Here is a 144179-nt window from a genome sequence, read left to right as displayed (position 1 = left end):
TCTAATCTGGTACATTATCTTTTAGAGTCCTCTACTTCTCTACTTGGACCATTCTTCTGAGTGAGAGCAAATACAAAAATGAAGAATGAATGGGATTGGGTGAGTTGATTGTCAGAGTTTAGTGAATAGCCCAGAGGTTCAAAGTTTTCAGAACAGACTTGAAAGTTAATTCCCTGAAAGTTAATGACATGTTATTTTGTTGCCTTATAAATTATTGAAATACCAGCACACAATAGTCAAGAGCTTAGTCACAAAAGTATAATGTAGAAGTAGTTATAATAAGGCAACACAATTATTACTAAGAAGGCTTAGTGTGGCCAGGGTGTATTAAAAAGCAATACACAATAAATGTGGTGATGCTGAGTTTTTATTTTCAAGCTTCTGAGTATTATTAAGGGGAAGAATAAATGATTTTAGATAAGGAAAGAGGAAAAAGATAAATATAACTTTGCAAGTAGAAGAGAATATTTCAAAGATCAAATGGTAAAAAAAAATAAAATGAGATTTTGATAGAATTTGCATTATTTACTGCAAAAAATCTAATTAAAAAGTTATTGAGGTCCTCGACATGTTTACTCTTCAAAGGGGAGAATAAATATATAATATTTAACATATTGTCAAATATTCTTCCCTTTAATAATACTCAGAAGCTTGAACTCAGAATAATCACTTAGATCTAAGTGTTTTGTAAATTTTATATCTTTTAATCTTTAAAACAGCCAATGAGGTAGCTGTTATTATTGGCCCCATTAATTCTTGAGGAACCTGATGAAAATACTTTTAATAAATTGTCCACTGTATCATAAGTAATTGTCAACCTTGATAAGGTTCAAAGTGATTATTCTGAGTTCACATTGGTAGTTCCTGAACATTATACTCCACTGACTCTGAACAACTATGCTATATTCTGTCAAGAGGTAATTCTAGCATAATAGAAACTATAAGATAAATAAAATAAAACTAAAATAATAAAAGAACACAAGAAAGAATGTTATTTAAAACTGGGAATAGTGAAAGCTTAACTAAATTTGTGGCACTCAAAATTGGCTTAGGAGGTCCACAGATAGAAAAAAGAGAGAGAAATAAAAAGCTTCATGAAAAAGTGATTATTCATCAACTGCCTCAGTCTACCTTGTAGCTATAATATCTTGCAACAGATTCTTTCCTAGGCTGAATATTTGGATTTTTCCTCTGCTAACTCTTCTTTTCTACACCCTCAAGATTCTGGAGAGGGTGTGGAGAAAAGGTAACCCTCTTACACTGTTGGTGGGAATGCAAACTAGTACAACCACTATGGAGAATAGTGTGGAGATGCCTCAAAAAACTGGAAATAGAACTGCCATATGATCCAGCAATCGCACTCCTGGGCATACACACCGAGGAAACCAGAATTGAAAGAGACACATGTACTCCAATGTTCATCGCAGCACTGTTTTTAATAGCAAGGACATGGAAGCAACCTAGGTGTCCATCTGCAGACGAATGGATAAGAAAGCTTTGGTACATATACACAATGGAGTATTACTCAGCAATTAAAAAGAATACATTTGAATCAGTTCTAATGAGGTGGATGAAGCTGGAGCCTATTATACAGAGTGAAGTAAGCCAGAAAGAAAAACACCAATACAGTATACTAACGCATATATATGGAATTTAGAAAGATGATAACAATAACCCTGTATAGGAGACAGCAAAAGAGACACAGATGCATAGAACAGTCTTTTGGACTCTGTGGGAGAGGACGAGGCTGGGATGATTTGGGAGAATGGCATTGAAACATGTATATTATCATATGTGAAACGAACCACCAGTCCAGATTCAATGCATGATACAGGATGCTTGGGGCTGGTGTATTGGGATGAACCAGAGGGATGGGATGGGGAGGGAGGAGGGAGTTGGGTTCAAGATGGGGAACACATGTACACCCGGGGCAGATTCACGTCAATGTATGGCAAAACAAGTACAATAATGTAAAGTAATTAGCCTCTAATTAAAATAAATAATTTTAAAAAGAAAAAAAAAAGATTCAATACCACGCAAAGAGTCGGACACGACTGAGTGACTGAACTGAACTAATTATTCATTTATATACTCAGCCCAAATGTGGATAATTTATAGTATCTTCCAAGTACCTTTCCTAAGTGAATAGGAAACAGAAATCAAGATGTAATCCTTACCAACATAGAGTATGCAGTACTGTGTGGGATGCAGAAAAATTAAAAATTTATCTATAATTTGCATGCTATTTAGGGCTTCCCTGGTAGCTTAGCTAGTAAAGAATCCACCTGCAATGCAGAAGACCCCAGTTCAATTCCTGGATAGGGAAGATCCACTTGAGAAGGGATAGGCTACCCATTCCAGTATCTCAATCCCCGGTACCCAATCCCTGGTAGCTCAGTTGGTAAAGAATCCTCCTGCAATGAGGGAGACCTGGGTTCAATCCCTGGGTTGGGAAGATCCCCTGGAGAAGGGAACAGCTACCCACTCCAGTATTCTGGCCTGGAGAATTCCATGAACCAAATAGTCCATGATTTTGCAAAGAGTGACATGACAGAGCAATGTATAGGATTCAGAGAAATAGAAAATTATCTATAATTTACATGTTATTTGGTAGATGTAAGCCTGAGAGTTAAGAAGAATCAAACCAAGTTTACTAAGATTCAGGGAAATATTCTTATAGAAAGAGATGCTAAAGTACTGAAACACAACTGTTGTGTTGTGCTCATTCGAGCAGTTGTGTCCAACTCTTTGCAGTCTCATGGACTGTAGCCAGCCAGGCCCCTCTCTCCATAGGATTTTCCCCGCAAGAATAATGGAATACATTGCCATTTCCTACTGCAGGGGATCTTCCTGAACCAGGGATCAAACCTGTGTCTCTTGTGTCTCCTGCATTGGCAGGTGGGTTATTTACCACTAGTGCAACTAACATGTATATTTTAGGAGTAAGAATTGGAGTAAAATGACATACTAGGTAAATGCAAAAGTATGAATTATGGAGGAGAGAAAGACTATACACCATTCTTTAAACCAAATGGTGCATCACTCAAAACTTTCCTGTTTGTGAGACAAAGATTTTAAAGCACATAGGGTCAAGTTGTACAACTGCTAGTTGGGTCTTTCACCTGCTAATTCTTATTATTTACAATCTCTAATAAGACTTGAGCTCTGAAAGAAACATTAACACATCAACAAGTTCAGGAGAGACTGCCATACTTTATTTCAAAAATATTTAAAAACAGGAAAGGCTGAGGTACTAAAAAGGAACTGTGACAAATAAGGGACTGAAATGAATGGTAACAAATATTCATTGCACCATATACCTATCTAAACTAAGAGGAACAAAATAAAAATTTATATGGTTATATTTCAAGGAAATAATAGCCCCTGGTAGACCATGTGGTTGGCATGGTAGACCATGTGGTTGGCATGATAGCCCAGTGTAAACTTGTCACCCAGCTAAATGTTGCAATTTGCACATAGAATGTGGCTTAAAAATAAAAGTTCCAGTGTAAAGTAAAATAATATTACAAAAAATACCTTAAATCTTAGTGTGTTCTCTTTTCACAAAGCTTTCTTCAATTTGCCCAGCTAGAGTAAGACACTAACATTGTATGCTTCAGTAATATTCTGTACAAATAATGATTATAGTTCTTACCAAATTTTATAACATATTCCACATTTATTTTTTTCTAATACACCAGATTTCAAACCCATCTTAATTAAACATGCATGAATTAATTAATCTATTAACTAATTAACTGATCAAAAGATGGAGCACATATATTTTTGGATCCTGTTCATGTGTATATACAATTTGCTTTTATACATTATTATTTTGTGAATAACTTAGAAGAGGAAAACTACCTGAAATGCTTTCTGTAAAATATTTCAGATACAGTATTTATAACTATTGATTAAATATTTGAAGGAAAAATAAGCTAGTGAAACTTCATCTCTGACATCCAGTGTTTTTAATATTTTACTTTTAAATTAAACAATAACCACCTTTATTTCCTGTATTTGCTTTTCTATTTGAAATAAAGTATAATATAATAATGTGCTTTCCTGTTAGCTCAGACAATCAAGAATCTGCCTGCAATGCTAGAGACCTGGGTTTGCTCCCTGGAATATTCCTAGGGAATATTCCCTGGAAAAGGAATAGCTAGCTACCCACTCCAGTATTCTTCCTTGGAGAATTCCACGGAGAGAGGAAACTGCTGGGCTATATAGTACATGCTATAATATGGATATTAATTTAGTATATTAAAATATTACATACTAATACATTTTCTGTGATTTTTATTTTGTTAATATTTTATAATACTCCAGGAAAATTATCTAAGGTGGCAGATTCTAGTTTATATTATCACTTTGCATATGTATCAAGGTATTTTTCTAGAGCAAGTTACTCAACAAATAAGTACTAAGGTCCTTCGATTGAGGGTCCCAAGATTCTAGGAACATAAACTAGACTGACAAAGCTTCACTATACACAGTGTATATTCTAGTTCAAAACTGTATCAGCAATTGAGCTCTTATTCAGCTTCTAATTAACCTTTTGATATTCTACTTTGCAATATTTGGACTAAGATTTTTTCAAATCAAATTCTTTTTTCTCATCATCTGACCTCTTTTATTTTTTGCCAAATGAACACACTACAGGAAGGTAGAAAGGAAAAAGATGGGTATACTGTTTTCTTTGTGTTTGATTGCTGTTCCAGTTGATATCACTATGTCATTGGATAGTTGCCTTGGAAGAAACACTTTGATCCATTTGCCAACTTTGTATAGCATTCACAACTAGTCTTGTTATACTCTCTCAGGACTATCATTACTATCCAGACAGTGACTCCCTGCTCCAAGCCCCGCTCTGTAGGCTTATAACTCCTAAGGTAATCAGCACCAGGAAGGACCCCCTCCCTGGTTGACAAAAACTCTCCTTTTGAGTGTCTATCCTTGGATAATCCAAATATTATTTGTTTTACATGAGTTTTCATTTTATTTTTCCTTACATGCCCAAATTATGTAACCAATCAATTAAATAGCCTATATTAAATTTTCTCTGTTGAAATACTTAGTGTGATTTCACTTTCCCTGACTGTGTTCTAATTGGTATTAGATTCAGTACTTGATATTAGAAATGATCCCAAGAAAACAGAACCATAAACATGTGATTATGGATTTGCTTGGTTATGTTTTGTCTTGGAGGCAGTACTGATTTTTTTTAAACTGAAAAATGGAATATTAATAGGTGGTCTTGATAATAAAATTTATTAAATTATTATGTTAGAATACTAATATTAATATGTTTTAGATTCTAATAATAGTTATAAAGGAGATGTGGAATAAAACTCTATAATAAGCCAAATGAATATAAAAGCACGTTTCAGATATGCATAAAGATGTTAGTTTGCATTGACGAATTGCCTCCAAGAGTTTACTTGATTGACTGAGACTTCAACTTATTTTTGGCTACATTCAGTGAAGCTGGGAGGTCAATACTTTCTTCCTATAGTACAGGAGAACAGGATTCAAAGCCTTAGTTTAGTTCAGTTCAGTTCAGTCGCTCAGTCGTGTCCGACTCTCCGCGACCCCATGAATCACAGCATGCCAGGCCTCGCTGTCCATCACCAACTCCCGGGGTTCACTCAAACTCATGTCCAAAGAATCGATGATGCCATCCAGCCATCTCATTCTCTGTCATCCCCTTATCCTCCCACCCCCAACCTTTCCCAGCATCAAAGCCTTAAGGAGTTAGAAATTTTGTAATTATGTTTAACGTATGTTATGCCTATTCACTCTATTCTCTAATCAAAAGAGTGAGCCCTTCACCAAAGCATTGAGAACTACAATTTTAAGCAGATTTCCAACATACTAGGATTGATGCTTTTGAACTCTGGTGTTGGAGAAGACTCTTGAGAGTCCCTTGGACTGCAAGGAGACCCAACCAGTCCATCCTAAAGGAGATCAGTCCTGGGTGTTCATTGGAAAGACTGATGCTAAAGCTGAAACTCCTATACTTTGGTCACCTGATGCGAAGAGTTGACTTATTGGAAAAGACCCTGATGCTGGGTGGGACTAGGGGCATGAGGAGAAGGGGACGATGCATATGAGTTTGGGTGAACTCCAGGAGTTGGTGATGGACAGGGAGGCCAGGTGCTGCGATTCATGGGGTCACAAAGAGTCAGACACGACTGAGTGACTGAACTGAACTGAACTGAAGGAATCTCTGTGGCATCTCTCCTTGGAAGACTGGATATTGTGGAGGGAGATGCTGTCCTTAAGATGGGCTTCAGGATGGCAATAGTATCTAAGATAGCAGCTCAGGATGATAAGGATGAGTGGCAACACTTAATACCAAAAAGCAATGTTGATATTATTTCCCTAACGGGTAGTTACAGCAAATTTGAAAAGATATTTGACAGTGGGAGGTAAAATCACATCTCTGAGGGGATTTAAAAATTACTTTCAGTATAAAATACTTGAAAATTCTGGATTGGCGATTCAGTTCAGTTCAGTTCAGTTCAGTCGCTCAGTCGTGTCCGACTCTCCGCGACCCCATGAATCACGGCACGCCAGGCCTCCCTGTCCATCACCAACTCCCGGAGTTCACTCAAACTCATGTCCACAGAGTCAGTGATGCCATCCAGACATCTCATTCTCCGTCGTCCCCTTCTCCTCCCGCCCCCAACCCTTCCCAGCATCAGAGACTTTTCCAGTGAATCAACTCGTCGCATGAGGTGGCCAAAGTATTGGAGCTTCAGCCCCAGCATCAGTCCCTCCAATGAACATCCAGGATTGATCTCCTTTAGAATGGACTGGTTGGATCTCCTTGCAGTATAAGGGACTCTCAAGAGTCTTCTCCAACACCACAGTTCAAAAGCATCGATTCTTCGGCGATCAGCTTTCTTCACAGTCCAACTCTCACATCCATACATGACCACGGGAAAAACCATTGTCTTGACTAGACGGACCTTGGTTGGCAAAGTAATGTCTCTGCTTTTTAATATACTATCAAGGTTGGTCATAACTTTCCTTCCAAGGAGCAAGCGTCTTTTAATTTCATGGCTGCAATCAGCATCTGCAGTGATTTTGGAGCCCAAAAAAACAAAGTCTGACACTGTTTCCACTGTTTTCCCATCTATTTCCCATGAAGTGATGGGACCAGATGCCATGATCTTTGTTTTCTGAATGTTGAGCTTCAAGCCAACCTTTTCACTCTCCTCTTTCACTTTCATCAAGAGGCTTTTGAGTTCCTCTTCACTTTCTGCCATAAGGGTAGTGTCATCTGCATATCTGAGGTTATTGATATTTCTCCCAGCAATCTTGATTCCAGCTTGTGCTTCTTCCAGCCCAGCGTTCCTCATGATGTACTCTGCATATAAGTTAAATAAGCAAGGTGACAATATACAACCTTGACGTACACCTTTTCCTATTTGGAACCAGTCTGTTGTTCCATGTCCAGTTCTAACTGTTGCTTCCTGACCTGCATACAGGTTTCTCAAGAGGCAGGTCAGGTGGTCTGGGATTCCCATCTCTTTCAGAATGTTCCACAGTTTATTGTGATCCACACAGTCAAAGGCTTTGGCATAGTCAATGAAGCAGAAATAGATGTTTTCTGGATTGGCGATTACTAACATTTTAAGTTTAGTTCAGTTGTTTGGCCTGTGTAGAACCAGATGGATCTCAGAAAAAGACTGAATGTGAGTTATTGTTTAGATTTATTTTTGCCGGAGAAAATTATACAACTATTGATCAAGGAGATGCTTTATTATTTTTTCCAGCATAGAAGATCCACCAGAGGCAGACTGTTGTTGCCTGACAGGTACAACTGTATACCTTCATAGTCTGTTTCAAGGCTACATTAATTTTTCTTCTTTTATCATAATCTTTTGTTAGTGATAGCATTAACAAACCACAGAACAATTCACACTGCTCACCTGTATTTATGAAACTTTGCTTATGAAATATAATGTTCAGTTAGTAGCAGTGGCCTTAAAATGTAAGTAAGAAGTGAGAAAAGTGTGAACCAAAGGTTAGAGTTAAATCCCATAAAAACGAGGGTCTTGCCATCTCATTAAATTATATGAATATCCACTGAACTACAGCATATAAATACAACCTATCCAAAGGCACTTTGTATCATCTACTTCAAAAACAATCTGTTATACATACTTTGTGTACCAAATAAGACTGGCAAGGTTTAGTGAGTGAGGCTGAGGGCAAGAGAAAACTCTTTAGGAAGTGCCACTGTAATAACAGCTATGATGTCATATGTACTTTTGCACAGCAGTTCCATTGGTAACAAATGTCTGTGGAAAAATAAAGGGCTGTTCTGTGAAATACTTGGCAAAGCTCAACAGGGCACTGAGAACTCCTAGGATTGTTTTGAAGCAGCATATTTCCCTCTTCTACATATAACATTTTTTAAATTTCCTTATGAGAAATACTTTCTGGCTTCTAACTGGGAATTTTAATTATCACAAGACATTAGAAGATCATACAGCTTATCCTAACAATTTGGTTGTGTATCTTCCAGCTACCAAATCATAAGCCATCAATCATCCTATGTAAATGAGTCATTAGAGATCAGGTTCAAGCAGGTAGATAATGTACAAAGAAGTTTAATGAGCAGGGAGCTCAGATTCCTTTAATATTTTCTCTTGAAACATTGCCACTCCTCTTCTCATGGCCTCTTGCAGAATTCCTTATGACAAATTGACTGAAAGGGAAGTAACATAGACCTTTTTTGCGCATAATGTATCTAATCATCAAAGAGACTGCTGAAGTAATATAACTTCAATCACAAGTGTGTCCTTGAGAAGACAATGATAAATGGAAATCATCTGAGTGGGCAGAGCATTAATCCACAATGTTTTTGTCTTTGTCTGGATCAATAAGTAAACAGCTATATAGATTTATACGCATTTATCTGTGGACAGTGGCTAATGGTTTGGCTCTATGATCAGAAATTTGGAAAATGAGTCAGAAAAATAACTGAAAAGTTGGTGACAAAGGCTTCAGAGGACTATATCAATACCCTTATTGGACTGAGAAGAATATTAAGCCATTTGTCTACCACTGAATGCTTACCTGACAAAAGTTCATCTAATTCAGAGGAGGCTTTCAATAATCAGCTGGATAAATGATGCCTCTTTTGGATATCAATCTCTGTTTCTAACCTACTTAATACTTAATATTTATTTATAAATTGGCTGTGGTAGAAAGGATAGCAGTTCTGCATGGGCCAAACAATATGGAATTTCATCTATAAGACTCATTTCACTTATGCTATATGTCTAACTTGGCAACATCAGAGAAAAGATACTGAGGTTCTGATATGGCTTTTCTGCTAATGTTTTGGTAGCATCACCATCTATAGATTTATTGCTTTTGAACAAAGGAAATATTTGAAGCAAATTAATGTGGAAATGGGCTTGTGCCATAAAATACACAGGTTTTTTTCACACACTTAATCATTCCAAGCAGCTGCTTTGACAGAAAAGAGAATGACCCAGTAAAGGTTCAGTAATACTGCCAGTTGAAATGTAATACCATGAAGCTTTACTATTCTATATTACAGGTGTGTGATCTATGTTTTAAGAGAGATATAAAAATATGGGCAATATTCTTCCATTGCCAAAAAGTATAGATCCAAGAATCAAGGAGTGAAATGAGAAGATTAAATTACTATTGTTTTAGCTTTCTATTGCTGCCATAACAAATTGTCACAAACGCAACCGTTCACTTAAAATAGTACTAATTTACTATGTCAGAATTCTGTTAATCAGATGTCTGGTGGGCCTGGCTACTTTCTTGGCTTAGCATCCAAGAAGACTGAACTCTTGTGGCAGCAGATGCAATCTTTTCTAGATTGTCTGGAGACAAATCCACTTCAAAGCTCTTGCAGAAATTTTGAGTCAGAATCCAGTTCAATTTGGTTGTGCGACTAAAGTTCCATTTCCTTTCTGGATGTTAGCCAGGGTTTCTTCTCATCTTCTCGTCTCAATTTACACACATACTCTGTCTCATTGTATTTGTCCTCTATCTCAAAAGCAACAATGAGTATTCTCTTACATTAAATTTCAGTCTCTTTGACCTCTGGAGCCTTATGCTTCATTTCTCCTCTGCACGTGTCTGAACGACCCTTCTGCCTTCATCTTCTATTTTTAAAGATTCATATAAGTACATTCAGCCCACCTAGATCATCCAAGATAATGTCATATTGATGTCATCTGATTAGACATTACTAATGTCTCCACAGAATTACCAAGAAGAATGTTTGTTGAATAACTAGGAGATTAGTATCTTGATGGGGGAAGACATTTTTGTAATCCTATCAGTCATACTGTTACACCTAAAAATTCATTTAGAAAGCTTTCCCTGTACCAAAACATTAGTTTTTTTCTTTCTACCAAGGCACATAAAAATGGTCCACTGAACTGGAGGTTGAAGTCATCACTTTGCCATTTTGAACCCCTTGTTCCACTGACTGAGCTAAGCCTGGGATAGTTATGGGCTGATGAGATTGACTGTCATACCCTAAGGTAGATATGTTGCTGACACACATCGGGGGTAAGGAAGAGTGTGCTAGACCCCACAGATATATCTTAGTACCACAGGTTAACTTAGTACAGGTTTAACTTAGACCCCATAGGTTTAACTTAGTACTTCCATGTTTAAAAGTAAACATTAATAAACTAATAAAACATTAATAAACTAATAATACATTAATAAATTGCAGCAACCTATAAAAGATGGAAGACAAAACTGTTAGATCTTTCAGAAATGAATTTTGTGATCATCCCATAAACTAAACAACATCAGCCTACTGAGAACATAATTTGGTAATAAAAAAGGAATTAAAAAATTTGGCTGTATCAACTATGAGCTTATGTTTAGAGGAAAAAGAAGCATATTGTAGCAGGTATGCATATACTCACTCTTCTTGTGACACACACACACATGAGTATACCATCCAGTTTTTTAATTTCCTCCTCTTATTTTTCTTTTATTATTGTGTAAAAGGAAAGTTGTCTGTTAGTAGTGAATTTTACACGGAGCCTTTATATTGCAATATAAAAATATGAGACAGGTGTTATAACACCAGTAAAGGACTAATTAAAATAAATCACAGGTGGATAATATATTTTCTGAGTTGAAAAAAATGAGTCTTAGCATCTTGTGCTGTCTCTTGAAAAGCATCTTGTTGTCTCTGCATGAAAAGCAATTGCATCATGTTAGGCAAAAGGATAAAGTTATATTTGTTATTGGATATAAGTTCATATAATGAATATAAGTGTGGATATAGTGTACATAAAGGATGAGATATATTGGTTATTAAACATTTATCTCTCTGCTGCAGCATATCATTTGCTACCCAGTTTCCTAACCACTAACCAGATAATATCCCATGCTTAGCAGTCTAAGTATCAATTCAACTGGGCCCATTTCTCCAAGTTCCTAAAACTACCAACAGTCAGTTTATTGTCTTCCCAGAAGTTTGAGCCTGTCTGTAGGACCAATTCTGTGAGTTCTTAGATTCTTGTGGTCTTTGCCTCTTACTTTTTTATGATGCTTCTAGAGGTAGTTGGCTGATGCCTAAAGCTGCAATGTCTGTGTTACTTGAGTGTTGTCTTTTATTTTTCCAGTTCTCCAATATTTGTGAAATAATTCCATATATTTAATTATATACTGAAATATCCAGCTTTTTTTTTAAAGTACTCTTTCAGAGAAAGGGAAAGAGTTAATAAGAAATAAGGAAATGCAATAGTTAAAAATGAAGTTTGAGACAGTGGATCAGAGTGAGATGAAGACAAAAAAATAAGGCAGGAAGAAAATCTGAAGGAGAGGAGGGTGAGAAAGAACAGAAGGAAAAGAAGGGAGGAATTTCAAATAGTAGAATTATGAAGGGAATAAAGCAATAGGACTAGAGTTGACTAAGATGAGTAGTGAAACTTCATACAGTATGATTGAAGAAGAGTTTCCCAGGTGGTGCTAGTGGTAAAGAACCTGCTTGCCAATGTAGGATATTAAGAGATGCAAGTTTGATTCCTAGTTTGAGAAGATACCCTGGAGGGGAGCATGGCAACCCACTCCAGTATTCTGCTGGAGAAACCCATGGAGAGAGGAGCTTGGTGTGCTAAAGTCCATAGGGTCACAAAGAGTTGGATATGACTGAAGCAACTTAGCACACCCATAGTACATGATTGAGGAAAGACTTTGGAATGGGACATTTGAGTTAACACTGAACATAAGTAATTCAGGAGTAAGAGATCAGGAGAAGAAACTCACAAAGAGGGAGCAATAAGTGTAAAGCGATACACTGCAAGTGAGAAATACATTTAAGGGACTAGATATGATACAGTGCCTGAAGAACTATGGATGGAGGTTCATAACATTGTACAGGAGACAGGGATCAAGAACATTCCCAAGAAAACGAGGTGCAAAATAGCAAAATGGCTGTCTGAGGAGGCCTGTGAAATAGCTATGAAAAGAAGAGAAGTGAAACGCAAAGGAGAGATATACCTATTTGAATGCAGAGTCCCAAAGAATAGCAAAAGAGAAAAGAAAGCCTTCCTCGGTGATCAGTGCAAATAAACAGAAGAAAACAATAGAATGGGAAAAACTAGAGATCTTTTCAAGAAAATTAGAGATACCAAGGACACAGTTCATTCAAAGATGGGCTCAATAAAGAACAGAAATGGTATGAAACTAACAGAAGCAGAAGATATTAAGAGGAGGTGGCAAGAATACACAGAAGAACTGTACAAAAAAGATCTTCACGATTCAGATAATCATGATGGTGTGATCACTCACCTAGAGCCAGACATCCTGGAATGTGAAGTCAAGTGGGCCTTAGGAAGCATCACTGCAAACAAAGCTAGTGGAGGTGATGGAATTCCAGTTGAACTATTTCAAATCCTGAAAGATGATGCTGTGAAAGTGCTGCACTCAATATGCCAGCAAATTTGGAAAACTCAGCAGTGGTCACAGGACTGGAAAAGGTCAGTTTTTATTCCAATCCCAAAGAAAGGCAATGCCAAAGAATGCTCAAACTACCACACAATTCCACTCATCTCACACGCTAGCAAAGTGTTGCTCAAAATTCTCTAAGCCAAGGCTTCAGCAATACCTGAACCATGAATTTCCAGATGTTCAAGCTGTTTTTAGAAAAGGTAAGGAACTAGAGATCAAATTGCCAACATCTTCTGGATCATCAAAAAGGCAAGCGATTTCCAGAAAAAAGAAAACCACATCTATTTATGCTTTATTGACTATGCCAAATTCTTTGAATGTGTGGATCACAATAAACTGTGGAAAATTCTGAAAGAGATGGGAATACCAGACCACCTGACCTGCCTTTTGTGAATCTGTATGCAGGTCAGGAAGCAACAGTTAGAACTGGACATGCAACAACAGACTGGTTCCAAATCGGGAAAGGACAATGTCAGGCTGTATATTGTTACCATGCTTATTTAATTTATATACAGTATATATCATGAGAAATACTGGATTGGAGGAAGCACAAGCTGGAATCAAGATTGCTGGGAGAAATATCAACAACCTGAGATATGCAGATGATACCACCCTTATGGCAGAAAGTGAAGAAGAACTAATGAGCCTCTTGATGAAAGTGAAAGAGGAGAGTGAAAAAGTTGGCTTAGAGCTCAACATTCAGAAAACAGAGATCATGGCATCTGCTCCCACCACTTCATAGCAAATAGATGGAGAAACAGTGGAAAAAGTGACAGACTTTATTTTGGGGGGCTCCAAAATCACTGCAGATGGTGATTGCAGCCAGGAAATTAAAAGACACTTACTCCTTGGAAGAAAAGTTATGACCAACCTAGACAGCATATTAAAAAGCAGAGACATTACTTTGCCAACCAAGGTCCATCTAGTCAAGGCTATGGTTTTTCCAGTGGTCATGTATTGATGTGAGAGTTGGACTATAAAGAATGTTGAGCACAGAAGAATTCATGCTTTTGAACTGTGGTGTTGGAAAAGACTCTTGAGAGTCCCTTGGACTGCAGGGGATCTAACCAGTCCATTCTAAAGGAAATCAGTCCTGAATATTCATTGTAAGGACTGATGTTGAAACTGGAACTCCAGTTCTTTGGCCACCTAATGCGAAGAGCTGACTCAATTGAAAAGACCATGATGCTGGGTCTTTCAATCTTTCAACCCCTTCAATTTCTCAACCATGAAAGATTGAAGGCAGGAGGAGAAAGGGACAACAGAAGATGAGATGGTTGGATGGCATCACCGACTCAGTGGACATGAGTTTGAGTAAACTCTGGAAGTTGGTGACAGATAGGGAAGCCTGGCATGCTGCAGTCCGTGGGCCGCAAAGAGTCGGACAGTAGTGAGCAACTGAAATAAACTGAACTGAATATAAGCAAGGACACTGTTGCTACTGCTACTGCTAAGTCGCTTCAGTCGTGTCCAACCCTGTGCGACCCCATAGACAGCAGCCCACCAGGCTCCTCTGTCCTTGGATTCTCCAGGCAAGAATACTGGAGTGGGTTGGCATTTCCTTCTCCAATGCATGAGAGTGAAAAGTGAAAGTGAAGTCGCTCAGTCGTGCCTGACTCTTCAAGATCCCATGGACTGTAGCATACCAGGCTCCTCCGTCCATGGGATTTTCCAAGCAAGGACACAGTTGGCACCAAAAAATGATCTTTTGAGGCACTTCAATGGAGATAAATGAATAAAGTAAAGAATATAGAAGATGAATCTGAAATATGTAAGAAGAATATCATCAGGTCAGGCCTCCAAAATATATGTTAATCTAAGATAAATCTTGGGGAGCAGGTGACTGTGCACATAAACAAAACGAAAGTTCTAAATTAAAATAAGTAAAAATCAGCTATTTTGTCCTAATTTAATGAAAATATAGACCATATATATTAAACAAATTTATGATTATTGGCTAATCTGATATTCTATTATTCTATTTTCTGTGTCTATCAGTTGTTCAACACAATATCACCTCAGCCCAAGAAATGTAAAATATTTATTAAGGGAAGAGACAATTTTCTAAGTTCATATGTTTTTATAACCTATGTTGAAAAGCAAAATTGATGCTCAAAAATTTTATGTTGGATTTAATTTCATTTTTTAAAGTTCAGGATTGAAATTCATATCTAGCATTTTTTAATGACTTTAATTCCAAACAGGAGAAGACACATGATTACTATGTATTCAATAAGTGATCTGAAATCACAATAGTGGGAAATACTAGCATAACTCAAAACTCTACTTTCCTGCTGGAGAGACCAGACCTCTGGCCAAAATTGAGTAGCAAGGAAATACAATCTGCTTGCTTATGACACAAATGCTTGAACAAGTAATGTTTGTTCCAGCAGTGGACATAATAGCCTGGTGTGATACTGATAAAGGTTACGGTGATTTTCCAATCAGCTTAGTAAAGACATATCATTTTCAGCATGGAGCATAACATAGTTTAATTCATGCTGCAAAGCAGAATCAGTATGAGGATTTCAGCACTGGGAGAGCTGTTATAGAAATGCTTAATTCCCCATACAAAATTTTAGCCTAAATATTATTGAAATCCAGATGGTTGATTTGAAGCATACCACAAAGGATAATTGTAGAATGTCCCTAAAGTGTTGGGATGTAATTGAAGTATCATTTGACTTTTCATTTGCAAGATAAGCAGTTTTTCATGGTATCTTTCTTATATTTACATAAAAAGGATTTCTTAGAGGGAACAGAAAGTTTAGTAATGAAATAGAACTTTAGAAGCAATAGCACTCAAGTTGAGAAGTAGTTTTCCAGATAAGGCAAGAAGAACAAAACATGATAGATAAGAGGATGAAGACATCTAGCAAAATAAATCAGTTTCTTCTACTGTAGAGGGAATTTGTTCAGTGAAGTTTAATTCTTTGATGACTATTAATTCATATAATTTTGCAGTGTGTATGACATCCATGCTTCATTGTGTCAGTGAAGCCATTGAATTTTTGAGTGATAAATTGAAAATATTAGAGATTGATGATCCAATTAATGAGATTAGCAGAAACAGAGTAGAGAGCAAAAAATTTAACTGAAAGGAGATAAAAGTTCTCTACCTGTTTTAACATCTACTGGTAGACATTAATTTTTGTGGGCATTAACAGGTGAAAAACATTGAAAATGCACTGAAAGTTTTATATTTACAAGTAAGAAAAATAAAGCCATTTTAATGGCTGTCTTTTTGTTTTATTTTCAATAAAAAAGTCATAGAAGCAATCACTATGCTGCATATCATATTGTTGCTACATAGTACATTAAGATAATTGCACACCATAATGAAGAGGCCTTATAAATAGCTGTGAAAAGCAGAGAAGCGAAAAGTAAAGGAGAAAAGGAAAGATATACCCATCTGAATGCAGAGTTCCAAAGAATAGCAAAAGAGATAAGAAAGCCTTCCTCATTGATCAGTGCAAAGAAATAGAGGAAAATAATAGACTAGAGATCTCTTCAAGAAAATTAGAAATACCAAGGACACATTTCATGCAAAGATGGGCTCGATAAAGGACAGAAATGGTATGGACCTAACAGAAGAAGAAGATATTAAGAAAGATGGCAAGAATACACAGAAGAACCGTACAAAAAGAACCTTCATGACCCAGATAATCACAATGGTGTGATCACTCACCTAGATCCAGACATCCTGGAATGTGAAGTCAAGTGGGCCTTAGGAAGCATCACTGCAAACCAAGCTAGTGGAGGTGATGGAATTCCAGTTGAACTATTTCAAATCCTAAAAGATGATGCTGTGAAAGTTCTGCACTCAATATGCCAGCAAATTTGGAAAACTCAGCAGTGGTCACGGGTCTGGAAAAGGCCAGTCTGCATTCCAATCCCTAAGAAAGGCAATGGCAAAAAATGCTCAAACTACCACACAATTGCACTCATCTCACACGCTAGCAAAGTAATGCTCAAAATTCTCCAAGCCAGGCTTCAGCAATACCCGAACCATGAAATTCCAGATGTTCAAGCTGTTTTTAGAAAAGGCAGAGGAACTAGAGATCAAATTGCCAACATCCTCTGGATCATTGAAAAAGCAAGAAAGTTCCAGAAAAACATCTATGTCTGCTTCATTGATTATGCCAAAGCCTTTGGCTGTGTGGATCACAATAAACTGTGGAAAATTCAGAAAGAGCTGGGAATACCAGCACACCTTACCTGCGTCTTGAGAAATCTGTATGCAGTTCAGGAAGCAACAGTTAGAACTGGACATGGAATAATAGACTGGTTCCAAATCAGGAAAGGAGTACATCAAAGCTGTATATTGTCACCTTGCTAATTTAACTTATATACAGAGTACATCATGAGAAACGCTGGGCTGGAAGAAGCACAAAATGGAATTAAGATTGCCGGGAGAAATATCAATAACCCCAGATATGCAGATGACACCACCCTTATGGCAGAAAGTGAAGAAGAATTAAAGAACCTCTTGATGAAAGTGAAAGAGGAGAGTGAAAAAGTTGGCTTAAAGCTCAAAATTCAGAAAACTAAGATCATGGCATGCGATCCCATCACTTCATGGCAGATAGATTGGGAAACAGTAGAAACAGTGGCTGACTTTATTTTTGGGCTCCAGAAATCACTGCAGATGGTGATTGCAGCCTTGTAATTAAAAGACACTTACTCCTTGGAAGAAAAGTTATGACCAGCCTAGAAAGCATATTAAAAAGCAGAGACATTACTTTGCCAACAAAGGTCCATCTAGTGGAGGTTATTGTCTTTCCAGTGGTCATGTATGCATGTGAGAGTTGGACCATAAAGAAACCTGAGCTCCAAGAATTGATGCTTTTTAACTGTGGTCTTGGAGAAGACTCTTGAGATTCCCTTGGACTGCAAGGAGATCCAAAAGTCCATCCTAAAGGAAATCAGTCCTGAATATTCATTGGAAGGACTGATGCTGAAGCTGAAACTCCAATGATTGCCCACCGGATTCAAAGAGCTGACCCATTCAAAAAGACCCTGAAGCTGGGAAAGTTTGAAGGCAGGAGGAGAAGGGGACGACAGAGGAGGAGATGGTTGGATGGCATCACTGACTCAATGGACATGTGTTTGGGTGCACTCCAAGAGTTGGTGATGGACAGGGAGGCCTGGCATGCTACAGTCCTTGGGATCACAAATAGTAGGACATGACTGAGGGACTAAACAGAAACTGACCTGAACTTAATTGATCTTTGAGAGAATTGTCTTTGTCCCTCAAGTCATTTTAGGGACTATGGATAGAGAATATGCTGCCAATCTAGATCCCTCCAATTTTTTCCTGGAAAATCATGAAAGACATTTTTGCCAGAGAGAAGATGTGTGTATCACTTCATAGTATAAACTGATTCAAATTTCTTATCACATGAATTTCTAGCACAATTGAAAAAATATCAGCTCATGGGGTTTATACCATGTTGCAATTTACATTATGCACAGCTGAATTTTCTTAACATCTTTGGAGCACCTACCTTATGTTTTGTGTTTTTTTACATATAATAATACAAAGATTAATCACCATTATCTTCAAGTTACTCACATACCAATGAGTCAGAAACCTAAAAAGATTACAATAATATACAGTGAGTATATAGATAATTAGGGTCTATAGAAAATGCCTCAGGAACACAGAGAAACTTAGTTCTGTCTGATTTTATAATCTAGTTGTTGTTTATTTCCCCTCTATCTGCCTATTAAAGTAATGTTAAGTCGGGAAAAAAAATATGTTATATATACCATTATGTGGGAGAAAAAGAATTTCTGGATATTGTATAATGAATTATGTAAAAGTTTTATATATTTTATGTTATTCAGGAAATGTGTGAATACAAAAAGTTTACACTAGTTGCCAGATGTGTTCCCATGCTGCTGAGGAATTTGATTCTTAGAAGTGCTCCAGATCTTCTCTGCTGCTGCTAAGTCGCTTCAGTCATGTCCAACTCTGTGCGACCCCATAGACAGCAGCCCAACAGGCTCCCCCGTCCCTGGGATTCTCCAGGCAGGAACACTGGAGTGGGTTGCCATTTCCTTCTCCAATGCATGAAAGTGAAAAGTGAAAGTGAAGTCGCTCAGTCGTGTTCAACTCTTTGCAACCCCATGGACTGCAGCCTACCAGGCTCCTCCGTCCGTGGGATTTTCCAGTCAAGAGTACTGGAGTGGGGTGCCATGGCCTTCTCCACCAGATCTTCTCTTAGTTCAGTTCAGTCGCTCAGTCGTGTCCGACTCTCCGCGACCCCATGAATCACAGCACGCCAGGCCTCCCTATCCGTCACCAACTCCCGGAGTATACTCAAACTCATGTCCACAGAGTCGGTGATGCCATCCAGCCATCTCATTCTCCGTCGTCCCATTCTCCTCCCGCCCCCAACCTTTCCCAGCATCAGAGTCTTTTCCAGTGAGTCAACTCGTCGCATGAGGTGGCCAAAGTATTGCAGTTTCAGCTTTAGCATCAGTCCCTCCAATGAACACCCAGGATTGATCTCCTTTAGAATGGACTGGTTGGATCTCCTTGCAGTATAAGGGACTCTCAAGAGTCTTCTCCAGCACCACAGTTCAAAAGCATCGATTCTTCAGCGATCAGCTTTCTTCACAGTCCAACTCTCACATCCATACATGACCACGGGAAAAACCATTGCCTTGACTAGACGGACCTTGGTTGGCAAAGTAATGTCTCTGCTTTTTAATATACTATCAAGGTTGGTCATAACTTTCCTTCCAAGGAGCAAGCGTCTTTTAATTTCATGGCTGCAATCAGCATCTGCAGTGATTTTGGAGCCCCAAAAAATAAAGTCTGACACTGTTTCCACTGTTTTTCCATCTATTTCCCATGAAGTGATGGGACCAGATGCCATGATCTTTGTTTTCTGAATGTTGAGCTTCAAGCCAACCTTTTCACTCTCCTCTTTCACTTTCCTCAAGAGGCTTTTGAGTTCCTCTTCACTTTCTGCCATAAGGGTAGTGTCATCTGCATATCTGAGGTTATTGATATTTCTCCCAGCAATCTTGATTCCAGCTTGTGCTAGTAATCCAAGCCTATGACCCAACCAGTAATGCTGAAGAAGCTGAAGTTAATCGGTTCTATGAAGACCTACAAGACCTTTTAGAACTAACACCCAAAAAAGATGTCCTTTTCATTATAGGGGACTGGAATGCAAAAGTAGGAAGTCAAGAAACACCTGGAGTAACTGGCAAATTTGGCCTTGGAGCACGGAATGAAGCAGGGCAAAGGCTAATAGAGTTTTGTCAAGAGAATGCACTGGTCATAGCAAACACCCTCTTCCAACAACACAAGAGAAGACTCTACACATGGACATCACCAGATGGTCAACACTGAAATCAGATCTTCTCTAAGTGGTCTCTATTATTTCTGGGTCCAGTCAGGCAAACATAGACCACATATGATTTTTGCAGGGAAATTTATTAGAAGAATTGGTTAAATGATGGAGAACTCTAAAAAATAAAGTGAAAAGCACTAATGCAGAGAACAACCATTCCCTTAGTGTTGGGAAATATCGCATGATGTTCTCTGCATTTAAGTTAAATAAGCAGGGTGACAATATACAGCCTTGACATACTCCTTTCTTATTTGGAAGCAGCCTGTTGTTCCATGTCCAGTTCTAACTGCTGCTTCTTGACCTGCATACAGATTTCTCAGGAGGCAGGTAAGGTGGTCTGGTATTCCCATTTCTTGAAGAAATTTCCACAGTTTGTTGTGATCCACACAGTCAAAGTCTTTGGCGTAATCAATAAAGCAGAAGAGGATTTTTTTGGAACTCTTGCTTTTTCAATGATCCAGTGGATTTTGGCAATTTGATCTCTGTTTCCTCTGGCTTTTCTAAATCTAGCTTCAATATCCGGAGGTTCACAGTTCACATACTTTTGAAGCCTGGCTTGGTGAATTTTGAGAATTACTTTGCTAGTGTGTGAGATGAATGTAATTGTGTAGTAGACTAGAGATCTCTTCAAGAAAATTAGTGATACCAAGGGAACAGTTCATACAAAGATGGGCACAATAAAGGACAGAAATGGTATGGACCTAACAGAAGCAGAAGATATTAAGAAGAGGTGGCAAGAATACACGGAAGAACTATATAAAAAAGATCTGCATTCTTTGGGCTTCCCGATAGCTCAGTTGGTGAAGAATCCGCCTGCAATGCAGGCGACCCCGGTTTGATTCCTGGGTCAGGAAGATCCACGGGAGAAGGGATAGGCCATCCACTCCAGTATTCTTGGGTTTCCCCTGTGGCTCAACTGGTAAAGAATCTGCCTGCAATGCAGGAGACCTGGGTTCAATCTCTGGGTTGGGAAGATTCCCTGGAGAAAGGAGAGGCTACCCATTCCATTGTTCTGGCCTGGAGAATTCCATGGACAGTATAGTCCATGGGGTCCCAAAGAATCGGACATGACTAAGCAAATTTCACTTTCACTTGAACATTCTTTGCCATTGCCTTTCTTTGGGACTGGAATGAAAACTGACCTTTTTCAGTCTTGTGACCACTGATGAGTTTTCCAAATTTGCTGGCATACTGAGTACAGCATCACTTTCACAACATTATCTTTTAGGGTTTGAAATAGCTCAACTGGAATACCATCACCTCCACTAGCTTTGTTCATAGTGATGTTTCCTAAGGCCCACTTGACTTCACATTCCAGGATGTCTGGCTCTAGGTGAGTGATCAAACCATCGTGATATCTGGTCATGCAGATCTTTTTTATATAGTTCTTCTGTGTATTCTTGCCACCTCTTCTTAATATCTTCTGCTTCTGTTAGGTCCATACCATTTCTGTCCTTTATTGTGCCCATCTTTGTATGAACTGTTCCCTTGGTATCACTAATTTTCTTGAAGCGATCTCTAGTCTTTCCCATTCTATTATTTTCCTCTATTTCTTTTCATTGATCACCGAGGAAGGTTTATCTCTACTTGCTATTCTTTCTAACTCTGCCTTCAATAGTGTATATTTTTTGTTTGCTCCTTTGCCTTTAGCTTCTCTTCTTTTCTCACCTATTTGTAAGGCTTCCTCAGACCACCATTTTGCCTTATTGCATTTCTTTTCCTTGGGGATGATCTTGATCACTGCCTCCTGTACAATGTCACAAACCTCCGCCCATAGTTCTTCAGGCACTCTGTCTATCAGATCTAATCCCTTGAATCTATTTCAGTCAATACTGAAATCAGATTGATTATATTGTTTGCAGCCAAAGATGGAGAAACGCTATACAGTCAAGACCGGGAGCTGACTGTGGCTCAGATCATGAACTCCTTATTGCAAAATTCAGAAGAAGAATTGAAGGATAAATTGAAGAAAGTAGGGGAAACCATTCAACCATTCAGATATGACCTAAATCAAATCCCTTACTATTATAGAGTGGAAGTGACAATGCCAAGTACCAAAGGATAAAAATTATTATCTGCAATTCAAGTGGCATTTATATGACTGAAGGGTACATCTAGGAGTATGTATGATTTTTAGTGAGTTGGTTACAATTTCATAAATTTTATTCATACTCAGAAAATGACATTAGAACATTAATAAGTGCAAAAACATTTTCTTATGAAAAAACAGCAAATAAAGAAATTCATGTTTTAAAAATAAATTTCACAATCTAACAGCTTTTTAAATGCTATACTATAATTACAGTAACTATACTATAATTACAATTGACATATACTATAATTACAATGGATAGAAACATATCTTGGTCTTTTCAGGGAAAATTAATAATGAAATAAACATTATCATTGTCATTTTCATCATCATCACATCTACAGCAGGATTTCTCAGCCTTGACTCTATTTTCATCTTGGGCTGAATGATTCTTTTTAGGGAATAGTGTGGCTGGCTATCCTGGGGGTTTTAGGATATGTAGCGGCATTTCTGCCCTTTACAGACTAGAAAATGTTAGTAACAACTTCCCCTCTCTAACAGTTGTGACAACTGAAAGCATCTCCAAATATTACCAAAAGTTACCTGGGGATAGAAAATCAATCCTGGTAGAAAATCATTGCTCTAGATACAGCACCCTGGTCATTTTAAAATTGATACATCAAAATTTTCTGTGCCTATCACTTCTAAATCTTAACCCAATTTCTATACTGGTGGTTTAGTACTTTTTATCAATAGAATCCTTGCGACAGTCTTTATATTGTTTCTTATGTTAAACATCCATGATATAATTTATCTTGAATTTATTTATGACCATTGCAATACCAGAAATTAAAAAAAATAACTTTCCTCATATATTTTGAATTTCTATATTAATTTGAAATACAATATTTTACTGGAGAACTTTAACCCAAGAAACCATGTTTTTTAAACACAATATATTTGACATATCAAAACTTTTTATAAATTAGTCTGATTTAATTAAGCCAATTATATCTATACATTTCAGGCTTGTGGGTGCATCCTATTCTTTTGTGCCACTTTTGATTGGAAGAATTAATAGAGCCATAAGGGTAATTATACATTAGTTATCATAACAGAACACCATGGGAAGATTGTAATCTTGACTTTTCTGCATAGTGATATACACTTTCAATGACTGGGCCCTTCTATAATAAAAATCACAAAGGATTAGTTGCTCATCATTGATTTGGAAAGTGGACATTTAAGCAAAGGTTTATCTCTGCTAAATGATCTATGCATGAGATGCTGTGAGAGCAGATGGAATGTTCACTGATCTCTATCTGAATAGAGTTGGGAAAGACGTGATGGGGCTGAATTCAGAAGCTTAAGTAGGACAACATCCATGTCAGATTACTACTGATATATTCCTTCATTCACATTACACAAAGTTTTACTGCCTAAGAACATAAAATCCATTTCCTGAATTAATGGAAAATCCCTGGTAGGTACTGCACCAAAGAAGAAGAGCAAGTAACCTGAATTCATTTGCTTTACTCAGATTTCCCAATTTAAAAAAATTGAAAAAATGATAAAACAATTAATGATCAAATCATGTTAGAAAACTTGACCAAACTTTAACCACTTGCCATTGCCTCTGAAAGCATGCTGACTGATTTTTATGCAAAGGTGAGCTGGTGGCAGAAGTTTCCTCTAAAAAGTCTGAACACTTCTGCTTTCCCTTTTCTCCAAGCTGAATAGAGTGCCTAAGGTTAGGTGTTCGTACTTTCCCCTGTTTATGTTGCACTTACTTTATAATCATTTAGATTAGTTAAATTTATCATAAATAATTTTCATATCCATATGTAAAACAAATAATCTTGTCTATGAAAACTGGAAAACATTAAAGAGGGGAATTGCTAAAGCATCTTGGTAGGTGTGGGTGGGCTGAGATGACTAAAAAAATTGGTAAAGGGTGACAGTCTAAAAGGATTCTAGGCTCAGATTGCTTTAAAACTGATCTATGTATAATTTCAAATTTTTAAAATGGAAGATGAAATTTCTGAATATTGTTTATGCAAAAGTTACTACTCAAAACTTCAAAACATGAATGAAGAAAAGCACGTGCATGAAGCAATGTGTTTGGATTCACATTCAGAATCTGATATGTGAATGTACATTTTTCATGCTTTAAACAAACAAAATAATGATTAAGTATAAAAGTTGTTGAATCCTAAATATAACTGTATATTTATTAGCTTACCAATTCTTAAGTAAATATAATTACATAAAAATGTTTTGATTCTGTTAATTATTGTCGTTTTAAAGAAGTGACAAATAAATAGATTCTGATGTTGTAGAACTTACTAAGGTTATAAAAATTGAGAAATAATCATTTAGTTAACTTTCAGACTTGAGTAGTTTCCAGTTTGAGTATAGTCGCTCAGTCGTGTCCAACTCTTTGTGACGACATGGACCGCAGCACACCAGGCCTCCCTGTCCATCACCAACTCTCAGAGTCCAACCAAACAAATGTCCATTGTGTCAGTGATGCCATCAAACCATCTCATCCTCTGCCGTCCCCTTCTCCTCCTGCCCTCAATCTTTCCCAGCATCAGGGTCTTTTCAAAAGAGCCAGCTCTTTGCGTCAGGTGGCCAAAGTATTGGAGTTTCAGCTTCAGCATCACTCCTTCCAATGAACACCCAGGACTGATCTCCTTTAGGATGGACTGGTTGGATCTCCTTGCAGTGCAAGGGAATCTCAAGAGTCTTCTCCAACACCACAGTTCAAAAGCATCAATTCTTCGGTGCTCAGCTTTCTTTGTAGTCCAACTCTCACATCCATACATGACCACTGGAAAAACCATAACCTTGACTAGATGGACTTTTGTTGGCAAAGTAATGTCTATGCTTTTTAATATGCTGTCTAGGTTGGTCATACCTTTCCTTCAAGGAGTTCAGTTCAGTTCAGTTCAGTCATTCAGTCGTGTCTGACTCTTTGGGACCCCAAGAATCACAGCAGGCCAGGTCTCCCTGTCCATCACCAACTCCCGGAGTTCACTCAAACTCATGTCCATCGAGTCAGTGATGCCATCTAGCCATCTCATTCTCTGTCGTCCCCTTCTCCTCCCGCTCCCAATCCTCCCCCAGCATCAGAGTCTTTTCCAGTGAGTCAACTCGTCACATGAGGTGGCCAAAGTATTGCAGTTTCAGCTTTAGCATCAGTCCTTCCAATGAACACCCAGGATTGATCTCCTTTAGAATGGACTGGTTGGGTCTCCTTGCAGTCCAAGGGAATCTCAAGAGTCTTCTCCAGCACCACAGTTCAAAAGCATCAATTCTTCAGCGCTCAGCTTTCTTCACAGTCCAATTCTCACATCCATACATGACCACTGGAAAAACCATAGCCTTGACTAGACAGACCTTGGTTGGCAAAGTAATGTCTCTGCTTTTTAATATACTATCTATGTTGGTCATAACTTTCCTTCCAAGGAGTAAGCGTCTTTTAATTTCCTGGCTGCAATCAGCATCCGCAGTGATTTTGGAGCCCAAAAAACAAAGTCTGACACTGTTTCTACTGTTTCCCCATCTATTTCCCATGAATAGTTTTCTGAATGTTGAACTTTAAGCCAACTTTTTCACTCTCCTCTTTCACTTTTATCAAGAGGCTCTCTAGTTCCTCTTCACTTTCTGCCATAAGGGTGGTGTCATTTGCATATCTGAGGTTATTGGTATTTCTCCCAGAAATCTTGATTCCAGCTTGTGCTTCTTCCTGCCCAGCGTTCCTCATAATGTACTCTGCATATAAGTTAAATAAGCGGGGCGACAATATACAGCCTTGACATACTCCCTTTCCTATTTGGAACCAATCTGTTGTTCCATGTCCAGTTCTAGCTGTTGCTTCCTGACCTGCATACAGGTTTCTCAAGACGCAGGTCAGGTAGTCTGGTATTCCCATCTCTTTCAGAATTTTCCACAGTTTATTATGATCCACACAGCCGAAGACTTTGGCATAGTCAATAAAGCAGACATAGATGTTTTTTCTGGAACTCTCTTGCTTTTTTGATGATCCAGCAGATGTTAGCAATTTGATGTCTGGTTCCTCTGCCTTTTCTAAAACTGCCACTCCTGTGCCTTCCTTGAGTAGGTTATCTGCTGTGAAATTTTATCCAGTAATTTAATCAAATCTATGGACAAGATAGCTGTTCACCTCCTAAAAAGCCATTTTATGTGTATAAATTATAGATAATGTGTGTTTGAAGATTTAGACAAATGGCAAGCTTATTAGTGTTTATATTCTTCAAAATGGCCTGTATATGTGAATGATATAGCACAATTCCTTTAAAATAGAGTTTAATAACTGCTACCCACTGCAAGAAAGATCTAGATTTTCCTTTTATGTATACAGAAAAAATAAACACATGAAGGACTCTTTTTTACTGTGAAGAGAGTGGACATTTTCATGTTAGAAGTTGAGAATATTTTAATAATTCTTATCTGCTTTTGTTACTACTTGAATGCCTATCACCTGGAAAGCTCAATCTCAAGGATGAACATAGTTTTTTTCCCTGTAGTAGTAGTTTGAATTAATGATGTGCTATGAGTTTGCTTAAACAGGTGTTTGTTTTTATAATTTAAATTTTCCAAAATTGGGTATCACAGACAACCAACCATCACAAAATAACCAGCTGTTCTGACTTTACACAGCTGTATTTCTCTCATTTCCATGGGAAGTGGGAGTCATTCTTATATTTCTGACCATCTGAAAACCCCACTTAAGGTCATTAGCAGGTGTTGTGTATCCTCTGGCATAATATTATTCTTTCCAGAAACAAGAACACAGGATTAAGAAATAAGAGAAAAAAAAAAAAACAAAAACACTTCTGAATTGCCTTTACACCTATCTGATTTGTACAATGAGAAATTTTATTAAAAAACATGGTGAAAATATTTTTCAAGAATAAATGTTTGTATTTTTGGTTTTTTACTCTAGGTTTGTCAAGTGTATTTACCCTAACAGCTTTTTGTTTGTTTGTACCTCTTTTTTTTTTTTTTTTACTGGAATGCTACCAGAAGTTGTTATGGAGAACAGAAATATAGAGCTGTACTTGTGAAGGATGGAAAAGATCAATCTGTCTAATTTTCTATTATTTATGACTTGGCAAGGATGTAAAATTCAGTAGTCCCATCAGTACCGTGAATTTCATGTGTATTGTGTAGTTTCTTTCACTGTTCATAGGTTTGATACTATTTCTTGACTGTTCTCTTTCCAGACTGATCATTCTTTCTTAATTTTAAGTAACCCTCATTATTATAATGCCTTGAAATGCTATTGTGTCATATTGTCTAAAATTTTTAATCTACTTTTTAAATATGTAATGTTTTTCTCTACATTTAATCTAATGCTGAACACACAAGTATTAAATAGCTATTTAAAAGATTCTTGCTGCTGCTGCTAAGTTGCTTCAGTCATGTCCAACTCTGTGTGACCCCATAGACGGCAGCCCACCAGGCTCCCCTGTCCCTGGGATTCTACAGGCAAGAACACTGGAGTGGGTTGCCATTTCCTTCTCCAATGCATGAAAGGGAAAAGGGAAAGTGAAGTCGCTCAGTCGTGTCCGACTCTTCATGTGCCCATGGACTGCAGCCTACCAGGCTCCACCATCCATGGGATTTTCCAGGCAAGAGTACTGGAGTGGGGTGCTATTGCCTTCTCCAAGAATGATTCTTAAGGTTATTTAAATAGGATGAATATGAAATCTACTATAAGACCTAAATTTCATTTTAACCAATAACTCCAACATTTCCTGAATCCATTTTTGAATCAAAAATAGCTGCTGGTAAATTCAAATTTCCACCTGTTAGCAATGTGAGCAAGTTTCCATTCTCTGTTAGCAATGTGAGTGTAAAAATAAAGCTAAATCATGAGCCATATCATGAAAGATATTTGAAGAAAAGTAACTAAATAAATATATTTTTATGCAAATATATAATGCAAGAAATTAAACTCCATTTAATTCCAGTTGATATGTTGATAAAGCATGACTGTCTTACTGAAATCTTTATCTGTCCACTTGAAATCTTTATCTTGTATAATGGTCAGTCTCATGTGTCGAATTGGAGAATGTCTTTGGATGAGATCCATTTTTAAAACAGTGAACTCTGAGTAAAGCAGATTGCTTTCCATAATATGAGTGAGCCTCATCCAATTAGCTTGAAGAAAAGAAAATAACTGGCTTTTCTGAGCAGGAGGGGATTCTCCAGCAGATTCCCTTCAATGAAGAACTGGAACATTGGCTCTCCTGCACCACAAGCCTGCCAGCCCACACTGCAGATTTTGAATCTCCTGGGTTCCATAATCATGAGAGCCAATTCCATATAGTGAGTCATATAAATATAACCCTAATTCACTTTTTTTTTAAATTAAAATAGATCTTTGAGTCTGACTCTTATTATGGTCATGCCAACTCCTTCAGTTATAAAGTACAAAGTACAATGGGGTCAATTCACTGATTTTACCAAACACTGCAATGCTTGAAATACAGATCACTTGAAGTCTAGAGTTTCTTTGCATTCTTAAAGCATAATGTGGAAAAGCCATTGCTTCCAAATCTAGCCTATTGTCTTTTTTTTTTTGGCCACACCTTGCAACTTGAGGAATCTTAGTTCCCCAACTATGGATTGAATACCAGGCCCATGGCAGTGAAAACACCAAATCCTAATCAGTGGACCACCGGGAAATACCTGAGGCTACCGTTATTTTGATAGTGATGATTATATTCCTGGTGTTTCCAGATTACAGAAGCAGATATGGTACAATAAGAAAATTATTAAAACTCTTAGATTTAGCAATGCACTTCATAAAGCTAGTTTACTATTTTTAATCTCTTAACATTATTTTGATTCATTTTAAAATTTTAAATCTTTATTTTTGGAAAATTGTTAAGATTTAAATTAAAAAATCACATTCATTTAGTGTGTATATATATATATGTGTGTGTGAGTGTGTGTGTGTGCGTGTATAGTATATACCTTAGTCTTTTGGAATAGTAAGACCCAAGAGCTGATAATGATGTGTGTTTTTTTTTTTTTAATACAGTTATATGAGAAAACTAATGATAACATAGTAAATTCTTCACGTACTTAAAGTGTTATTATTTAAAAGGTTCTTACACTGAGATTGACATTCATATTCTTTAGTTGGAAGTTTGCATAGTAGATTTACAGTATATTTATTTGAGACGCAGCTCTTTGTTTTGCCTCCATTTAACACTTTTGCTTCATAAAATAAAAATAAAAATCAGAGTTCATATTTTAGAGCTTTCTCTTTTCCAATTTTAAATTTTCCATTAATACTATACAACATTGAAAGTATGTGGAAACTCACTTGGAATATACTTTATGTTTATATTTTAATATTAAACTTTAAAATATACTTGAAACTAAAAATAATTCTTACCAAATAATGTGGCTAGCAGTGTAAACTCACAATCACATAGAATAAGACAGGTAACTTAATAAATATATGGATAAGATTTTTTTACTGCTTGGAAGAGCTAGTGCCATTATCTACCATCTTGCTACCAATTAGCAGTCTGAAAGAAGAGTCTATTCTATATTTTCTTATTCCCTAATGCATAACTCTCTGTCCTGTGCATGTATTGACTGTGACTTTTTTGAAGAAATTATATACAAGTATTTCTCTATATTAAGGAACGACATTTCATTTAAAGAAGTTTCTTTAAGTTAATGAATTAATAATTGCCTAGGGGGTATAGGTCACAAACATTTTTGAATGCAAGTTACACGTGGAGGAAGATGAAAGACAAAAGAAAGTAAGCACCAATGGAAATTTAAGTATCTTTTCCAAAGCTCTTCTCCAGTTACAGAGAATTATCCCTGGTCTGTGCCAAGCAGCAAACTGGCTAGAGGACTGGCATACATTCTCTACCCTTAACCTCAAAATGACAAATATAAATAGATAATTGAAATTGCAAGGGGCTAACTTGTCCTAATGTAATGTGCTAGGACATGACAAAAGATTCCAAGGCCACAAAGGCCTCAAAAGCAATGCTTTTAAAAGACACCATTCTTTAAAATAATGTAAAGTAATTAGCCTCCAATGAAAATAATTAAGTTTTTTAAAAAAGACTGAGTTTGCATCAACAGCCTTTTAAAACTGATTTAAAATAATCTGAATCTGAAACCACACTGATATAACATGGTTTAACATAAACTTATCTTTCCTTGCTCATACATTGTGTTCATTATTTTTTGAAAAACCTTGCAAATGCTTTCACTCTTGCTATCACTGCTTCTACTGCAATCACATAGAATACAAAGATAGTGAGATCATAAATATTTTGCTTATATTAATTATGATTACACATGGATTGAAGACACAGCATTGCCTACTTCTGGACTCATTTCTCATTGCCTACTTCTGGACTCAGCATTTATAAAAACCAACATTCTCATAATCAGTGCTAATATACAGGATCATACCTTGTATTTTCAGTTCTGCATCATTTTCTAGTTATTTCTTATTTTTATGGCCGATATTCTTATTTTATATTCTAGTTCTTATTCATCTGGCCTATTGATTACTCCTGTTTCTCCATACTTATATTTATTTTATATGCTAGAGTGGCATTTACAGCAATGATTTGACAGTGATGATTTGATAGTATAATTGATATTTACAAGGTGCAGCCTTATCTCTATTCCTTACTAACTGCAATACTGGAAAAAATACTTAAACTGTAAAGCACTCAATTTCCTCATCTGTAAGTGGGGAAAATTCAATTACCTTTCTTATAAGGCTGTTATAAGAATTAAATTAGAAAATTTATTAAAGGATTATCTCATTTTGTGGCACATTTCATTTAATACACACTTTGTAGTATTAAAGGGTTATTGAATTGTGGCACTGAAAGTTCAATACACAGTATCAATTTGCGGGGATATAACGGTATTTTATACAACATTTCTAGCAAAATCATTATAAGACATGGTACCTAGATGCACCACAGCCACCTAGGTGATACAAGAAAGCCCAGTAGCATTATTCATGTAGATTAAAATATATATGACAACCTAAGGTAGGGCAAATGTACTACTCTCTGAACTTCTTCAGCTTGTAACAGAGTAAAACCAGAAACTTCTCAAGATCAGATCCTGTCTCTAAGACAATCATACCTAAAGTGGCAGACACAGTTAATTGCCTATTCAGAAACCATTATTTTCTCTTTATTTCTTGCTAAATAATTTAGATGTAGTTTAGAAATGTGAAGGTGCTGTGTCTGGGAAAGATGGGCTCCTTCTTATGCCCAGGAAATGACAGATGGTTGAACTAAACTATGACAATTTATTCCCCCTTTCCAGAAATAGGTTTAAGGAATGGGCAAGTTGACCTAGTTCTGGTCAAAGATACATTAGGGGTGTTAGGCTGGTTGGACCTATGGAATTCCACTATATAGGTCCTATGGAATTCCACTACATAGGATTTCCACTATAACTGAAAAAATGTGTAGAGAGACATTCGCCTTCCTTTGGATGCAGTCATGTAAGCAAGGGTGACCTGCAGGTGATGTAGCCATTTTTGTCATGAAATAACAAGCCTGTGGAAGAGAGAAGAGACTCTAGGACTGGCAAAAAGGAAATATAGGAAGCCAAGAGGTTCTGAATGAATTATTAAGAATTAGTAGCACCTATCTCCCGTTCTGTTTTATGTGATATTTTGGTTAGTATTTATATTAATTGCAAGTAAAAACATCCTGATATATTTAGTTAATTTGACTTTTTGGTCTTTGTTTTGCTTTTATGCCAATGGATTTCACAAAAGTAAGCATTAACTCTTATTTTTCTATAGTGGTCTGCTGCACTAAAAGTGCCCCATTCTCCACCTCTCTTCTTATGATATTCTCATTTTTTATTAGTGTATATTTTCAATATAAAGTGAAAGTGAAAGTTGCTCAGTCGTGTCTGATTGTTTGTGACTCCATGGACTATACAGTCCATGGAAATCTCCAGGCCAGAATACTGGAGTGGGTAGCCTTTCCCTTCTCCAGGGAATCTTCCCAATCCAGGGATTGAACCTAGGTCTCTCACATTGCAGGCAGATTTTTTACCAGCTGACACAAGGGAAACCCATTTTCATTATAAAAAAGCAAATAACTTTTAAACAATTATATACTTTTTCTTTTTGGCCACACCATGTAGCATGTGGAATCTCATTTCTCCAAACAAGGATCAAACCCATACTCCCTGCACTGGAAACAAGGAATCTTAACCACTGGACTGCCAGGGAAGTCCCTAATTTTATATATATATATATATATGTATACATATACATATATGTATATCTTACATTAGCTCTAAATGTATGTCCTCATCTATGAAATGGGGATGGCATATGCTCAAAGGGTTGTCATAAAGACTGTGTAAAATAATCACAGATATATTTGAGGCCTTCAGTAAATGTTATGAATTCTAGTTGGTGAAACAAATTTTTAGAAAAGAAATTTTTAAAAATGTAAGCCCTTAAATTAATCCTTTACTGCTGTGTCATATTTGTCAAACACCAACAATATCCTAACATATCAGTAGTACATTATATGAATTGATCATTTGTAAGGTAGAGAAATCAAAGAAAATAGCATATTTATAAGTTCTGACAATATTTTGAGATAAGTTACATTTATATATCTACAGTAATAAAAAATTTATGATACTTCCTCAGTTTCAGGAAATTTCATTGTTTGTCAGAAAATAACAAATAACTCAGTGTCTCCAGACGAATGAGGCATTTTATTCTGGGATTTACCTTGGGATATATTGGCTGGTGAATGGTTGTATCAATGATTATATTTTCTGACATAAAGTTGATATCTTCTTTTTTCTGCCTCTCCTCTCTCTCTCTGTTTTTAACTTTATAAAATAACAAAATTTATGAGTTTTGTCTTTGAGTGGGAAACTAATTTTTTGCTTATAGAAAAAAAGCATTTTCAATATTGGCAATGGAGTAATATACTGAGAAAGCAATTCAAGTGACTCTGAGAAGCCTGTTTCTTATTCCAGTCATTCTTTCTCATCCCTCCTAACTCTGCCATCAACAAGATGCAGTAAAGAAATAAATGAAACTCGATATGAAGTTTATAGAGTGTCTATTATGAGGCAAGCATTTTACTTGATGTTCTGAGTAGTTCACCTAATGAGGCTTACCTTGATGAGGTAAGCCTCAATCATCAGCTCAACTGAATGAGTTGACATTATCTCACATTTACATGTGGAGTCTGTAGTTCAGAGAGGAATAAAAAATGATAACATGAATATGTAGTCTGTTTTAATAAGCCCAATATTTGGCAATATGGAAATTCCTTTTCTTATTAGTTTCTGACACTAATATTTTTCATTCCCCTACTTTATCACAGTTATCTCATAAAATTCATAATATACTATAATTTAGCAGTAGATACAGAACTAGAAAGTCAAACACTAGACTTTCAGGTAACTCAGCTTTAAACTTTCTTGATATTTGATAAAAATTAAATGTAGTATGTCAGTAAAATTTTATATTTGCACCGTGTTTGGAACGGATATTTCACTTTCACATGACTCATTTAATTTATTCTTTCAACTCCTTTTGATAGCAAAGTTATTATATATTTATTGATCATATGTTCTGTGCCATACAGTATGCAAAACTTGTTATGCAGTTTAATCTTCACAGCAATTCTATAAGTTAAATACCACTATTACCCTTACCATTCTCATTATTGTTTTCAATATTATGACCATTAATGAGGGTTAAGTAAATTGTCTCAAGAACCAGTTAGTAGCAGAGCATGGGTTCAAGCATAACATTTTAGTCTAGAGTCTCCAAATGTAAAAATATCTCAGTATTTTATTACATTTTATCATCTGATCAGTATATTATCAACTATTTAAATGCAATTAAATATGTTTCTAATATATCTGTTTGCAGTACATGCTCTATTGCTTACATATTGGTAGATTTTAAAAATGTTTTAAAATAATCTGTAACCATAAATCTTAGTAAGCTTTTCAATACATTGTAATTGAATGTGTAATTAAATTCATCTATGACAAGAATATAAACTCAGTGGAGTAGGAAGTTTATTTGTTCTTTTTACTGTATCACACAAGTTTGGAACAGTGCATCACATTTGGCAGTTATTTATTTTATAATTGTTGATTCAGTTCAGTTCAGTTCAGTCACTCAGTCGTGTCCAACTCTTTGCAACCCCATGAATCACAGCACGCCAGGCCTCCCTGTCCATCACCAACTCCCGGAGTTCACTCAAACTCACCTCCATCGAGTCGGTGATGCCATCCAGCCATCTCATTCTCTGTTGTCCCCTTCTCCTCCCACCCCCAATCCCTCCCAGCATCAGAGTCTTTTCTAGTTGAGGTAGTTGTATTTTCCTATACCAGAGGGATTATAAGGATGCAATATAGTGATATGGGAAGTAGCAGAAAGAGAAACCAGATTGGAGAAGGGAATTCAAAATCTGGAGCAGAGAACAGAGCTGGAAACGAACTACTCGCTGTTAAGACTGAAGATGTTGGCCAACCTTGCTTCTCCTCTAGTTTAATTCAGTTCAGTTCAGGTTTTTGCAGAAAAATTTCAATCTTACCGAAAAAATAATATAAATAAGAGGAATAACTACAAATCAAGCAAGCTTGGTTAGGAAGGCACATGATCAATATCCATGGGTGCAGGTTTAAGAAGAATATTTGAAGAAATATTAAAATGATCAAATAAGTGCTTTTCCCCCCTCTCTCTTTCTAGTAGCTTTTAACAAATAATTTAATACATGGATTTAGTATTGGCAAATGTGGATGCTCATCACTTTGAGTATATCAATGACAGACACTGACATGGAGTAAATCAGTCATTCATCAAAGGTAGAAAAAGTTCATTTTTTAAACATTTTAATTTATTTAAATAATTTAGTGAAGCATAAACTCTACAGAGATTAACAAAATCTCTACCACATTCTTAGTGGAGTTTAGCCCAGTTTTATGTTACATAATCCAATTGTTTGACTTCAATGGTAAAATCCAAAATGTGCCCAGTAAATAAATTCTGTAAAATTTCCTAATAAAAAGCTATGAAACTAATTAAATTAGATAGCATATGTAAAATTCCTTTGCTCAGAGTATACAGTCATATGTTTTCCTTCCTTTTCTAAGAATTATACAATGGGAATTATGAAGAAAGGTATAGTTGTAAAAGCTTTTGTTTTTTAAGTGAAGAAGTAACGTGCAAATTTAAATCTTGCCATAGAAATTATTACTTTTACTTCTACATCCATAGTCTCTTAGTGAATTTATATTATAGATCAATGGAATAATCATGACATTTTGACATCATACGAACTCAGGTAAAATATCTTTTATAATATAATCACATGAAACTGCTTACTGTATTTAAAAAGCTTAAAATGTAATATTGTGTTACATTTATAATTATTCAAAATAACCGAGTTAAAATTATAATATTGGTAACTTTAAATTAACAACTATACATATAGCTATTAATTATATAATAATTACAAACATAATAAAATTATGATTTTGATACTTTAGATGAATAATTATATACCTATCACTATTTTCATATTTACAAATATATATATGAATATTGAAAACAATATCAATGTATGTATAATCATTCATAGAAAAAACATTCACAGTTTAGTTCTTAAACATTTGTAGTGTTAAAATGTATATTTAGGTTTATCAGTGACTAGTAAATTTATTGGTTAAAAATATTTATTGATACTTTTATCTATTTCTCTTTAAGATAGGACTCCTGAGATATTTGGTATGTATCAAATATTTTATAGATACATTTATCAATATATTGGGTTTCCCTGGTAGCTCAGGCGGTAAAGCGACTGCCTGCAATGCAGGAGAGATCGGTTCAATTCCTGGGTCAGAAAGATCCCCTAGAGAAGATAATGTCAACCCACTTCAGTACTCTTGCCTAGAGTATTCCATGGATGGAGGATCCTGGTAGGCTACAGTCCATGGGGTTGCAAAGAGTTGGACACGACTGAGCGACTTCACTGGTTCACTCATCAATATATTATCTACAAATTTATATTAAACTTTAGATTAAAACTTATTATAAAATTTAACAAAATATGAATGTATTTTATGATAATTAATTCAAGATATTTATAGAGGTTTTGAGATAAATATTATTCCATTACATTGAATGCCTTCAGTCCTGTGCACACCGACTATCCTTTTTCACCAAAACTAATAATGAATACTAGATAATGTATTTAGTTAATTAGTTGTATATACATATATAGTTAATTAGTTGTATATACAACACTATACTCTAGACTTGTCATAATTAGGTGAAAAGCAATTTTTAAAATATTTTATTTCCTTTCTCTGCATTAAATTTAGAGAAAAATGCATCATTCTTCAAAGCTATGGGGAAATAGCATGTAATAAGCTACAAACTAAGATAACTATGTAAAAACATTTATAAACACTGACTTATAAATGTCAGGATAATGAACCATCAAGTTAACTATGATGCAGTTTAAAATCATGCATATTTTATTTCATTCTGTTAGATGAAGTAACTCCCAACTCACTAAGGCAACATGCAACAAAACATAATTTAATTGCTCTCTATTATAATGCCATTTTGATAACAAAACTTCATTCAATAATTGAACAATAATTTTCAAGTGCAGTACTCATAAGGAGTAGTACAGAAAATAGACAGACAATGCATGCTTCCTCAACTTCAAGGTGTTCATTATTGAGAAAGATACTAACCAAGCTTACTCCATTGAAAGCAGAATTAAGTAAATGGTATGGGAAATACAAAGCATCTCTACAGCAGTGCAGATACGGAAGCAGTTACTTCCCCTTGGAGAGAAATCAGAAGGCCAGTTTCAAAACTGAAAGCTCAGTTATGAAACGAATTGAAGAAAAACTGTAATTAATTAACCTTATTAAAATTATAGTTAGTAGAGTATATTGTTAGAACTTGATCCAGGATATACAATATCTTTAACTTCATGAATGTTATGACTATTTTTCTTTGCTTCCATAGGGATTTTAGTGTTAACTTGAAGAAGCTCCAAGTACTACAAGTTTGATGGCATTTTAAATTAAATGTTGCTGGTATTTCATAAAATATACAGTAATGAAATGACATTTCCTCCCAAACACTTTCCATATTTCTTCCAACTATCAGATCAGATCAGAGATATTTTAGACCTAGTGGTGAATCATTTCCCTTTCCTTGATTTTTGTATGTCATGATTTTTAAGTAAAATTTCATAGACAATTTGCACTTTTTTGTTGTATGGCAATGTATGGCATTGACTAATACATTGAACTGAACTCCCACCTCCACCCAGCACTCTGCCTTAACACACACACACACAGACAGGCTGAATCAAATGTGATATAAACATGTCTTAGATATTTATTTAATCAAGCTTGAAAGCAAAACAGGAACTAAATCACTGAAGTAGAAAGAAAAGAAAAGTTGAGATAGAAGAGCAATAGTTACTGGGGAGTGGCTACTGGTCCTAACAAATGGGACTGGCTGGACTCTGAAACCTGCAGGAAGCAGTCAGGTTCCTAGTCTTGCTCTGTATCTTTTACTGAAGATGCCCTCGTTTTAGCCAGTCTGTAAATACCTGTCATCATCTTTTACACACATCATTTAGTAACCCACCATACTGCATCCCTACCACTTGACAAGTATTCCTGGATCCAACTGCATCTTCTCCATACACTAGTTTAGTTTTATTTCTTCTTTTATTGAATTAAGACACTGAGATTGACATATATACACTGCTATGTGTAAAATAGATAATTAATGAGAACCTACTGCATAGCACAGGGACAGGGACACAGGACAGAGAGGCCTGGCGTGCTGTGATTCATGGGATCGCGGAGAGTCGGACACGACTGAGCGACTGATCTGATCTGATCTGATCTGACTGCATAGCACAGGTGGCTCTACTCAAAGTTTTGTGGTGACCTAAATGAAAATGAAATCTTAAAAAGAGGGGATATGTGTGTGTGTGTGTGTGTGTGTGTGTGTGTAGGTGTTCTGTCACTAAGTCGTGTCTGACTCTTTTCAACCCCACAGACTAAAGCACACCAAGCTTCCCTGTCCTTCACTACCTTAGGGAGTTTTCTCAAACTCATGTCCACTGAGTTGATAATGCCATCCAACCACCTTATCCTCTGTTGCCCTCTCCTCCTCCTGCCCTTAATCTTTCCCAGCATGAGTGTCTTTTACAGTGAGTCACCTCTTCATATCAGGTGGCCAAAACTCCAGATTAAGCATCAGTCCTTCCAGTGATGTGGTGTAGTCGCTCAGTCGTGTCCAACTCTTGCAACCCCACGGACTGTATGTAGCCTGCCAGGCTCCTCAGTCCATGGGATCTCCCAGGCAAGAATACTAGAGTGGGTTGCCATTCCTTCTCCAGGGGATCTTCCCAGCCCAGGGATTGAACCCAGGTCTCCTGCATTTCAGGTGGTGTCCTTACTGACTAAGCCACCAGGGAAGCTGTACCATTTTTCCAATGAATACACAGGGTTAATTTCCTTTAGGATTGACTGGTTTAATCTCTATGCTGTCTAAGGTATTCTCAAGAGTATATATGGCTAATTCACTTTGCTGTTCAGCAAAAATTAATACAACACTGTAAAATCAAATATACTCCAATAAAGATTAATTTAAAAACAAAAATGTAAAACAATGCCACTCTTGTCACTATTTTTTTATTTTCAAAAATATAATTATTTTTCACAAAATATAAAGATTTTATAAAAAAAAGAGAGATTAACAAGAGAGACCCCCTCCCCCACCACCGGCAAAAAAAAATAAAGAAAAGTTTTAACTTGATTCTTCAGGCTTGATTCTTACAATAGGATTATCTGGTTGGTCATCACAATGTTATTTATAAAATATAAATCTGAACAAAATTCAATGCTCTTCCTTTTTTCCTATTTTTTTATGGCTCTCCATTAACCTTCAAATAAGTCCCATTCACAATCTCATCCCTTTTCTCTTCTCCAGATTTCTTGCATTCTTCTTCCATTTCTTCACAGCTTTGCCCATCAGTTCAGTGCAGCTCAGTTCAATTAGTCAGTCGTGTCCTACACTTTGTAACCCCATGTACTGCAGCACATCAGTCTCCCCTGTCCATCACCAACTCCCAGAATATACTCAAATTCATATCCATTGAGTCGGTGATGCCATCCAGCCATCTCATCCTCCGTCGTCCCCTTCTCCTGCCTTCAAATTTCCCAGCATCAGGGTCTTTTCAAATGAGTCAGTTCTTTGCATCAGGTGGCCAAAGTATTGGAGTTTCAGCTTCAGCATCTGTCCTTCCAATGAATATACAGGACTGATTTTCTTTAGGATGGACCGGTCATATGCTGCAGTTTTACAACTGTGATCTGCTTCCCTCTGGTTTCCATCCATTTACATATCTATGCCTCCATTCAAATGGATATAACTTTCCTTTTCTTCTTTGCCTTTTGCTTCTCTTTTCTCAACTGTTTGTAAGTCCTTCTCAAACAACCATTTTGCCTTTTTGCATTTATTCTTTTGGGGGATGGTTTTGATCATTGCCTTCGTACAATGTTAGGAACATCTGTCCATAGTTTTTCAGGCACTCTATCTATCTAATCTACTTGTCACTTCCACTGTATAATCATAAGGGATTTGATTCAGGTCAAACCTAAAGTAGGTTTTTCTTCATTTTAAGTCTGAATTTTGCAATGAGTTCATGATCTGAGCTGCAATCAGCTCCTAGTCTTGTTTTTGCTGACTGTATAGAACTTCTCCATCTCGGCTGCAAAGAATAAAATCAATCTGATTTCAGTATTGACCATATGGTGATGTCCATGTTAGAGTCCCTTCTTGTGTTGTTGGAAGAAGGTATCTGCTATGTCAGTGCGCTCTTTTGGCTAAAAACTGTTAGCCTTTGCCCTGCTTCATTTTGTACTCCAAGGTCAAGCTTGCCTGTTACTCTTTAAAGGACATCTTTTTTGGTGTTAGTTCCAGTAGGTCTTCATAGAACCGTTCAACTTCAGCTTCTTCAGCATCAGTGGTTGGGGCATAGACTTGGATTACTGTGATACTGAATGGTTTGCTTTGGAAATGAACAGAGATCATTCTGTTGTTTTTGAGATTGCACCCAAGTACGGCATTTCAGACTTTTCTGTTGGCCATGAGAGTTACTCCATTTCTTCGAAGGGATTCTAGCCCACAATAGTAGATATAATGGTCATCTGAGTTAAATTAGCCCATTCCAGTCCATTTTAGTTCACTGATCCTAAAATGTCAGTGTTCACTCTTGCCATCTCCTGTTTGATCACTTCTAATTTACCTTGATTCACGGACCTAGCATTCCAGGTTGCTATGTAATAGTGTTCTTTACAGCACTGGACTTTACTTTCATCACCAGTCACATCTATAACTGAGCCCTATATTTGCTTTGGCTCAGGCTCTTCATTCATTCATACCAGACCATCTTAACAGCCTCCTGAGAAATCTGTATGCAGGTCAAGAAGCAACAGTTAGAACTGGACATGGAACAACGAACAGACTGGTTCTAAATTGGGAAAGGAGTACATCAAGGTTGTATATTACCATCTTGCTTATTTAACTTATATGCAGGGTACATCATGCGGAATGCCAGACTGGATGAAGCACAAGCTTGAATCAAGATTGCCAGGTGAAATATCAATAACCTCAGATATTTAGATGACACCATCCTTAAGGCAGAAAATGAGGAGGAACTAAAGAGCCTCCTGATGAAAGTGAAAGAGGAGAGTGAAAAAGCTGGCTTAAAACTAAGATCATCACATCCAGTCTCATCACTTCAAGACAGATGGGGAAACAAAGGAAACAGTGACAGACTTCATTTTCTTGGGCTCCACAAGCACTGCAGATGGTGACTGCAGCCACGAAATTAAGACACTTGCTCCTTGGAAGAAAACTATGACAACTCTAGACAGCATATTATAAAGCAGAGACATTAGCTACAAAGGTCTGTATAGTCAAAACTATGGTTTTTACAATAGTCATGTATGGATGTGAGAATTGGACCATAAAGAAAGCTGAGCACCAAAGAACTGATGCTTTTGAACTGTGGTATTGGAGAAGACTCTTGAGAGTCTCTTGGACTGCAAGGAGATGAAACCTGTCAATCCTAAAGGAAATTAGTTCTGAATATACATTGAAAGGACGGATGCCGAACCTGAAACTCCAATACTTTGGACTGCTAATGAGAAGAACTGACTCATTGGATAAGACTCTGAAGCTGGGAATGATTGAAGGCAGGAGGAGAAGGGGATGACAGAGGATGAGATGGTTGGATAGCATCACTCACGCGATGCACATGAGTTTGAACAAGCTCCGAGTGTTGAAGGTGGACAGGGAAGCCTGGTGTGCTGCAGTCCATGGGGTTGCAAAGAGTTGGCCACAACTGAGCAGACTGAAATGAACTGAACTGATGCTATGGAAAAAAAAAAAAAAAACTTTCCTCAGCATCCTTCAAGGAAATATAATCACTGTTTTTCAAATAATCTTTATATATTCTCACCCTTGTGTTGCACTTTGCTCCACTTTTCTACATAAAACATATGTGAAATGAATCACCAGTCCAGGTTCGATGCATGATACAGGATGCTCAGGGCTGGTGCACTGGGATGAACCAGAGGGATGGTATGGGGAGGGAGGTGGGAGGGGGGTTCAAGATGGGGAACACATGTACACCCAGGGCAGATTCATGTCAGTGTGTGGCAAAACCATTATGATAATGTAAAGTAATTAGCCTCTAATTAAAATAAATAATTAAAAAAATAAACCAAAAAATAAAAATAAAAAAAATAAAATTTAAATATATCTTATTCAAATCATTAAGTTTGTAAAGTGTGTCTCAAATCAAAATTAGAATGAGAAAATTTTTCCCATCTCATTAGTTAGAAGTGCTTTCTCTGTTTACAAAGCTACTGAAGCATTTATTAGTATAATTTATTTGATTTTAATGATTAAAACTAATGTAAATTGCCACTTTGAGCAATAAAGGCCTGTTTTATCAACTAAATTGCAACTGTTCCATAAACAATTTATACATACATATATATGTACATAATTTATGTACATATATATGTATATATGTGTTTATATACATAGTTTTCATTGTTTTTGTTTTCCATAATTAAAAAGTACAAATATGAAAGTGATGATATATTTTGTGAAATACAGTACGTTATAGCTACCACTTAATCCACAGGAATTATTCTTTTTCATTGTAATTTTTTTTAATTGCTAAATAAAAATATGTCATTTTGGTTTCTGTTTGTGGGATAGAAGGAACAAGATTATACCTGAAAATAAGTGAGATATAACTAAGATGCTATTAATTATATTCTATTTTAATAGCTACCCATCAAGGACCCAATAAAGCTCAGTAAGTTTGCATGGAAGGTCAATAACAGAGAAATTAATTCAATTTATTTCCTAATTCAAACGGAAATATGACAGAAAGTTTTCCTACCCTCTGTTGATTGAGGACCAAATATTCTAGCAACAATTTTTATAGTATATTGATGATACAATGAACTGAAAACATTTTATCTAAAAATGTACCATGTGTAATAATAATATTTTAAAATAAATTAATTCAAATCACATTCATGTAAAGCATTCTACTGAAAGAATTACAAATCCTTAAACATCACCTAATTGTATATTAAACTTCCACTTACTTTGTTTTACTGTGCTTCATTATTTTATTCACATTATTACACTTCACGGGTATCGTGTTTTTTACAAATTGAAGTTTTGTGGCAATGTTGCATTGAGCAAGTCTATTGAGCAAGTGGGGTCATTTTTCCAACAGCACTTGTTCAATTCACATCTCTATGTCACATTTTGTTAATTCTTATGCACTTCTCCATCTTTGCATGAAATGTTCCCTTGGAATCTCTAATTTTCTTGAAGAGATCTTTTGTTTTTACTATTCTGTTGTTTTCCTCTATTTCTTTGCATTGATCACTGAGGAAGACTTTCTTATCTCTCCTTGCTATTCTTTGGAACTCTGCATTCAGATGCTTATATCTTTCCTTTTCTCCTTTGCTTTTCACTTCTCTTCTTTTCACAGCTATTTGTAAGGCCTTCTCAGACAGCCATTTTGCTTTTTTGCATTTCTTTTCCATGGGGATGGTCTTGGTCCCTGTCTCCTTTACAATGTCACGAACCTCCGTCCAGAGTTCATCAGGCACTCTATCTATCAGATCTAGTCCCTTAAATCTATTTCTCACTTCCACTGTATAATCATAAGGGATTTGATTTAGGTCATACCTGAATGGTCTAGTGGTTTTCCCTACTTTCTTCAATTTAAGTCTGAATTTGGCAATAAGAAGTTCATGATCTGAGCCACAGTCAGCTCCTGGTCTTGTTTTTGCTAACTGTATAGAGCTTCTCCATCTTTGGCTGCAAAGAATATAATCAATCTGATTTCGGTGTTGACCATCTGGTGATGCCCATGTGTAGAGTCTTCTCTTGTGTTGTTGGAAGAGGGTGTTTGCTATGACCAGTGCGTCCTCTTGACAAAACTCTATTAGCCTTTGCCCTGCTTCATTCCGTGCTCCAAGGCCAAATTTGCCAGTTACTCCAGGTGTTTCTTGACTTCCCTCTTTTGCATTCCAGTCCCCTATAATGAAAAGGACATCTTTTTTGGGTGTTAGTTCTAAAAGGTCTTGGAGGTCTTCATAGAACCGTTCAACTTCGGCTTCTTCAGCGTTACTGGTTGGGGCATAGGCCTGGATTACTGTAATATTGAATGGTTTGCCTAGGAAACGAACAGGAATCATTCTGTCATTTTTAAGATTTCATTCAAGTACTGCATTTTGGACTCTTTTGTTGACCATGATGGCTACTCCATTTCTTCTAAGGGATTCCTGCCCACAGTAGTAGATATAATGGTCATCTGAGTTAAATTCACCCATTCCAGTCCATTTTAATTCACTGATTCCTAGACTGTCTATGTTCACTCTTGTCATCTCCTGTTTGACCACTTCCAATTTGCCTTGATTCATGAATCTAACATTCCAGGTTCCTATGCAATATTGCTCTTTACAGCACTGAACCTTGCTTTTATCACCGGTCACATCCACAGCTGGGTATTGGTTTTGCTTTTGCTCCATCCCTTTATTCCTTGAACTGAACTGATGCTGTTGTCCATGGGGTTACAAAGAGTCAGACACAACTGAGCAACTGAACAACAGTTTTGTACAGTAAGCATGCTGCAATATCTGTAACACAGAGAAGACTTTTCAACTTTTAAAATCATGTTAACATTAAAAAATTTTTTCCATCTGTCGAATCCTCAAACACTGCAACTTCAATCTCATCATCTGGAGCTCCTCTAAGTTTCTTCAATTTCTAAAATCATCTTGTTATTAATAGTTTTTTTAAAATTACCCCATTTGTATTGTAACAATGTGAAGTACAGGCATACCTTCTTGAAGATATCAGGGTTCAGTTGCAGACTACGACAATAAAGTGAGTAAGCACATTTTTTGTGTTTCTTGGTGCATATAAATGAAATGCTTACACCTTACTGTAGTCTACTAAATGTTCAATAGCATTATGTCTAAAAACAATGTCAATGTATGGCAAAACAAACCAATATAATATTGTAAAATAATTTGCCTCCAATAAAAAATAAATTAAAAAAATAAATAAAAAATAAAAACAATGTGTGTACCTTAATTAAAATTTACTTTATTGCTAAAAAATACTAACCATCATCTAAGGTTTTATGGAACCATAGTAATAATATCAAAGACCCCTGACTACAGATCATCCTAACAAATGCAGTGATTCTATTTTCTTGGCACATTTCAAGCAAAATGATGATGTGTTAACATTTTATAAGGCAAATATATATGATGCAAGACAGAAGTAAAAGAGGAGAATTTATAGAATAATTATGTTCTTTCCTATTAAGAAAAATTCAAAAAAGAAGTGGTTTTTTTTTTTTCTTTCCTTTATTTGTTTATTTAAAAAATTGAAAGTTCCTTTAAGATCAAATTCCACAAAGAAGTTGTCCATATTAGAGTGCACAATTCAGTGCTTTTAGTATACTCACTAAGTTATGCAACTGTCCCCACGACCCAGTTTCAAAACATTTCATCACCATCACCCCAAAAAGAAACACTGTACCAATTCTTTCCTCCACCAATTCCCTCCACCCAATTCCTTCTTCTGCCCAGTCACTGGCAACCTCGAATCAATCTACTTCTTGTCTCTAGGATTCTCCTATTCTAGACATATCATATAAATGGAATTAAAGAATATGTGATCTTTTGTGTGTACATAGCATAATGTTTTCAAGGTTCATCTATGTGGTAGCACGTATCAATATTTGGTTACTTTTTATGATAAATATAAATAATAGTCCACTGAATGGGTATGTCACCATACCCATTTTTTTAATTGTGGTGAAATACACATACCATCTTATTCACTTTTTAAATGTACAGTTCACTGGTTTTAATATGTTTTTTTTACTTTGTTTTTTTTTTTTTAATTTATTTTTATTTTTTTAGAGTAGTTTAAGTTTCACAGAAAAACTGAAGGGAAAGGACAGAAATTTACTATATGCATCTGTCTTCACACATGCATATCATCTCCCATTATCAACATCCCCCACCAGGCAAATGACAAATGACAGAATGGTCATTTGGTACAACTAATGAACCTACACTAGCACAACATCATCATCCAACGTCTATAGTTTGCATTATGTTTCCCTCTTGGTGTTTTACATTCTGGGTTTGGACAAAAGTATAACATGTATCAACTATTATAATATTCTGCAGAGCATGAACTCCTCTTTTCTATCTACAACCTCTGCAACCACTGATCTTTCTCTGTCTCCGTAATTTTTCCTTTTCCAGAGTGATATATTGTCAGAATCACAGAGTATGTAGCCTTTTCAGAGTGGTTTCTTTCACTTAACATAAGTGAATGGCTTATCTTATTCTCTTGACATTGACTTTTGCAGAGTAGTAGTGTTTTAATTTTAATGAAATCTAGCTTATCAATTATTTCTTTCATGGTTCACATCTTTGGTATTATATCTAAAAATTCATTACCATATCTCAGGTCATCTAAGTTTTCTCCTAAGTTACCTTCTAAAGTTTTTTATAGTTGTGACTTTTAGATTTATGTCCATGATCTATTTTGAATTAATTTTTGTGAAAGGTATAAATTTATAAATTCATTTTTTCCCGTGTGAATGTCCAGTTGTTTCAGCATCATTTTGTTTAAAAAAACAAACACTATATCTGCTCCATTGTTTTGCATTTGCTCCTTTGCCAAAGATATTTGAAATGTTATTTATTAACTTTTCAATTTTTGTCTCCAAGTCACCATCATCCCTTAGTGTATTTCTTATGCCACTTGCCACTTTTCACAGTCTGATCTTTTCTTCTCATCTCTGACATTTAATAATTTAGTGCCTCATGGCTTAGTTCTGATACCTCTTCTATTTATCAATTGCTTTTAATCATTTTATACATTCTCATGGTTTAAATATTGTTTAAAATGCAATGGCTCCTAAATCAGTCAGAACCTTTCCTCTTCAGTTCTGTGTTTAACTATGTAATCAATATCATCTCTTGATGTACAACATGCTTCCTATAACTTCCACGGTGAACTCCACATTACCTTTTGCACTGTCACCTTGAAAAGTCTGATTTGCAGGGGCCCCGCCCCGCTTGACCCTGTGTCCTTACTGCGCTTGCGCGCTCCCGCCCGGTCTCCATCTTGGAATTGGGATGAAGAGGGAGAGGGAGAGTGGGAGGAGACCAGGGCTGTGGTGCGGAGAGAGGCTGAGAATGAGACGAGGAGAGGGAGAGAGGGCACGGGGACCGCCCTTCGCTACAATCTTTCAGCTCTCCTCGGGAGAGAGAAGTGGAAAGAGAGGGGGCTGGGGCGGGAGTGGGGGCCGTCACCCTCGGACCCCGGCGTGAGAGGGGCCCTGCGGTCGGACGTCCTCGGGTCGGCCCCCTGTCGGTGGCCGAAGACCTGGGGCTCCGTCCTCTGGTCCCGAATTTCCGGGCTTGACCCCACGCTTCTCAGATATCCGGGTATCAGCCCCTGAGAGTCCAGCTATCAGAGACTCGGGTCCCAACCTCGCTAAATCTGGGGCTCTGTTTCATAGGCTTTCAAAAATCTGGGGTTTAGGACCCTGCACGCACCAGTGTCCGGGGTTCATTCCCCAGTTTTTTTTAAATTAAAAAAATAAGGAAAAAAAAGATTTGCAGTGCCTGACTGTGTCATTTTCCTGGTTGCTCATACCAAAAGCTTTTTTATTATCAACCTTTCTCTTTTCCTTCTCTTATATTCCACAGTGAGTCCATCAGCATATATTGACACTACATTAAAAATATATATCAAGCAGCCATCATTTCTGATCCAGGTTATTTCAATAGCCTCCTAACTAGTCTTATAGCACTTCAGTACTTATATCCATGTAGTTTTTCTCACTAGGAGTCAGCTACTAGGTCAAGCCTGCTGCTGCTGCTGCTGCTAAGTCACTTCAGTCGTGTCCGACTCTGTGTGACCCCACTGACGGAAGCCCACCAGGCTCCCCCGTCCCTGGGATTCTCCAGGCAAGAACATTGGAGTGGGTTGCCATGTCCTTCTCCAATGTGTGAAAGTGAAGTCTTTCAGTCGTGTCCGACCTTTAGCGACCCGACGGACTGCAGCTGGGCGCTTAACACTTCAGACGGAGAAGGCAATGGCAAGCCACTCCAGTACTCTTGCCTAGAAAAATCCCATGGATGGAGGAGCTGGTAGGCTGCAGTCCATGGGATCGCTACGAGTCAGACATGACTGAGCGACTTCACTTTCACTTTTCACTTTCACACATTGGAGAAGGAAATGGCAACCCACTCCAGTGTTCTTGCCTGGAGAATCCCAGGGACGGGGGAGCCTGGTGGGCTTCCGTCTATGGGGTCACACAGAGTTGAACACGACTGAAGTGACTTTGCAGCAGCAGCAACACTTCAGATCCTTAAACTGACTTTTCACCTCAGAGTAAATGGCAATTTTTGCAATGAGGTACCTAATCTATCTTCCCTCCCCGTTCTTTTGTTTTTTTCCCTCTACTACTCTCCTGTTATTCTCCCATTTATTTTCTCTTCTAAGACACACTGGAATTTTTGTTTTTCCTTTAAAAAATATGGATGGCTCTACATTCAAGGTCTTTACCCAGGGTCTTCCTTCAAACACTGACTTTCCCATCAGATATCCACATGGCTTGCTTATTCCTTCCAAATTCTTAATCAAATGTCATCCTCCCTGTGATAACCTTTTATCCCTTTTACTAGTCCTAGAGCACATTACCATCTGATGAAATACACATTTGACCCATTAAATTTTTTATTGTTTATCTCCCATGCTTGGCACATAAATCACGTGAGGTTTGGAATGTTTATTATTTTTTTAAGGTATTTTATTGGCCTAAAGTGTCTCTTACAAAAAAGTTAGTCAAAAATATTTCTTGGTTAAAACTCTCAGGTACTGTCAAATTGTATTCCAAAAATTTTTTAGATATGCAAACTCCCTGTTTATGAAGGTTGCTGTTTTCATATCACTTTCATCTATGTTTTGCACTGTGAATCTTTTTTAGGAAATTAGGGTTTTTAGGAAATTAGCAAGTAGAAACATTTATATCAGTTTTACATTAAATTATATTTCATTTAATTATAATATTTCCATTTTGGAATATTCCATATTCCAAAAATATTTCCACATTTTCTCCTTTAGGTGTCTGTTCATTTATTTTGCCAACTAAGACCCAGCTTTTTTCCTTTCATTATTGATTTTTAAGAATTTGAAATATAGTTAGAAAATTGGTACCTTAGTTGTGGGTGAGGAGGTCTATATTTTTCCATTTTTACATATGCATTTTCTTTGTGTGTTACTTTCCATGATTGTGCTGTCAATTTCATGTATTTTAATTTATAATTTTCTTTGCTTATGATCCTTTTTTATGAGCTGTGTGACACACTTAAAAAGTAGAAGCAATTCCTTAAATTTGAATCTTAATCAAGAAAAAAAGTTTATTTAAACATAAACACAAATAGACTGTACTGAAGCATACCCAGCAAAGCTTCACAACTAAGGTGAACATAGGAACCAAAGAGTTTGTAAAAGATTGACTATATTATCTCTTCACTAGAGAATTTGGGAGATTCATACATATAGGTCTAAGGAAACTGTCTGCCTTACGGCTTTTAAATTTTCTTTTCCCATTTTTTTGAATACTAGTTAGTTTTCTAATAATTTACTGCTTTGTTAATACTGCTGTCTTCATTATATTCCTTCTATTGTGTGATTATGAGTTAAATAATTACAGAAAGATATTATGTGTGTATTTGTTGGAATATTATAGATTTAATACAATTATCAGCAAATTTAAATCAGTTTTATATATCATTGGATACATTTAAATTTAAAATGTAAGACAGTTCAGGAAAATGGTTACTTGTTTTTGTACTTGTCAAGTATCTGGAATGCTTGCCTACAGAGTTGAGTTGAATCCTCTGTTCTACAGCATCTTTTGGAAATGTAAGCATCTTGAGAACATCATGGATACTGAAGGAGATAAAATCCTAAGTTGAACATCTATGTAAATTCAAAGATTTAATATTAGATACTGTCCAAAAGTTTGCATTTCGTGGTGTAAGTATAAGCACTGCATTTGATAGGCAGTAAAATATTTTTAACCAGTTCAGTGGCTTACACGATTATAATGTTACACAGTTTTTAGGCAGTAAAATAAGACTTGAACTGCTGCCACATTATTTTTTCCAGTATTCTATACTATTTGGGCTGGAATCTATGAAAATACTCTGACTTTATTCTAGTATTTGAAGGATATTTATTCTAGTATTTCCTCCAGCTACATCAGAATAAAATAACCTGAGACTTGTAAGGTCACAGAGAAGCAGCCATGCAAAACTGCATTTACACTTTTCAAAGAGAATGGAAGGAAAGGGCATTATATCTGAGAGAGAATGAATTGGACATAATGAAGCACAAGAGAAAGTCCAGTGAGACAGGAGAAGAGCATGAGGAGTTTAGGAACACGTGGGAGTAGAGGTCCATTATAAGAGAACAGAGAAGTATACAGAAGTCAGATCATGAGTTTTAGTTGATTGGTTTGCTTCTTTCTTTAACTGATTTACAGCTATAAACCCACTTGGTGATTTTATTTTCTTCCGAGAACAGCAAAGCAACCTAATAGAATCACCAAAGATGGTAGTGAATAGACAACTTATGAAAATATTCTTTAGCTGATCTTATTATTTGATTCAATGCAGTAATCAAAACATGAATTCTGTATAGTTGATGAATATCTTCCATAAATTCTGTCTCATTTGGGGTAAAATATATGAGTAACTATATCTATTTATTATAAGCTGTTTGAGGATTTTAAAAATATTCTATATAACACTAAGAATGGACAATGATAATTTATGTAATAAAAAGGTTTTTATGTGTATAAAACTGACAAATTTTATTGCTTTGCTGTAGCATTCTGAATTTTGTGATGAAAGAATACCAGACTTTTCTTATGAGAGACAAGTTACCACCACTTAGTGACTTTGAATAAGTTCTTAATTTCAGGGCTAATTTAAATGACTCCATTGTCCTACTACACTGGGGAGGGGGAAATAAATGAGTCACCTTGTTTCAAAATGTGAGTAAGTGTCATCTTTGATATTATTAGTCTCTGCATTGTGTTAGGCAACCTGATTTTATGTGCTGGCACAAAACCCATGGCTCATAAACTCAACAGAGGTGAGTGAGTTATGATAGTCTTAGAAATACATTAATGAAATTCTGCAAACATCAGTATGGTACATTAGTCTTCATCACATTTGGCTTTATTAAACACACAGATAGATGGGAGGCTGTCATGTACACCAATTGTTTTGCTTTTTCAAAATGACCCAAGGAAGTATAAAAAGTTTTCTTTTTTCCAGCTGTTTTAATATCATGTGTAAATGATAAAATTTCATCGTTTGTTGATTTAAAGAATGAGCTTAGGATTTTGTCATCACCATGATTTAATATTCATCAAGGATCTATAAAATATTGGACAGAACAGGGAGGAAAAAGGAGACTGCCAAGACACAGTTTCTGCCCTTAATTTATGATTGCTTATTTTTTCTAAAGACTAGAGAAAATACAAGGTTTGCTTCAGAGTACATGTTTTGAAAGGTGAGTTTTCCATCAAAACCAATGGGGCTTAAACCATAGGAAAGACAAGGTTGATTTGTTCATTTCAAGACAAAGTAGATGTTAAAATGAAAGTTATGCCAGCTAATAATTAAAACTTAAATACTGCGCTCATTAAAGGAAATTTTTGCTCTACTGACCAATTATATGAACATTCAGTTTTTGAGTTCAAATTAAAAACATGATTTACAATCAGGATTTTTTTGAAATGTGGGGTAATATATAACAGATCATGTAATTAATTTAGATTTTGGAACTGAAAGATGCCAGTCACTTTAAAAATGATCTTTAATATATACCCTAAAATACTTTACTGAATGTATTCTGTATACATACTTTAGCTCTGGGACATTCTTTTAACCGGGACTTTACAATAGCATGAGTAAAGTATGTCAAATACTAAACTCATCTTTCTTTCAAACATAGTTTCCAAGTTTGTCCAATGTATATTCTCTCCTAAAACCAAATTTTATGATGAGTATATATTATGTCACTATTTTATATTTGTTTCTCTCATATTTGGCGAGGTAAAGATTGTGACACTACTGGTGCCTTTCTAATGGAGCATTACATAAATTTTTTCAGGGACAAACTCTTCTGTTTTGGTTGCTGTTACTCAATTTTTATAATGGTATGATAGTTGATATTGTTGACTATTAATATCTCTTATTCCTGATTATAATATATTGCTGTATATTGTCTAAACACTCAGTATTATTAGTTGGCCATATGAATACATACTTATCCTTCTATCCATCTACACACACAGAAACAAACACATATGTATGTATACATATATACATGTATTGTATATATACATATATACGTGCATATATATGTGTTTATATAAACTATGAATAGTGAGGAGGGACATTTAAAATATATATTTAAAACTTGAGAAGTCATGAGATGCATATGGATCAAGAGGGTTTTAGATGTGATAAAAACACTATTTCAAGGCAAGACATAGGACTCATGAAATTCACTTTAATAATTGCACAAAAACTATAGAGCTATTTAGAAACTTGTTGGTAGGAATCCTGTAATATTTTAATGTCTTTTAAACTTTCTACATCACTTTAGGTGAGTGTAGATATTGACCTATTACTGTGAAGAGATTGTAGAATATGAAGTTTTTAAAATTAATTGACTATTTTAAATTGAGGTAATATTGGTTTATAATATTCATTTACTCAATTTTAAAACCAAAATTTACCTTGTCAATTATCAGTTGAACACTATTATTATAAAGGAAACATTTGAATTTCATTAATGAAGTGGCAAAAGTGGCAATATCATTTAAGAATCAAACATTTGGAAATAATTATATTTATAAATATATCTACTAGATTACTATACAAATATTAACCAAAACCCTTTTGAAAGTAGAATATACGAAGTGATTTCTTTAGTTAATTCCAATCAGATTCTGTGCCTTCTGTTGAAAACAATACATATCAGGTAGATGATTAAAATTATGCTTCTCTGAAAATTAATATCCAGTTAAGGGTAAAAAATTGACTTCCATACTCAAATATTCATAGTATGCAATGGAAGATAATGCTTAGAGACTGGACTGACCAAAATTATTCATTTGTTCTCTGACCAAAGGGATCAATAATGATAATAAAAAAGGAATAAACATGTTATGGAACTAAACAATTAAGGAACCTATAGTCAATATCATTGAGGCTACTCAAAATAATTGGAAATAATTTCTATATTTTTAAAATGTCAAAATAGTTAAGACTTACTTACCATTATATGATCTGTAAATTCTTATTCCTAGGCTTCCTTGCTGCAGTGGAAACTTGTAATCTACATTACACCAACTGGATGCACTAAGGCTTTTTCTCTGAGGTGTGAAATATGATGTCACAGATTTCAGGGAAAATGACTTTTGGGCAATCATGGAGGCAGAGTTGCTATTTGTTCTGAAGTAGTTGTATTATTTTCTGTTACCCAGTGACTGTAGGCAAACATGAGAATAGTGCTTTCTGTACGTTGGTTACTGCATTATGTTGTTCTTGTTCTGGTTCAGTCTTTAAGTGGTGTCCAGCTATTTTCAACCCCAGGGACTGCAGGATGGCAGGCTTACCTGTCCTTCACTATCTCCTGGAGGCCACTCAAACTCATGTCCATTGAGTTGGTGATGCCATCCAATTATCTCATCCTCTGTCGTCCTCTTCTCCTCCTGCCTTCAATTTTCCCCTTTTCCAATGACTCAGCTTTTCACATGAGGTGGCTAAAGTATTGGAGCTTCAGGTTCAACATCAGTCCTTCCAAAGAATATTCAGGATTGATTTCCTTTAGGATTGCCTGGTTTGATCTCCTTGCTGTCCAAGGGACTCTCAAGAATCTTCTCCAACATCACAGTTCAAAAGCATCAACTCTTCAGTGCTCATACATCTTTATGGTCCAAGTCTCACATCCATTCATGACTAATGGAAAAACCATAGCTTTGACTAGACAAACCTTAGTCAGCAAACTGATATCTCTGCTTTTTAGTATGTTGTCTAGGTTGGTCATAGCTTTTCTTCCAAGGAGCAAGTGTCTTTTAATGTAATGACTGCAGTGACTACCCAGTGATTTTGGAGCCCAAGAAAATAAAGTCTGTCACTGTTTCCAGTTTTTCCCTGTTTATTTGCCATGAAGTGATGGAACTGGATGCCATGATCTTAGTTTTCTGAATGTTGAGTTTTAAGTCAGCCTTTTCTCTCTCTCACTTTCATCAAGAGGCTTTTAGTTCCTCTTCACTTTTTGCCATTAGGGTGGTATCATCTGCATATCTGAGGTTATTGATACTTCTCCTGGCAAACTTGGTTCCACCTTGAGCTTCATTTAGCCTGGGATTTTGCATGATGTACTCTGCTTATAAGTTAAATAATCAGGGTAATGATATACAGGCTTGATGTACTCTATTTCCAATTTTGAACCAGTCCATCATTCCATGTCTGGTTGTAACTGCTTTTTCTTACTTGCAAACCAGGTTTTTCAAGAAGCAAGTAAGGTGGAATAGTATTCCCATCTCTAAGAATTTTTCAGTTTGTTGTGATCCACTCAGTCAAAGACTTTAGCATAGTCAATGGAGCAGACATTTTTCTGGCATTATCTTGCTTTTTCTGTGATCCAGTGGATGTTGGCAATTTGATCTCTCGTTCTTCTGTCTTTTTTAAATCCACCTTCACATATGGAAGTTCTCCGTTCATGTACTGTTGAAGTCTAGCCTGAAGGATTTTGAGCATTACCTTGCTTGTATGTGAAATGAGTACAATTGTGCGGTAGTTTAAGCATTCTTTGGCATTGCCCTTCTTTGGGATTGGAATGAAAACTGATCTTTTCCAGTCCACTAGCCACTGCTGAGTCATCCACGTTTGCTGGCATACTGAGTGCAGCACTTTCACAGCATCAGCTTTTACTATTTGAAATAGCTCAGCTGGCATTCCATCACCTGCCCTAGCTTTGTTTGTAGTGATGCTTCCTAAGGTCCACTTGATTTCACACTCTCGGATGTCTGGCTCTAGGTGAGTGGTCACACCATCATTGTTATCTGGGTCATTAAGATCTTTTCTTGTATAGGTTTACTGTGTATTCTCACAGATCCCCTGGCTATCTGGAAAGTTTTTGGAATAATTTAACATTTATCAATATTTTTAACTATCAAGAGAAGGCATTTACTATTGTGTGTATGAGTTCTAGGCAGAAATAACAACTTCGCAAAATAATTACAATAATAAATATTCAAGAATATGATAAATTTGTTTTTTGTATCTGACCTTGTCTGAATTCGCTACTATAGGATAGAAACTTGGAAGTCAAGAGCATCCAGTGATGAACATATTATTCAAACTCTCACATTTACTCATTTGAATCATAACGCTGTGACAAACCAAGTACTACTTCAGATTGCACTAGTTATTTAATGATAAAATACAGTCCTCAGTTTTTAAATTCTTACCTCAACACACACAGAAAATGGAGATGTTTATGATGTTCAACTTTTTTATCTCCTCCAGCCAAAGTGATGACAATACTGCAAATCAAATCTATGGTCTAAATCTGCAAATTTTGGAATTATCGATAAATTTTTGAATTTTTAGGTTTTATAGTCTCTTGTGTGTGATTTTGGTAATCAATTGCAATTAAAGATGATCTGGAAGTTGAGGTAATTTTTTATAATTCCCAACACATGAAAATCTTGTTACCAACAAAAGTACTCCCTTTCTGCTCATTGTAACTTGAAGACCATGTAATTATTGTGCTTGCCTGAGAAAGTTACCTACTGATAGTAAAAATATTCCAGAGTGGCTGCATAATGGACCATCTAAAACAAACATTAAGTGCATGTTGAGTGAGTGTGTAGGGGATAGGGACAATTTCCTGACTGGAGTTAATGTGAAAGTGAAATTCGCTCAGTCCTGTCCAAAACTTTGCAACCCCATAGACTATACAGTCCATGGAATTGTCCTAGGTAGCTTTTCCATTCTCCAGGGGAGCTTCCCAACCGAAGGATCAGACCCAGGTCTCCCACATTACAGGCAGATTCTTAATCAGCTGAGTCACAAGGGAAGCCGAAGAATAGCAGGGTAGCCTATCCCTTCTCCAGTGGATCTTCTTGACCCAGATATCAAACCCTGAATTGCAAACGAATTATTTAAAAACTGAGCTATCAAGAAAGCCCCTGATTGGAGTTAACAAGGGGACATAAAATAAAAATAATGCTGTTAAAACCCTTAATCAGTTCAGTTCAGTTGCTCAGTCATGTCCGACTCTTTGTGACCCCATGAATCACAGCACGCCAGGCCTCCCTGTCCATCACCAACTCCCGGAGTTCACTCAAACTCATGTCCATCGAGCTGGTCATGCCATCCAGCCATCTCATTCTCTGTCGTCCCCGTCTCCTCCCGCCCCCAATCCCTCCCAGCATCAGAGTCTTTTCCAGTGAGTCAACTCGTCGCATGAGGTGGCCAAAGTATTGGAGTTTCAGTTTTAGCATCAGTCCTTCCAATGAACACCCAGGATTGATCTCCTCTAGAATGACTGGTTGGATCTCCTTGCAGTCCAAGGGACTCTCAAGAGTCTTCTCCAGCACCACAGTTCAAAAGCATCAATTCTTTGGCGACCTTAATAGAATCAAAAATAAAATTCGATCTCAACATCACATCACATAAAAAAATCACTTCTGGATAGTTTAAAAGTTAAAATGTACAAGACCTTTATGAAATATTTTTTTTTAATCCAGAATATGCCATATCCTTTGTAGAGGGGTTACTACCTTAAAAATCATAGAAAGTTGAAATGGTAATAAAATATTGAAAATAAAACTTACCCTATTAAATGTAAGAAACATGTATTGCTCAAAAGTTGACATGAAATGTGTATAAAGAACACTGAAAACATGGAGACGATACGTGGAACACATGTAAGTCACACAAAATCAGAGAGAAACTACAGAAGAGTAAAGAAAAAAATGACAAACAAATACATAGGTAAGTAGACAAAAAATCTGAAGAAATAAGAATCATGTTGACATGTTCATAACTAGTAGAAATCTTTGAAATTATCAGTAAACTGAACTGATATATAATTTGAAATTCTTAACATGAAATAATACCACATCTACATCAAACAATATACATGATTGAGAAATTGTACCTTTATTCTCTAAAATGGAGATAAGACAATGATATCTACTAAAATCTCTGTGTTCACATGGAAGGATGTGTTATAATCACAACTGTAACACAAAAAAAGGAAGGATGTTGAGATGGAGATAAAGGGAACAGAATTATTATTATGAAGACCTACAAGACTTTCTAGAACTAACATCCAAAAAAGATGTCCTTTTCATTATAGGGGACTGGAATGAAAAAGTAGGCAATCAAGAAAAGCCTGTAGTAACAGGCAAATTTGACTTTGGAGTACAGAATGAAGCAGGGCAAAGGCTAATAGAGTTTTGGCAAAAGAATGTACTGGTCATAGCAAACACCTTCTTCCAACAACACAAAAGACTCTACACATGGACATCACCAGATGGCCAAAAAGGAAATCATATTGATTATATTCTTTGAAGACAAAGCTGGAGAAGCTCTATACAGTCAGCAAAAAAAGACTGGAAGCTGACTGTGGCTCAGATCATGAACTCTTTATTGCCAAATTCAGACTTAAATTGAAGAAAGTAGGGAAAACCACTAGACCGTTCAGGTATGACCTAAATCAAATCCCTTACGATTATACAGTAGAAGTTACAAATAGATTTAAGGGACTAGATTTGATAGAGTGCCTGATGAACTATGGATGGAGGTTTGTGACATTGTACAGGAGACAGGGATCAAGACCATCCCCAAGAAACAGAAATGCAAAAAAGCGAAATGGTTGTCTGAGGAGGCCTTACAAATAGCTGTGAAAAGAAGAAATGCAAAAAGCAAAGGAGAAAAGGAAAGATAAACCCATTTGAATGCAGAGTTCCCAAGAATAGCAAGGTGAGATAAGGAAGCCTTCCTCAATGATCAGTGCAAAGACATAGAGGAAGACAATAGAATGGAAAAGGCTAAGATCTTTTCAAGAAAATTAGAGATACCAAGGGAACGTTTCATGCAAAGATGGGCTCAATAAAGGACAGAAATGTTATGGACCTAACAGAAGCAGAAGTTATTAAGACGTGGCAAGAATACACAGAAGAACTATACAAAAAAGATCTTCATGACCCAGATAACCATGATGGAGTGATCACTCACCTAAAGCCAGACATCCTGGAATGTGAAGTCAAGTGGGCCTTAGGAAACATCACTACAAACAAAGCTAGTGGAAGTGATGGATTTCCAGTTGACCTATTTCAAATCCTAAAAGATGATGCTGTGAAAGTGCTGCTCTCAATATACCAGCAAATTTGGAAAACTCAGCAGTGGCCACGGGACTGGAAAAGGTCAGTTTTCATTCCAATCCCTAAGAAAGGCAAAGCCAATATTACCCAAACTACCACACAATTGCACTTATCTCACACACTAGTAAAGTAGTGTTCTAAATTCTCCAAGCAAGCCTTCAAAAATAAATGAACCATGAACTTCCAGATGTTCAAGCTGTTTTTAGTAAAGGCAGAGGAACCAGAGATCAAATTGCCAACATCTGTTGGATCATCGAAAAAGCAAGAGAGTTCCAGAAAAACATATTATTCTGTTTTATTGACTATGCCAAAGCCTTTGACTGTGTGGATCACAAGAAACTGTGGAAAATTCTGAAAGAGATATGAATACTAGACCACCTGACCTGCCTCTTGAGAATCTGTAGGCAGGTCAGGAAGCAACTCTTAAAACTAGACAAGGAAAAACAGACTGGTTCCAAATAGGAAAAGGAGTACATCAAGGCTGTATTGTCACCCTGCTTATTTAACTTACATGTAGAGTACATCATGAGAAACGCTGGGCTGGATGAAGCACAAGCTGGGATCAAGATTGCTGGGAGAAATATAATAATCTCAGATATGCAGATGACACCACCCTTATGGCAGGAAATGAAGAAGAACTAAAAAGCCTCTTGATGAAAATGAACGAGGAGAGTGAAAATGTTGGCATAAATCTCAGCATTCAGAAAACTAAGATCATGGCATCCGGTCCCATTACTTCATGGGAAATAGGTGGGGAAACAGTGGAAGCAGTGGCAGATTTCATTTTTGGCAGGCTCCAAAATCACTGCAGATTCTGACTGTAGTCTTGAAATTAAAATACGCTTGCTTCTTGGAAGAAAAGCTATGATCAACCTAGACAGCATATTAAAAAGCAGAGACATTACTTTGCCAACAAAGGTCCATCTAGTCAAGGCTATGGTTTTTCCAGTGGTCATTTATGGATGTGAGAGTTGGACTATAAAGAAAGCTGATCGCCGAAGAATTGATGCTTTTGAACTGTGGTGTTGGAGAAGACTCTTGAGATTCCCTTGCACTGCAAGGAGATCCAACCAGTACATCCTAAAGGAGGTCAGTCCTGAGTGTTTATTGGAAGGACTGATATTGAAGGTGAAAGTCCAATACTTTGGCTGCTGAATGGGAAGAGCCTACTCATTTGAAAAGACCTTGATGCTGGGAAAGATTGAAGGCAAGAGAAGGGGTCGACAGAGGACAAGATGGTTGGGTGGTATCCCCGACTCAATTGGACATGAGTTTGAGTAAACTCTGGGAGTTGGTGATGGACAGGGAGGCCTGGTGTTCTGTGGTCCATTGGGTTGCAAAGAGTTGGACATGACTGAGCAACTGAATTGAACTGAACTGAGCAGGCAATCTGAAAAAGATTTGATCTCACCCTAATCTAAAAAGGTTAGAAATAAAGTCAGTAATGTTCTGAGAATGAAAATTGATTCACAGAAATAAGTTGGATTTGTTTTCAAGAACAATAAAAAACCGATAATATATATCTGTCTATCTATCTATCTTTCCACTCTCTTCTAAATTTATTCTAGGATAAATATAGGGGAAATAAACCAATAGGTAAGTGACAAACTGTTTAATTTATCATATCAAGAAAGTGGGCTCACTTCACAGAAAAAGAATAAAATGACATCTCTACAGCATCTACAAACATGGAATTCAGACTTGCCTGACTTAAATGTCAGCAAATAAATCATGATATAAATACATGAAAATATAAATCCAGCTGGGTTTAGGAAAGGATTTTTAAAATAATATGTCTAAAGTGTATAAAATAATATGAAGAACTAATGGATTTAATTATATACATACCTTACATGAAGTTTAGGAAAAATCATATTCAAACTGAAAAACCTACAAATGGTAAAAATCAAAAACAATAAGGAAATTCTGCAAATCACCAAGAAATAAACCAGGAAAGAATAGAAATATGGAGAAAATATATAAAAATATAATTTACAGAGGACAAAATTCAAATTCTATAAAATCACAGCTAGCCAGTAAATGAAAATACAAATGTACTACATTATTTTCATGGCGTATTCAAATATAAAATATTGGGTAAAACTTCTAGTTGAAATGACAGGAACTCTTCACTGCTAGTAGAAATTTGACTGGTGCAGTAAGTATGGCATGTAGTCTGATATACACAATCAAAATACACCCTACAACTAGAAATCTTCTCCCATCATAAGTGGCCCAGAGAAATTATTACACACATCTGCAAGAAAATATGTCAGAAGCTTACTGCAACATTCTTGTAGGTTTTGTGTTTGGAAAGTGTTTAAATTTTTATTTTTGATGATGGAGATAAATAAAATAGAAAAGTCTATAGAATAAAATGCAACAATCAGAAGAAGTAAATTAGAATATGTACACCTCTTGTATATAAACAGAAAAAAATAAAACATTTTAGATTTCTGTCATTTATGTATTTTAAAAATGTATGTATTTCCCATATAAAATACATATAAAATTCAAGGATAAATGCTGACAATATTAGAGTACCTGTGAGACATGTGATTGTGAGTAAGGGGAAGAAAAATGGAATAAATGGAATGATAAATATTGAGTAAAACAAAATAGAAGTTGATGGATGAAGAACTGAAATGTATTTTTAACTCAATTGTGTATGCATGAGTTAAAAAAAGAAAACAGTTCCATAGTTCTGGAAAGCTACCATAACCACATGATAAGTGATTAAGGAAGTTAAAATTCCAGCATACAATTGGTAGTGAGCATGCACATTTTCTGTTTAGTTTAATTTGAAGTACATGGACAGTTGCACATATCACAGTGTCTAGCTGACAGTGGGATTTGATTCAGCAGTATTTTCTACTTCCAGGCTCACCTTTCAAAATGTGATAATTCTGCTCTGTATTAGGTTTGGAGATTCAACTTTAAAACAGCTTAACCAATGCTTAGAATAACAAAAAGTACAAAAAATAAACCCTCCCTCAAAATATAAATCAATAAATAAAATTAAAGATTTAGGTTGTCAGGTGAAAAGGATAGTTGTTACTAACTCATCTAACTCACTTTTTAAAACACTTTATCAAAACATTTTCAACAGTATATTGAGAAATAACTGAACTTATTGAACAATTTTATTACAGAAAGAACACTTCAATATCCTTGTTTATTAATTTTTAACTAAAATCAATATGTACAATGAAATCCTAATTTTATCATCAGGTTTCTCACAGAAAGAGCCTTATCATCCTCATGCCTTTATTCCAGGAGCAGATCAAATACATTAAAGATGATCAAAATCAGTTTCCTCAATTTGTTCAGTTAAGAAAAACTACATTATTTCAAGAATAAATAAAATCATTCTTAGAATGACTCTATGCCTGTGTTATAGTATATAACTGTCAAAATTTTGGAAGTTTTGTTTATAAATTAAAAATGAAAACACTTTACGCATACATATGTCTTTCTGCAACCATTGTTGTGGAAAGTAGGTCATTAAATATAGCCAAAAACGGTCTGTGAGAAGTTGAATTAGTTTTTCAGAGAACTCAGAGATTGGAAAGAAAAGACTGATGAACTGGGAACCAAGAAACTTGAGTATAAGGCCTAGTCTTTCTGGGGATATGTTGTAGGAATTGAGATACATCATTTTCCCATGAAATTTTCTAGTTTCCCATGGTGAAAAAGAAGAAATAATTAGAAGCACACATATATATGGCACATTTCTATTTATCCAGTACATAAAGAGCTATTCACTCAAGGATGCTTTTTGCAAAGCTACCATGTACATGCCTTGTTCTGCATAATGGGGTAGCAGTGATATAGAGTGAAGAGGTGAAAAGCTGAGGGCTTATGCAAAGGGAGTGGTTAAAATAATGGTTCATAAAACGTAACCTACAAATCAGGAAAGAAATATCATCATAGGGATGAGAAATAAGGGGCTTTAAAAATGTAGCAACAACAAAGGATTTTAACTCTTAAATAGGATGAAAGCAGTTTGGAGTTGGAGAACTCAGGGATTAAACTGGATTGATAAAAGGTTTGATTGGAAATGTATGACAGTGAGATAATAGAGGAATTGTAGGTTTTGGTAACAGCAAGTACAAGTTTTCAACTCTTCTTATTTTAGAGCTTCTGCACTGACTCCATAATCAGCTATCCTCTCCCCTCATTCAGACAACATTCCTTTCAAAAGGTACTAAGGCTTTATCCTTTCAGGATGAAACCCCAAATTCTCATCAGTGCACTTATGTGTTTTTGGACACTAGAATTTGAAACACGTTTTTTTGGGGGGGCTGTTGGTTTACAGTCAGAACTGTACACGGAATAACAGACTGGTTCCAAATAGGAAAAGGAGTAAGTCAAGGCTGTATATTGTCACCCTGCTTATTTAATTTCTATGCAGAGTACATCATGAGGAACGCTGGGCTGGAAGAAGCACAAGCTGGAATCAAGATTGCCGGGAGAAATATCAATAACCTCAGATATGCAGATGACACCATCCTTATGGCAGAAAGTGAAGAGGAACTCAAAAGCCTCTTGATGAAAGTGAAAGAGGAGAGTGAAAAGGTTAAAGCTCAACATTCAGAAAACAAAGATCATGGCATCTGGTCCCATCATCTCATGGGAAATAGATAGGGAAACAGTGGAAACAGTGTCAAACTTTATTTTTGGGGGCTCCAAAATCACTGCGGATGCTGATTGCAGCCATGAAATTAAAAGACGCTCACTCCTTGGAAGGAAAGTTATGACCAACCTAGATAGTATATTAAAAAGCAGAGACATTACTTTGCCAACCAAGGTCTGTCTAGTCAAGGCTATGGTTTTTCCAGTGGTCATGTATGGATGTGAGATTTGGACTGGGAAGAAAGCTGATCGCCGAAGAATTGATGCTTTTGAACTGTGGTGCTGGAGAAGACTCTTGAGAGTCTCTTGGTATGCAAGGAGATCCAATCAGTCCATTCTAAAGGAGATCAATCCTGGGTGTCCCGTGGAAGGACTGATGCTAAAGCTGAAATTGCAATACTTTGGCCACCTCATGTGACGAGTTGACTCACTGGAAAAGACTCTGATGCTGGGAAGAATTGGGGGCGGGAAGAGACGGGGACGACAGAGAATGAGATGGCTGGATGGCATCACCGACTCGATGGACATGAGTTTGAGTGAACTCCGGGAGTTGGTGATGGACAGGGAGGCCTGGCGTGCTGTGATTCATGGGGTTGCAAAGAGTCGGATGCTACTGAGTGACTGAACTGAACATTTGAGAATGAGATCTATCCATATGAAAAGGGATTCAACACAGAAAAAAAGTTGAATTCTCAGGAATGTCAGTTTATGAAAGTTGAATTAACTAAGGAAAACAAATATTATTCAGTTAATAAATCATGCCTGAATCTTTGCGACCCCATGGACTGTAGCACACCAGGCTTCCCTGTCCTTCACCATCTCCCAGAGTTACCTTAACTCATGTCCATTGAGTCAGTGATGCCATCTACCTATCTCATCCTCTGCTGTCCCCTTCTCCTCCTGCTCTCAGTCCTTCCTAGCATCAGGGGCTTTTCCAATGAGTTGGGTCTTTGCATCAAGTGGCCGAAGTATTGGAGCTTCAACTTCGGCTTCAGTCCTTAAAATGAATATTCAGGGTTTATTAACTTTAGGATTGACCGGTTTGATCCCCTTGCTGTCCAAGGGACTCTCAAGAGTCTTCTCCAGTACCACAGTTCAAAAGCACAAATTCTTTGGCAATCAGCTTTCTTCACAGTCCAAATCTCACATCCATACATGACTACTGGAAAAACCATAGCTTTGACTACATGGACCTTTAGCAGAAAACAAAGTAAATCAATGTGATTTTTGTGTTTTTGTTCCATATCAAGAGTTCTCCTTTGTAAAGATTTTACCTCTCTAATATTTAAAGACTATATTCCAAGATTGTGACCATTCACCTGTATTTATCGTCCCTGGTGGCTCAGATGGTAAAGAAGCTGCCTGCAATGCAGGGGACTCTGGTTTGATCCCTGGGTTGGGAAAATCCCCTGAAGAAGGGAAGGGCAAGCCACTCTAGTATTCTTGCCTGGAAAATTTCATGGACAGAGGAGCCTTGCAGACTACAGTCAATGGGGTCACAAAGAGTCAGACACATCTGACTGAGCAACTAACACATCATAAAACATTGTGGCAATCTAATATACATTTCATTGGATATTTCCGTTTAGTATAAAAATTCATGTTCAAATGGTGATTTGTTGTAATTTTTTTTAAAGTTTTTGTGAAAACTTAACTTGAGATCTACCCTCTTTATATGTTTTAAGGGTACAATTCAGTAAATTTTCTGCAGGCATATTATTGTACAGTATATCTCTATAGCTTACCTTGCATAACAGATCTTTTATTCTTGTTGATTAGCAACTCTCCACTTTCCTTCCCCAGCCACTAGCTAACACAATTCTAGATGAAGTTCTGGGTTTGAGAGACGCATTTGTGAAATCTCAGTTTAAACGTGGAACAGCCTGGGATGAATGAAGGAAATGTGGGAGTGAATGCATTTAGACATGAAAAATGGATCAAAGACTGATACAAAGCTTCAGTTCAGTTCAGTTCAGTCGTGTCCGACTCTCTGCGACCCCATGAATCACAGCATGCCAGGCCTCCCTGTCCATCACCAACTCCCGTAGTTCACTCAAACTCATGTCCACAGAGTCGGTGATTCCATCCAGCCATCTCATTCTCTGTCGTCCCCTTCTCCTCCCACCCCCAACCTTTCCCAGCATCAGAGTCTTTTCCAGTGAGTCAACTTGTCGCATGAGGTGGCCAAAGTATTGGAGTTTCAGCTTTAGCATCAGTCTTTCCAATGAACACCCAGGATTGATCTCCTTTAGAATAGACTGGTTGGATCTCCTTGCAGTCCAAGGGACTCTCAAGAGTCTTCTCCAACAATGCTTAAAAGTTGCTAAATGAGGAAATAGTCATGGGAAACTGAGACAACGGCTAGAGATGGAGTGCTGTACTGAGAATCAAGTGAAGAACATGTTCAAAGAGAGATGTGGATAGACCAGCTACTCAGAGATCAAGACCGAAGATTAACTTTTGAATTTGTCAGTGTGGATGTTGTCACTGACTTCAATTGTAAATCACGGTGTGGTAAGTGGTGAACAAAATTCTGATTGAAGTGGTAATAAAAAAAAAAAAAAAACACTGAAATACTGGTGATACCAAATATAATAATGTAATACAATTGCTTTCCTTTTTAAAAATGATGTCTTGACATTGTTTTGAGGCACGGATTAGAGGTCCTTCAATTTTCCTTAAGTAACTGATTAAATTTCACCCAACAAACTTCCTTAACTTGTATCTACTCTCTGAGACCACAGTGCATCTACCCTTATCACCCCGATGTCAGAAATATAGGGACAGCCTCTATTCCTCAAAACCCACAGAATTATTTAAATTAGCCAGTTCACAGGGAACCCATGAAATGTAGCTAACCTCACTCACTTGCCTTATAGCCCTAAGCTCCTAGTTACTAGTACCCTGTCTCTACGCTGGGGTTCTTTTCTTTGTGGCCCTGAGTGACAGCCTTCTCCTTTAGAACTGCAAGTTACAGTTCTTCCATCTATCCAAATGTAATCAGTGTCATTCTGCTCTGTCTTGCCATAAAAGAATCTTTAAATCCTAAAATGAACATCTCTTGAACACATCAGAGGAAGAATTGTAGTTACAGGAAGATTTGAGAGCAAGGGAAGATTGTTTTTCTCTTTTTATTACTTTTATTAGTCATTGTGGCATATCTGGAAGCTGACCAGAGTAATTTAACAAGGAAGAAAACATTGGGGAAAAGGTGAGATCATTGTAGGACCAATGAATTTGTAAAAGCCATCTGTAATGGCTGACGGTGAGAGCAAGGGAAATTCACACACACACACAAAATGCTACTTCAAGAGTAGAAACAAAAAATGGGTATTTGGTGACAGTAAAATTAAACCACAATGTCAGTATATACAGGCTCCCAGGAGAATACATTTCAGCAAAACAGAGTTAAAACTTCAAAACACTGGTGCGTTGTGCTATGGCTCAAGAAGTTTCCTCTAGAGTGTGAAAACTTGGCTTCTTTTCACTACATTAAAAAAAAAAAATCATGCTGCAAAAATTGCTGAGCTCCACATTTCTCCATGGAAATTAACCAATTTAAACAAACCAAGAGCAGTGAAATGTGATTCACTCACTTACAATTAAGACTAGCTCAGTATATTCAGCATCAACATACAATTTTTCTTTGGACTAACATTGTCCCAAGAGTTTTCAGTAGTGATATAAAGGGTCAGGCTTATTAAATTATTAAATATCCCATGGGGAACACGCTTCGTAAGCCATATAGTTTCTAAGTAGTATTGCAGCAATGAGAAATGTGTAGATGTTTGGTTTTATGCATATATTTGCAACCTATGAAATTTTTAGAAACTTAGGTCAAAAATTTGTACCTGATATTTATTTGCAGTAAATTTTTCTTTAGTTCAATAGAGTACACACAACTCAGATTTTGACTTTGTGTACTTTCCATGCTTTTAAGAATTTCTTTTACTGTGAAAATGGTGAATACATTTTTGAATTTTTGGTAATCAATGATAATTCTACTTCCTTGTTATCTCTTGTTTATATAAAATATTCTAATAATTCTGACTGAAAAATATAGCTGATAAAAAGATTTGCAATAGAGTTCTAAGGTAAAATATTAGCTTTCATTTTGCTTTAATTTATTAGTAGATTTTTTGAATGACATGAATTTTACCATTAGCAAACAGATGTTAAGTACTTCACAGGTTTTTAAGTATTTTGAAATTCCAGTTGATTACATTGAGTATTCATTTATATTTTCTTAAAAATATTATTTGTTAATAAACTGAATTATTATTTTATTTTCCTAAGAATCATATTATAAGCAAAATCAGAGATAGAAAGGAAATCCTGAAAAATAAGATTCTATTTAATTGAGAATTACTTGTTTATATGAATATATCCAATATTAATTATGTATGTGATCATGCCTTATATGCTTATAATGTCAATTATTTGATTATAATGACAATAAGAAAAAGTATAACTTGGGGGAAGTTTGTGTACATTGTAGGTAATTCTATTTTATATATTATTACTGAAATGATTTTCACTAAGAGCTTACTGCATTCTCTAATTGATATGTAAATGTATCTGCTAATTACAATAATTGAAATCCATGTAAATATTAATAGATTGTTAGACGCTTACTCCTTGGAAGGAAAGTTATAACCAACCTTGATAGTATATTAAAAAGCAGAGACATTACTTTGCCAACAAAGGTCCGTCTAGTCAAGGCTATGGTTTTTCCCGTGGTCATGTATGGATGTGAGAGTTGGACTGTGAAGAAAGCTGATCGCCGAAGAATTGATGCTTTTGAACTGTGGTGTTGGAGAAGACTCTTGAGAGTCCCTTGGACCGCAAGGAGATCCAATCAGTCCATTCTAAGGGAGATCGATCCTGGGTGTTCATTGGAGGGACTGATGCTGAAGCTGAAACTGCAATACTTTGGCCACCTCATGCGAGAGTTGACTCACTGGAAAAGACTCTGATGCTGGGAAAGGTTGGGGGTGGGAGAAGAAGGGGACGACCGAGAATGAGATGGCTGGATGGCATCACCGACGCTGTGGACATGAGTTTCAGTGAGCTCCGGGAGTTGGTGATGGACAGGGAGGCCTGCCGTGCTGTGATTCATGGGGTCGCCAAGAGTTGGACACGACTGAGCGACTCAACTGAACTGAACTGAACTGAATGCTATCTTTTAGCACATAACTCTCATAAGATTTCAATTTCTCAACTTAGTTATAGTAGAAGTTGGGAAATAAATACTATAAAAATAAAATATTTAGTCAGAATTTGGAAACATTCTTGTATACTTAACTTTTATCTGATGACAGAATTTTAATTTGATGTTTACTTCCCAAATTATTTAATTAACCTCTAGAATAAATTGTTTATCTTTCAACTTATATTTGGAATGATTTCTAAGATGTAGATATTTAGATCAAAAAAGCAGAGTTTTGAACTGAAAAGAAAACTTTTTTAAACTCTCTTAGAATTTAAATTAGATTAAATATTCAACTCTGTTCAAAAGGGTATATTCTATGTGTACATGCTACTGACTATTTTATTTAAAATAAGTCAATGTGTTTCCATTAATAGAACACTGAGGATAATTCTATTTCTGTTGCAAAGTTGAATGATGGATTAGCATAAATTTGATGGAGAAAACATGAGCAAGTGATACTGTTTAAAAAGAAGATTCAACCTGATTTTTTTGGTAATGAGAACCCAGTATTTTGATTGCTGAAATGGAACAACCTACATGTTCAGTTCAGTTCAGTCGCTCAGTCGTGTCCGACTCTCCGCGACCCCATGAATCACAGCAGGCCAGGCCTCCCTGTCCATCACCAACTCCCGGAGTTCACTCAAACTCATGTCCACAGAGTCGGTGATGCCATCCAGCTATCTCATTCTCTGTCGTCCCCTTCTCCTCCCGCCCTCAACCTTTCCCAGCATCAGAGTCTTTTCCAGTGAGTCAACTGGTCGCATGAGGTGGCCAAAGTATTGCAGTTTCAGCTTTAGCATCAGTCCTTCCAATGAACACCCAGGATTGATCTGCTTTAGAATGGACTGGTTGGATCTCCTTGCAGTACACATGTTGCAGACTCTGTTTTGCATAAAGCAGTTAGTGTAAGTAAATATATGCTTTCTCAGATAAACTTTCCTTAATAAAACATGTTCTTTGCAGAATACCAAGTACACTCAGCAAAGACTTTGACAGTTTAGTGAGAATTGGGAATAAAATTTAACTGGGATTTTTGGTTTGTTTGTTTTCTTTATTTTTAGAAAGTAAAGAGAGAGCCTGAATTTACAACTTATTTAGAAGATTTATGTGTATTATCCAAGCTAGTTCTTATAATTTTTATCTTGTTTTACATGAAGGATACCGGGCCCTAGTAGGCAACAATATTGAGATTAGAACTCAACTGACTGATACCAACTTACTCTTCCTAACATAGTTTTACTCAGAATACTTAGATATTAACTTACTTGTATGTGTCTTAAATCTGAGTTCCTAGAATTCAAAATCTTGTTTAGAAATTTGGAGTAGACATATTTGACTCTCCCTTCATATCTCTTATTAAAAAGCAACCTTACAAATATAAAATTAGAAATATAAATAATTTGATAAAATTTATGCTTGGAATAAATAGTCAAACTGATTTTAATCTTTCATTATTTCTTATTTAAACAATATTTAAAATATATTTAATTTAATATCACAGATAGTTCCCCGTGTTTATTTTATTTCTCTTTTTTTATCATTTTGTTGAACAAATGTCAAATTACTAGATCTATATTTTCTAAAGCTATATTCTTAGAAGATATAGAAGCCATCAGAAAACCAAACAGTAAAAATCTGCACAGAGAAATACTGTTCAAATTTATATTGAAATAAAGTATTTGAATTTTTATAGATGAATTGATAAACATATACATTTCTAAAAATATGATTTTAGAGGATAAATGTGTAATCAAGTTATCACAAACCTATTGCTTTCTGTATGAATGAAGACAGTGCAGTTAAAAATTATCTATGAGCCAAATGGAAAAAAACTTTTTGTGGAAAAATACATATATCATCTGAGATTTAGTTCATGAGCAACATGATTTCTAAAATGCCAAACACTAAAAACAAAACTGATAAATACATATGCAAATCGTTTAGGATATTTTGCCTAAGTGTATGAAGAAAGACTAAAAATATTTCAAGTTCAGCTCTGTTGTATTATTCTGATTTTTGTTTCTTTGACATATATACCATTATTAATTTAGCAGTTCCAACTTTTCCTTAATCAGCTTAAAAATGTAATCTGCTTTCAGTTCAGTTCAGTTCAGTCGCTCAGTCGCGTCCGACTCTTTGCGACCCCATGAATCACAGCACGCCAGGCCTCCCTGTCCATCACCAACTCCCGGAGTTCACTCAAACTCATGTCCATCGAGTCGGTGATGCCATCCAGCCATCTCATTCTCCGTCGTCCCCTTCTCCTCCCACCCCCAATCCCTCCTAGCATCAGATTCTTTTCCAGTGAGTCAACTCGTCGCATGAGGTGGCTTTACAACCTAGTTAATAAACATAGCATTCTAGACAGAGAGAGATATCAGATTTTGCAGTTTCTCTGGGTAGCTGCTGAAAATTATTTCTCCTGAAAGTGCTATTGATGTCCTTTCTAATTCCTGACATATGACCTTGATTTATTCTTTGAGCATAACAACACATTTTTTTTCTCCCGATATTCCTATAAAAACATGGTTGCACCCAGTGCAGCAGTAATTCACAGAGTTTCAAATCAAAGAGTTATCATGCCAAGGAATAAATGTGAACAAGAGAAAGCTGGCCAGGTAGGTGTCATAGATTATTGAGGGGAAGGTTTGTTTCTGGGAAGAGATGACAGGTCTACTCAGCTGTAAGCTTTGGGTCAGGATCTATAGTGATTTAGTTCTAGAGCAGTAAGCTAAAGCAGAAAAGCCTAACAAGTCTCATAAATCTTGACATGCACATGATAAATGCTATAACACTGAGGTAATGCACGTTTTAGAATATGTGAAGTAAGTACAAAGTAGTAGCACCACACTAATATGAAACCCTGGTTATGAACTACGATTACAGAAATATTGTACTTGTTTTCTATTGATTACTGAGAGTGGAGAGTTGAGATAAGCCAGATAACAAAGAACAGAATAGGATTAAAAATTTAATGAGAATGATGGTTTAGTTTAAGGATTGCCAACAAGCAATGAAAAGGACATATGAGAGAATTAACACAAGACCAGGAATAAAACAGCATGATAACTAATCTGAATTTCTTGTATTGGTCCACACAGAGTACACCAGAGCTTTTAAGTTTCATGTTATATAATTTAGGTGGAATGAGAAATTTATTCTGCTAACTGGAGCTCAGTGCTGAGTGTAGGTCATTAGTTTTGTTATGGAGATGTATTAGGGGCATCTCAGCATCGGAAGTCTAACTATTTCAATTAAGAGATTTTGGCTTTGTCATGCAACCAGACTATGTCATATTCTCATAATGTTCAGTTCAATTCAGTCACTCAGTCGTGTCCGACTCTCCGCGACCCCATGAATCACAGCACGCCAGGCCTCATATATACATAAATATAGTTACAGATTTAGATGAAAAATACATATATTTCATTTAGTTAAATATGCTTGGTCTTGTACCAGACATAATGTTTGCTTGCCTTGTAGCTTTGATTCCAACTCTATATTTGGTAGGAATTGATTCAGAAAACTGTTACCATGAAAAGGTTCTTAGGAATAATTCATAATTTAAAAACCTAAAATTAGAAGGAACTAAAAATTAATCAAATTTATATAAATATGTACTTAGTTGGGCTTCTCCAGGGTCTAAGTCGTACAGAATCTGCCTGCAATGCAGGAGATGTGGATTTGATCACTGGGGTGGGAAGATCCCCTGGAGGAGGACATGGCAACCCATTCCAGTATTCTTGCTTGGAGAATCCCGTGGACAGAGAAGTTTGGCAGGCTACAATCTATAGTGATTCAAAGAGTCAGGCATGATGGAGGCCACTGAGCACACATGAATGCATGCGTGCACACACATATACATGTGCATGCATATCTGTGAAAGTGAGAGTATTAATTGCTCAGTTGTGTGTGACTCTTTGTGACCCCATTGACTGTTAGCCTGCCAGGATCCTCTGTCCATGGGATTCTCAAGGAAAGAATACTGGACTGGGTTGCCTGGATCTTCCTGACCCAGGGATTGAACCCAAGTCTCCTATGTCTTCTGAATTGGCAGGTGGGTTCTTTACCACTAATGCCACCTAAGAAGCCGTAACTTCATATGACTTTTTGTCAAACTTAGCATTTTAAACATAAGCATTTAGTACATTTTGTCCTAAGAATACATGACAAGATCATATATTGTTTTTGTTGTTCAGTTGCTAAGTCATATCGGATGCTTTATGACCCCATGGAGTACAGCACACCAGCCTGCCCTGCCCTTCACTATTTCGTGGAGGTTGCTCAAATTCATGTCCATTGAGTCAGTAGTGCTATCTAACCATCTAGTCCTCTGCTGCCCCCCACTTCTTTTGCCTTCAATCTTTCCCAGCATCAGGGTCTTTTCCAATGAGTCAGCTCTTTGCCTCAGGTGGCCAAAGTACTGGAGTTTCAGCTTCAGTACTTCCAATGACTGTTCAGGGTTGACTTCCTTTAGGATTGACTGGTTTGATCTCCTTGCTGGCTAAACAGTCTTCTCCAGCACCACAACTTGAAAGGATCAATTCTTTGGCACTCAGTGTTCTTTATGGACCAATTCTCATATCTGTACATGACTACTGGAAAAACTATAGCTCTCACTATACAACACTTTTGACAAAGTGATGTCCTTGCTTTTTAATATGGTGTCTAGGTTTATCATAGCTTTCCTTCTAAAAGCAAGTATCTTTGAATTTCATGGCTGCAATTTACCAATAGCAGTGACTTTGGAGCCCAGAAAATAAAATCTGTCCCTGCTTCCACTTGCAAGATCATGTATAACTATTGGTAAAGAGAAAGGACACAGACAGCAGCACTGGAGAGTTTTAAATATATTTAGGGGAAATAAATATTTGTAGAAGTGCTTTCACTGAAATAACAGAGCAATAAACTAAGATCTAAGTGCGTAACAGTAAGAATGACAGAAGGTAAGATGCTTTCAGAGAAGGCAATAGCAAGCCACTCCAGTATTCTTGCCTAGAAAATCCCATGGAGGGAGCAGCCTGGTCAGCTGCAGTCCATGGGGTCACTATGAGTCAGAGATGACTGAGTGACTTCACTTTCACTTTTCACTTTCACACATTGGAGAAGGAAATGGCAACCCACTCCAGTGTTCTTGCCTGGAGAATCCCAGAGATGGGGGACCCTGGTGGGCTGCCGTCTATGGGGTCACACAGAATCGGACACTACTGAACCGACTTAGCAGCAGCAGCAAGATGCTTTCAACTATAACATCACCATAAAGACTAAAATATTTTAAAGAAGAGGCACAATGAAAGGAGAAAAAATAATAAGTCACATTTTAAACAAGTAGAAGATTCAACAGCAATCTTTCAAGGATAACTTGCAAATTAAAAGAGGGATCAAGCAAAGCAAATAATAGATCATATACAAAAGACCAAGAATAAGAGTAACAGTGAATTTTTTAATTGAAAACTTAAAACACATAATGCAAACCAATGTCCCTTCTTAGAAAAAATGCTTAACTTGGTATTATGTAGAAATAATTATTCAAGTATGATTATATATTTTCTAATATGTAAGATCTTCCAAATGTATATGGGTTGCTCTCTCTTTTTCAGGAAGTGATTAGGAAATGTGTTCCAACAAAATGTGAAAGCACATATAGGCCCATGAATATTTTTTAAAATAGATATTGATAGTGCGTGCACGCGCGTGAGAGAGAATCAGACATTCTTTATGGTACTGTGAGCAGGTTAGGCTTGGGGTCCCAAACCTCCAGGCTGTGGACCAGTATTTAGTATCAGATCACTGGTAGCTTAGATTAGAAAAAAATTGCATAGTATAGTCACTGACTTCAATTGCTCAGTCCTGTCCAACTCTTTGCAGCACGCCAGGCCTCCCTGTCCATCACCAACTCCCAGAGTTTACTCAAACTCATGTCCATTGAGTCGGTGATGCCATCCAACCATCTCATCCTCTGTCATCCCCTTCTCCTGCCTTCAATCTTTCCCAGCATCAGGGTCTTTTTAAATTAGTCTGTTATTCACATCAGGTGGCCAAAGTATTAAGTTTCAGCTTCCGCATCATTCCTTCCAATGAATATTTAGGACTGATTTTCTTTAGAATGGACTGGCTAGACCTCCTTGCAGTCCAAGGGACTCTCAAGAATCTTCTCCAACACCACAGTTCAAAAACATCAATTCTTTGCCACTCAGCTTTCTTTATAGTCCAGCTCTCACATCAACACATGACTGCTGGAAAAACCATAGCTTTGACTAGATGGAACTTGGTTGGCAAAATAATGTCTCTGTTTTTTAATATGCTGTTTAGGTTGGTCATAGCTTTCCTTCCAAGGAGCAAGTGTCTTTTAATTTCATGGCTGCAGTCACTATCTGCAGTTATTTTGGAGCCCAAAAAAATAGTCTGTCACTGTTTCCATCGTTTCCCCATCTATTTGCCATGAAGTGATGTAAGCAGCTAAAGTCGTCCCCAAACCATGCCCCCACCTGCTCCATGGAAAAATTGTCTTCCAGGAAATTGATCACTGGTGCCCAAAGGATTGGGGACTGTTGGTTTAATCCATCTACAAGTTAAGTATCCGCAGAATATATTTCCTACGTTTTAGAAAGAGATTGCTCAGACTGAAAGAAGATCTAAGCTATGGAAAAAATAGCAGAAAGAGAAGTCAGAATGTGACTTGAATATCTGGATCTACCTGTGTCTAAAGCCAGAATGTTTTATTTCTTTTTATTTATATTAGTCTCTCTAGTGAAGTAGCTCAGTAGTGTCTGACTCTTTGTGACATCATGGGGTGTGACCTACCAGGCTCCTCTGTCCATGGGATTTTTCCAGGCAAGAGTACTGGAGTGGATTGCCGTTTCCTTCTCCAGGGTACTTCCCAACCCAGGGATCAAACCTGGGTCTCCCCCATTGCAGGCAGACACTTTACCCTCTAAGCCACCAGGGAAGTCTCTCTTTTATTTATATTAACCTGTACTCTTTTCTTCCTTTCACTTTATTTTTCTTCCATCGGTCCTTACCACCTTCATATTTTGCCTTGAAGTAGTTTAAAGTGTTTGTGTAAAAGGGAAGAACAATTCTGACTCCATATTAGATCTGTTCCTTTTGCTTTAACTTTGTGCTTTGTTGCTTGTGCTTAGTTATGCTGGCCTTGCATCTTTTGTGAAAGAATGTTGCTTAGAGCCTGAAATATATAGGATCGCCTATTCTCTGGACTCTGACCTTTAAGAGTCCATTCATACAGAGATAAAAAAAGTTGAAGAACAGAGAATAACATTTGTCTTACTGGAGCTTTACAGGAACATGATGACCTGACCTATGTGGACAGTTGCAAGAACAAAGACATTTCCAACAACTGATAACACTTCTCCCCCAGCTTGCCTTTAAAAGTGCTTTGCTGAAACCCTTCTGAGAGGTTATGGGTTTTTGGCCCGGAGCCCCAAGCTACTGATATCCTTACATGGCCCTGCAGTAAACTTTTCTCTGCTTCAAAATCAGTGTTTTAGTTTGTTTGATCTCATTGTATGTATGTAAGGCACACAAACTTGTATTTGGTAACATTTCATCACTTAAAATTGAAAGATAACGTCTAAAGAATCTAGTCAATAAATCTCTAAAGAGAAACAACATTCGATCACCAAGTTGATAGTGTCATTCTCAGATACTGAAACGTTTGTCTCCTGTTGTTGAAAGAAAAAAATTCTCATTATTGAGTATGTTACTATGGTGCACTCATACTTGTTATATGCACAAGACAAAGGACACAGTTAAATTGACCCTTGAACAACATGGATTTGAACTGCATGAGTCTACTTATACTCAATAATTTTCACGAGTTAAATACTACAGTACTACACAGTCTGAGGTTGGTTGAAACTGTTAAGTAGGAAATTAGGCATAAGCAACAAGTTGTGGCCTAGCCGAAAAGGATGCATGCTGATAGTTAAACTCTACCTGAGATAATCCAGGAGAGCTCACAGATATGCTACAAAAATAACAATTCCTGCACTTGCCCCTAAAGCACACAGTGGATACAAACTAACCACAGAGGCTTCAAGTAACCTTATGTAGCTGGGAGCATGTTGCTGCTGCTGCTGCTGCTAAGTTGCTTTAGTCGTGTCCAACTCTGTGCGACCCCATAGACGGAAGCCCACCAGGCTCCCTTGTCCCTGGGATTCTCCAGGCAAGAACACTGGAGTGGGTTGCCATTTCCTGCTCCAGTGTATGATAGTGAAAAGTGAAAGTGAAGTCGCTCAGTCGTGTCCAACTCTTAGTGACCCCATGGACTGCAGCCTACCAGGCTTCTCCGTCCATGGGATTGGGATCATAAATACTCTATACATATATGCATGCAAGCTAAATTGCTTCAGTCATGTCCGAAAATTTGTGACCCGATGGACTATAGCCTTCCAGGCTCCTCTGTCTGATTATAACAGACTGAATTATGGGAAGACATCCACAACAGAGCCTGTTATTATAGAACTTGCAACTGTCAATCGGCCTTGAGTATATGCCCATTTGCATTCCCTTTCTTGATTAGTGGTGGGTACAAGCCCTGTTTTGCAGAGAGCACAGTCAAATGAAGAGATGGGAAGTAGAAAAATGGGAAAGTCAAGAGGGACTGGGAGGAGGTAGACTCCTTTGGAGTCAGTTGGCTCCCATGTCTTGAGAGTGTCTAATAAAAGATCTGTTGGCTTGAGCTGAACCCTTTAGTCCATTGTTCCAAATTTTTGCTGTGATGAGAAAAGAACCTAGGAAGAGAAATAAACCGGCTGACAAATCCATGAATGTGGAAGAACCAGGATATGGAGGATCAACTATAGTCAGATTAATCCCTGCATTGTTCAAGGATCAACTGTACTTAAGACCTCCACCAGAAATGTGCTTTTGGAGGTATTATACCAGGTTCCCCTCTGGTGTTTTAACTCTGGGAAATAGTGAAGGACAGGGAAGTCTGGCTTGCTGCAGTCTATGGGCTCGCAGAATCAGACACAACTTAGCAACTGAACAATAGCAAATTTGCAAATAACAAGAATGGTAAGGTCTAGCTTTTCCAATCCAAGAATATTCTTCCACTTTTAAGGCAATCATTCCTATGAAAATGCTTCATCATGTATACCTGATTTCAAGTGATTTCAATCACTCTCTCTCCTCAGGTATTCCCTCTTAAACATAATCATGCTCATTTTTTTTTTTTTTTTTTGCATCTTAAATTATAGAGCAGTCATTCAGATTTTCACTTCTGTCAGACTGCTCCCTACACATTAGAGTTAAAAATGAAACTGAATTCAAATAACCACACTGTAAAAAGTCCATGTAAATACATCTTCTTCAAAATATTAAAGATCTTTCAAGACAGAACAGACACAGTAGACCAAAAGGTATGTAACTTTTACCCTGACAGCATTGTCATTATCAGGAAAAATTCTGTTTTGTGTTTCTCCTAGTGGGTAGCAAGATACAAAAGTTCAAACAAGATAAAGACCTAAGAGAATCAGTAGAAATTTGACAAAAATTATCAGAATTAACTTGTTCAGAACTCTGGAAATTAACTAGACATTTGCAGCAATCCAGTAGCAGTTTGGGGGAAAAAATCCTGAATATCTGTAACAACAAAAATAGCTTTTTGATGTTTTAAGTTATCTTATACCCCTCTCTGTATTTGTGCTTGTCTTAAATCTAACAGCCGAACTAAAGGAAAAATCAGCACCCTGGCAGCCACTGAAGGTGCCAAAACTAGTTTGGAGCTATATCTTTACTCACTACTTGCAAAATGTCATCATTTGACACTAGTATGGTGGTTCCATGAAAGGTCCAACTTCCACTAGGAAGACTGGTTTTATTTGAGGTGACGTATTTCTAAAGGAGATCAATCCTGGGTGTTCATTGGAGGGACTGATGCTAAAGCTGAAACTCCAATACTTTGGCCACCTCACACGACGAGTTGACTCACTGGAAAAGACTCTGATGCTGGGAAAGATTGGGGGCGGGAGGAGACAGGGACGACAGAGAGTGAGATGGCTGGATGGCATCACTGACTCGATGGACATGAGTTTGAGTGAACTCCGGGAGTTGGTGATGGACAGGGAGGCCTAGCGTGCTGTGATTCATGGGGTCGCAAAGAGTCGGACATGACCGATAAACTGAACTGAACTGAACTGAAAGCTCATCCACTGTGAAAGTCCCCCCCTCCACGCCAGTTCACGGATATTGTTCACAATTACTTAAAGCAGCTATTTTAACATTTTATCTGATTGAGGTAGTGGATAGCAGTTAGGGTGATAAAAACACAGAAAATAATGAGTATTGGCAAAAATATGGAAAAATTTGAATGTTAATACATTGCTAGTAGGAATATTAAATGGAAGAAATTTAAAATACAACCACTATGGAAACCAGGTCATCTATTCCTCAAGAAGAAAAACAAGTTGAACTTTCAAGAATATAAATTAGTACAATGACTCAAAAATCTATTTTATATTATCTTATAATATTGAAATTGTTTTTAAACTAAATGCATAAACCACAGCAGTGATCTACATTTGCTCAGTTCAGTTCAGTTCAGTGTCTCAGTCGTGTCTGACTCTCTGCGACCCCATGAATCACAGAACGCCAGGTCTCCCTGTCCAGCACCAACTCCCGGAGTTCACTCAAACTCATGTCCACAGAGTCGGTGATGCCATCCAGCCATCTCATTCTCTGTCGTCCCCTTCTCCTCCTGCCCCCAACCTTTCCCAGCATCAGAGTCTTTTCCAGTGAGTCAACTCGTCGCATGAGGTGGCCAAAGTATTGCAGTTTCAGCTTTAGCATCAGTCCTTCCAATGAACACCCAGGATTGATCTCCTTTAGAATGGACTGGTTGGATCTCCTTGTAGTACAAGGGACTCTCAAGAGTTTTCTCCAACACCACAGTTCAAAAGCATCAATTCTTCGGCGATCAGCCTTCTTCACAGTCCAACTTTCACATCCATACATGACCACGGGAAAAACCATAGCCTTGACTAGACAGACCTTGGTTGGCAAAGTAATGTCTCTGTTTTTTAATATACTATCAAGGTTGGTCATAACTTTCCTTCCAAGGAGTAAGCGTCTTTTAATTTCATGGCTGCAATCAGCATCTGCAGTGATTTTGGAGCCCCCAAAAATAAAGTCTGACACTGTTTCCACTGTTTTTCCATCTATTTCCCATGAAGTGATGGGACCAGATGCCATGATCTTTGTTTTCTGAATGTTGAGCTTCAAGCCAACCTTTTCACTCTCCTCTTTCACTTTCCTCAAGAGGCTTTTGAGTTCCTCTTCAGTTTCTGCCATAAGGGTAGTGTCATCTGCATATCTGAGGTTATTGATATTTCTCCCAGCAATCTTGATTCCAGCTTGTGCTTCTTCCCGCCCAGCGTTCCTCATGATGTACTCTGCATAGAAGTTAAATAAGCAAGGTGACAATATACAGCCTTGATGTGCTCCTTTTCCTATTTGGAACCAGTCTGTTGTTCCATGTCCAGTTCTGACTGTTGCTTCCTGACCTGAATATAGGTTTCTCAAGAGGCAGGTCAGGTGGTCTGGTATTCCCATCTCTTTCAGAATTTTCCACAGTTTCTTGTGATCCACACAGTCAAAGGCTTTGGCATAGTCAATGAAGCAGGTACATACCTATTAAACAGTTTGTAAACTTTATATTCTGAGACAACCATCCTTAAGACTAATGTCTTAAATCTTCAAATTAAGTATACCTAGTTTTAAAAGATAAAATCATTGGCATTTATACATATTGAAATTTTATAATAAAAACATTGAAGACTTTTAGGAAGATATATTTTACTTTGCTTTGACCTTGAATTAGGTTTTAATTAAATCATTCTGACTACCACGTGGATTAACTGAATCATATGGAGCAGTGTGAAAACTCTTCTATGTCACCATCATTTAACATCAGTAACATCTCTATGGTTTTTCCAGTGGTCATGTATGGATGTGAGAGTTGAACTGTGAAGAAAGCTGAGCACCGAAGAATTGATGCTTTTGAAATGTGAAAAGGCTGGAGAGGACTCTTGAGAGTCCCTTGGACTGCAAGGAGATCCAACCAGTCCATTCTAAAGGAGACCAGTCCTGGGTGTTCATTGGAAGGACTGATGCTAAAGCTGAAACTCCAATACTTTGGCCACCTCATGCGAAGAGTTGACTCATTGGAAAAGACCCTGATGCTGGGAGGGATTGGGGTCAGGAGGAGACAGGGACGACAGAGGATGAGATGGCTGGATGACATCACCAACTGGATGCACATGGGTTTGGGTGAACTTTGGGAGTTGGTGATGGACAGGGAGGCCTGGCGTACTACGATTCATGGGGTTGCGAAGAGTCAGACACGACTGAGCAACTGAACTGAACTAAACTTAAGCACAGATACAGCATTCTTAAAAAGTAGGTGATAGAGTGATTTTGAAATTAGTTGCCGTGAAGACTGAGAAGTAAATATCAAAGCAAAGCATAGGGAAAAAAAAAATTGTGGGGACTTCACTGGTGGTCCAGTGATAGTCCATAACACCCTCAATGCAGGGGGCCCAGGTTCAGTCCCTGGGCAGGGACCTAGATTCTACATGCCACAACTAGGAGTTCACATGCCGCAACTAAATATCCCTCATGACAAACGGAAGACTGAAGAGCCTGCATGCCACAACTAAGACCTGGTGCAGCCAAATAAATGAATATATATATATTTTTTAAAGAAAAGAAAAACATTTATGGGTGGCCAAATATTTTGAAAATGTTTTAAATTTTGCCATTCCCTAGAAAATATACTAAAGAATAAAGAGATGAGTATGATTGTTACTTAACTAAATTCTGATAATTCCAAGGCTCATTTCCTCCCAAATTTCAGTAGCTTCAAGAAATTGGCTCAAGGCTGTTCTTTTTTATAAAAGGCTGAATAATATTCCATTATGAATATACACCACATTTTCTTTATCCATTTTTCTGTTGCTTGACATTTAAGTTGTTTATACATCTTGGCTATTGTGAATAGTGCTATAATCTGTTAGACTGCTAAGCCAAAGGTATAAATCCTTCTCAGGACATGAGAAGATAAAATGAGATGTCCCAGCTCAACCAAAGATGAGGGGGAAAAGGGGTAAATATATCCTTTCAAGCTTTTTGTTTTAGTCAGGCCTCCAATGGGTTAGATGATGTCCACCCATATTGGGAAATTATGCTCCAATCTACCAAAATTGTCAAGAATATTTCAGTTAGAGAAGGAAGAAGGGTATTAATTATTTTTTGAGAAATGGCACTAACAATATATTTCTATTTAGTAAAGGCTAAAATGTAAATAATGTATTTATTATAGTAAAAAATCACTGTCTCTACGTGTAGCAGTTAGATACCTTAAAGAATACACCATTAACAAAAAAGAAAAAGAAAAGAAAAGAAGGATCAGCCCAATATTACTTTATTTGCTGTGTTTATTTTTGACTATAACAGTCTTTGTTATTCTTTTCTTGGTATTATATTCTGGTAGGAAAATAATAACATGGGAAAATATGTAAAATAAGATATAAAAACTGGGTATATTTTTAGTGTACTTCATTTTACATGGGACTATAACTCCAGGAAAACATACGGAAAACCTAGGGGGATACAAAGAAGAAATCTTGATAAGAAGGAATCTGAATTTAGAAAAAATTAAAGAAATTCATTTTAATAATAGAAATTGATCCAGTTGACAACAAATTCATAAGAAATTTCATTTCAGCCTGTTTTTTTGAATAAGGAAGATAAAACAGACAGGAAATAAGAATTGCCTATGTTTTATATTTTAAAGAAAAGTTGATAATAGAAAATTTTAAATGTTTTGGTTGTAGCTGTTCTTCATAAAAACTTCATCAAAATATTTTGATAATAAGACTCTCACTTTGCCATAATGAAATTCTAATGGTAAAAAAAATGCAAATGTGACAGTTACCAGAAACTGATATCTAGCCTGTGCCCATTCTATAGCACAGTTCTGTGCAGTAAATTTGCTTTTTTTTATATTCCTCATGCTATATATTTCATCCTTGTGACATTTAATTTATAACAAACTTTGTATCTCTCATATTTTATTAAAAATACTTTTACACAATTTAAATTTCACCCCTGAGAAAGTTAATTTATGGTCCAGTATAACCTGGAGGTTAGTAAGTTTCACAAATGTGATGTCATACATGGGACATCTATCATGTGTAAGCTCAACATTCAGAAAACGAAGATCATGGCATCTGGTACCATCACTTCATGGGAAATAGATGGGAAAACAGTGGAAACAGTGTCAGACTTTATTTTTGGGGGCTCCAAAATCACTGCAGATGCTGATTGCAGCCATGAAATTAAAAGACGCTTACTCCTTGGAAGGAAAGTTATGACCAACCTAGATAGTATATTAAAAAGCAGAGACATTACTTTGCCAACCAAGGTCCATCGAGTCAAAGCTATGGTTTTTCCCGTGGTCATGTATGGATGTGAGAGTTGGACTGTGAAAAAAGATGATTGTCGAAGAATTGATTCTTTCGAACTGTGGTGTTGGAGAGGATTCTTGAGAGTCCCTTGGACTGCAAGGGGATCCAACCAGTCCATTCTAAAGGAGATCAATCCTGGGTGTTCAGTGGAAGGACTGATGCTAAAGCTGAAACTCCAATACTTTGGCCACCTCATGCGACGAGTTGACTCACTGGAAAAGACTCTGATGCTGAGAAAGGTTGGGGGCAGGAGGAGAAGGGGACGACAGAGAATAATATGGCTGGATGGCATCACTGACTCAATGGACATGAGTTTGAGTGAACTCCGGGAGTTGGTGATGGACAAGGAGGCCTGGCATGCTGTGATTCATGGGGTCGCAAAGAGTCAGACATGACTGAGCGACTGAACTGAAATGAACTGACTGAATGGAAAAATAGTGCCCAGGTAAGAACAAACTCTTCCTTCTCCTTTGGCTTCACTTGCAGGTGATAAACCCATTTGTTATCCTTTAGTTATCACCTTGACATTACTCCAGCAAAACTGCAGAGTACTAAAATAAAAATACACTCTTTTAGTTTATTCTCTGTATGCTTTATGCCAGGATTCAGAGTCATCTAGTAGCCTGTTGTCTTGATAGTTCTGCCTGGAAAGCCATCAGCTTCATGGAGGCAGGAATAGGAATGTATCAATATTTTAACTGATATAAGCAAGGTAAAGAATTACATATACTTATAATTCATAGATATAAAAAATATATATAACTCTCCCATAGATAAAATACCTATCATAGGTATAAGTAAAACATTACATGGAAATTTAAATGAATTGTTAGCATGGTTGAAAAATGAGATGACACTGAATGGAACATACAACTTTTTATGCCTCATTTACATATTAAAAATAAGCTCATAGATCTTAACAGACTCATTGCAAGGATGGAAATCGAAACTGTAATCAGAAATCTTCCAGCAAACAAAAGCCCAGGACCAGAAGCCTTCACAGTTGAATTCTACCAAACATGTAGAAAAGAGCTAACAGCTATCCTACACAAATTCTTCCAGAAAATTATAAAGGAAGGTAAACTTCATGAGGCCACCATCACCCTAATACCAAAACCAGACAAAGATGCCACAAAAAGGAAAACTACAGGCCAGTATCATTGATGAACATAGATGCAAAAATCCTTAACAAAATTTTAGCAAACAGAATCTAACAGCATATTAAAAAGATCATACGTCATTACCAAGTGGGCTTTATCCCAGAGATGCAAGGATTCTTCAAAATTCCCAAATCAATCAATGTGATACACCACATTAACAAATTGAAAGATAAAAACCATATGATTAGCTCAATAGATGCAGAGAAAGCCTTTGACAAAATTCAACATCCATTTATGACAAAAAGCCTCCAGAAAGCAGGCATAGAAGGAATATGTCTCAATTTAATAAAAGCCATTTATGATAAATCCACAACAAACATTATCCTCAATGGTGAAAAATTGAAAGCATTTCCCCTAAAGTCAGGAACAAGACAAGGGTGTCTACTCTCACCACTACTATTCAACATAGTTTTGGAAGTTTTAGCCACAACAATCAGAGAAGAAAAAGAAATAAAAGGAATCCAGATTTGAAAAGAAGCAAAACTCTCACTGTTTGCAGATGACATGATCCTCTACATAGCAAACCTTAAAGATGCCACCAGAAAATTACCAGAGCTAATCAACAAATATAGTAAAGTTTCAGGATATACTATTAACAGACAGAATCCCTTGCATTCTTATACACTAATAATGAGAAAATAGAAAGAGAAATTAAGGAAACAATTCCATTCACAATGAAATACTTAGGAATATATCTACCTAAAGGAACAAAAGACCTATATATAGAAAAATATAAAACACTGATGACAGTTAGCAATTGCACTGCTAACTGGAAACCAGAATTGAAACCAGAGGAAACCAGAATTGAAAGAGACACATGTACTCCAATGTTCATTGCTGCTGCTGCTGCTGCTGAGTCACTTCAGTCGTGTCCGACTCTGTGTGACCCCTTAGACGGAAGCCCACCAGGCTCCCCCGTCCCTGGGATTCTCCAGGCAAGAACACTGGAGTGGGTTGCCATTTCCTTCTCCAATGCGTGAAAGTGAAAAGTGAAAGTGAAGTCACTCAGTCGTGTCCGACCCTTAGCGACCCGACGGACTGCAGCCTACCAGGCTCCTCCATCCATGGGATTTTCTAGGCAAGAGTACTGGAGTGGCTTGCCATTGCCTTCTCCGAATGTTCATTGCAGCACTGTTTTTAATAGCCAGGACACGGAAGCAATCTAGTTGTCCATCTGTGGATGAATGGATAAGAAAGCTGTGGTACATTTACACAATGGAGTATTACTCAGCATTTAAAAAGAATACATTTGAATCAGTTCTAATGAGGTGGATGAAACTGGAACCTATTATACAGAGTGAAATAAGCCAGAAATTAAAACACCAATACAGAATACTAATGCATATATATGGAATTTAGAAAGATGATAACAATAACCCTGTATACGAGACAGAAAAAGAGACACAGATGTATAGAACAGTCTTTTGGACTCTGTGGGAGAGGGCGAGGATGGGATGATTTGGGAGAATGGCATTGAAACATGTATATTATCATATGTGAAATGAATCGCCAGTCCAGGTTTGATGCATGATACAGGATGCTCGGGGCTGGTGCACTGGGATGAACCAGAGGGATGGGATGGGGAGGGAGATGGGAGGGGGGATCAAGATGGGGAACACATGTACAGCTGGGGCAGATTCATGTCAATGTATGGCAAAACCAATACAATAATGTAAAGTAATTAGCCTCCAATTAAAATAAATAAATTAAAAGATAAAACACTGATGAAAGAAATCAAAGATGACACAAATAGATGGAGAAATATACCATGTGCATGGATCTGAAGAATAAATATAGTGAAAATGAGTACACTGCTCAAAGCAATCTATAGATTCAATCTAATCCCTATCAAGCTACCAAAGGTATTTTTCAGAGAACCAGAACAAATAATTTCACAATTTGTATGGAAATACAAAAAACCTAAGTAGCCAAAGCAATCTTGAGAAAGAAGAAAAGAACCGGAGGAATCAACCTGACTGACTTCAGGCTATACTACAAAGCCATAGTCATCAAGATAGTATGGCACTGGCACAAAGACAGAAATATAGATCAGTGGAACAAAATAGAAAGCCCAGAGATAAATCCACGCACCTATGGACACCTTATCTTTGATAAGGGATGCAAGAATGTTCAATGGAGAAAAGACAATCTCTTTAACAAGTGGTGCTGGGAAAACTGGTCAACCACTTGTAAAAGAACAAAACTAGAACACTTTCTAACACCATACACAAAATAAACTCAAAAATGGATTAAAGATCTAAATGTAAGACCAGAAACTATAAAACTCCCAGAGGAAAACTTAGCAAAACACTCTGACATAAATCACAGCAGGATCCTCTATGACCCACCTCCCAGAGTAATGGAAATAAAAGCAAAAATAAACAAATGGGACTTAATTAAATGTAAAAGCTTTTTCACAACAAAGGAAACTATAAGCAAGGTGAAAAAAACAGCCTTCAGAGTGGGAGAAAATAATAGCAAACGAAGCAACTGACAAAGAATTAATCTAAAAAATATATAAGCAGCTCGCGCAGCTCAATTCCAGAAAAATAAATGACCCAATCAAAAAATGGGCCAAAGAACAGACATTTCTCCAAAGAAGAAATACAGGTGGCTTAGAAACACATGAAAAGATGCTCAACATCACTCATTATCAGAGAAATGCAAATCAAAACCACAGTGAGGTACCACCTCATGCCAGACAGTATGGCTGCTATCCAAAAGTCTACAAGCAATAAATGCTGGAGTGGGTGCAGAGAAAAGGGAACCCTCTTACACTGTTGGTGGGAATGCAAACTAATACAGCCACTACAGAGAACAGTGTGGAGATTCCTTAAAAAACTGGAAATAGAACTGCCATACGACCCAGCATTCCCACTGCTCGGCAAACACACTGAGGAAACCAGAATTGAAAGAGACATATGTATTCCAATGTTCATCGCAGCACTGTTTATAATAGCCAGGACATGGAAGCAACCTAGATGTCCATCGGCAGGTGAATGGATAAGAAAGCTGTGGTATATATACACAATGGTATAATCAGTTCAGTTCAGTTGCTCAGTTGTGTCCGACTCTTCGCGACCCCATGAATCACAGCACACCAGGCCTCCCTGTCCATCACCAACTTCCGGAGTTCACTCAAACTCATGTCCACAGAGTTGGTGATGCCATCCAGCCATTTCATTCTCTGTCGTCCTCTTCTCCTCCCGCCCCCAACCTTTCCCAGCATCAGAGTCTTTACCAGTGAGTCAACTCGTAGCAAGAGGTGGCCAAAGTATTGGAGTTTCAGCTTTAGCATCAGTCCTTCCAATGAACACCCAGGGTTGATCTCCTTTAGAATGGACTGGTTGGATCTCCTTGCAGTCCAAGGGACTCTCAAGAGTCTTCTCCAACACCACAGTTCAAAAGCATCAATTCTTCGGCGATCAGCTTTCTTCACAGTCCAACTCTCACGTCCATACATGACCACGGGAAAAAACATAGCCTTAACTAGACGGACCTTGGTTGGCAAAGTAATGTCTCTGCTTTTTTTATATACTATCTAGGTTGGTCATAACTTTCCTTCCAAGGAGTAAGCATCTTTTAATTTCATGGCTGCAATCAGCATCTGCAGTGATTTTGGAGCTCCCAAAAATAAAGTCTGAGACTCTTTCCAATGTTTTTCCATCTATTTCCCATGAAGTGATGGGACCAGATGCCATGATCTTTGTTTTCTGAATGTTGAGCTTCAAGCCAACCTTTTCACTCTCCTCTTTCACTTTCATCAAGAGGCTTTTGAGTTCCTCTTCACTTTCTGCCATAAGGGTAGTGCCATCTGCATATTTGAGGTTATTGATATTTCTCCCAGCAATCTTGATTCCAGCTTGTGCTTCTTCCAGCCCAGCGTTCCTCATGATGTACTCTGCATATTACTTAAATAAGCAAGATGACAATATACAGCCTTGACGTACTCCTTTTCCTATTTGGAACCAGTCTGTTGTTCCATGTCCAGTTCTGACTGTTGCTTCCTGACCTGCATACAGGTTTCTCAAGAGGCAGGTCAGGTGGTCTGGTATTCCCATCTCTTTCAGAATTTTCCACAGTTTCTTGTGATCCACACAGTCAAAGGCTTTGGCATAGTCAATGAAGCAGAAATATTACTCAGCCATTAAAACGAATGCATTTGAATCAGTTCTAGTGAGGTGGATGAAACTGGAGCTTATTATACAGAGTGAAGTAAGCCAGAAAGAAAAACACCAATACAGTATAGTAGCATATTAAAAAGCAGAGATATTACTTTGCCAACAAAGGTCGGTCTAGTCAAGGCTATGGTTTTTCCAGTGGTCTTGTATGGATGTGAGAGTTGGACTGTGAAGAAAGCTGATTGTCGAAGAATTGATTCTTTCGAACTGTGGTGTTGGAGAAGACTCTTGAGAGTCCCTTGGACTGCAAGGAGATCCAACCAGCCCATCCTAAAGGAGATCAGTCCTGGGTGTTCATTGGAAGGACTGATGCTAAAGCTGAAACTCCAATACTTTGGCCACCTTATGCGACGATTTGACTCATTGGAAAAGACTCTGATGCTGGGAGGGATTGGGGGCAGGAGGAGAAGGGGATGACAGAGGATGAGATGGCTGGATGGCATCACCTACTCAATGGACGTGAGTTTGAGTGAACCCTGGGAGTTGGTGATGGACAGGGAGGCCTGGAGTACTTTGATTCATGGGGTCGCAAAGAGTCAGACACGACTGAGCGACTGAACTGCACTGAACACATATATATGGTATTTAGAAAATAGTAACAATGACCCTATATGTGAGACAGCAAAAGAGACACAGATGTATAGATAGTCTTTTGGACTCTGTGGGAGAAGGCTAGGATGGGATGATTTGAGAGAATAGCATTGAAACTTGTTTATTATCATATGTGAAACAGATTGCCAGTCCAGGTTCAATGCATGAGACAGGCTGCTCAGGGCTGGTGCACTGGGATGACCCTGAGGGATGAGATGAGGAGGGAGGTGGGCGGGGGGTTCAGGATGGGGAACACATGTACACCCATGGCTGATTCATGTCAATGTATGGCAAAAACAGCTACAATATTGTAAAGTAAATAGCCGCCAATAAAATTATATAAATTAATTTTAAAAATAAGCACATAATTTTATTTCATCTAATAATTTTTGGTGAGCCTATTGTAGTTAACATAAAATAGTTTTCTCCCTTTCTTGCTTTCAGTTGCTGGAATATGTGGCACAAATTGAGGAATTAGCTACAGAAAAATTAATGGTTGGCACTGTTTGATTAAATAGGAATAATGATGAAAATGTAGCAGAAAAACCAGCTGAGTGGCATGGTGATAAGAGTAATGCATTTATTTAGATACAGTCTTTGGTACTTGAACCCTCTCAACTTTGCAAAATATAAATATTTTGTTGTGATTTTTATTTTCCAAGGGAGTGATTGAAAATGTTATTTTCAAAATTCAATTTTCAAACACTATTATTTCATAATATTAATTTATGAAAATATATAAGCCTGAAAGTTCACAAATCACGTTAGTATGTTTATAGAGTGTTCATCTAGAATAGAAATTTTTTTTTTTCAGTAATTGAAATTCCAAAGTGGAGCTATTTTGAATACCTGAGAAGAAAAATTAAAATTTAAGTTTCATTTCCCATTACTTTTCTTTAACTCCTGTTCATTACTTTTCTTTCTTGTCCAAGGATTGGAAGGGAAAAGAAGAATAGTGACCCTTTCAACTGATAGTATGTCACATTAAGAAACCTTCCATTTTCTGCTTTTCTTTCCTTGTATTATTTATCCACATTAAAATTGTGAAATTAATTTGTTAGAAATATGTCCCTTGAAAGTTTAAACACTGGCTTGGCAATGTCTAGATTTTTATTTCTTTTATCAAGATATAGCACATATTAATACATTAAATATTAGTTTCTTAGTCAAGTTGGTCATTTTCCTATCAAAATGTAATGGATTTCCTTTTATTTTCCACTGATACTTATTCAAAATCATGTAGTATAATTTTCTCTTACAGTATCATGCAAAATTTTTCAGTTTTGGATTTTAATAGTTCACTACAAAATTAAAACAAGCAAAGTTAAGCTGACCATAGTTCATAATGCTATTATATAATTAATTTCACTGCTATTTCAGAATTAGAGAGTTTCAGTTTAGTTCAGTTCAGTCGCTTAGTCATGTCCGACTCTTTGTGACCCCATGAATCACAGCATACCAGGCCTCCCTGTCCATCACCAACTCCCGGAATTCACTCAAACTCATGTCCATCGAGTTGGTGATGCTATCCAGCCATCTCATTCTCTGTTGTCCCCGTCTCCTCCCACCTCCAAACCTTCCTAGAATCAGACTCTTTTCCAGTGAGTCAACTCGTCGCATGAGGTGGCCAAAAAGAGAGTTTAATATATGTAAAATGTTTGATACATTGGCTGGTATGAAGTAGATATTCAGTAACTAGTGTATTTTATTAAATGTCATTTTCAAACTGACCCAGTGACTCCTCCAGTCATACAATTGTACTTTTATTTAGTACTATATTTTAACATATGATTAATGCATTTCTATACAACTATATATTTTATTGAGAGATGATCATGAGCCAATCCTACTGTAGTTAACTCTTCTATAAACTTTGACTATCCACACTGAAAGTTTGTACCCTCTTTTTTTTTTTAATTTCAGAGATTCTGCTACCCTCTTTTTAATTTTACTCATGGATAATACCAGCACTGCTTTGTGCTGTGTTTAGTTTGTTTGAAACCTAATAATTCTTTCATAAAAGACTCCCTCCACATCCTTTCATATGACATTATGCCCTATTGCCTTAAGGGCTAGGAGTTCATAGCAGAGACCCAAAGTATAAACATGGCAGCTTCAGTGACTGCAATATTTTATAGCTTTTTATTTATTCATAAGTTTTGTCCACTTGTGTAACATATATATTTATTACCTGCTGATTTAATATTGTGAATTTTCATTAATAGAAAATACATTGTGACGCTTTGATTGGTCATTCTGTAGTTCTTTAAAAATTATTTCATATCAGTAACTTTTTTTCCTGTAGCTTTCAGATAAACCATGGCAGTAAATAATTTGGATGTCTTTGAACTAGTGTTAGCCTTTAGGGTATTATTCTGCAGGTTTTACAGCTAAAGAACACAAAAATAGAAATTTTTCAATAAATCAAAATGATGAGAAAACAATGGTTCTGAGACACATATGCTGACCTTAGGATGCTCAAATATGTTAAATAATTTCCCTGGCATCTTATTTTTAAATTAGTGGGCAAATGAAATTAAAATTCTGGACTGATTCCAAACTATAAAATCAGTGTACTGTTTGAATATCTTTTTCCTGGATCAAGAAGATTTTCTTAATTGACCCATTCTTTCTAGAACTATTTTTGCATGATTCAGAATATTTAAGAATTTACCATCAACTAATTTTTTTATCATAGCTCTTAGGGAATGTAAATTCATTGGTCATGAATTATTAATTGATAATAACTTCAGTTTGGACTTCAGTGTTAATAGTTTGGTCTGGAAATTATCTGCAAAATATAGTCTCCTTAGGGATTTGTGTTAGATTCATTGGGCATAAACTACATATTACATTTGCAACTAGCTTAGTCATCCATTCAATCACACCCAGATATATTTATTAAGAAAAGAGGTTGAATCAGGCTAATGTGTTTCTGGTAAACTTTTCTAAACTAAATTTCACTTAAGGCTTATTGTCTTCCTTGTCATTTCAGTGATGCCTCTCTACTTTTATACTTTAATGATGTACAATGTTAATAAATCCATGAGACTTTTTAATTTTCAGATTGTTTGCAAGCTGCTCAAAGCTCTTTCATATAAAATGCCTTTCCCATTCTTAGCAAAGCACAGAAATAGCACACGCAATTTAAAAAAAATTTAAACCACTGAACAAAAGTTTATATTGCCAACTGAATGCAGAAAAAATTAAATTTGTATTAAAATAAATCTGATTCACAGAGACAAAACTTGCAGTTACAAAATAAATTAGTCATGGAGATGAAATATACAGAATGGGAAATGTAGTCTATAATAATGTAATATTTTTGTATGATGACAGATAGTAACTAGATTTATTTTGGTAATCATTTTGTGATATATAAAAAACACCTGATCACTATGATATGACCAGTAACTAACACAGTACTGTAGGTCAATTATACTTCAACAAACAAACAAACACACAGAAAATGAGATCAGATTTGTGATTACCAGAGGTGGGAGTCAGGGGAGGGGGAACTGGATGCAGGGAGTATAAAGATATCTGCTTTCAATTATAAGAAAAATATACACTAGATATGTAAGGTACAACAACTATTAACATAACTAACATAGCTATATGTTATACATGATAATTGTTAAGAGTCTTAATCCTGAGTTCCCATCACAAGGAAAAAGTATTCACAGTTGAATTATTTTAACACTTGCTTACACAAATTTTATTCCCTACTAAATTTTCTATATACTGAAGACAACACAGCTTTAATATGCTCTCGTATCTTTAAAAGTATATACGGAAGTGATAGTGTTAGTCACTCAGTTATGTTTGACTCTTTGTGACCCCATGGACTGTAGACCACCAGACTCCTCTGTCCATGGGATTTCCCATGCAAGAATATTGGAATGGGTTGTCATTTCCTTCCTTCTCCAGGAGATCTTCCCAACCCAGGGATTGAACCCAGGTCTTCCACATTGTAGGCAGATTCTTTACCACTGAGTCAACAGGGAAGTCCCACCCCTGCCCCCAATAAGCTAATTAAAGGAATAGAAAAATGTTACTAATAACTGTTTGGAAAAATTATTTCAAACTTAAGTAGCCTGTTAAGTAGGAGAAGGCAATGGCAAGCCACTCCAGTACTCTTGCCTAGAAAATCCCATGGATGGAGCAGCCTGGTAGGCTGTAGTCTGTGGGGTCGCTAAGGGTCAGACATGACTGAACGACTTCACTTTCATTTTCACACATTGGAGAAGGAAATGGCAACCCACCCCAGTGTTCTTGCTTGGAGAATCCCAGGGACGGGGGAGCCTGGTGGGCTTCCGTCTATGGGGTCACACAGAGTCGGACACGACTGAAGTGACTTAGCAGCAGCAGCAGCAGCCTGTTAAGTATGAACATGTTGACTTAGATAGAAATTTGCTTATGTTCATGCAAACACTGAATTTTAATTCCTCTTTTTTACATTCCATCCAGTTAATATTCTTTATGCAGTGTTAGTCAAAGGGAGAAAAATGTTACTTTCTATGAATCTCAAAATTATTAACAGATGATTATCTCAATATATTTTTACTGGAAGATATCTCTGAGATTAAATTATATTTAAATTTGAGAATATATTGTATTTAGTGTGACTCAACCAAATAGCCACATAGGGGAGCTCTAACCTAACAAAAGAATAAATCACCTGCTAAACAGGACACCATAAGAGTACTTTTGCTTTTTCACAGTAAAATCCAACAATTTTTTTAGCCATTTGTATAACTTTCCAATAATATCTTCTTTGCTTCTCATAAATATGTTTGTCTGAATAGTATATGACATTCAAAACAAATTACAGCAAAAAGTAAACATTTTTTTACTTAAAATGTAAAATGTAACCAGTTTTACATTCTGTATGAGCATGGAATTATATTACAATAGCTAGACATTCTACTTCAAAGAAATTACAGTTAATGAAAATGACCAAATTCTAGCAGCTGCTTTGATAGGTGTCAGTGACTGATGAAAAAAAATGTCTTTAAATTATGTAAAGATGAAAGAAACGGAGCATGTCTTTAATAATTAAATATTTAATTGTCTTGGTGACAAAGATAAAAAAAAAAAAACTCTGTCCTATATGGAGTATATATTTTAACATTTTCCTCTGGTGTGGTCAGTTTCGTTCAGTTCAGTCACTCAGTCGTGTCCAACTCTCCACGACCCCATGAATCACAGCACACCAGGCCTCCCTGTTCATCACCAACTCCCGGAGTTCACTCAAACTCATGTCCATCGAGTCAGTGATGCCATCCAGCCATCTCATTCTCTGTTGTCCCCTCTCCTCCTGCCCCCAATCCCTCCCAGCATCAGAGTCTTTTCCAGTGAGTCAACTCATCGCGTGAGGTGGTTTATGCAAATTGTAACATTTGTTTATTGTATTAGAAAATGAAATATAAAGTTAGAAACATCATTACATACATTTATTTAAATGATTAAAAACCACCTTCTGCACAAAACTCTGAACAATTTACAGTTTCTTCTAATTCATTTCATAAGCATTTCTAAATGATTTCAGCAAAAATTATGTAAGGATGTACTATTGGGTATTACTTTCTGAGTGATAGTGTGAGAAACTCCATAGATCCCACAGTCAATGAAATCAAATATAAACTGATGAAAACTATGAAAACAAATCCCTTAAAAAGTATATTTTAAGATTTTGAGATTACCTTAAGAAGATGCACAAAGGAAGACATGTTTACTCAACACAAATAGAATAAATTTTGATAAGAACAATGAGAGTCTGTGGCTCTTAGGCTATAGTTCAACCCCTGCTTCAGGACCAGCATGAATGAAACCTCACTCAGGTTGAATGGGGTAAGAAAATGTGGCTTCTTCTTCCTGCCTCAGCTTCTATTAAAGAGTTACAGTATTCCAATGGACAGGGGAGTGGCCACCCTGATTTCTTATAACCCCAATCTGTATTTCTGAGGCATAGTGAGTTCAGCCAAAGTTCTGGGGATTTCCTTCTTTTACACAGCTCCCATTTGAAGGACTGAGGCTTTAACCTAAGTTGTGTCAAATTAAAAATATCAGGGCCCCAATTTTAACTGCCTCAGCTCACTTACACGATGGCAGTTCAATGTGAAAAGAGACAAGTCAAGAAGACCAGAAGGTACAAACAAACAAGCAAACAACAGCAACAAAAAGCCCTAGAAAGAGGGAGAGATTCATATATATTTGATTATTATCTAACTTGTCCAGTTTTCAACAAAAAATATTATGAAACTTGCAAAGATAAGGGAAAGTGAATGTACACAAAGAAAAGCAGGCAAAAGAAACTCTGAGAGGGCTGACATATAGGACTTGAAAGCAATTATTATAAATATGTCCAAAGAACTAAAGAAAGTCATGCATAAACAAGTAGATGAAGTTATGGTAACAATATAATACCTAATATTGAATATCAATAAAGGGAAATCATTTAAAATAAAAGTTGTGATGTTTAACAGTACAACAAATGAAAAATTATTAGAAGGTGTCAAAAGTGGATTTGAAAGAGAAAAAAGAGTCTATAAATTTGATGATTAATTGTTAATGATTATGCAATCTGAATAACAAATAGGCAAAAAAAGACAAAAATGAGTAGACCTTCATAGTAATGAAGGACATTGTTAATTACACCAACATGTGAATAAAGTGAGTACCAAAAGGAGAAAAAATATTTTAAAAATTGCAGAATACTTCTCCAACTGGATGAATAACATTAATCTAATCTTTCAAGAAGCTCAGTAATCTAACATAAATACAAAGAGAACCACAGCCAACATATTATATTAAAAATTATCAAGGACAAAGACAAAGAGAAAGGGGAAGAGTAAATGAAACGTAACATCAAATTGCACTCATCTCGAACGCTAGTAAAGTCATGCTCAAAATTCTCCAAGCCAGGCTTCAGCAATATGTGAACCATGAACTTCCAGATGTTCAAGCAGGTTTTAGAAAAGGCAGAGGAACCAGAGATCAAATTGCCAACATCCGCTGGATCATGGAGAAAGCAAGAGAGTTCCAGAAAAACATCTATTTCTACTTCATTGACTATGCCAAGGCCTTTGACTGTGTGGAACACAATAAACTGTGGAAAATTCTGAAAGAGATGGGAATCCCAGACCACCTGACCTGCCTCTTGAGAAACCTGTATGCAGGTCAGGAAGCAACAGTTAGAACTGGACATGGAACAACAGACTGGTTCCAAATAGGAAAAGGAGTACGTCAAGGTTATATATTGTCCCCCTGCTTATTTAACTTATATGCAGAGTACGTCATGAGGAACGCTGGGCTGGAAGAAGCACAAGCTGGAATCAAGATTGCTAGGAGAAATATCAATAACCTCAGATATGCAGATGACACCACCCTTATGGCAGAAAGTGAAGAGGAACTCAAAAGCCTCTTGATGAAAGTGAAAGAGGAGAGTGAAAAGGTTGGCTTGAAGCTCAACATTCAGAAAAAGAAGATCATGGCATCTGGTCCCATCACTTCATGGGAAATAGATGGGAAAACAGTGGAAACAGTGTCAGACTTTATTTTTTTGGGCTCCAAAATCACTGCAGATGCTGATTGCAGCCATGAAATTAAAAGACGCTTACTCCTTGGAAGGAAAGTTATGACCAACCTAGATAGTATATTAAAAAGCAGAGACATTACTTTGCCAACCAAGGTCTGGCTAGTCAATGCTAGTGGTTTTTCCCATGGTCATGTATGGATGTGAGAGTTAGACTGTGAAGAAAGCTGATCACCGAAGAATTGATGCTTTTGAACTGTGGTGCTGGAGAAGACTCTTGAGAGTCCCTTGGACTGCAAGGAGATCCAACCAGTCCATTTTAAAGGAGATCATCCCTGGTTGTCCATTGGAAGGACTGTTGCTAAAGCTGAAACTCCAATACTTTGGCCACCTCATGCGACGAGTTGACTCACTGGAAAAGAGTCTGATGCTGGGAGGGATTGGGGGCGGGAGGAGAAGGGGACGACGGAGAATGAGATGGCTGGATGGCATCACCGACTCTATGGACATGAGCTTGAGGGAACTCCGGGGGTTGGTGATGGACAGGGAGGCCTGGCGTGCTGTGATTCATGGGGTCGCAAACAGTTGGATAACAACTGAGCGACTGAACTGAACTGAACTGAACTGGACTCATCAAATACAATGTAACACTAATAAGATAAACAGGTTCAGTTCAGTTCTGTTCAGTCACTCAGTCGTGTCCGACTCTCCGCAACCCCATGAACCACAGCATGCCAGGCCTCCCTGTCCATCACCAAATCCCGGAGTTACTTCTTGTCAAAAACAAATGAGACCTGAAAACATTGGGATGACATATTCAAAGCGCTAAAAGGAGAAAAGAAACACAAAAAAGCTGTCAACCAGGAATCTTATATGTAGTAATATATCTTTCACAAAAGAAGATAAAAAGATAAAGGCATTCACAAACAAAAAGACAACTGCTGGCAGAAATAAGTTCTTCCAATGAAAATAAGTGAATCAAGATAGAAATTTGAAAACACAATGTAATCATGAAGAAAAATATGCAATTGTAAAAGATAATACAAATGCATGTTTTCTTCTGATTTCTGTTATCCAAGGCAAAAAACAATTGTATAAGCAATATTAATACAGTTGAATTTTTCATTCTTTAACATATAGAGACCTAATATCTTTGAATAAAAGAGGCACAAGGGAGACAGGTGAGAGTAAAGCTTGTTGAGTACATAATTAACATTAGATGGTAACTCAAATCACACAGTATCAAATATTGAGAAATAGAGATGGTAAACAAGAAAATTAACATGCATGTCAAATTCTATAAAATATGTATCCTCCATTTCTTTTTTCACTTTAGCTAAAACATAGAAAATTATATGAAGTAATAATTATAGAAAGGTACTGGTGGACATGTATTATAATCAGATATTTTAAAATATTTCTTAAAAGAACACAGGATATAGCAATATAAGTAATATTTATCTATCTAGTAAAATACAGTTAGTATACATTTGAAGTGGATTATAGTGAAGTTAAGAGGTTTGTTGGGACCTAGATCTATGATTTAAGAAAATAACTTAGAAATATAGTGAACAAATTTAAAAGAAATAAAATGTTAAGGTAGAAAATGCTCATGCAAAAGAAAGTAGTGAAGTAAGTAGAAGATTAAAAGATAAGAAGTATACAGAAAATCAAAAGTAAATTGACAGATATAAATTCAAATATATTAATGACAACATTCAATCTGAATGGATAAAAGAATTTGAATGAATGATGGAATTATTGTCAGAATTTTTTTTATGTAACATTGATATGTTCTCTACTGGTGATACGTCTTAAATTCAAAGAAACAAATAGTTTGAAAGAAAAAGGATGGAAAATATGTATCATGCAATAGTAACCATAATAAAGCTGGAGTAGCTATATTAATATTAGACCAAAGAAGATCTAGAGGTAAAGAAACATAATGGTAAAAGAGTAAATACATAAAATCTTTATAGCAATTTTTGCCAACAAAATTGGCAATTGAAATGTAACATTTGGGAAAATGAGGGAAAAAGTGACACCAAATTAGAGATCAAAACAATACAGAAAACCAATGAGAACTCACAAATGTGTCTAAAATATGTCATTTGCCAACAGTACAATATTTAGTCTCTGCAATAGTTAATATTGCTTGGAAAAGACCATATTCTAGGGTATAAAATAAGCTTCAACACACTTAAAAGGAGTAAAACCCTTTAAGAATTTTATCTGATCATAATGGAAAGAAATTCAATATCAGAAGGAAATTTCAGAATTTCACAAGTAACTAAAAACTCACAGAAACTGCTAAATAAACAGTGGGTCAAAAAACAAATCATGATGAACTTAAAAAATACTTTCAAATGAATAAAAATGAAAAGATATAACACACAAAAACTTAAGGGATACAACTAAATCAGTGTCCAGAGAGAAATTACAGTTTTAAATGTCCATATTATAAAAAGAAAGATGGTGATTATAGTTAATAATACTGTATTAAATACTTGAACTTTGGTGACAAGTTAAGGATTAAGCATTCTCAAAACACACAGACAACACACACACACAAATGACAACTAGGTTTGCTGATGGGTGTGTTAATTAACCCGACTGCAGTAATCTTTACATAATGTAAGCATACACCATATCTTCACTTTGTATACTTGTGCTGTACTCAGTCACTTGTCATGTATGACTCTTTGAGACCCCCATGGAGTGCAGCCCTCTAGCCAGGCTCCTCTATCCATGGGATTCTCCAAACAAGAATACTGGAGTGGGTTGGCATTTTCTCCTCCAGAGGATCTTGCCCACCCAGGGATGGAATCAGCTTCTCCTTCCTCTCCTACACTGAAAGCAGATTTTTATGACTGAGCCATCCAGGAAGTCCCACTTTGTACATTAAACATAGGCAATTTTGTCAATTTTCTTCAGTAAAGTTGGTGGGAGGGGAAGATCTCAAATCAATAATCAATCTTCCACTAGAAACAACTAGAAACAGCAGGGCAAAATAAATTCAAACCAGGCAGAGGAACAAAGTAATAAATAGAAGAGTAGAAATTTAAATAACAGAAAACAAAGCCAATAAAATCAAGAATTGGTTCTATGAAAAAACAGGAGAAAAATGATAAAATTTAAGTTATTCAGATTAAAAAAGCAAGAAAATTCAAATTATTGCAATCATACAGGACCATTTATTTGAAATATCCCCAAAAGGTAAACTGCTGTCGAATATGTGAAGCTGATTATTTTGTGTGTATGCATATATATTTATAGATATATAAACTATGTATATATATTTACAGATATAGACCATAGACTGAATGACTAACACTACCATTAATTATGCATAATGAATATATGTATATATATATACACATACATATATGGATATGAAAGTGTTTTTAATGGAAAATTGTGTTAGATTGTGAAATTCCACTTATAAAACAGACTAAATAAACTGTCTTATTTTTATCAAAACACTTTTACTTTCAATCATTAAATTTTAAAAAATCACTATTTTCATTAATTTTTGTTTCATTCATTAAAAATCAACCACTTTTTAGTCTCTTTCAGAGATACAAATACTTTTCCTAAGAACAGAAACAAGCCTCTGTAGCTAAGAGAAAGAAATTCCTATGTTATTCTTCATGGAGTCAAATCATGTTTGTTGAAGATCTTTGTTCAATTTAGGCAGCACTTGCGGATGCTGATTGCAGCCTTGAAATTAACAGACACTTACTCCTGGAAGAAAATTTATGACCAACCTAGATAGTATATTAAAAAGCAGAGACATTACTTTACCAACAAGGGTCCGTCTAGTCAAGGCTATGGTTTTTCCAGTGGTCATGTATGGATGTGAGAGTTGGACTGTGAAGAAAGCTGATCACCAAAGAATTGATGCTTTTGAACTGTGGTGTTAGAGAAGACTCTTGAGAGTCCCTTGGACTGCAAGGAGATCCAACCAGTTCATTCTAAAGGAGATCAATCCTGGGTGTTCATTGGAAGGACTGATGCTAAAGCTGAAACTCCAATACTTTGGCCAACTCATGTGAAGAGTTGACTCACTGGAAAAGACTCTGATGCTGGGAAAGATTGGGGGTTGGAGCAGACGGGGACGACAGAGAATGAGATGGCTAGATGGCATCACCGACTTGATGGGCAAGAGTTTGAGTGAACTCTGGGAGTTGGTGATGGACAGGGAGGCCTGGCGTGCTGTGATTCATGGGGTCGCAAAGAGTCGGACACGACTAAGCGACTGAACTGAACTGAACTGAAAAACCCTATTCTCTTCACATGAAGTAACTGAACATTGGGTTTGCTAAGGTACTTAATGAATCAGGAAAACCTTTTATCTACAATGTTATTTTATGAGTCACAGACTCCATCACTCTCTCATAATGACAGAAAATCACTGAAACAAAAATGCTTACTATTCTGCAATAGTGATAGAAAGCACATTTTCCCTGAACCAATACATCCATTATCTTGTAACCTTAGGGATGTAAAGGAGAGATAAATTCAGACCAACACATGTACTCCAATGTTCATTGCAGCACTGTTTATAATAGCGAGGACATGGAAGCAACCTAGATGTCCATCTGCAGATGAATGGATAAGAAAGCTTTGGTACATATACACAATGGAGTATTTTTCAGCCATCAAAAAGAATGCATTTGAGTCAGTTCTAATGAGGTAGATGAAATTGGAGCCTGTTATACAGAGTGAAGTCAGCCTGAAAGAAAAATATCAATACAGCATACTAACGCATATATATGGAATTTAGAAGGATGGTAACCTTAACCCTGTATACGAGACAGCAAAAGAGACATAGGTGTATAAAACAGTCTTTGGGACTCTGTGGGAGAGGGTGAAGGTGGGATGATTTGAGAGAATGGCATTGTAGCATGTATATTATCATATGTGAAATGAATCAGTCCAGGTTCGACGCATGATACAGGATGCTTGGGGCTGGTGCACGGGGATGAACTGGAGGGAGGATATGGAGAAGAGGGAGGTGGGAGGGTGGTTCAAGAAAGGGAACACATGTACACCCGGGGTGGATTCGTGTCAATGTATGGCAAAACCAACCAATATATTAATGTAAAGTAATTTGCCTCCAATAAAAAAAAAAATAAAATAAAATAAAGCTCAAAAAAAAAAGATTCCTTAGCCTAAATTATTGGTTTAATATTTTCCATTGGCATAATTTCAAATAAGCAAAAAGACAAAAATGGGATTTTAACTTTGTTATTCAAAATTCTAGTATAGTTTTTCAAAATTTCCCTTACAAGACCAAACACATGCTAGACATATATCAGAATTTAAACATGAAAAATATTTTTAAAATATTTCTTCAACCTGAAGAGAAAATACAAATGTTTATTCAAAGGTCACTAACATTGGTATAATACATGACAATAACAGATGCATAAAAACAAATGTTGTCTTCACAGTAAGCTCAATATTTTCTAACCAAGGTTTTAAATTTTAAGTCAGAGCATCACCATCAGTTCAGTTCAGTTTAGTCACTCAGCCATGTCTGACCCTTTGCGACACCATGGACTGCAGCACACCAAGTTTCCCTCCATCACCAACGCGTGGAGCTTACTCAAACTCATGTCCATTGAATCAGTGATGCCATCCAACTATCTTATCCTCTGTTGTCCCCTTCTCCTCCCGACTTTAATCTTTTCCAGCATCAGGGCCTTTTCTATTGAGTCAGTTCTTCTCATCAGGTGGCCAAAGTACTGAAGTTTCAGTTTCAGCATTAGTCCTTCCAAAAAATACTCAGGACCAATTTCTTTTAGGATTGACTGGTTGAGGAGGAAGGTGGGAGGGGGATTCAAGAAGGGGAACACATGTACACCCGGGGTGGATTCATGTCAATGTATGGCAAAACCAACCAATATATTATTGTAAAGTAATTAGCCTCCAATTAAAAAAAAATTTTTTTTTAAAAAGGATTGACTGGTTGGATCTCCTTTCAGTCCAAGGGACTCTCAAGACACTTCTTCAACACCACGGTTCAAAAGCATCAATTCTTTGGCGTTCAGCTTTCTTTATTATCCAACTCTCACATCCATACATGACTACTGGAAAAAAACATAGCCTTAACTAGATGGACTTTTGTTTGAAAAGTAATGTCTCTGCTTTTTAATATGCTGTCTAGGTTGGTCATAACTTTTCTTCCAAGGAGTAAGTCTTTTAATTTCATGTCTGCAGTCACCATCTTGGAGCCCCCCAAAATGAAGTCAGTCACTGTTTCCACTGTTTACCCATCTATTTGCAATGAATTGATGGGACCAGATGCCATGATCTTAGTTTTCTGAATGTTGAGCTTTAAGCCAACATTTTCACTCTCCTCTTTCATTTTCATCAAGAGGCTCTTTAGTTCTTCTTCACTTTCTGCAATATGGGTGGTATGTCTGCATTTCTGAGGTTATTGATATTTCTGCCAGCAATCTTGATTCCAGCTTGTGCTTCAATCCAGCCCAGCGATTCTCATGATGTACTTTGCATATAAGTTAAATAAGCAGGGTGACAGCATACAGATTTGATGTACTCCCTTCCCTATTTAGAACCAGTCAGTTGTTCCATATCCAGTTCTAACTGTTGCTTCCTGACCTGCATACAGATTTCTCAGGAGGCAGGTCAGGTGGTCTGGTATTCCCATTTCTTTATGAATTTTCCACAGTTGGTTGTGATCCACACAGTCAAAGGCTTTGGCATAGTCAATGAAGCAGAAATAGATGTTTTTCTGGAACTCTTTTGCTTTTTCAATGATCCATGGATGTTGGCAATTTGATCTCTGGTTCCTCTGCCTTTTCTAAATCCAGCTTGAACATCTGGAAGTTCATGGTTCATGTACTGTTGAAGCCTGGCTCAGAGAATTTTGAGCATCACCACAGTGTTTTCATAAACCAAGAATAAACTGAATTTGGCTTAGGGTAAAATTCTGCTTTCAATTCAGCTCTTACTGATACCTAAGAACAAAATCTAGTTTATATTCAACATTTTGGAATGTTATCAATTGGCATATAAATATATATCTATTTTGTAATAAGAAATAGTTAATGACTAAGAAAATATGTTATGATTAAATATTTATGATAAACAAGAACTTTTTAAATAGCTAAGTGAATAAGAAAATAGACTGCTACTACATGGCTTCCCTGCTGACTCAGACAGTAAAGAATCTGCCTTCAATGCAGGAGACCTAGGTTCAATACATGGGTCAGGAAAAACCCCTGGAGAAAGGAATGGCAACCCACTCCAGTAAGTATTCTTGCCTGGAGAAGTCCATGGAGAGAGGAACCTGGAGGGCTACTGTCCATAAGGTTGCAAACAGTTGGACACATGAGTGTCTAGCATAATTACTAACAGTATGCTCAGCTAATTATTTCTAAAAAGGAAGTCGCCTTTTATAGTCTTTCTTCCCTGAAAACAAAAAAGAGGCCAGGATTGGGTGCTGGTAATTTGTATGGATCATGATCTCAGGAAGTAAGACGGAGGATGCAGGAAGAAGGGGGTAGGTAAATGAAAAAACAATTCAAAAGCTGTTATTAAAGCTGCTGCTTTATTAATGGCAGCCCATTTGTGAGGACGTCACTCAAAAATTGTGCCACTCCAAATTGTGTACCTGAGGTATGATACCCAAAGCATTGATTCTACCTCAATTTATTGGGTATTTTCCACCTCCACTGATGTCAATCGCCTTTTAGTTCAGAGAAAGCATATTTAGTGAGATTTTTGTCATTGTTTCAATTAGAAAGATATGTGACACAGCTATATTGTGGGATACTGTTGGTTGACTCTAAACTGGAAATTGTATAGAAATGAGCACTGAAACTGAGGTTGAAGTCAGATATCTTGTGCGGTACTGTTGGTTGAATCAAACTGTAAATTGTATAGGAATGCCCACCAGAGCTGAGGTTGAAGTCAGAGGGAACCTTATATGATACCACATAGTCACCAAAAGTACCCACTACATTTTTGTTTCTTTGAGCGAATAGATATTTATAACATTTAAATAGTAGCTATTTTTACTAATGTTTCTATATATTTATCTTTGTACTTTCAATCTACCTTATATGTATATTTGTAGTAATTTTTTTGTAGATAATATAGAGTTGGATCATTTTTTAAATTCCACTTTTTCAATCTCTTTCAATAGCTTAAGTCATACATATTTAGGATAATTATTGATAGGCTCTGGCAAAATTTGTTATTGTGTTTTGTATTTTGTATTATCTCTGGTTTTCATATCTTTGTTTTATTTATTCTACATTAATGTGGGCTACTTTAACATTTAAATAATTTCCCTTTTAATATGCTTATTGGTATTTTGCATGCATTATTTTATTGGTTGCTCCAGAGATTACATTATACATATAAAATATATCACAGTCTACTGGTGTTCATATTTTACCAGTTTGAAAAAAACTATAAAATTCTTAGCAACTTTGTTTGTTTGATTCTCATATTTATAATTGTCTTTAAAAATTTGCGCTCCATATATTTGAATCCAGCATTTTAATTTCGGTTTCAACAATCAAGTATAACTGAGAAAACATATCAGGAGAAAGAAAATGGATTGAGTTCAGTCACATTTCACTTTTTACATTATTCTTTCTTCTTTATCAATACTCTCAACTTTCTTCTTTTATCATTTCCTTTATTTTCACAGAACTTGCTTTTGGCCACTATTTTTGGGTAGGTCAATTGTTGACAAATTCCTAGGATTTTTCATATGTGAATGTAATGAGTTTTTCTTCATTCCTGATGGGAATTTTCAGTGGGTATAAAATTATTGTGTCCTTTTCTCCAGCTGTTTAAAATATTTCCCACTTCCCTTTGGCCTCCATTGTGTTGGATGAGAAATTGACTGTTATTCAAATTGTTCACCCCACCGCCACTAAAGTTCCATCTCTATCTGTATGCTTTCAATATTTTTTGTTTATCTTTTTAGTTTTCAGAAGTTTGATTATGATCTAGATAGGTGTAGATTTAAGTGTATCCTATACGAAATTGGTTCAGTTATTTGGGTCTGTAGGGTTATGGCTTGTGCCAAAGTTAGGGAGAGGAGTCAGTCATTATTCCAGTACTTTGCAGCAAAACTCTGTTTATCCTCTGTCCTCAGGACTCTAAAAACAATGACATTAGATTTTTGGGTTATAATCCAACAGGTTCCAGGACCCTGCCCATATTTTCTTCACTTTCTTTTTTCTATGGTGTTCATATTTTATTTCTGTTTTGTCTTCAAGTACATTGATTCTTTTCTCTGTTTCCACCATTGGTTGTTGAGTCCATTTGTTGAGATTTTATGTTATTATAATTATTTTTTATTTTAAAATTCCCATTCAGTTCTTCAATGGGTTTATTCCAGATATAACATGAAGGATCCTTGTGGGTTTAAAATGGTCTTTATATTAATGTTGCATTATAATTTTTAAAGATGTAATTACTGAGCAAAACTGGTAGAAGGTTTATGGGAGCTCTCTGTATTTTTAAAATTGTATGTGCATCTACAGCCATCTCAAAAATAAAAATGATAATAAAAAATAAGTAAAAAAGAAAAAAAATCTGCCCTGACTACTCTAAAAATTTCAACATAACAATACTCAAAAACAGATTTTACATATTCATGAAGCTGATTAATATGTTTTAATTAGTAATACTACATTGCAAATAACACTGAATTTAATAACTTTTACAAATTAATGGTTTATTGCATCTCATGTAGTTTTGGGTCCATGGTAAGTGTTCAGCTTCAAATATCTTACTGGGAATCTTTCATGAATTTGTAATCAGATGACAGCTGGGACCACACTCATTTGAAGACCTGAAAGGAGATTGGAGGTTCATTCACATAGTTGGCAAACTGGTATTGATTGTTGACTAAGGGCATTAGTTTTTCTCTATTTGTACCTCTCCTTTGGGATTTTTATGTTTTTCTTTGTTTTAATTGCATGATAGTAAACTTTCTTGAGAGTAAGTAATCTAAGAAAACAGCTTGGAAATGAGGAAGCCTTTTGTGATATAGACTAAGAAGTTATAGGTAGTCACTTCTTCAGCACTTTTTTTATCATATGAGGACAGGCCTGTATTGTTGAGGAGAAGACTATATAAGTGCATGGATATTAGGAGCCCAGACCATTATGGCCAATATGATCCCTGGCTAAGTGGAAAATATTGTAATTAAAATATAAAATAATTACATATCTGTAACAATATATGCTTTAAAATTTAACTATAATAATGTATTTCTGTTTAAAATCTAGAGTTCAAAAATAGCTCTGGAGCTCTAGCTATAGCTCTAGAATAGCCCTAGAGGATACAGTTTATAAAATTATACTTCTGATGCCAAAATAATTTGAGCAGATATAAACAATATAAAGTTCATTAGCTCACTCAACAAGTCTCCTAGGTTTCTTAGTTTAAATTTAGGAAATCCATTAACAATAGTGAATCTACAAATATTCCAAATTTCAAAAACATATTTTTGACTACCTAACTACCACACAATTGCACTCATCTCACATGCTAGTAAAGTCATGCTCAAAATTCTCCAAGCTACACTTCAGCAATATGTGAACCGTGAACTTCCAGATGTTCAAGCGGGTTTTAGAAAAGGCAGAGGAACCAGAGACCAAATTGCCAACACCCGCTGGATCATGGAGAAAGCAAGAGAGTTCCAGAAAAACATCTATTTCTGCTTCATTGACTATGCCAAAGCCTTTGACTGTGTCGATCACAATAAACTGTGGAAAATTCTTAAAAAGCTGGGAATACCAGACCACTTGACCTGCCTCTTGAGAAACGTGTATGCAGGTCAGGAAGCAACAGTTGGAACTGGACATGGAACAACAGACTGGTTCCAAATAGGAAAAAGAGTACGTCAAGGTTGTATATTGTCACCCTGCTTATTTAACTTATATGCAGAGTACATCATGAGAAACGTTGGGCTGGAAGAAGCACAAGCTGGAATCAAGATTGAGAAATATCAATAACCTCAGATATGCAGATGACACCACCCTTATGGCAGAAAGCGAAGAGGAACTAAAAAGCCTCTTGATGAAAGTGAAAGAGGAGAGTGAAAAGTTTGGCTTGAAGCTCAACATTCAGAAAACGAAGATCATGGCATCTGGTCCCATCACTTCATGGCAAATAGATGGGGAAACAATGGAAACAGTGTCAAACTTTATTTTTGGGGGCTCCAAAATCACTGCAGGTGCTGATTGCAGCCAGGAAATTAACAGACGCTTACTCCTTTGGAAGGAAAGTTATGACCAACCTAGGTAGTATACTAAAAAAGCAGAGGCATTACTTTACCAACAAAAGTTCGTCTAGTCAAGGCTATGGTCTTTCCCGTGGTCATGTATGGATGTGAGAGTTGGACTGTGAAGAAAGCTGATCGCCGAAGAATTGATGCTTTTGAAATGTGGTGTTGGAGAAGACTCTTGAGAGTCCCTTGGACTGCAAGGAGATCCAACCAGTCCATCCTAAAGGAGATAAGTCCTGGGTGCACATTGGAAGGACTGATGCTAAAGCTGAAACTCCAATACGTTGGCCACCTCATGCAAAGAGTGGTTTCACTGGAAAAGACTCTGATGCTGGGAAGGATTGGGGGTGGGAGGAGAAGGGGACGACAGAGAGTGAGATGGCTGGATGGCATCACCGACTCTGTGGACATGAGTTTGAGTGAACTCCAGGAGTTGGTGATGGACAGGGAGGCCTGGCGTGCTGTGATTCATGGGGTCGCAAAGAGTCAGTCATGACTGAGCGACTGAACTGAACTGAACCTTACATGCTGAATTACATTTTTAAGCGAAAAAAATAAATTTCTTTACTTGTTAAAATTACTAATTATGTGCAAGTGTCCCAAATTGTTAAGTGAAGATAGAATACCCACACTACATCATTATTAACTCTTCTAATATTTTATGCTGCTTATTAGAGAGTAAAAGGACATAATTTCCCTGAAATTTCCATATATTCATAAGTACAAAGATAAAAAGAAAATAGAGTTTATGTTTTGTCAGAAAATTTGGTCCTTGATGTCCAAAAATTCCTCTTGGGTATGGTTATGAATCAGTAGTTCACCTCTTTATACAGTGTCCACTTTATTCAAATATTTATTTTTAAAAAGTGTGGCCAAATATTATAATAGCACCTAGTTTAGAATTCTGAAAAATAGATGCAATACAGTGTTGCTGATAAAATACAAATATTATGTATTTTTAAGTATATAGAAAAGTGTATTCAAAGTTACAGGTGCACATATATAGTACATTTAAATAGTAATGACTGTAGCAAAGAATCATAAGTATGCAATTGTTGTATGAAGAAAATTTCACGAAGTTCTTTCTTCAGCCATAATCTATGTAGAGTCTCCTCTAGGGAGGATCAGCTTCTGTTCTGAAAGTTTAATTGTTAATTATCATATACAATCCTCTGTAATAATGCTAATTAATTTCTAAGTGGCTGTACAAGTATTCTCAGAGCTATCATCTTGCCAGTTGACAAGAAATATTGTGATATTTTAATGTTCTATGAGTGCAATATGGTAGAAGACATAGTGAAGACAAAATCTGTTGAACGACAATGGGCAATTCTGAACCAGTCTCTCGCCTACAGTTCCATTAAAATCCTCAATGTTATTTGATGAAGACTATAATAAGAACTTTGGAAATGCCTCCATAGAAAACCATTCAGTACTCTATGAAAATTTTGTGTTGTTACACTTGATTTTTTAAACTGCTTTCTTTTCATAGTATTAGGAAGAGTTGCATTTATTTTTTAAGAAGCTTATTTAGAAAAAACTTAGCCTATATATTTTCATATTCTAATGTGTTTAACTACAAAACATTATGCATAAAATTATAAATGTTTTGTAATTAATATTAGATTAGATCACAGACATAATTTAAAAGCAAATACTATAATCAATGAAAGTGATGTAATTTTCAGACTTTACATATTATTAGCAGTTTTATGCATTTAATAGCTATAATTCATAAACATGATTATGGCGATGATAAAGAACTGAGTAAATATCTAAATGCCAGATTATACAGTAAGGATTAAATTGAAATCTAATTTATTTTGCCTTTGTTGGGGTCCATACAAAGAACTAGACACATGATAGCCCCTGCCATCTCCAACATTACATTTTTCAATGTATCATAATGTGCATGCTATTTATTATTAATATATGTGTGAAAGTGAAAGTCGCTCAGTCGTATCTGACTCTGTGACCCCATGGACTTATCCAGGCCAGAAAACTGGAGTGGGTAGCCCTTCCTTCTCCAAGGGATCTTCCTAATCCAGATCGCCCACATTGCAGGTGGATTCTTTACCAGTTGAGCCACCAGGGAAACCCAAGAATAATGGACTGAGTAGCTTTTCTCTTCTCCAGAGGATCTTCCCGACACAGGTATGGAACCAGGGTCTCCTGTAGTGCAGGCGGATTCTTTACCAACTGAGCTTTCAGGGAAGCCCCAATATATGTGTCAGTATATATATATCTACATAATCTTAAAGTCATAAATTTCAATATTTGTTTGGTATATTCACACATGTAATATCCAATCTGAATTTTAATATATTATATTCAGACAGAAATAAAAAGCCTTGATCATTAGAATAATACCTGTGAGTGTGTTTTAGTTGTTTAGTCTTGTCTGACTCTTTGCAACCCTATACACTGGAGCCCACCAGGCCCCTCCATCCATGGGAATCTCCAGGCAAGAATACTGGAGTGGGTTGCCATTTCCTTCTCCGGAATAATACGTAGATATGCCTAAACTGCTAAATGGATTACAGATATCAAAATTAAATGTTTTTCTTTAAATGATGAAAGATATGATTTATTTTTATTTCCAAATTAATTGCTTTTAAAATATTCACCAGATAAATGTATCTTGAATTAATTTTAACAATAATCTAATAGTTTTCTGATTTTATTATATGACCTCTATCTTCTATTTTCCATTTATTTTGTTAAATATAAAACGGTTTGTGTGAAAGATAAATCAAGGTTTTCTTACAAAATTTCCATAAATGAATAACATTTTTATTTTGCTATATGCATACTTCAAAATAACAAAGAATCTGTTAGCTAACATGATATTTTAACATGCAAAATAGTATGTTTGTATATACAAGTGTGTATACACCGTAAAATCCTACTATAGATTCCCATAACCCTGGGAAGTTCTCTCAAGCCCCACTGACAATTTTCTTTTGCCATCCTCCAGCCTAGGGCATCCATTGATCTTCTATCACAATATTTCTATAATTTCTAGAATTTCATGTAGACTTTGAACTGAACTGAATCTCTCTTGTCTAGTTTTTCATTTTATATAATAAATTTGAGATTGATTCATGCTGAAATTATTGTATCTATTGACTCATTGGTTTTTATTATTTTTGGAAGTCTTTTAGCCATTATTTTCCTGTTTAATTTTTTACCTCCTCCTCTTGCTTCAATTTAAACATATGAGAGCCTATATGATATTGTCCCACAAGTGACTGAAGATCAATTTTCTTTTTGTTTTTACTCTTATATCTGTGCTCTATTTTCTGTAATTATTTTCCTTCTGCAATATCTAATCTGATATTCATTTCATCTATTGTATTTTTATTTCAGATACTTTATTTTCATCCCCAGAACTTCTATTTGTGTATTTTTTTATATATTTCTTCTTGGTAAACCTATTTTTCTAAATTATTCAACAAATGATAATTTACAATATCTGTTATAGTACATTTGAGAATTCCACAAACAGAGGAGTCTGGCATGCTACATTCCATGGGGTCTCAGAGTCTGACACAGCTGAGTCTAACACTTTCACTTTTCACTCTTTCACCATCTTTATCTTTTTAAGCAAATGCTTAAAAACTAATTGGATAGTGTGCCAATCTTACTTACAATTATGTTCATTATATACTAGGACAATTACCAACTATTACACAATGGAAGAAGTCCATTGTATAACAGTCATGCATTTTATTTAATCTTGCTACCTCCTTTGCAAATGAATTATTTCATAATATTACTCATTTTACCATATTCAGATCAATTATCATTCTTCTTAGAATAATGATATAATCAACATAAACAATGCATAATTCTCTGTTCTTAATGTTGTCTACTAATATATTAACTGCTCAAAGAAGGCGATTCCTATTTTAAACAAACTATTTTTCTTTAAAAATACAATTTTAACTAAAATTTTAGATTTCTGATATAGAGTTTAATTAATCTTACTCTTAAGAGCATAGTGATTCCAAAGATTCACAAAAAATCCTTTATGATTTTAATTTTTCATTGAAAACTGATTTCCCATTCATTTTCCTCTCATCATTCCAGCACTGCTATATAAACAAACTCTGATATTTTTGACAGAAACCCTCATGTGTACATGAGTCTGCAAAAAATGCACACTTGTGGTTTTGTTTTGTAGTTTTGCTTTCACATAATTGAAATTGTGCTATGAAATTGAAACATGTTTCCATGTTTTTGTAGGGAAGTAACTGATATTTTCCTAGTTGCTGATTATTTCTTACTGATGGTCACTCAGTTATCACTTTGCCTACATGAATAACATGGACATCTCCATAATATCTTCATACATATTTGTACTAAGTTTGGCTCATCAGGTCAAAAGGCATATCCATATTTAATGTAAATATTGCAAAATTCCCTTTCAGAATGACTATTTCAACTTACTAACTTTTCAAGACAATGCTCTCTTTCCAAAAATACTGTATTTCCAAATTGTCTATATCCAAAACAATGCTTTGATAATCTAGGTGTATGATTATCTTTATTTGGATGGATTTAATTGTGTATGTCATCATTAATTTAATATTTATTCTGTATTACAGTGACTTGGACTATTTCTTGCAGCCTTTCAGAGTTTACATTCTGTGACATGAATCTACATATATTCACATATATACATATATGTGTGTGTGTGTGTGTGTGTGTGTTTATAGGGCTTCTTAGGTGACTCAAGTGGTAAACAATCCTCCTGCCAATGTAGGAGATGCGAGTTTAATCTCTGGAGGAGAAAATGGCAACCCGCTCATGTATTCTTGCTTGGATAATCTCATGGACAGAGGATACTGACAGGCTACAGTCCATGGGATTGCAAAGAATTGGACATTGCTTAGCAACTGAATACACACATACAGTTTGTGTATAAATATATATGAAAAGATATATATTAGATATCGGATATATACATTGGAGATATATATATATATATATATATATATATATATATATCTCCTGTGGGGTTTCCTGAATTATCCAATTTGATTTATATTTTATATTCAGTTTATACACTGGATTATCATTTCCATGTTCAATATTTCATTGAGTACTTCTTCAATACTATTGTTCTTCCTTCTTGTTACCAAGTTTTAAATAACTTTTTAGATTTTAATTTATTTCTTAATTTTAATTCTTCTAATTTTTCCCATGTGAATACATTTTGATTTGCTTTACATTCTTCATGCCTAGGCTAGTTATCTAAATTATTCCCTACAATGAGTTCATCGCATGAGCGGAGGAGGGGTGTACATTTAAGACTGCTATGTAAACCTCATCATTCCATGTGAACTCTGCCTCAAGTTAATTCCAAATCATTGTATTATAGACTTTACTCTTGCTTTTAAGTGTAGCTTTCCTTTTCATTATTCCCTATTCCAAGGATTATGTAAAAGAGTGTTCAGAGGTCTGCAGTCCAGCCATCTTGTAAAATAGCACCAGATCATAAAACTAACAGATAACTTTATCTTATTCATATAGTTAGAATGTGTTAGTCTCATAATTTGAGTAAAGCAAAAATGTCAGAAAAGATTTAAAATATAAGTTGGATACATACAAATACTGAATCATTGTGTTACATATCTGAAACACATATATTATGTGTCAACTATATTTCAATAAAATTAATTAACTAGTTAAATAAAATATGAATTGGAATGCTAAAAAAAAAAGTCTATCATCTTTTTAATATTACTCTACCTGTTGATTGAACTGCTTTGCTGCCTTTTTGGTATGAATGGGTCTGGCAGGAATCTAGGATTATAAGGTCTGAACCCATGGGGCGTAATAATGAAATCATTTATGCTTTGTGTTATTTTAGAGAGTGTGTAGCATCACGAACATCCCTACTGCCTCAAAAATATGAATTGATATTTGTGAGTACAACCTGGGTCAGGTTTTCAACTTTGGCCTCAATATCACATTATGTTACCTCTACCTTCAAGCCCTCAAGACTCACAACATGAAGGTAAAGGGGAAAACTCTAGACTTTTTTCCCCCGGAATATTCCTACAATCTGATTCCTTAGTCCTCTCCAACCAGAAGCTTCCATTACTCACAATAATTGTAACCTAGCTACTGCCTAATTCTTCAGGGTTGTTTTCTTTTCTTTTTTTTCCCTTACGTTTCCCATTATTGGGGCTTGAATTTTATCAGTGCTGAAATTTAAAAAAATATATATTGGAAGGTAACTGCTTAACAATATTCTGCCAGTTTCTGTCATACATAAACATGAATCAGCCACAGTCATACATAGGTTCCCCTCCTTCCTGAACCTCTCTCCCATCCCTTACCCCTCCCACCCCTCTAGTTTGTCACAGAGCGCTGGGCTGAACTGATACAACCACTATGGAGAACTGTATGGAGATTCTTTAAAAATCTAGGAATAGAACTACCATAAGACCCAACAATCTCCTTACTGGGCATATACACTGAGAAAACCATAGTTGAGAAAGATACATATGTTTCAGTGTTTGTTGCAGCACTTTGGAAGGACTGATGCTAATGCTGAAACTCCAATACTTTGGCCACCTCTTGCGACGAGTTGACTCACTGGAAAAGACTCTGATGCTAGGAAAGGTTGGGGGCGGGAAGAGAAGGGGACGACAGAGAATGAGATGGCTGGATGGCATCACCGACTCTGTGGACATGAGTTTGAGTGAACTCCGGGAGTTGGTGATGGACAGGGAGGCCTGGCGTGCTGTGATTCATGGGGTCGCGGAGAGTCGGACATGACTGAGCGACTCAACTGAACTGAACTGAACTGAGGACATGGAGGCAACTTAGATGTCCATTGACAGAAGAATGGATACAAAATTTTTATTTTATTTTATTTATTCAACAGTTGGAGCCACTAGCTGGTTCTTATTTGTCTTCTTACTCCACTAAACATTTCAATTCTGAGTCAAACAAGAAATAACTAAAATTTTCTGCCTTTATCAGGCGTCCCTGGAATACAGGAGACCTGGGTTTATTCCCTGGGTTGGGAAGATCCCCTGAAGAACAGAATGACAACCTCTTCCAATTAGTGCCGGGAGCCAGCGAGGGAAATCCTACCCATGGCAAAGGTCAATTGGGGAAGAGGCCTGACGGGCAAAGGCTAATCAGGACTTGAGGAACCCCCTGGACTTACCTGAGCATCTACCCCAAAGAAAACCGGAGTCTGACTGCCTTACTATCTTACGCCTCTTACCAAGTCCTCTAATACTTACGGGGGCTTCCCCCCAACCACCTTTCTCTGAAAACATTAATTCAGAGCTGTAGTTAAAAAGTTCTCCTTGGCTTAATAGGAGTGTTCCAATCCAAGCCCCTCTGATAGCTTTCTAACTTGCATGACAAGTTTGTCCGGGCTCTTACAACTATGAATGTGACTGTTTACAGCCTCCCAGCCATGCAAGGACAGAAAGCCTAATATTCTAAAATACAGGAATTTGTTGAAGAAGTTAAAATCATTAGAATAGTACTAAAAAAGATTTCATTGTTGAATCAATGCTTGCTGCAAAGTTTCCTCTATCTATTGTATCCTTGGAAATATATTAATCACATATAGAGAAAATAAGTAGTAGCCTTTGATTTAACCACATCAGATCTTAAGTTAATAAATTCCTTTCTTGTAGCTCACTACACCCTTGCCTTATAGGAATGTAAATTTGTCATGTGTTTTTGGAGAATAGCACCTGACTTTAGGAAAATCACCTTGAAAAAATATAAGACTTTTTCTAGCTAACTAACCTTTGTTAGGAGAGAGGGCCATAAACTGTTAGCGGGACTCCTGGCCAGAAGATGATGTAAACCACCTAAAACTTTTGTATATCACGAGACATACAAAAATGAGCCCTGATCCTGATAAGGGTCAAGACTGCTGACCTAGCGTGATTTTGGTGTGACTCTATACCTCTCTTTCTCTATTTTTTATGTGCACAACTTAGGGTATAAAAGCAGCACTGGAAAATAAAGTTTTGGGCCTTGCTCACTGAAGCTTGGTCTCCCCGTGTCGTTCTTTCTCTTTTTCCATCCTTTTCTCTATTCTCTTTTTCTGGTTGAGATCCTTGGAGTGCTGGGCCCTCTGCGTTTACTTATCTGCCTGGGCTTCTAAGACCCACTCGAGGGGGTGCCCTGGTGGGGTGCCTCCAGTGATTCGAGAGGGCGCCTGCGGCCTACATAAACAGAGCAAACCCCGTGCTGGGGTTTTATTGGTTTCCTGCATAAACCAAGGAATCATCAGCCCCTGTCTCTCTCTCTCTGACGCCGACACCGTTCATCCCGAGGATACCCTGGGCCATATCGAGGCTGGTCCCCGATAAATTAGGTCATGTTAAGTCACAGTCTAAAAGCTACATCAATTGTGACTTATGGACCACTATATTTCTCATAAATTTTATTTTCTTCCACTCAAACTCAGAAACTGAGTTGTGGCATTTGGAGCTATTATGCAGTGTCAGGTCATGCTTAAATTTTCTCAAAGACAAATTTCACATATTTTTATTCTCTCTTGACTAAATGTATAGGACTGAATGTTTTGTCCTGACTTTCAATTTCTCTCTTGTTGTCATTTCTTGAAAACAGTAATTCACTCAGCACAAAGCTTTTTTTCCTCAAGTTGACAAAACTGATCTTAGAGAATATGTTTACATTCTCCACTATGTGGAAGTTAAAAAAAATACCTGTTTTATGGTTTACTTGATTTAAATTTATTTTTAACTTTTCTCAACATCCTTGTCTTATTTTTAATCAAAGTTTGGATTCCCTTCTGGCTTTCCAGAATTCAACTCTTTGAAAAAGAAAGGTAAGGCAAATGCCAGGAAGTTGAAAACTTGTACTGATTTTAAGACTGTTATTAAAAACACACCATAAAATTTCTACATCTTTGTAAAACAGTAATCAGATGATTCTACCACACTCATGGCTGCTCTTCTAAATTAGTTTGGGTTCCTGAATGACACTCATTCCAATCAGCTAACCTGCCACCATCCTTCATGATGTCAAGAGCTATTAAACCGGGCCTTAAACCCATCCACTGCAGCAATTTTCATTTCATTCCACTTTAACTTCATATCCCACTGCCACACCAATAAATCATCATAATCAGAAATACACAGTCTCTGAACTCTTAAAATGAAATATTCTACTTGGCATAATACTAATCCTTTCTCATCTAAGTCTCCTGAACTCACTCTCGCACTACACTTACTCAGTTAACGCTTAGTGAACTATACCATTTATAAAAATATCTGTAATATAAATGAACAATGTAAAGAGTAATAACAAGAGAAATCAACCACACAAGAAATAGTGTATGTGTGTACACTTGTATGTATCTCTAGTTTTCTATATATACATATATGCGTATTTCTTTTATATAAATAAATATATTTCATACTTTTAATGCATATTGATATATAATATGTAAATAATATACATAAAATGTGTGTATTTGAACTCCAGAGTATGTATGTGTGTATATTATATACATGAACACACATACACACATTTACTTGTATCTCCAGTGCTTTGGAAATAAGCATTACACCTGCCTTATCAAATACCCTCCCAGTGAAAACTGTTAATTTACACAGTATTTTCTATATTCCAAGCACTATTTTAGACCTAAAGAGAAAGAACAAATATCAGTTGAAAAATTGAAGAAATACTTTGCCTTTGTTGATCTCACATTCAAATATATACCTTTCAGAGTATGAGAAAGCATGCAACAATTATAACCTTGTTTTCTAAATGGTAATAAATACCATGCAGAAAACAAAGCCAACAGTATCATAAGGGTTGTTGATTGTGAGAACTTGCAGTTTTAAGTGTGTTGTTCAGACAGTCTTCACTGAGAAGGTACAACATGCATTTTCACTCACATTTCATGGCCAAAGCAAAAACTTGGCTACTCCTAAGTTCCTAATGATCCTCTCCTGTGCAAAAATTGGGAGAGAACTATACACTAGTGACTAATGATACTTTCATATCATTATTATTATTGTAAGGCATGGCGATGCATTTAGCATTGCAGAGTAACTACAGGTATATAGAAAAGAGAAAGTGTTAGTACTATGAATTATGCTGTATATAGTAAGAAATTACCAATTAACGAGATTAGGAAGAAAATTATTTGCAATATTGGATGCTAGGCACTAGATAAATACAATCTGAAGAGATTCCTTCTCTATAAGAGATTAAAATTTAAGTTGAAATACTTACAAAGCAAAATCACTTGTAAATGGAACTTTGACCCAACTAAACTTTGATGTTTAAGCATACTATATTCAACTGTCTGTTTAACAGTTTCTCTTATTTAGGAGATTATAAATTTATTTTAGGCAAAGAATCTAGCATCATTCCTGAAATGTAGCAAGCAATAAATAATAATTGATAAAAAAGATGAACAAATTTACATTGGTGAGATCATAAAACTCAGGTTTTAAAGAAGCATCTTTTTCATATTTTATTTTGAAATGATGAAACAAAATTCATTTTCAGTTATGAGTATGTGTGAGAAGGAGATAATGTCAAAACTACTTTTGGCTCTAGACTTCAATGCTGGAAAAATTTTACTTCTTAGATATGTGTTATGTGAATTCTTAAATGAATTTTTCCAGTAGTAGAGTAATAATTTTTGTTTGGAATTCAAGTTTTCTTCAACTATAATCAAACACTTTTAGTTTTCTGGGGCTAAGGTTTTAAGATAAAGGTATTTGCCACAATTCACTATTTAAAAAAAAAAAAGTGAGGAAAAAATTGAAAATTAGAAAAAGAGAATAATTGCCTAGTTTTGACTTGTGAGTGAAAATTGCTCTGACCACTCAGTGACACAGAATGCAATTGCTGAAACATTAACAATAAAAAAAGTAGCCAAGAAAATTACTAGAGTGGACAAAATGCCTTTCCAGACCATTAGACCACAGTACATCCAGCTAGATTTTTAACATATGTTCTGAGATTCCTATAAAATATTAAAATGCTCTTTAATTCAATCATAGGGTTTCAGCTAAAGAAACAGCCCAATTTATCACATCTTTTTCAGCTAAGACCAAAAGTCCATTGAAGGAGAAGTGAAAGCACAAGGAAGCCAGGGCAGCCTGCTTCTCTGGCTCCAGGTCAGGGCTCTCTAGCTTGCCACTGGGTGTCATTGCGATGCAAATGACTGGAAACCAGGCATGCACTGCATCTGAATTGATAGAGACTGAAACAAAAATAACAAAAAACAAAACACAAGCAGAATCACAGTTTAGAAAACAGATCTTGGCATGTTCAGGGGCATTTTGAGCCTCTAAATAAGACATTTAAATCAATTCCTTCAGCAGGATTAAGGAAAAACAACAGAGAATATCAAACTTACCTGCAGGGTTTTATGAGCTGGTAATGGTTGACAAAATGTATAAGAATGAAAAGAATGTTCATCTTCCTCTAATCAAATAGCTTACCATACAGACTTTAAAAAACATTTTTAAACTTCTATTTTAAATTAAAAGTTTGAAAAAGTATATTGATGTGATGCATTTCAAAAAGAAAAAATGATATGCAAATGAAAATCAGAATATATCGTTATTCCAAAAAAGCTTACTCACTACATTCTAGACAAAACAGATGATATTATTATAAAATGATACAATTAACCAGAATTAACTTTTTATCTCAAAAGAACACATAATTATTCATTATTTTTTTGTTCTAAGGATATGGGTTCTGAGCTCTATTATCTGTGAGCAAAATGAAACCCCTTCTGAAGTGCAATTCCTATATCTTCAACTGCTTGCTAAATGTTCAAAATCATAAAATTAAATTTTAAAAAGATCTATTCAAACATTTGCAATGAAAGAGAATATTTATTACTAAAAAATGATGCTGGATAGGTTTTAAACTTCCCTTCACTCTCTGTATAGATCTTTTTTACTTCCCTTTGTGTCATTGGTATACAGACATTGTGTTAGAGTTCAGGGCTATTCACCAAAGACTTCTGGGCTGTTTCTCTGAAGAAGCACATGATAGGACTGTGTTTCTCTGACCTATTAAAGTTAGGAATGGACCTTGGCCAATGGAGTGGTAATTTAAGTGACAGGAGACATTTCTGGCAGAAGTATTACAAGTCACAATACTATTTATATTATTTGTTTCTACAGCATAGTGATCTTGGAAGCAAAGTCAAAATGAAATGAAAGTAATCTGTTTTCTAGCAAGGCTAGTATTAAGCTAACCAACTCATGTTGGGAAAAGTATAATAAAATTTTGTTTTACTAAGCCATTGGAAAGCCACTATAAAGAAAGCTTTATTGACCAACTGATGCTTTTGAACTGTGGTGTTGGAAAAGACTCTTGAGAGTCCCTTGGACTGCAAGGAGATCAAAGCAGTCAATCCTAAAGGAAATCAGCCCTGAATAATCATTAGAAGGACTGATGCTGAAGGTGTGAAGAAATGACTAATTGGAAAAGACCTTGATGCTGGGAAAGATTGAAGGCAAGAGGAGAAGGGGATGACAGGATGAGATGATTGGATGGTATCACCAACTCGTTGGACATGAGTGTGAGCAAGTTCTGGGAGTTGGTGGTGGACAGGAAAGCCTGGTGTACTGCAGTCCATGGGGTTGCAAAGAGTCAGACACTACTGAGTGACTGAACTGAAGCCACTGGACTTTAAAATAGTTTGCTACTACCTTAGGATAGGTGACCCCATTCTGCTATAAATAGAAATAAGCAGTCACAGAGGAGATGCTGCTTTAACAAATAACTACAATGTGTGGCACATTTCACACATCCTGCAGTGAGCAGAAAAAGGGGGAAACTCATAGCATGATGGAAAAAATAATTCAGGCAATACAGTGATAAAAAGAACTGGTAAACTGGCTACATTTGTTAATGAGAAGACATCAAGGATGTAATGACCTTATAATTCTTGGATAAAATTTGAAAAAATATTAGAAGCATGTGTGATTGGCTATTGACAGAAAAAATATCAGGTAAATTTTCATGTTTGATAAAAGGAATGAATGAGATAAAGAGTACAAATTCTTGGCCATTTTAAGAAACAGCTGTTTCTCACACACAATTTCTAATATATATATATATAAAAGAAAGCTTTGGACTACAAAAACGTTTAAAATTCATCATTATATTAATCATGAAATCAATCATACATATATTACACTTACTGTTCAAACCTCTGTTTAGATTAAGAAGTCTCAGATTGAAGGACTAATAGTGTGGTTTCCAAAATTCTGGTGTTTTAATTGGACAGAATACTTCAGGGGAAAAAAGCTAATTATTTCTACCAATCTAGCATTGTGGATTCATAGTATCCAAGACTGAATCACAAAGGGAGGCATATAAATGGAAAGTAAAGATGTATATAAATATAATTATGAAAATTATCATGGGTAGAATCTGTAATAGACGAAATAAAAATAAAAGCCAGTTAAAATAAGGAGAGTTACACTGACACTTCTGCATAAATCAGAGACTAAAAACTTTTGAAATTTGAAGCTTGCCTTGGTGCTCCACCTCAACAATCTGCTGAAAGGAAATAGGATAAAAACATTTTCACTCTATCGAGTTGCTAGTGCCAAAAACCAATATAAATGAAGAGAGATTCTAGAAAGTGAAAAGGGTTTCTAGAGAATAATGAACAGGGATGCTACTTCCAGGAAGCAGAACTAAGGTCTCATCAAGTGTCCCCTTTCTTCACGAAGACACCAAAGCATCAACGAGATATCCTGGATTTGGAGCTCAATCTCATAACTATAAAGGAATTTTGTCCCACTTGGGAGCCTAAGGGATATGTAGAGTTTATGTAGAAGGTGATCCTATTGCTGAATATATTTCCTAAGAAATTTAAAGCAGGATCTCAAAGAGATATTTGCATGTCCATATTCATAGCAACACTATTCACAATAGCAAAGAGGTGGGAGCAACCCAAAGGTCTTTGGGCAAATGAATATCTAAACAAAATGTGGTGAGTACATGTAATAGGATATTATGCAGCCTTAAAAAAGGAAGACACTTCTGTCTCACACTACAAAATGAAGATTTCATGTTTGGTGAAATAAACCCATCAAAGGAGAGCTGTTCCTTTAATAAGTTCAGAGTTTCACTTTTGTAAGATGAAAAAATACTGGAGATGAGTTTTACAACAATGTGACTGTACCTAATGTCACTGAACTTAGGTTAGAACACTTAGAAATGTAATTTCTACAGTAAACTTTAAAATGTTTTTTTACCACAGTTAAAAAGTTAACATATTCTTAGTAATGTTTCATTACTGTTATTTTAAAGTTGCATTATTTTATTCTAACACATCTACAAATCTATCCTATAATATGTAATACAGTACAAATATTCTTTGCTTTTCTACTTAAGAAAAAAAGAATAAGGGACTATATATATATATATATATATATATACATATACATATACTTCTACACAAATTGTTATTGTATGAAAGTGCTAATGATCAAAGCAAAAACATAAAATATATTATTTGGCACATGGTATTGATATTCTAGTTCTACCCGCTCATTAATTCATTAATCAGGTAACAAAATTGCATTAGTTAGCTTGCTTTCTCTTGGACTTTTACTTCAAATCAGGAAGAAAAGGAATGCAAAACACAGTTAACAAATAGCAAAAATGTACCATGATAAAGGTCTACAGAAAGGTTATTGTGATAAGGAGGGGCTCTGCTCCAGTTTTTAACAACATAACAAATTAGCTAATCTGAATTTTTTCTTTCTAGAAAACACCTCCTCCTGTTAAAAGGATACATGAAACAACATGAAACATGTTAATATCAAAAAAGAGATAAAGTTTAACATTGGTTCAGTTCAGTTCAGTTCAGTTCAGTTGCTCAGTCGTGTCCGACTCTCCGCGACCCCATGAATCATAGCATGCCAGGCCTCCCTGTCCAACAACAACTCCCGGAGTTCACTCAAACTCATGTCCACAGAGTCAGTGATGCCATCCAGCCATCTCATTCTCTGTCGTCCCTGTCTTCTCCTGCACCGAATCCCTCCCAGCATCAGAATCTTTTCCAGTGAGTCAACTCTTCGCATGAGGTGGCCAAAGTATTGGAATTTCAGCTTTAGCATCAGTCCTTCCAATGAACACCCAGGATTGATCTCCTTTAGAATGGACTGGTTGGATCTCCTTGCAGTCCAAGGGACTCTCAAGAGTCTTCTCCAGCACCAGAGTAGACCCTTATTTTAAGAACTAGTGAAAGCTATGTATGCAGAAAAATAAAAGACTGCCTTTATAACTACTACATAATAAATGCTTCCCTCCTGTAGTAAGAGTTGAGGGATGTATGAATAAAAGATAAGGTTAGCCAAGTGGAAAGAAAATGAGGAATAGAGTAGGCATGAAAAGAAATGTATTGCGGATATATGAAAGGTCATCCTGAGGTACAGGAATGGGATCAGAGGACAGACCCAGAGGATATATGTAGATTTCAGTATCAAAAGCTAGTAAAATCCATACTACAATGTCTTACTATATCAGGAAGATGTTGTATTATTAACCAGGCAATGGGGATATAGGGAAAGGTCTTAAGTAGCTAGTTGATATTCAGATTGTATTTCCAAAACACAGATATTATAACAGTTTTGGGGATAGATTGTAATCGGAGGCAAATAAGTGTATTAAAAAAAGAATGAATCCTAAAGAATAATATGGGGCATGTGAATGAAAATTTTATGAAGCTAGAATAGCTTCTGTGAATGAATGTGTGAGAAAGGAGAGAAGGAAGAATTTACTTCTTTTTGATAAGTGTCTGGGAGGCTATTGATCGCATTTATTGAGGTAAGAATTAACCAGAAGGGAAAAATATGGGATGATAAATAGGAATGAGAAAAATGTTTACCTGTTTACAGTAGGGAGTGACTTAGAAGGAATGAATGGTGCAAGCCCAGAGTTTTTGTTAAAATCTGAGGGTTCAAGGCTTCCTTTACTGCCATACATACAATCTTGGCCAAATATAAACATAGTAATGTTATTTTCATGATTTCTTATTGAGCTTAACATGTTAACTATAGCAAAATATTACACAGAATAATATTCATATGAGTAGGATACAATCAAATAATAAAAAATAACATTTTCCTCTATATAGTTGAGCCATGGAAAAAATAGATTTTAAAAAAGAATGTTATATTTAAGAGTAGTCCAAAGAATTCAAACACAAAGAAGCTACCAAGAGAGAATAACTTAGTGTTTTGGTGACTATGTATGCACCTTGGTTACCATTTCTTAGTGATTCAGAGGTGCTAAATCCATGTCCTAGTTAGTGACAGCAGAAATGAAACATTAAATCTGAGATCTTCCTAAAATGCAATCTGTATTTTGATATGCACTGAGATATGCTCAAGTGTTTCCAAATTTCATGTGATGCAGGACTCCAGACCTTCTGGACACAATTTTACTGGACTCACTCTTCCTAAGGAGTACTGACTGCTAAGCAAAAGATGGTCTGGGGGGAGGGGAATGGGGCGTACCCAAAGTGTAAAAGCTCAGAAGCATCTCTCTGTAGGGAATCTTGGTCCAAAATAAGCTGTTTTAGTATCAGTTCTAAGAGTAGACGCTGCTATTTTCAATCCCCAGCCCCTTTCCTGGCCTACTGTCCATCCTCCAGCTCTGTTATTGTTGCCTCCCTCTTTTCTTAAGAATTGAGCATGGCTAAATGGGTAGGATACTTTGGGCTTCCCTTGTGGCTCAGCTGGTAAAGAATCTGCCTGCAATGCAGGAGACCTGGGTTCGATCCCTTTGTTGGGAATCCTCTGTAAAAGGGAAAGTCTACACATACCAGTCTTCTGACCTGGAGAATTCCATGGAATATACAGTCCATGGGGCTGCAAAGAAGACACGACGTTGCCTAATGCCTGACTGGCATGGGGATACCAAAGGCAAGCCTGTTGTCTCAAGGTGGGAAAAAAAAAAATGTTATAAGATGTGCTCCAGGACTTGTCTGAGTTTCTAAAGCTAAGGATATATTCTTGCTTAACTTTCTTTTCATATCCCTTCTTGCTTTCTCAATTTCCCTCCATCTGAAAGCATTCCCCGCATAATACTTGAACAAGAATCCCCACCTCAGGATCTACTCCTAGAGAATAACTGATCTAAGTCAGCTATTTTTTTCCCAAAGTGAGAAGTTCCATTCAGCATTATTACATTAAATTAAGTCTTTTCAGCTGACTAGGCCAGAACTTTCTGAGTTAAAGCTCTTGTATTTTCTCACTCATTCTCTTATATAGGTATTTAGATTTCTCCAGATTGCTATTACTCTCTCTCTCTCTCTGTATATATATGAAGCTAAAGAACTCTTCAGGTATAGCTACTGCAATGGAGGACTGAGTGTGACCATCACATTTTTTTTTTTTTTCTGTTGCAGAAAGAAAATTCTCTTAGGTAAATTTTATGATAGAAATAGAATCCATTATGGATAACAAACCTAAAGGTTAATCATTGATGTAGAAAATGCATTGAAAAGCTCTTAACACTTATTCATGACAAAAACTCTCAGTAAACTCTTTCTTCAAGTTGAAAAACAATATCGACAAATAACTTACAGCTAATATCAAACTTAGAAACTCAAAGTGAGAAATTCTAAGTTTTCTCACTAAAATCAGGAATAAGGCAAGGATGTACCCTCTCACCATTGTTTTTCGACATCTTACTAGAAGTCCTAACTAATATATTAAGAAAAGGAAGGAAAAGTGGGAAGGAGGAAATAATAATTGTGTTTGTTCTTAGATAACATGATAGTCTATTGAAAAATCCACAAGAATCTATGAAACAATCCTGGAACTAACTTATTATAAAGAAGTCACAGGATGTAAGATTCATATAAAAAAGTCAATTTTTCTCCTATAGGCCAGCAGTAAATGAGTGAAATTAGAAATTAAGAACAAAATATTATTTATATTCATACCCCCAAAATTGAGTACATAAATATAAATCTAATAAAATTTGGATAGGTTCTATATGAGAAAAACTGTAAAACTTTAATAAATCAAAGAAAAGCTATATAAGTGGAGAGATATTCCATGTTCACATATGGATAGATTCAATATTGTCAATATGTCAATAGATTCAATGCAATCCTGATCAAAGTCCCAGCAATTTGTTTTGAAGATATAAAAAAGAAATTCTAACTTTTATATAGGAGAGGCAAACTCCCAGAGTACCCCCACAAAACTTGAAGAATAGAGTTGGAGAAGCAATACTGCCAGAATCCAAAACTTATTATAAAGGTAAGTAATCAGGACTGTGTGGTATTGACAAAATAATAGATGTATAAATAAATGGAACATAGTAGACAGCTCAGAAATAGACTCACAGAAATATGGTCAACTGATCTTTGACAAAGGAATGAAGGTACTACAATAGAACAGATAGTCTTTTCAACAAATGTCACTGGAACTGTAGGATATCCACATGCAAAAAACGAAACTAGACATAGACATTATACCCTTTACAAAACTTAACTCTAAATGGCTCACAGATCTAAATTAAAAATATGAAACTACAAAATTTCTGAGTACTGTGACCTGGGTATATTGAGTATGATGATGAGCTTTTAGATACACATTTAAAGACATGATCCATAAAAGAAAGAAATGAAAAGCTGGACTTTATTAAAATTAAAACCTCTGCTCTGCAAAAAATAGTGTCAAGAGAATAAGAGTCATTGACTGGAAGAAAATGTTTTCAAGCGACATATCTGATAAATGATTGTTATTCAAAATATACAAATAAATCTTAAAATTCAACAGACATAAAACAACCTGATTAAAAATGGCCAAGATCTTAATAGGCACCTTACCAAAGAAGATATACATATGGTAAGTAAGCATATGCAAAGATGTTTCACATCATACCCTGTCACAGAAATAGAAATTAAAATAAGATACCGATACCTGCCTACTAGAATAGCAGAAATCTGGAACACCAATAACACCAAATGCTGTCAACGATATGCAGGCATGTGAACGCTTGTATTGCTAGTGGGAATGCAAAATAATAAAACAACTTTGGAAGACTGTTTGGTGGTTTCTTACAGAACTAAATATACTCTTACTATACAATCCACCAATTCAACTTATTAAACATAGTTACCCAAAGATGTTAAAAACTTATATTCATGCAATTACCTGCACATGGATATTTTAGAGCAGTTTGATCTATTAATGCCAAAAATTGGAAGCAACCCATAGGTGAATGGCTAAACTGTAGTATTCCAGACATCGGAATATAATTCAGAACTAAAAAGAAATGAGCTATCAAGTCATGAAAGAGGTGGAGGAATCTTAAATGCATATTAATAAGTGGGAGAAACCCATCTGGAAAGGCTAATACTATGATTTCAACTATGTGACATTCTGCAAAAAACAAAATTATAGAAATAATAAAATGATCACTGAGTTCTAGGGATGAGTGGTGAATAGTTGGAACACAGAGGATTTTTTCAGATGTGAATAAACTCTATATGATACTAAAATGAAGAATATATGTCATCTCCATACAAATCAAATGTACAAAACCAAGAGTGGATTTTTGGGTGATATTGATGTCTCAATATAAGTTCAACAATTATAACAAAAGTTCCACTCTGGTGAACATTGGTAATAGAGGAGTCGATGTATGTGTGGAGACAGGATGTTTATGGAAAATCTCTGTGCCTTCCTCTTAATTTTGCTGTGAATCTAAAACTGCAGTAAAAAAAAATAAGGTCTATTAAACAAATACATCGGTAGAGAATCACTTACAAAGAGGCTCAGACTTTGTTAGTTATTACAGAGTACAGATTTTGGAAAGATACAAAAGAAAAATATGTAATCATATCTGTCAACCTAGTTACCTATCTACCTAGAGAGAAAGTTTTTAAATGATCATGGTAGTAAGTTGATATCCAAAATAAACTTTTTGTCATAGAAAACCAATCTATGTCAAATGCAGTTAATTTATTGAATGAGTTGTAGAATGAAAATTGCCATTATATTGGCATAGTGGTGATCACTGGTCTTTTCTTGTGTGTAGTGGGGACAAAGATCTGACTGACCTGGATTCCAGAGAATTCAATAGGTGAGAAAGGAGAAAAATGTAAATAGAGCACTCCTTGATGATTTGCCTCAAAACAGGAGCATCCAAGATACTGGTAAGTGGAGGCGGATGATGGATTAAGGATGCTGTTTTTTTTTACTTGTTTTGCAGTGAAAAATATTAAAGAATTTCCTTATTTTAATAGGAATTATTCTTGAGGAGGCTTTAAAATAGAAATTCTTTGTAGAGATGTACCAGTGGGATTCAATGCACACGTGGAGATTTTGGCCTTGGATGGAAATATTTCTAATTCATTCATTTTAAAAGGAAAACAAAGGAAAAATGTGATAATTTTAACAGTGAGTAGATATGAGAGATCTTTGTGTACATTAGCTCAGTGACGTAAGAAGCAAAACTGACTGAGGACTGAAAAGAGGCTTAGAAAACTAGTTGCATAGAAAAATAGGAAAAATGAATTGATATAAATATAGGAGAACTTCCTTGAGGGTTATATTGATTAATGAGAGGTGAGAATGTGCACCTTGTGTATACGTATCCCTAGATATATTCACAAGCTGCCTTGCAGGCAGAATGTAAAATTCAGATGTGGTTTTAATCCACACTCCCCCACCCATCAATCTCAGAAATTTAATCAAGGGAGAGAGCAAGTTTGAAGATACATGCAAGGAGATAAATGTTGACAACTGGTTCTGTATGCAGAAAAGTCAGGCAGTGAGGGGCTGATGAAAAGTAAAAACTTCAGTAACTTGTAGGTTATGGAAACATCTATAAAAATTTTGGAATCGGGATATTGGAGTGATTGCATTATGAAGATAAAAAGAGGTAGTTATTAACAGAAAGACAGAAGATATTGAAATTCAGGAGGTGGTTCAATTATTTCTCACTGAAAATCTAAGTGTGACAATTAGTATGTCTGAGGTCTGGTGGAAGAAAAATTAGAGGAGAAAACATCAAGAAACTATGGAGAACAGATCATACATTTACATTGAATGATATAATTGGTAAAATACAAGGAAGCACACTAAAATCTTAGCTGAATGAGAGGATTACAGAAGGATAGATGACTGCAAACAGGTTGGATCACATTATAATACATAAACACAGCAAATCCAAGTGCTGGTCTTTTGAGAGTCTCGATATTAAAGAATTTGAGGGAGGTTGACTAACTACTGGGAACTGAGATAACCTAGAATAAAGGGCATGATGAGTCTAACTCTCATCTAAATTAAGGGGTTAGTCATGATGATCATGGAACTGAAGTTAGCTATGCTAATTATAGTCTCTCTCTTTTTTTAATTGGGATATAGTTGCTTTACCATGTTGTTTTAGTTTCTGCAGTGAAATGAAGTGAATCAGCTATATGAATGCATATAGCCCCGCCCTCCCCATCATCCCACTCTAGGTCAACACAGGGCACTGGGTTGAGCTCTCTGTGCTATACAGCAGGTTCCCACTACATGCTAATACTACACATATGCCAATGCTAATCCAATCATTCCCTCCCTCCCCACCCCAGTGTCCATGTGTCCATTCTCTATGTCTGTGTCTCTATCCCTGCCCTGTAAATCATCAGTACCTTTTTTCTAGATTCCACATATAAGTGTTAATGCCCAATGTTTGCTTTTCTTTTTCTGACTTCACTCTGATTGACAGACTCCAGGTCATCCATGTCTCTTTTTTATAGGACTGGACACTTAGGCAGGATATTTGTGAATGGAAGTAAAGAAAAATGGCAGACTCAGAGAGAACATAAGGAGCTGTCTAGGTCTTTCTTAAACCCTGATAATTTACTATATGTGGGGAAATATATGGCCTTACAGTGAGTGCTAGAACCTGGATGACAGCAGTATTAAGAGACCACTCTCAGTTTATTCTGCCAACTACTTAACAGAGCAAAGCCAAATCTTGTATAAGGCAGTATGGTATAAGGCATGGTATCAGACAGTGTATTATCTTATTAATATCTTTGACTATAATAACTGTGACTACTTACCAATGTATTATTTAAAGAATAGTCTGATGGTATAAATGTGTCCTCAGTGAGGGAAACCAAGAAATTAAAATGCAAAACAAAAAATTTCAAAATTATTGAATATGCATAAATGAAGAACTGAGACTATCAAATAGCTTTCAATATTTTAGAAATCATTTTTTACAGTAACTTTTACTTTTAACTTTTCTCAATCACTTGGCCAATTTTTAAAATAAGCATATATATGTTTTATTTGTTTTCAGAGGAACCCAAGTAATTATGAAGATTATTGTTTTCTAGTGGAAATAAGTCAAAAAGGAATTTTGCTTATCAAATAGAAGTCAGTTTTTTTTTTAAAAAAACATGGGTCTATTGTATAATTTCGTAAGACAGAAATAGGTATGAAGGAATGCAAAAGAAAGAGTGATAGAAATTTGACCAAAATCATGATTTATCTGAGAGTCGTTCAGATACCTTGCTGTGTAAATAACTGCATTAGAAATACTACAACAGACTGTTCTCACCACAATAAAAAGTTACTTTGACTTACTTTGACCATGTTAGGAATGTGACATTTTCATCTATTTTCACATATTAGAGCTCTTCCATTCCCAATTTTCTTTTGGAAATGGAAAGAGATGTGTAAAAAATTTACACGGTGAAAAATACAATATAAAATAGAACTTCAAAGACATATGAGTCCAAATGAACTTTCAATGCAAGTGAAGTAATATTAAAATCATCTTTTATTGCATTAGCATCATTGCTATTGCTACTTAGAAACTTAGGTCAAAACAGGAAGATTTTAACATGACTGGCAAAAGATCATGCACCAAGGGTCAAATAAATATGATTCAATATTATAAAAATAATGAAAGTAATCATGTCTACTAAAATTAAAAGTTTTTATTATATACCTTTTCACAAAAATTTTAAGGTAGAAAAACCAAAATACACTCAAATCAATTTTGGGTGTGTGTGTGTGGGGGGGGTCATTCCAGGTATTTTGAGTATAGGCAAGTTTATTGATCAAGAAGAAAAGTTGATTTTCAATATATATATTGTTTTTCTATATATATAGTTGTTTACTGTATATATATTTCATATATATATATATGTTTACACTATGATAAGCATACAAAATAATATTACTTTATTCTACTATTAGAATAGTAAAGCACTCCTGAAATGAAAAGATAAAATCCTTGGTTACTGCAGGTTAATAAAATTAGGGTTATTAGTTTGCTTAAAAAAATCATTTCATGGGCTGACTTCAAATTTTAAAGTCAATTTACTGGGAATTTCAGGGACTCATGAAGCTGTTCAACACACACATGCACCTTCAAACACACACACATCACAGACACACACATGCAGACTCTTTGGGGTTTTTTTCTGTTGTTTTTTTTTAATTTATTTATTTTAATTGGAGGCTAATTACTTTACATTATTGTATTGGTTTTGACATACATGGACATGAATCCGCCCCGGGTGTACATGTGTTCCCCATCTTGAACCCCCCTCTCACCTCCCTCCCCATCCCATCCCTCCGGTTCATCCCAGTGCACCAGCCCCGAGCATCCTGTATCTTGCATCGAACTTGGACTGGTGATTTGTTTCACACATGATAATATACATGTTTCAATGCCATTCTCCCAAATCATCCCACCCTCGTCCTCTCCCACAGAGTCCAAAAGACTGTTCTATATATCTGTGTCTCTTTTGCTGTCTCGTCAATGGCAAGCCACTCCAGTACTCTTGCCTAGAAAATCCCATGGATGGAGGAGCCTGGTAGGCTGCAGTCCGTGGGGTCGCTAAGGGTCGGACACGACTGAGCGACTTCACTTTCACTTTTCACTTTCACACATTGGAGAAGGAAATGGCAACCCACTCCAGTGTTCTTGCCTGGAGAATCCCAGGGACGGGAGAGCCTGGTGGGCTTCTGTCTATGGGGTCACACAGAGTCGGACACGACTGAAGTGACTTAGCAGCAGCAGCAGCAGCATACAGGGTTACCGCTATCATCTTTTTAAATTCCATATATATGCATTAGTATACTGTATTGGTGTTATTCTTTCTGGCTTACTTCACTCTGTATAATAGGCTCCAGTTTCATCCACCTCATTAGAACTGATTCAAATGTATTCTTTTTAATGGCTGAGTAATACTCCATTGTGTAAATGTACCACAGCTTTCTTATCCATTCGTCTGCAGATGGACATCAAGATTGCTTCCATGTCCTGGCTATTATAAACAGTGCTGAGATGAACATTGGCATACATGTGTCTCTTTCAATTCTGGTTTCCTCGGTGTGTATGCCCAGGAGTGGGATTGCTGGGTCATATGGCAGTTCTATTTCCAGTTTTCTAAGGACTGTCCACATTGTTCTCCATAGTGGTTGAACTAGTTTGCATTCCCACCAACAGTGTAAGAGTGTTCCCTTTTCTCCACACCCTTTCCAGCATTTATTGCTTGTAGACATTTGGATGGCAGCCATTCTGACTGGCGTGAAATGGTACCTCATTGTGGTTCTGATTTGCATTTCTCTGATAACGAGTGATGTTGAGCATCTTGCTTAACAAATAAAACTTGGCCCAAGATCAGTTCGCCATTTGACCTAATATTACTGGTTTTTAGAGCCTACTGAAGGTAAGCAAGTTGAAAGATTTTCTTTTCTAAAGTGGTTTACCAGTTTTTCACATAACAACAAGTTTGGAACTTAACTTTATTTACTATAAAATAAATTGGATTGTTTCATAATATATATCATTTGTCTTCAAAATAATTCTATTGCTACCAGCCTAAGTATCATCTTCACTTTATAGAGGAGAAAACTGTGGCTCTGAGTATTAAGCTTAATATCTTGCTCTTTATAAAGTCAAAATATCGCCAAAACAAAACTCAAAGAACACTGGATTCCAAAACAAAACATACAACACTTCTCGACTATCGTTGTTAATGTTGTTCAGTTGCTGAGTTGTGTCCAGCTCTGTGCAAGCCCATGAATTGTAGCCTGCCAGGCTCCTCTGTCCATGGGATTTCCCAGGCAAGAATACTTAAGCAGGTTGCCCCTTCCTTCTGCAGGGGATCTTCCCAGATCAGGGATTGAACCAGGGTCTCCTGCACAGGCAGGTGAATTCTTTACCACTGAGCCACCAAGCAAGCCCCAGTCATGACCATTACCTGTTCACAACTTAGACTTGATAAGAAATGATGTGCCATCAAATCTCCTTCATTTATCTAAGTATATGACAACTATTTCAGATTTAAAGAAAATAAGAAAATACAATTTTTTTATTAAGTATTTCAAAATCTTAATTGTTCACAGTGCCTTTGTTTAAATATGATGTGAACTCTTGCCTTTCATTAACTGAAGCATTTCCTATTAGCATTCTAATTATATCAACCACACATACTGGGTCTGTTATTTTGTACTTATTATTTCCATGTAGACTTTGAAAATTAGGATCTAACTTACATTATCTCAAAGGAGTTCCAGAACATGACAATTAGTACTTTAAAAATCAAAGTTGCTTGCTTTCTTATGCTGTAACCATATCGGATATATGCATGCCTCTTTTCTTTCAAGCTTAAAATTAATTTCCTGAAATGTGCATTTTAACTATAAGATAAGCATTGAGTCCCCAAAAGGAGTTAGCTTCAGTGAAGAATAACTAAGCCATAAGCATTGCTTTCAGTCTTTAATAGAAAGCAGATTATCCATTAAAAAGCAAAGCCTTCATTTCATAAATTGAATAGAAAAATGATTGGAAGTAATTATAACTGCTTAAAAAGTAGGTCACTTGGAAAAGTCAAATCTAAGAATCTCTTCTGAAGGACTGTAGTGTTTTTATTTAATTTTAAATAGGAATATTTTCATTTATGTTAAACAGCTAATGTTTTCTTTTATTCTCTTAAAACTATAATTGATTGATATGAATAATTCAGCAGTAAGTATTCTTTTATTTAGAAATAAATTCTGAAATCTGTATTAATGTTCAGTAAAGAGGCACAGCTTCAATGTTCGTTGAAATTAAAACCCTTACATTAAACATCTATTCTTCTACTTTGCTATCAAGTCAACCTTATACTAAGTGGTATAGTCTATTTATAGTAGCTCACTCAAAATAAAGTAAGAATGTAGTAAAATACTTGAAATGTTCAAAGAAAAAAGACACCAAGTTAAACCTTCAAAAATGAAGAAGCTATACTAAGACAAGAGTAGAAGAAATTTTTGCCAGTGAGCCTATCTTGAAGTAAATGTTATAAGAAATTCTTCACAGAAAAGAAAAATGCTATAATTTAAAATTTTTAATACACATAAGGAAAGCAAGAACATTAGATAAGAAATATCTACTGATAAAATATTTTATTTTCTAACTCAAATATCTAGCAGATAAGATTTTGTTTCAAATAATAATAGCAGTAATGTATCAGATGATTATAGCATGTGAATAAATGAAATAAATTATGGCAATGTTATAAGAGAGAGGTGGAAAAAATTGGGAACGGTTCATTGTAAGGTGTGTGCACTATAATTGAAATGGTATAGTACTATTGGAAAAGAAATTTGTATTAGTTGTAAACTATATTACAGACTCTAGGCAACCATATTAAGTGAGAAAAGAGAAATATAACTAATATGCTGAAAGAATATAAATTGGAATGATCAATTAATTTCAGAGAAAGAAAGCAATAAATGAATGGAAGTGAAGGAATGAAGAGCAAGGACACTGATAGAAAAAAGTTACAAATATGGTAGGTATTAATCCAAATACATGAATAACACAACTTATATTGGATTATTTTAGTAATCTTCATTTTAGCTTAATTGCCTTTTCAAAAGCTTTAAAGCCAAATATAGTTACATTCTAATGTACTAGGGCTTATGACTTAAACATGAGTTTGAGGGGAACACAATTTGGATCATAGGAGGTAGCCATATTAATTTTGGACAAACTAGACTTTAGAGCAAAGAAAATTACCAGCAATATAGAGATACATTATATGAATAAAAAGGGGCCAGTTCTCCAAGATAATATATTAATCCTTAATGGGTATGTGTAAGGAAAAAACCAGAAAAGGCAATGGCAAGCCACTCCAGTACTCTTGCTTAGAAAATCCCATGGACGGAAGAGCCTGGTGGGCTGCAGTCCATGGGGTTGCTACGAGTCAGACATGACTGAGCGACTTCACTTTCACTTTTCACTTTCACACATTGGAGAAGGAAATGGCAACCCACTCCAGTGTTCTTGCCTGGAGAATCCCAGGGACGGGAGAGCCTGGTGGGCTGCCGTCTATAGGGTCACACAGAGTCGGACACAACTGAAGTGACTTAGCAGCAGCAGCAGCAAGGCAGAAATTTATAGAACTGTGCAATGATATAGACAAAGCTACTATTGTAGTTGGAGACATCAATTTTCCCTATCAGTATCTGACAGATCCAGGAGGCAGAAAATCGATGAGGATAACATTGACTGAACAACACTGTCTATCAAGTGGGTGTACTTGACATTTAAGGAATATTTTATCCAACAACAGCAAAATATACATTTTCTCAAGCTAGTATGGAATATTTGATTGTTAGGGAAATGGATGTTTTTTGTATGAGACTGTAATGCTGGATAAGTGACATCATGTGCCTGTCAGAACAGAACTGTACAACATGAATGAACACTAATGAAAACTATGAATTTTAGTTAATAATAAAGTATCAATATTGGTTCATCAATTATAACAAATGTAGCCAAAAAAAGTAGGGAACACTATGTGCCACCACCAGAGAGCTTCAGTCATGTCCAATTCTTGGCAACCTCATGGACTATAGCCCCGTAGGCTCCTTTGTCCATGGGATTCTCCAGGCAAGAGTACTGGAGTGGGTTGTTATTTCCTTCTCCAACTATGTGCCAAGGGTTGTGATAAAGAGGGGTAGATAAGAAATTTCTGCACTTTCAGCTGCTCTTAATTTTTGGTTTCCTGTTGTTGACTTTTTTTAATATTGCTAAATCCGTTTTGAGGTTTTCGCTAAAAAAAAAAAAAAATCTGTTCCAATAAAGACAATAAGGAAAGTTTATCCCTTCTTTCCCCCGTCTGCATAAATTTTCTTTTTATGATCTTATTTGACTGACTCAACTCAACCTCTAGTGTTTTGGTTTATTGTGGCTCAGTTGGTAAAGTATCTGCCTGCAATGCAGGAGTTCTGGGTTTGATCCTGTGGGTCAGGAAGATCCCCTGGAGAAGGAAATGACAACTCATTCCAGTACTGTTGCCTGGAGAATTCTATGGACAGAGGAGCTGGGCAGGCTTCAGTCTGCAAAGAGTCGAACATGACTGTGCAACTAACTTTCATTTTTTCTTTCAAGGAAAAGGCAGTCTTTATATTATTTTCTGTTTTGGACAGAAAACTTTTACTCCTTTACAGTTAACTATGTTAGCTATAGGTTTTTCATAGTGGTCCTTTAGCTGTTTGAGGATGTTCAATTCTGTTAGTTTCCAGAAACTACTACTTTTTACAGATACAGATGTAGCATTTTTTCAAATTTTTTTCTACACTTACACAGATGTGTGAGTGTTTAACTCCTTTGCTTGTATTGTCATTGTCACTTGTCTTTTATTTTTACAATTGTGTGTGTTCATTGATTTTTGGATTTAAATTGCCAAACTTTCCTTGGACAAAACTTCACTTGATCATGATGTACATAGATTTCTATATGTTGCTGGATTCACTTGTTCATGTTTTTAAGGAATTTCATGTGTATATTTATAATGTAAATTGATGTGTGGCTTTGATTTCTTTTGATGTCTTTATCTTGCATCCATGTTGAGGTAATCCTGGCCCAGTGAAATGAATTGTAAACCTTGTGTAGGACCGAGGTATCTTTTCTACCTTAAAAATTTGATAGAATTAATTCAGCTTCTTTTGTGAGAAATTCTTAATTATTAATTCAATTTTATTACCTCATATTAGTTTACTTACACATTCTATTGTTCTTGGTTTAATTTTGGCAATTTCTAGCTTTTTAGTGGAGAAGGCAATGGCACCCCACTCCAGTACTCTTGCATGGAGAATCCCAGGGACAGGGGAGCCTGGTGGGCTGCCGTCTATGGGGTCGCACGGAGTTGGACATGACTGAAGCGACTCAGCAGCAGCAGCAGCAGCAGCAGCTTTCTAGAAATGTGTCAGTTTCATTGAATTTTTCTTATTTGTTAGCATGAAATTGTTCATAATATTTTCTTATAATTCTTTTAATATCTTTAGGGTCTATAGAGATATTTCTCCTTAATTCTCATGAGCTGAATTTTAATACTCATATAGGTTGACTGGGGTTTAATTCCTGGTTTGGAAAGATTCCCTGGAGAAGGAAATGGCAACCCACTTCAGTATTCTGGCCTGGAAAAAATCCATGGACAGAAGAGCCTGGCAGGCTACAGTGCATGGGTTTCAAAATAGTCAGACACAACTTAGCAACTAAACAACAACAGATTAAATATATGTTATTACAAAAACTTGGCTATTAGAAAAACTCAGCATAATGTGAAAATAAACTAATACCAAGGCTGTAGTCCATGGGATCACAAAGAGTTGGACACGACTGAGTGACTAAGCACAGCAGAGCAATACCATGCATGCAAATTCATTTTCAAATAATTCAAGTAAGATTTCCTCTCTTTTTAAAAATTCTATATCTTTTTCTCTGTTTATGAAGGAATATGAGTAACTGTTTTCTCATTCAGTTGCATTCATAGTTTTATTCCATTGAAAGTAAGCTAGTTGAATAATTAAAAAAATAAGAAAAAAAACAACTTAGTTTCTCATTACAGAAATGAGTCTCAAAAATTTTAATGGCATCGTCATTATTTTAATGACAATGATCACTCCATTTTTAACATCCTCCTACTCTCCCATGTGATATATGTATAGAATATGACATACTGACACGTGACATAACAAGTATTTCTCAAGCTTCAAATTCTTGAGGACCTCCAGCTCCACACAGATTTGGAGTCAATCCTTGTTTAGTATTTTCTGGTAATTCTGATGTAGGAAGTCCTGAATACACTTACAGAACACTGATCTAAAAGGGCCATGTCTATGCAAATCTACTCTGTGTTTCCTTTTATTATTTCCCCAGAGGAAAATCTGTATATATAACCCTTACTTTGCACCATCAAGCAAATGTTTGATATACACTATTTGACATAATATGAAAATTAGGTTGGATTTAATTTTTGTCTTCATGTGGTATACATTTTATTGTTGTGTAATTTTTAAAAATGACATTAAAATAGAAACACAGAGACGTTTCCAATGTAATCTGACTTTTAAAGACTAGAAGTATAGTATAATTGTCAAGAGAAAACAGCATGCCTGGCTTGATATATTTATTTTTCTTTATGTTTAAACTTTATTAACTGCCAGATGCACCTCATATACCTCAAAGCAGACTTTGTTTCATTCACTCTTTGGACTGTGTAATACACAAATATATGTTTCAATTTTAAATTATCATTTCTGTAAGATGATGTTCAAACATGATGTTTCCTTTTTGTGTATTTTTGTTTGGTCTTGGACCAGAAAATATAAACACATTTTTCATCATATTTCTAGCCAAAAAGAAATTATGGAAGTAATAATGAAGACTCTCGTGTGATTTCTATGGAAACAGTAATGACTCAACATTTCAAGATTGTGAAATATATATCAAAACAAAGCTACTTTTTTAAAAAAACTGCTGAACCATTTGATGCCATTTGAAAAATGTGGTAGTCAGAATAATGTCCCCAAATATGTCCAGGTCCTAATTCCCAGAATTTGTGAACAGCATCTTACATAGTACAAGGGACTTTACAGGTGTGATTAACTTAAGGGGATAATCTAGGATAGCCAGTGCAATCACAGGAATCCTAAGAGGTGGAAGAGGTAAGCAGAGTAATAAAAGTGACGTTTCAGAAGGATGATTGGTCAGAAAGATGCAGTGCCCTTGGCTCTGAAGATAGCAATGCTACCAATGAGAAATCAAGAAGCCTATGGATGCTATAAAAAACTAAGAAAGTGAACTCTCCTCTCAAGCCTCCTGAGATGAATGCAGTCCTGCAAACACCTTGATTTTAACTCAGGGGTGTATAAAACTGCAACATAGTATGTTTCTGTTGTATTAAACAACTAAGTTTGAGGTAATCTATTCAGCAGCAACCACAAGCTAATGTAATATAAGTAAATATGATACAAATGAACCACCAGTGAACAATAGGTCAAAATTTGTGAAACATTTGGACAGATTTTAAATTTTGTTAGCAATAAGAACCATTAGAAATAGCAATTTTCTTCTGGTCAAATGAAATAGAAGTGGAAAAATTACTAAAATTCAAAAGTACTTGAATAATCCGCACAGTTCTATAAATTCAAGCATATATTTACTCATCACTATGATTGCAGTCAGGCAATTGTAAGCACTACTTAAAAAGTTTTTTGTTTTTTTTTAATTTTTGCTAGTGACACATTCTAGTTAGAATACTAAAAAGTTATTTGACCTCTGATATAAATATGTCAATCAAAAAAATATATAATTGATTGTGTTATTTATTTTACATTTTTGAGGTACTATTAAACCTGTTACAGTGATTTTGCTATCCAAAATATCTTACTCTTAGATTTTTTTTTATGCTTTTCATGTCATATGCAAGACTAATGTGGAAATACTCGTTGGATACCTCATTTAATGTTCTCAAATGCCTGGTGTTATAATTTATGATTCCCATTTTTAAGTACAAAGAATCTGAGATAGAATGCTTTAGTGATTTTGACAAATTAATACTTTTTCAGCCTCCTAACTGCAAAAAAATCTAAGTGAATTCTGCACCTATGTCCTAAATCAATGTATTGCATTTTCGTTGTTCAATCTCTAAGTCGGGTCTGACTCTTTGGTGACCCCATGGACTGTAGCCCTCTATGCTCCTCTGTCTATGGGATTTCCCAGGCAGAAATTCTGGAGTGGGTTGCCATTTCATTTTCCAACAAGCCTCAATTCCACTTTTCCATATTGAATTACTTTATTTCTCCTCCTGCAAACTTTTTTTTTGGTCTCCATTTATGTACTCAGGTGTGTTTAAAGATTATTTTTTGATTTACTAAATGTTACTATTTAAGACCTCCTGTATTACTTTTTAGTTAAAATCAAATTGTAATTACCCACATAAATTTTTTTTTTTTTTAAGAAATTAAACTGGTCATGGAGAGGATAGTGGATGAGAATGCATAAATCAGATTTAATCACAATTAAAGAGAATATCACCATACATTGGCACATAGTTTTGCATGTTGTGATACCCTTTTAATAGAAAAATATCCTAAACCTCACATGAGTTTTCTTATTTAGTGCAATGCACATCACTGCTGCTGCTGCTGCTAAGTCACTTCAGTCCATTATTTAAAACAGATAGTTTTCCATACCTTCCAGCAGGTGGCAGCACAATGTCACTCTTTGAATCTCAGTTTCCACTTTTAAACAGGCAAACCTAAATGATAAAAACACAAGAACACAGACTATTTTAGAAACATTTTTAGGGAGTGTAAAACATCATTTTTCATGAAAAAATATGTATTAATTATAGCAAAACTTTATATTCATTTATGATTCTAAGTTATTTTTAAGTTTAGGAAAAGTAAAATTCAAAATAGTGGTTAGTTTTTGTCCCAATTATTTTTTCTCAGAATCATTTCCAGTACATTAAGTGATGTTATCTTTGAGAGAATATTACAATGCAATAAATTTAAATAAAATGAGACATTCTTTAAAAATCTGTTTGCCATTACTGAGATACATTATTTGTTGCCTACAATCTTAAAACTATATGAAAACTTAATGAATTTAAAAACAAAACATTAGAACTCTTTTTAGAATGCTTAATTCTGTACAGCATAGGGCAGAAAAAATTTTCTCAGTATCCAAACTAACTTTGTCCTCTGTTCTCTCTCTCAATGACATCACTGTCCAACTGATTTTATCAATCCAGTAACTCAATTTTTTCAAGCTGGCCATCTCCCTTTACCTTATTCTACACATCAACTCTTGTTCTGTCTTATCAATTTTACCACTTAAATATTTATGGGATCTGTCCAGTTCTTTCCATTCCCGTCACTTCACTGGTTTGAGCCAACATATCACCTAACTAACCTCACCAGCCTCATAAAATATCTACTAGCCTCAAGATTCCCACTGTTAGTTTGTGTCAATGTGAGAGAAATTTCTAATTGTCTCCCACCAATTTCTTTTAAAAAGTCCATTTAAATGTTTCTCATTGCTTTTGGTATATATTAAACATTTTTACAAAAATTAAGAAAATTTTGTTAGGTGTTTTATAAGTAATTAATAGAAAAGAAATTGGATCCAACTATAGAATTTAAATATTTGAGAAAAAAATAGAAACTGAATATAACAGCATTATTATTTGATAGTACTAGAGAAATTCAGGATATTTTAGGAGCATAACATAAAAGGAGATGTTCACAAAAATTCTTCCTGAGAAACAACATGTATGTTGAGGAAGATGACAAGACTGGGGAGAGAGAAGAAAGCATGGGGTATAATAGTTAGAGGCAGTAGTACTGGCTAGGGATTCTATATCCTCCCATGCAATTCCAGTGGAACACTCAAGTCTCAAGAGTGTATTTGAAATTTGTAGTCATGAGGAACTGATGCATTTCCTGATCAAATTTGTGTTTTAGAAGCTCAAATTGTATGAGAAAAATGATTTGTCGTGCAGCCTGAGGAAAATGAAAGAGAAAGCAAGGAAATGAATAGTGTGAGAGTGTAGTTTTTAAAACTCGATAGCTTGATTTAATCTTCATATTCGTTATTGATCTATACAGATTTCTCTTTTGCTGTGATTCTGGACTTATAGGTTGTTTGTTTCTAGGAATTTGTCCATTTCTTCTAGATTATACAGTTTATTGGCATATAATTATTCATATTAGTCTTCTATGATCCTTTGTATTTCTGTGATATCAGTTGTAATATATCCTCTTTATATATTTTTAATATAAAATTTCTTTATGCTTCATATAACAAAATGTAAAAATTTCTGATACTTGGTATTTCAGCCTCCTTTCAGTAAATACCTAGGTCCATGATCTAGGCCTCACCCACACACCTACCATAGACTCAAATTAATATCTAATTAAAGTGAGGAATCAAGGGCCACTGTGGAGTAGCTGCAGCTATTAATATATCTGCTTCCTAAGGCTACAGTTGTAGGGCTTCCCAGATGGCCCCAATAGTGGTTAAGAACTTCCTTGTCAATTCAGCAGACTTAAGAGATGTGGGTTCCATCCCTGGGTTGGGAAGACCTCCTGGAGCAGGAAATGGCAACCCACTTCAGTATTCTTGCCTGGAAAATCCCATTGACAGAGGAGCCCGGTGGGCTACAGTCCATGCAATCGCAGAGTTGGATACTACTGAGCACACACAGCACAGATACAGCTATTAACACCTTATGTTTGTGAAGTCAGTAATGTAATTTTTGTTGTCTGTTCCTGTGGAAACAAAAAGGGAAATAATTTAAACCCAGGAGAAACCCTGGAAATGTAGGAGAGTTTAGCGTACACTGGCCTATTCTACCCATATCTCTTGGACTTTTTATGTGCTACAGGTGATTTCCAACAGCCCAGGGAGGGTCTGGGCTGTTTGATGATAGCAGCAGAGCTTTCACTAACCAGTCCTGTACTTGACTGTGATCACTCTTTCTGGCTATAAAAGGAGTGTCTAAACCAGCTTCTTCAATCTTTTTGGAGATTCTGTGAGCTAAACAATAAACCTTAAGTAGTATCATTACTCATTTATATTTTACCAGACAGGATTATGTTTATTGTAACAGATATTCTTTCTGTGCCAATGGGACAGTGTTTCACTCTCATGAACTTAGTCTACATCACTCAAAGATCTATTTTAAAAGAAAGTAACTGAAAAATGTGATTACATATAATAGTAACAATTTATCCTGATTTCTTACGGAAACTTAACATTTGCTAATGTGACAGATGGATGTGAGAAATATTTTCACCAGAGTTTTACTTTTAGTTTCATTAAGCTGTATTATGGAGATGGTGGTCTCTGGCTACTTATAAATAAGTGGTTTTATGTGTACTCAAATTTTTTAACATATATAAATGATTTTTTTTAATGGTAAAGCCTTATCAAAAGTATTTGCATTCATTCGTCCTATAGATGAAATGTAAACTATGAATCCTCTCATTTTTTAAATTCTGTTGCTTTCTATATGAAGCAGACCTAAAAGAGCTGAAGTAAATATTGGCCCAATTTGTAAAAGTATCCTCCAAACCAGAATTTTCAGTTGTTACACTATGTGAATAAGTTCAGATCTAAATTTTGCTGTCAATTTGGTTTTGAGTTTAGAATAAGTTGACAAAGCCAGTTTTAGAGTAAGGATTCTTACCATCTATCAGATAGCGATACAAATTTAAGAAGTAAGTAGGCCCTCATTATGATAATTTTTTTTTTTTTTTTACTACAGGAAGAGTCCATCTTTCTCTGCTCCTTCTCTTTGTCCCAACAATTTCATGTCATAATTGTCTATCTGAAGTCAAAACAAGAGAAAATATATGAAACTGACATACTGCATGCATAGCAGATATGGTTTTGTTGGCTAATTTTTTTAAATAGTTCAAATAGCCCTGTTAGTGAGCATTTTTTCTCCGTAATGAAAATGAATGCTATTAGCTATCAACTTTTCCTCCTCTATCCTCATCCTAAATAATGACATTGATTAAAAACTAGTCTGCTATTTAATCTTTAAAGATTCTTCTACTTTCTCTGCCTGGAAAGGAAAGTGTGTTAAAAATAGGTCAAGAATAACTTAGATTAGAACAGATATTTTCACTCAATTCTGATATCCTTTAGACTCAGAAGCAGATTCTTGCCAACAATATAATGGCATTACAATAGGAAAAATAAAAACAAAGAGTTTCTATTACTATTACAGCATTTTTAAAGTCAATGTCCCCAAATCTATTCTAACTACATCCATAAAAATTGCTTTCATTATTACTGGAGTATTTATCTTTTCTCAGCAGTGTTTATGAGTTATGGGATATTAATGTTTTTCTCATTTTTATTAGTTTCCAGTTCTGCAGTTGAAAATTTCTCTATCATCCTGATACTTGACCATGTATAGCTGTTTTTGCCTACTTTTCTCTGTTGTTTTAGAAACTTCTCTTTATCCTGGATAGACAGTTTTGTGGTGGTATTTGTTGATGGGAGTATTTTTTATTCATTTTATCTGGCATTTAGTTTGAAAACTAAGAAGGAGTAAAATCCATGTTAATAGATGACCACACTCAAGATAGATACTGTATAAAATCTGAAGACATGAGATTCAAAATCTGGGGCATTTATGGA

This window comes from Moschus berezovskii, chromosome 13, assembly GCF_049115385.1.
Source record: "Moschus berezovskii isolate FMDL1 chromosome 13, NW_MosBer_1.0, whole genome shotgun sequence".
NCBI classification, from domain to species: domain Eukaryota; kingdom Metazoa; phylum Chordata; class Mammalia; order Artiodactyla; family Moschidae; genus Moschus; species Moschus berezovskii.
This window is presented reverse-complemented; position numbering follows the sequence as displayed.